Source organism: Sminthopsis crassicaudata, chromosome 5 (genome assembly GCF_048593235.1).
Source record: "Sminthopsis crassicaudata isolate SCR6 chromosome 5, ASM4859323v1, whole genome shotgun sequence".
Lineage (NCBI taxonomy): Eukaryota > Metazoa > Chordata > Mammalia > Dasyuromorphia > Dasyuridae > Sminthopsis > Sminthopsis crassicaudata.
The window spans coordinates 177,076,597-177,220,775 of NC_133621.1; the positions used below are offsets into that span (position 1 = coordinate 177,076,597).

General features: G+C 33.7%; 1 protein-coding gene across 1 annotated transcript; it reads left to right on the top strand.

Moving 5' to 3' along the window:
• Positions 1 to 7,736: 7,736 nt before the first annotated feature.
• Positions 7,737 to 100,369, top strand: ST8SIA1 (ST8 alpha-N-acetyl-neuraminide alpha-2,8-sialyltransferase 1). The gene is made up of 5 exons (XM_074268852.1): positions 7,737 to 8,141; positions 25,625 to 25,769; positions 56,081 to 56,190; positions 64,723 to 64,815; positions 99,452 to 100,369. The coding sequence occupies exons 1-5, from the start codon at positions 7,891 to 7,893 to the stop codon at positions 99,936 to 99,938; spliced, it is 1,086 nt and encodes a 361-aa protein (XP_074124953.1). The 5' UTR covers positions 7,737 to 7,890; the 3' UTR covers positions 99,939 to 100,369.
• Positions 100,370 to 144,179: the final 43,810 nt, after the last annotated feature.

Consider the following 144,179-nt stretch of genomic DNA (forward strand, 5'->3'; position numbering starts at 1 on the left):
AGTTACAAGAGAGACAAGGATACTATATTTTTTTTTTTTTTGCCCATGCAATTTTTTTTTTATTATATATATATATATATTTTATAATATTATCCCTTGTATTCATTTTTCCAATTTACCCCCCCTCCCTCTATTCCCTCCCCCCGATGACAGGCAATACCATACATTTTACATGTGTTACAATATAGTCTAGGTACAATACATGTGTGCGAATATCATTTTCTTGTTGCACAATAAACATTAGAATCCGAAGGTACATGCAACCTGGGCAGACAGATATTAGTGCTAACAATTTTCATTCCCCTCCCAGTGTTTCTTCTCTGGGTGCAGCTACCTCTGTCCATCATTGATCAACTGGAAGTGAGTTGGATCTTCTTTATGTTGAAGATTTCCACTTCCATCAGAATACATCCTCATACAGTATTGTTGTTGAAGTGTACAGTGATCTTCTGGTTCTGCTCATTTCACTCAGCATCAGTTGATTTAAGTCTCTCCAACCCTCTCTGTATTCCTCCTGCTGGTCATTTCTTACCGAGCAATAATATTCCATAACCTTCATATACCACAATTTACCCAACCATTCTCCAACTGATGGACATCCATTCATCCTCCAGTTTCTAGCTACAACAAAAAGAGCTGCCACAAACATTTTGGCACATATATGTCTCTTTCTGCTCTTTAGTATTTCTTTGGGATATAATCCCAGTAGTAGGATACTATATTTTTATGAAAGGTATCATGGACATTGAATTAATACCTATAGTAAATATACCTATGCCTAGTAACATAGCATCTACATTCATAAAGGAAAACTGAAATGAGAAATAGTAAAACAATAATAGTGGGAGACCTCAATTTGCCCCTCTCAGACCAAGAAAAAATTAGCTAAAGCTATTGGAGAAACAGCAGATCAGTGATTCGGACATACAAGTTAGAAACCCCTCTGAAAACAACAACAACAACAAATTAAAACCTTCAATTAAACAGCAAAACAGAAATCCTATAAAAACAAAAAAGAGATTAACAAAGTTGAAAACCAAAAATCCCATTAGATGAATAAATGAAATGAGGAGTCATTTGTAAAAAAAAAAATGATAACATTGATATGCTCTAAACTAACTTGATTTTTTTTTGATGCAGGAATTAGGGTTAAGTGACCCTAGGCTCACAGAGGTAGGAAGTGTTAAGTGTCTGAGACCAGATTTTGAACCGAAGTCCTCCTGAATTTAGGGCTGGTGCTCAATCCACTGTGCAACCTCGCTGCCTTAAAACTAACTTGATTTTTAAATGGAAAGAAGGAAGCCAAATTAGTCATATCAAAATGAAAAAAGCAATGAATTAAAAATAATGATGAAAAAAAGAATGAAAGTATTAAGGAACAATTTTCCCAATTATTTATCAATGAAAATGACAGTACAAATGAAATGAATAGATATTTTCAAAAATAGAAAATTGACAGATTAACAGAAAAAGGAGTAAAGAACTTAAATAACTTGCTGTCACAAAAAGAAATTGAATATGCCATAAATGAACTCCTAAGCAAAAAAAAATTAGGACAAGATTTATTTATAAATGAAATCTCTCAAATATTGAAGAATCAATTCCACTATCACATAAATTGCTTGAAAAAAATAGGAAAGACAGGGTCCTATTCATCTTATCATATAAACATAGGCTTGATACCTAAACTAAAAAGAATCAAAACAGAGGAAGAAAGATGAGAAAGAATATTGGGATAAAAAGAGAGAATATCAATGCAAAAAATTTAAACAAATATTTAATAAGGAAACTAATAGCTACATTTCACAAAGGTTATACACTATGGCTAGCTTACATTTATCACAGAAATGTGGGGACAATTCAATATTAGGAATATTATTAACATAATTGATTATTAGTAACATGAACAACAAATTATTTGACTATATCATAAATGCTGAAAATCTTTTGACAAGATATCAATTCCTGTTTTAAAAAATAACAATATATTTAAGAAGTATAGAAATTGATGGATCTATGCCTAATCTGATAAGTAGGATTTATCTAAAACTAAAACCCAGTATTATATGTAATGAGTATAAACTAGAGACCTTTTCAATAAAACAAAGGGAAAACAAAGATATTCACTATCACTATTATTATTTAATATATTGACAGAAATGCTAGCTATATTGATGAGAAAAGAAAGAAACTGAGGGAACATGCATAGGTAAAAAGTTAAAACTGTTGCTTTTTACAGATTATGTGATGGTTTATTTATAAATCTAGTCAACCTAAAAACTAATGAAACAATGAACAACTTCAGCAAAGTTTCAGAATATAAAATAAATGCACACAGACCATTAAGATTTCTGTTACCAAATAAATTCATCATAGAAATGGAAAGAAAAAAATTCATTTAAAAATAGCTACAGAAAAGTTAGGCGTCTACCTGCCAAGATACTTATTTGTGAACATAACTGTATAACATTCTAAACAATTTAAGACAAATCTAAATAAATGGAGAAATATTAACTAAACATGGGTGGGCAGAACAAATATAATGAAAATGACAGTACAGTTTAAATGTATTTATTCCCTGCCATGCCAGCCAAATTACCGAAAGATTACTTTATAAAGCTCAGATAGTTGCTGTCTTCACTGAACTTATATATTAATAAGTATAGTGGGGAGTAAGAAGACAACTTTCACAGGGAAATAGTGGCTACTTTGGTGTAAAAAGTTACTGAGAAGGTGAGTCAGTTCACAGGAAGGTAGATTGTCAGACCTTTTCCAAAAGCAATGCCAGAGTTAATTTGATCATGATTTGTGTTTCCAAAACTGGAAATGGGAAATAGGAAACAGTTGGTTACAAGGAAGTGGGGAATAGGAAATAGGTTACAAGGCTATGATGTTGGATGAAATGGAATGGGGCTTTCCTGAAGTAGTGGTCCTGCTGAGTCAGTCAAATAGAATCAGATAGGACAGCATGGCCTCAGACAGAAGGTTCACTAGGGTACATTCTTTGGTGGTAATATTAAGGAGAGAAGGAATGATTTAGAATAGTTTCTTATGGGAGAGGAGATAGGGAATCAATTGGGAAAGAATAAAAGATTGCCTTACTGAAGTGAGGGCTCAATTTAAGTTAAGTAATATGTATTCAATAATATATCTAGTATTGTTAGGTGACTTCCTCTAATTCCATTTAGGTGACTTTCTCTAACTCCATTTATTAGCACATGTGTATGAACAGAAAATAGAGGAGAGATAATCTATTCCAAGGTTTAGCAAGGAAAGTAGGAACTATGGGAAGTGTGCAGAAATGCTGACAAGGGCAGGGAACACAACTCCTCTAAAAAGAGACTTGATATGGTAGATTCACTTTGATGACCCCTGGTAACAGCAATAGAGATTTTCTCAGATTAGTATAGCAGGGGGGCGGGGCAGGGCATTGTCAAAACTGTACTTTAGGGTGAATTCAATCTGGAGAAGAGACAGCTAGATGGAGCAGTGGATAGTGTTGGGATTGGAGTCAAGGAAACCTGACTTAAAATTCAGCTTCAGTCACTTACTAGCTGTTTGATGATCGGTAAGTCACTTAATCTTTGTTTTCCTCAGTTTCTTCAACTGTAAAATAGGGATAATAACAGTACCTACCTCACAAGGTTGTAAGAATCAAATAGCATAATATTTGTAAAATCACTTAGTACAGTCTTTGGCCCATAAAAGTCATCATAAAAATGCTTATTCCCTTCCTCAGAGCTAAAGGAAAAAGAGAATCACAGAGCAGTGAGTGTGGTGGACAGTTCTATTAGAAGGGAAGTTGCACTGGAAGGAGATTAGTAGTCCTTCACAGAGACTGGTCCTATTAGATGTAATCCTTGCCTCCAGGGAACCTTATGAAGCACAGGGACAATGATTGCCATGAAAAAGAAGCACTGAAACATGTTCTAGTAGGGCTGATGCATACTAGTCTACTGTTCAGTTATTTCAGTCTTGTCCAACTCTTGATGATATCTTCTGAGGTTTCCTTGGCAAAAGTAATGCAGTAGTTTGTAATTTTCTTCTCCTGCTCATTTTACAGATAAGGAATTGAGGCAAACAGGGTTAAATGATTTAATGGTTACATGCCAATAGGGAAAGATTTGAACTCAGGTCTTCATGACTAGGTCTGGCACTCTAGTCACTCTGTCACTTAGTTGTCTGATACCACTCTACCCCTACAATGTTTGCCACTTGAAACAAACCTAATAACATCATGCTAATTAGAGAACTGGTTAGGGTCATGTTCCTTATTCCTTGGTCAGCAAAAACCATAGTAATCTTAGAATAAAGAGATCTTACACTGTTACTGGGTATCACACACAAGGAAAACTTTTGTTTTCTACCATAACAGGAAATACTCCCCCTCTGCATTAAAGAGACCAGCTGTTTTGTGGAAAATGTTTTTCTCAAATTAAAAAAAAATAAATAAAAAGAGACTAGTACTAGTACCTGTTGGGAATTGTGAGAAATGAAGGCAGGGCCATGTAAAATTGCAAACAGTTATAATTTTTTTTTTAATCTTTATGTTCCTTTATTGGAGCAAGATTCCTGACCATATACAGTGATGTATTACTAAACACAAAGACCTGTGCAGAAAAATTACATTCTATCCATCTAAACAGGTTTTGTTACACGATGCCTCTTGATGGAATAGTTCTCTAAATTGCTTCATACATCAAAAAGCTTTTGCATTTTAACAGGCCAGCCTTGAACTCACATCTTTTAAAAATATATGCAAACAGTTATAATTTTTAGGAGCCCTTTATAATGCATGACTAAGTGAATGATGCTATAATGGGAATAAGGAGGTGGAAAAAGGAATAAGCATTTATTAAACATATAGGAGACATTATGCTGAATGATTTGCAAATATATTATTTCACTTGATCCTTATAACCCTGAAAGGTAGGGATTATATTGAGGAATATACCTGTTTTTTGGAAGGTGTCAATATTTTTCTTTTTCAAACTCTTTTTTTAAGATTTTCATCTAAAAGAAAACCAAGACAAAAAGACCCTCACTTTTTCTGTTTTGACTCTGTGAATTGTGTGCCTGTAAAAGAACTGATGTCATGTTCCTAAATTTCTCTAGAAGAAGCAAGAAACCAGAAAAGTCAGAAATTCCTCAAAATGTATTTAGGTTTTATGCCACTTGCTTACTGTGAAAGAAGGATAACTAATATAACACCAGTTGAAATAGCTTTTCTCATAGATATTCTAGATCCTGTTAGAGAATTTTAACTGTCAATCTTTTTTATTATAGCTTTTTTATTGACAAAACATATGCATGGGTAATTTTCCAACATGACCCTTGCAAAAACTTCTGTTCCAACTTTTCCCCTCCTTTCTTCCACCACCTCCCCTAGATCTTGAGAAATTATTTACTGTGATGGCCAGAGAGAAAACATAAAAAAGGACTAAACTTTTATTTCCTAATAGAACTTGAGTTTAATCAAAAAGATATGAAGGGAATTCTTGAAAAAAAATTATTTAATACACTGAGAGAACTGAGTGGAAATACATTTATAGAACTGAGGAGAAATCAGCAATTATGGTAATAGTTAAATGTAACTTTGGCTATGATCTCTCTCATAGCTAATACAACAGAAAGTGTTATTTGAGTTTTATTGTTTGTTATATTGCTAATAGGAAACAATAATGCCAGTAACTTTGGCATCAGGACACTAAGACATTTGGTGGTTTTCTCTGATTAACTGGAAGACTAACACATTGGCTGGTCCTCAGGAACAGTAGGCAGGATAGGAGTCTTGAAGAAGAGCAGAGTTCAATTTGATTATCTTTCAAAGAAATGATGGCAAATAGCTGATAACAGGATCTTATTGGGTTCTGGACTAATCAGGTATCATAGTAAATGATTAATATACCAGGCACAATGAGAGTATTGTCAAACACGATATAATAGGCTAGTCAAAATCATTTCCTTTGGAATGTTTTGAATATTACTTTAAATATCACACACTATTTTGCTTATAATGTCCTGTACATTGACCCTGACCATGAAAGTCATGTAAGAAGCACTTTTAAACTTCCAGAAGGGGATCCTCACTACATTTCTTTTACTTAGTTCCCACAGTATATTACGGAAATTAAAAAAATAGCTTTGTGTTTTAATCTTTGGCTATCATAGGATCAATGGATGGAAACCTTTGGTAATGATTTTGAGGTTACCATGAGCAAGGAAAACTCGGAGCAAACAAAAAGCAGCATAGTTTTTAAAAACCTTGCAGGCAATGGGGACCTGGTCTGTGATGTCCCATGTTCCGCCAGCATGGATTCCAGCTGAATTCACTTTTGGATGCCGGCGGTGTCTGGTCCTGCAGTGCTTAGAGGAGGAGAATCTGTGTACATGAATCATCTGTGCGTTTGTGTCTGCGCGCGCGCGTGTGCGAGGGCGCTAGCTTGTCTGGGGAAGCCTCTCTAAATGACTGCTTAGGCGAAGGGGAAGGTGGGGGTATAAATCTCCGTTACTCTTCCCCCTTTGCTGAGGAATACCAGTCAGTTAGTGAAAGAAGAGAGCTACAGTGGGAGGGTGCCCGAGCCCAAGGACTCCAGCTGCGTGTCTGAGTCCGGGAAGAGTGTGTGAGTGCGAGCGTGTGAGTGTGTGTGTGTGTGTGTGTGTGTGTGTGTGTGTGTGTGTGTGTGTGTGTGTGTGTGGCGGTGGCGGTGGCGGTAGAGTGGGGGGAGGGAAGGGAAGGGATGCTGAATCTGTCTAGTCCTTTGACGCACTCAGTGTTTTAGGGTTTATTTTTATTGTTTGTATTTATGCTGGGAGGGCAGGAGCAGAAAAGAGATGTGCTAGCTCCAGTCTAGCAGAGCTGATACGCCTATCAAAGGGTCAAAGGGAAATTTTGCAAGTGGAAGGGTAAGGGTGGGTGGGGGGAGACGACCTTGATTTCCACCAATCACCGTGCGTTTGTCTGAGATGTCCTGGGTGCACGGGATGCCTGTGGTCCTCTGCTGAATTAATTGAAAAGAGATTTCTTTTATTTACTTGGAGAGGCAGAGAAACCATTGGTAGCCTAGCTAGCGGTCCTGGATCGACCTGGAAATTTACAAGGACTGGCTGCTGTATTAGGGCTTTTTTCCTTCTATGCTTCGAAGCCGCTGCAGCAACCACAGGAAGAGCTGAAAGAGCGATGAAAGGCGAAGGAGCTTGTTTTTTTCTTATGGCTGGGGGAAAGTGGCGGGGGAGAAGCTGAGGAAGCAAGTAACTGAGGAAAAGAGCCTTTCGCCTGTACCAACCCAGACAACGGTCGTGATGCAGTACAGTCAACTGGGAAGACCCGCGGTCCCTGCATCTCCTGACTTCTGGAGGGAGAAGGGAGCCCCTTTTTTCTCCAGGGGAAGCTACAATGGCCATAGCTGATGGCTTGCTCTTCTGCTACTTTCGCTAAAAGGAGGGAAATAATTTATTTGAAAGTTGCAAATTAAAAGCCTTTGCACCAACAGCAACGGCAGAAGACAAATATTTTGTGGTTTGTGGTGTGTGTCCGTGAGAGAAGGAGAAAGGGAGAGAAGAACGAGAGAGAGACAGAGAGACAGAGAGAGCGAGAGACAGAGAGACAGAGACAGACAGACAGACAGAGACAGACAACGACAGACACAGAGACAGAGGAGGAGGAGGGAGGAAGAGAGAAAGGAGAGTAGAGGGGGAGAGAGGAGAGAAGGGGAAAGGGGGGTGGGGAGGGAGAGAGAAAGAAAGAGAGAGAGAGAGAGAGAGAGAGAGAGAGAGAGAGAGAGAGAGAGAGAGAGAGAGAGAGAGAGAGAGAGAGAGAGAGATACATTACATGGGAGCGCTTTGATTTCAGTTCAAGCTCTTCGCTGCAGCTCAGACCACTGCAACACCATGATCGCGCTAAGCATAAGGGACAGCAGCCGGGCCCGGAGACGGACTTGGAAAGGGACTATGGCAATACTGGCGTGTAAGTGCCCCCGTACTCGGCTGCCAATGGGAGCTAGTGCTTTGGGCGTCTTTGTTCTCTGCTGGCTCTACGTCTTCCCAGTGTACCGGCTGCCCAACGAGAAGGAGATTGTGAACGGGGTGCTGCAGCAGGGCAAAGCATGGAGGAGAAACCAGACTGCAGCTAGAGACTTCAGGTACCCAGCTTCCTTTCTCCTCTTTCTCTCTGGCACACAGAGGACCGCAGGCGCCTACTACTGCTTTTCAAGGAGGCTCTGCCTACGTTGTACATCCCTTCTTGGGAAATCACTCTCTTCAATCTTCCTTAGTCTTCTGTTGCCTCCCCTCCCCCTCCAATCTCTCACCTCATAGTACACAACCACAAGCCTTTCCCTAAGACTTTGTGACCTTGGCCCCTTATCTACTTCCCACCTCTTACCAGTAAACATCTTCAAGGACACATTTTATATAGGGAATTCCTCAATATTTATTGTCAGGTGTTCATCCTCATCATCACCCCCACCCCTACCACCATCACCATCATCATCATTTAGAGATTTCTTCCCAAAGTCAAGCGTAAAGAGGCTGCATTGTCTCTCCTTTCTTGGTACAGTGGAGAGGCCTGAGTAACTTGTCCTGTAAAGTTGTTATGAAAGAGGAGTTCCTGCCTCTTGAATGTTGTATCTTTTGAGGATCAGAAGGATGGAATGTTTTCCTGAGGTCAGGATCATGCCCTTTTGGCAGAAACAGAGAAAAATGAAAAGATGATGGAAGTGGGCATTGAAAGAAGCTTCGGCAATTGAAGCCTTCTTCAAAGAATCAGATAGCCAGATCCTCCAGACATGATTTCTTGATACCAGCAGTCCCTGTTTCCCCTACCACCCCAAGCATTTTATTAGCCCCACAGACAATCTTTCTAAAAAGAAAAAAAAATATTTCATTTGGTAGGGGTCTCACTCTTCAGAAAGGTAGAGAAGAAATTCAAGGATGAGAAGCAGTTAAATTTCAGTTTCCTAACCACTATAGTAATTCCACTTTAAATTGATTAAGAGACATTGAAAGAGTCCAATAAAAGAGATGCTGTTCATGTGGTTTAGGTTGTTGGTAGGCAAGACCATAGAGTTGGACTAAGCAACAGACTGTGATCACTTCATCTTCTCCAAGGGATCAGGAAGAAATTAATGCTGAAGTCAAAGCTCTATTACTATAGTAGTAGCTTTGGGGAGGGGGGGGGGGCGGGGACTAGATATGTACATTTCAATAAAATGTATAATCTGGATAATTTGCTCTTATTTGCATGTAGCACTTTAAAATTCTTTCACATTATGCATTTAGGAACATTGACATTTTTGCCCCTAGCCTTACTCTGGTCTACTATGACTCTTGGTCTCTAAGTATGAAGGTCAGAAACATAGCAGACGATTTATGTGAAGGTAAAGCAGCATAAAATGCAAAGGACTTTTTCTTGAGGAGTAGAGAAAGAATAATGAAATAATGTTCAAAAGGAATATTACTCTTCCCCAAATCTATTTAAGAATTTGTAAGACTTTCAATATTTTAATGATTTCAATAGAAAAACTTGTAACCTACAAATTCATAAACGGCAGCTCTCAGTAGCAGATTCTTTTTTTTTTTTTTTTTTGGTTTCAACTGATAATAAGAAATTGGTTAATAATTTCTACTGTTTTGCTTTAAAAAGCCATTTCTTAATTCAGAAGAAGAAACAGAAAATAACTTTTGTAGATTATCAGCAATCAGTCAAGAAGCATTATTAAAAGCTTACTATCTGGAAGGTATTGTGCTATTTAATGAGGAAGCACACAAAGGCAGAAACTGCCTTTGCCCTCAAGGAGATCTCACAGAGTAATTGAAAAGACAAGCATGAAAATAGGCTATATATATTTATATATTTATGTGTGTTCAATATATATATATATATACATATATATATACACATATACACATATGAAACATCTACATGATAGATGAAAGGTAATTTCAGAAGAAAGACACTATGGACAGGAAAGCCCCTGAGGGACAGGGAAAGGCCTCCAGCAGAAGGTGAGATTTGAGCTGAATCTTGAATGTAGACTGGGAAACTAAGAGGTAGAAATAAGTAGCGAAAGTATTCCAGACATGGAAAATAGCTTGGACAAAAGGCATGGAGGTAGAATTAGATACACAAGTCCAGGGCACTGGACTTGTCTGAATCAAAGAGGATATAGAAGGGAGTAAAGCATATTGAACAGGTAAAAAGGAGTGGGGTCATGAAGAGCTTTAAATGCTCCAAAAAGGACCTTATATTTGATCATAGAGACAAATAAAAAACCACTGAAGTTTGAAAAGGTAATAAAGTATGGCAAACATTGGTAAAACATGGGCTGGTCTTTTCTGATGAACATTTGTTCTTCCATGACCCCAGACTATCTTTGGTTATGTTTGTTTATACGTAGAGAGTTATTAAAATTCGTATTGCAGTAGCTACTTTCAGAAAAACATTCATTCAGAGAGTTAGTAACTATAAAAATATAATGTGTAATTCCATATATATGTTACAGTTGAAGTGAAAATACTTGACTAATTATGACTTGGCTAGATAGAATGTGATTTGGAAGGCATATACTAACCAAGTTTGGAGAAATGTGTAAAGGAGATCTAAAAGGAGTGACATTATTTAAAATAAAATTTTTAAAAAGCATATTATTGAGTTATCAGTATTAAAAAATCTCACTGTTTAACAACAAAAAACAAAAATATTTTATTTATTTGATTGCTTTTAATACTGGAATTGATTATTGTAAAGTTTGAGCAGATTTTTTTCTAAATGGAAGACAAAGTGTAATAGAGCTGGGGGAGAGAGGAGAGAGAGAGAGAGAGAGAGAGAGAGAGAGAGAGAGAGAGAGAGAGAGAGAGAGAGAGAGAGAGAGAATGTGTATAGAAGTGTAGAATGCAAGAGAGAGAGAGGAATCATGGATAATTGACTTCTATTTAAATTGAGAATTTTGTGTTCTTCACACTTGTGTGTTTATACAATGTTTATCATATTGATACACAATGGAAGAGAAAGATATACTGTATATTTATACTTTTTTGCAAGTAGTTGATATTCATTTGGTAAAGATATGTCACCAAAATACTACATAATTATCTTATAATATATATTTTTTGCTATATGTATTTAATAATATAAATTAATTTTAAGATTGTCCTTCCCACGTCAAGGCAAAGATTCTTCAGGTTTATCTTATTGTAGACTACTATTCAATGTTACCAAACTAGGTTGTTCAATTTACTAATTTATTTTGCTTTCTTATTTTTGGGAGGTAATTGTTTGCCTGTGATAACCTACAAAAATTTTTTGTTTCAATATTTCATTATTTTGAGGATATGTTATTTCATTGGTGTTACTTCTTTAACTTGCAGGTTACAACCCTTTTAACTCATACTAGACCATATTTTCTGCTCACTACTTAGAAGAAGCTGGTCACCAGAAAAGAGTAGATACTAGGTTTTTTACTTCTTCCCATTGCAGCCTTTGTGAAAGCTAAGACAAGGGAAATAGAAAAAAGCAGTGTTAAGAGAAGTTGATGTTGAATGAATTAAAAGGAACGGGCATGTATCTAAAGGAAAGCTTGTATCGTGTTTTTCTACTCTAGTACTCCAGTGAATCTGTTCTCATAAATGTGGATATTCCTTCCAAAGATACAGTTGCAATGAATCTGTGTTTTCCCATTTTTCATGACTCCTCCACATCTTTGCTAGTATTATATTATAATTATAAAATACTTTCTAAAATTTGGGGGGCCATCCTTGCTTTTTTCTTAACATGGACATTATGAAACTATGGTAAAACTAAAGCACTGACTCTCCCTTCCTACCATATAATTAACCCACTCCTCCTTCTAACTTCCCCATTTTTGTCAAGGGTATCTCCATCCTTCCAGTAACCTAATTCATGAGAAGAACCATCTTTTACTTCTCACTTTTACTTGCGTCCCCTTCATATCCAATCAGTTCCCAAACCCTTGTTAATTCTAACTCTATAATATCTCATTTTTCTCCTTTTTTCCATTTATATTATAACTGTGATTTAAGCACTGTATGACACATACTATGTCCCAACTCAGGTCCCTTGAATGGACTGGCCTCTATTTCTTGCCTGATAATTTTTCTTTAGCTCTTCTTGTAATTTCGATATCATATCAAACTTCAACTCATGTTAATATCCTAGAAGAGGTCTTTCCTGATTCCCTTAATTGTTAGTATCCCTTTCCAAAATTACTTTGTATTTATGTCACATATATTCATACTTGTATCTTGTGTACTTGTTACTTTCTCCCAGGAGAATGTAAGCTCTTTCATAGCAGTGTCTGTTTAATTTTTTTTAACCCCAGTACCTATCACAATGCTTGAAAAAGTAAGATCAGTAACATTCTCCCAGCACATTCCTCTCTCATCCCTTAATTTCATCTTTTTTTTTCCAATATTATTCCTTCATATTCAACTCAAACCTGTGCCCTCTGACTTTTGCCCTCCTTCTAACTACCATAATAATGAGAAACTTCTAATGAATTACAAATAACATTCTCCCATGTAGCAATGTAAATAGATGAACCTTTATGAAATTACTTTCTAGATTAACCTCCTTATGCTTCTCCCGAGTCTTGTATTTGAAAATCAGATTTTCTATTCAGTTCTGGTATTTTTATCATGAATGGTGAAAATCCTCTATTTCATTGAATATCCATCTTTCCCTTGAAAGATATTATTTATTTTTGCTGGGTGAGTAATTCTTGGTTGAAAATTGCTCCATTGCTCTCAAGAATATCATATTCTAAGCTCTCTGATAATTTAATGTAGCAGCTGCTAAATCTTATGTTATCCTGACTATGGCTCCACTATATTTGAATTGTTTCTTCCTGGATGCTTGCAGTATTTTCTCCTTGATTTGGGAGTTTCAGAATTTGGCTATAATATTCCTGGGAATTTTCATTTTGGTATCTCTTTTAGGAGGTGATTGGTGTATTTTTAAAATTTCTATTTTACCCTCTAGTTCTAGAATATCAGGATAGCTTTCCTTGATAATTTCTTAAATGATGATGCTCAAGCTCTGTTTTTGATTGTGACTTTCAGGTAGACCAATAATAATTTAAAAATAATCTCTCTTGAATCTTTTTCCAGATCAGTTGTTTTTATAATGAGATTTCAAATTTTTTTTCTATTTTTTAAATTTTTTTGTTGTGCTTTATTATATCTTGATTTCTCATAAGGTAATTAGCTTCCACTTGCTCAATTATAACTTTTAAAGAATTATTTTCTTCAAGAGGAATTATGTACTACCTTTCACTTTGGCCAATTTTGCTTTTTAAGATATTCTTCTCCTCACTAGCCTTTTGTATTATCTTTTGGACCATTCTCAATTCTTTTCCTAAATTTTCCTATATCTCTCTTACTTGATTTTCAAACTCCTTTTTGGGTTCTTTCATAGTCTGAAATTAATTCTTATATTTATTAGAAGCTTTGGATGTAGGAGTTTTGACTTTGTTATCTTCTTCTGAGTGTGCTTGATCATCCTTGTTATCATAGTAACTTTCTATGGTCAGAAACATTTTCTTCTATCTGCATATTTTCTTAGTCTATTACTCAGCTTTTAACTTTTTGTTAAAATAGATGTTTCCAGGATGGAGAGTGCTTTATCCTAAGTTTCAAGAGTTTTGTACAGCTATTTTCAAAGATTATTCTAGGGACCTTATCAAAGCCTCCTTTTCTCCCCTGAAGCTGTTAGGAGTATGTGCTCCACTGCAGCTATAAAATTTAGTGTGCTAAAGCAACAGAGTTCTGCTTTGAGGTGTGGGGCCAGAGCTAGGAGTGGGGCCCAGGCAGGGGCTGAGGCTGCTGGGTTTGTATGCTGGATTTCCATTCCAATTCCTCATTGGTATCTCTAGATTGAAAGATCTGGAAGCCACCAGTACTGCTGCTGTTTCCAAGGTCCCCAGAGCCATTCTTGATTTACTGGTGTGGGGCTAGAATTGGGTCTGGGGTTGGGTCTGGGTCTGAGTCTGTGCTGGCTCGGCCTGCTCCAGGACTGCTTGTTGGACTCCCACCCTGATGTCACAGATTTTTTTTCTATTAATCTTCTTCTTTTTTTTTACATTAAACTCAATAGATATTTATTTATTTTTATTTATTATATATATATATATATATATATTTATAATATTATCCCTTGTATTCATTTTTCCAAATTATCCCCCCCCTCCTTTTACTCCCTCCCCCCGATGACAGGCAATCCCATACATTTTACATGTGTTACAATATAACTGAGATACAATACATGTGTGTAAATACCGTTTTCTTGTTGCACAATAAGCATTAGATTCCGAAGGTACAAGTAACCTGGGCAGACAGATATTAGTACTAACAATTTACATTCACTTCCCAGTGTTTCTTCTCTGGGTGTAGCTACCTCTGTCCATCATTGATCTACTGGAAGTGAGTTGGCTCTTCTTTATGTTGAAGATTTCCACTTCTGCCAGAATACATCCTCATACAGTATTGTTGTTGAAGTGTACAGTGATCTTCTGGTTCTGCTCATTTCACTCAGAATCTGTTGATGTAAGTCTCTCCAAGCCTCTCTGTATTCCTCCTGCTGGTCATTTCTTACAGAGCAATAATATTCCATAACCTTCATATACCATAATTTACCCAACCATTCTCCAACTGATGGACATCCATTCAACTTCCAGTTTCTAGCTACAACAAAAAGAGCTGCCACAAACATTTTGGCACATACAGGTCTCTTTCCGCTCTTTAGTATTTCTTTGGGATATAAGCCCAGTAGTAGTACTGCTGGGTCAAAGGGTATGCACAGTTTGATAACTTTTTGGGCATAGTTCCAAATTGCTCTCCAGAATAGTTGGATTCTTTCACAACTCCACCAACAATGCATCAGTGTCCCAGTTTTCCCACATCCCCTCCAACATTCATCATTATTTGTTCCTGTCATCTTAGCCAATCTGACAGGTGTGTAGTGGTATCTCAGAGTTGTCTTAATTTGCATTTCTCTGATCAGTAGTGATTTGGAACACTCTTTCATATGAGTGGATATAGTTTCAATTTCTTCATCTGAGAATTGTCTGTTCATATCCTTTGACCTCTATTAATCTTCTAAGTTGTCTTTGACTGGAAAATGTTTTTTCAGGGTGTTCTGATGTTTTTGTGTTCTGGTGCTCCAGAGTTTTAGTCATTATTTAAAAGAATATGGAGCAGTTCAGAAGAGAGGTGTTCCTACCTTTATTCCATCATCCTGGCTCTACCTCCCAGTGGAATTATCTATTCTTAGGTAGGCTAGTCCACGGCAAACATATACAGTCTTTTTCCAAGTCTGTCCTGTAAATCTTTCTAGGATGATGGAACCTGCCCAGAATTTGTATACGTTTGACATAGCCTTTGAGAATCCAGAGCCACCTTCACCCTATGGGAAGAGAGCAGAATGATACTCTCTGCAAGACAAGAGGTTCCATTTTTAAATTTAATATCAACTGTTATTATTATTAACCATATAATTAAATATTAACATTACAATCAAGTTGGTATTAAACCATGTTGCTTAGAAACTTTATTAATGAATTGAGATCAATTTTGCATACTATTTTATATTTTAGAGTATGGATGTTCTAGAATTTGAGATGGTGAAAGAATCATAGATTATATAGTTGGAAATTGACTTTGGAAATCATCTGATCTAAAGGTCATACCTTTAGTTAGATTAAGAATAACTATCCTTATTTAACAGAAGAGACAATTGAGACCCATATGGAGTAAGTGTCCCACACAAAGTCATATAACAGAGGTGGAAGGTTTACTCTGGAGCTTGACAAAGGCTACTCTAGACAAAGATGTTGATTTCTTGCCTTTTTTTTAAGAGCAGTAGTCTTTCAATGACATATAATGTGACTAATATTTTTTTTTGTAGAAACAAAAGTTAATTAATTTCTAAAACCTAAAGGCCTAGCCAGCTTAAATATGTCTCCAAATTCTTAATGAATGTCATAATTTAATTTTTTTTCACTGTTCCATTTACTCTTAAAGTTTCATCACCAATTTTAAAATCAGAAATTAGAAGTAGCTGATATTAAAAAAAATGACATTTGCAAATCAAAGTCTAGGATTAAGGTAAAGAGATTAGTATATTTAGAAATGTTCAAATCTAGATAATTTCTTTTAAAAGTGAGTTTTCTAAAACTCATACACTGTTATAAAGATAAAAGAGTTAAGTGATTTCATCACAGAAGACTTAAAAATTCTTAATGCTATTAACTAAGAAAATTTGTAAAATTAAATGTAGAGCTAAAAAGCTAATTATATAAAAATCTAAACTTACTTGTCTCTGCTACCAGACTTTTTTCCCCTACTTCCACTTTTATCTGGAAATACCCATTATGGGGTTCTTTTCTATGGTAATACACAAATCCTAGCTAAATGACCTTTTAGTTTTCCATGTTCCCTACTTATTTCCTTCGCTGTTGGGAGGGGAGGGAATAACCATTTATATAGCACCTACTAGCAAGACACTGTGCTAACCATGTCTACAAATCCTATCTTGATCCTCACAACAACCCTGGGAGGTAGATGAAATTATAATTCTAATTTTACAGTTGAGACAAAGAGAGATAAGTTACTTGCCAAGAGTGCATTTTGAGTCTAATGGTAGCCATCATTTGGATGATGGTGGTGAAAAAAAATTTACATGATAATTTTGTTTTATATTTTAAAAGAATAAGAAGTTGTGCATAATAGGTTGCTGTATAATTATTTTGATAGATCTCATGTTTCTCCCTGAAACAATGCTGCATTTTTCAAAACATTAATTTTTTTGGTGATGTTATTTTTTCTGTTATTGATAGGTAGAAATGATGATTTTTATGGATTTTGAGTTTTATGCTGGGTGGCCTAGTGGATAGAGTGCTGGGCCTGGGGGTCAGGAAGATGATTTTAAATCTAGCCTCAGACATTTTCTAGATTTCTGGTCTTGGGAAAGAATTTTACTACAATCTGCCTCAGTTTCCTCCATTGCAACTTGGGGATAATAATAGCACCTACTTCCCTGTTAATATTGTCAAAGATCAAAAGATATCTCTAAAATGCTTAGTACAATGCTTGACACATAATAGATGCTATTTACATGCTAATTATTCTGTCACATTACTGAAGCTATTAGGTGTTCTGACAATTTTCTTGCTTATGCTTTGGTCTTTTATAAGTAAACTGTCATATTACCTACAAAACAGATATAAATTTATCTCCTCTTTGAAAATGCTTGTACCTTTAATTTCCTATTGTCTTATACTTAATGCTAGAATTTCTGTGACTATGTCGAATAATATTGAGAAGATCATTGTTGTTTTATCATTGTGTTCACTAGGAAAGCTTCTAGTGTTGCTTCTTGGCAATTAATACCTCCTTTTGGTTTAACATTTTTCCTTTTTTAAAAAAAACATCATGCTGAAAAAAGAGACCACTTTATTTCTGTGCTTTTTATGTTTAAAATTAAGAAAAAAGGAAGGAAGGAAGAAATATGAAAATACATGCAATTTATGACCTCTTTGGACCTCCCATCTCTACAAAGGAATGGGATGTGGATATTTTCCATATCTTTTCTTTTGATCCCTTTTAATTTTGCAGTATTTGATTTTAAATTTTTGGTGGTTATTCTTTCCATTTACATCATTCTGTATTTGTGTATATGAATATTTGTATATTGTGTATATTAATAATCAAAAGGAGAATTTTTCTTAAGTAATGATGGTTACAAAATATATAAAATGTTATAGAACATTGAGTTTAGTTCTCCTTTCCCAATAATTCTGCCTTGTTTAATTATTTCATTGATTTACCTCTCAATTTTTAATTAATACCAGATGGTTTTGATTATTGTTGCTTTATAATATAGTTTTCCATCTGGAAGTGCTGTTCCCCTTTTAACCCTACCTTTTTTCATTATTTCCTTCATATTCCAAATCTTTTATTATTCCAAATGAATTTTGTCATTATTTGATTGATTCCTGTAAAGTATTTCTTTGTTTATATAATTGAGTTAGCATTGAAATTATAAATTAACTTTGGTATTATTATAGTGATACAGCTCAGCCATGAGTATTGAATATTCCTGTAGCAATTTAAGAAGTACTTTGCAGTTTAATTTATACAAGTATTCTGTGTGCTTTGATAGATTGATCCCTTAATATGATTTGTATTTGGAGTTTGAAAAAAGATTTCCTTTATTCTTGCCTCTTGGATTTTGTTATTATTGAATACAAATACTGTTAATTTTGAGGGATTTTTTTGTTTAGATTTGATGATATTAATTTTCTTATTGTCTTTGCTTATTCCCTAGCATTTTATAATCCAGTATTATATACAATTTTATAATTGGGTATTTTATATATTTTGCAATAATCATATCATAAGCAAATAAGATATTTATATTTTCTACCTACTTTTATGCTTTTGTTTCCTTTTTCTTATTGATATTGTTAGTATCTCAACTCTATGTCAAATATATACTCCTGGACTTAATGTACTTAATGATAAATTTAAAGGGTATCTTCACTATATTTAATGCTTTATTTTAGTTTTTGATAGATACATCTTGTTATATTAAAAAAAAGTCCTATGCCTATATTTGGAATTTTTTAAAATTAAAGGACATTGTATCTTATCAAAAGCTTCTCTGTATATCTATCATGATTTTAAAAATATTTTATTTGTTTCGATCAACCAAAATCCACATTCTCACATGTCCACCTCAATTCTCTTTCTTCTATTATCTGAGAACGTGAGAAAAATAAAATCCATAAACATGTAGAGTCAAACAAATCAAATTTCCATATTGGTTATGTTCAGAAATATTTGTCTTACTTTCCATTCTAAGTCCTTCATTTCTCTATTATAGGAACTGAGTAACATGTTTCATCATAAGTCTTACAGAATCACGGTTGATTATTATGCCAATAAGAATTCAATATAATAATATTTCATCACATTTACATATGATAAGTTGTTTATTTATTCTCTCACTTATGAGAACCCCTTAAGATTCCTATTCTTGGCTACATGAAAAAGAACTACAAATATTTTTCAGGAAAACAGAGATGATTTAATGTAAGGAAAACTATTAATATAATTTATTATATCCATAGCAAAAGTGATAAAAATCATAAGACATCAATAAATGCAGAAAGTTTTTTTGATCAAAGCAACAATTGTTCCTATTAAAATACTTGAAATCATAAATATAAATTAATTTTTCATTAAAATGTTAAAAAATCCACCTACTTACTTATAAAGACATTTTGTGACATTCTTTAAACAAGATTTTGAGTTCTGATTTTTTCTCCTTCCCTTTCTCCCCTTATTCTTCCCTAAGATAGCAATAAGTTGATATATGTTACATATGTGCAGTCATGTTGTGAAAGGCAAACAGAACAAAAAAATAGCTACAAAAATATTTAAAAAGGAAGTAAAAATGGTCTGAATAAGCATTTTTTATAAATTCATTATTTTATTTAAAAACTTCAGTAAGATCAGAAGTATTATCACCAATATTACTCAGTATTGTATTAGAATTGCTAGCAATAGCAATAAGAGGAAAAAAAGAAATTGAAGAAATCAGAATGGGCAATGAGGAAATAAGTCTATTTCTCTTTGCAGATGATATGATGGCTTACTTGGAAAATTCTAGAGATTCAACTAAAAAGTTAGTTGAAACAATAAATAATTTTTAGCAAAGGATATAAAATAAACCCATATAAATCATCAGTATTTTTATGTATCATAAAGAAAATCCCATAAGAGATAGTAAGAGATATTCCATTTAAAATAATTTTAGAGTGTATAAAAAACCTGGGAGTATATCTGCCAAGACAAACCCAGGAACTAAATGAACAAAACTATAAAATGGTTATTTTATAAATAAAGTCAGATTTAAACAACTGGATATTATTTAATAAAAAAAATCACAATTGTACCAAATCTACATATTCATTGCCATCCCAGTTAAGCTACCAAAATTATTTTGTTAAGCCAGAAAGAAATAATAATAAAATTCATTTGGAGAAACAAAATGTCAAGAATGTTAAAGGATTTAGTGAAAACATGTTAAAAATAGTTTTAGAAGTACCAAATCTTAAACTATATCATAAGGCAGTAATTAACAAAACTGTCTTATACTGACTAAAAAATAGAAAGGTGGATAAATGGAACAGAATAGATATATAATAAACATTAGTAAACCTTTTGCTTAATAAATGTAAATATGTAAATTTTGGGGATAAGAATACACTAATTTGGTAAAAATTATTGGGAAAACTGCAAAAAAAGTCTGGCAAAAATTAGGTGTAAATCAATATCTATAGAACAATATATTATACTATTTTCCAAGATAAGTTCAAAATGAATAGACCTAGGGAGATATAGGAAAACCAAAAGAATATATCATCTATTATACTATGGTTAGAAGGATTTATGAATAAACAAGAGATGTCAAATGGATAATTTTGATTACATTAAATTGAAAATTTTCTGTACAAATAAAATCAATGTAGACAAGATCAGAAGGAAAACAAGAAAACTGGGAGGAAAATTTTAGAGAGAGTTCCTCAAATAAAGGTCTCACATCTCAAATATATAAAGAAGTTTTAAAAATTTATAAGAATGTAAGTTATTCCCTAATTGATAAATAATGAAAGGATATGGATATCCATCCATCCATCCATCCATCCATCCATCTATCCATCTATCTATCCCCCATTACATGTTAAAACAATTTTTAACATTTGTTCTTTTTTTTAAAGCTTCCCAAGCTATTGCCAAGTCCTGTTGAATTTTCCTTTGTAACACTTCCAGAACATTTCCTGTCACCACTGTAGTGCAGGCCCTCATCATCTCATGCCTTGATTACTGCAATAGTCTGCTGTTAAATCTGTTTACCTTAAGTCTCTCTCTACTTCAATCCATTCTCCATTCAGCCACTAAAATGATGTTCCTAAAATCAATCTGATCATGTCATTCTCCTATCTCACACTTAATAAACTCTAGTGTTTTACTATTGCTTCCAAGTGTAAATACACAATGCTCTGTTTGGCCTTCAAAACTCTTTATAACATAACCCCCTTCTACTTTTCCAGTGTTATTACACCATACTCCCCAAAACATACTTCTCTTTCAAGTGACACTGGCCTCTTGGCTGTTCAACACACAAAGCATTTCATCTCTCTTCTCTGGGCATCCTTGGATTATCTCCCATACCTGGAATGCTGTCTCTTCATTCCTCTTACAGACCTCTCTGACTTTAAGTCCCAATTAAAATCCCACCTTCTACAGGAAGCCTTCCCCAACCTTTCTTAATTCCTGTGCCTTCCCTCTGTTAATTGTTTCCTATTAATCTTGCATTTTGCATAGTATTTTTTTTTTTTTTTTGGCTTCTAGTAAGCTCATTGAGCTCAGGGACTTTCTTTTGTCTCTTTAGGCTTAGCACACTGAGTACATGAATACATAGTACATGGTAATAAATCTTTATTGAGTGAAGTGAATTGAATTTATAATGGACATAGAATGATTTTATGTTATTCCAATTTCCTTTCCTTTATATGTGAAAGTTTCCTGGCTGTATTTGCCCAATTTGTTCCTTGTCATTAGAATTGTTAAATTAAGTGACTGTGTCTTGGAGTTTTCAATGTAGAGATTTTTTTTCCTTGGAGGAAATATATGGATACTTTTAATTGGCACAATATTCCATTTTTCATAAGTTCTGCAAAGTTTTCTCATTTTTTTGTTTTAATGTTCAGGTTTTTAAACTTATATTCTTCTGGGAGACCTATAATACTCCAATTATTTGAGTGAATATTTTCTTCAATATAAATGTTTTTCTTGTATAAATATTATGTTTTATTTTACTGTTATTGCTTTTTTGCTTCTGTTCTTCCATATTGCCTCCAGATTTACTTCTGTATTTACACTCCTAATCAATTGTTCTCTTTTATGTTTCTTTAGTGAGGCTTTACTTACTGGAACATATTTCAGTATAATTACCTAGTAAAGATGCTTTTCATAGTTTTTGAAAATCTACATACTTCAAATTTTCAAGTGTTATTGATACTTTTTGCATCACCCAATACTATCCCCCAAACCCTTTAAAAAAAGAAATCTAAGTAAAACAGCTATATTAAACATGTCGGTCAACATGTATATCTCTTCTATATGTCTTGTCTACCACATAGATAGTTCCTTGCAATAGTTAGTAAACTCTCTATTGTAAAGGTCAGTCATTATATTGATTTAATACCAGATGATTTTTAGTATTTTTTCTTTTACATTAGTCATATTTTTATAGATTTTGCTTATTTCACTCTGAAGTATTTCAACCAAATGTTAGCAAGTTTTTCTGAATTCTTCATATGTATTTCTTATTGCATAATAATCTATTGCATTATCTCATACCTTCCATTCAGAGTGGGCATTTTTTTCCCTTCTTTCCTTGAACTAATATGCAACTACACCAACAGTCTAATAAAGTATTTGTCCTGACTATCACTGTTTCTATCTTCCATTTTTTTGCCAACTTTCTTCACATGAGGTGAAACCTTATAGTTGTTCAAATTTGTCTTTCAAATTACTTGTGATTTGAAGAATTATTTTCTTATAGATGCTTATAATTTTAATTTTTGCTATTCAAAATTGTTTATGTATATTGTCAATTTCAATACTGACCATATTTAAATAGTCCATATTTAAAGTTCATATAGCACAGAAGTAAATTATTCTTTAAGTAACTATTAGAATTTACTTTGAAATTTGTCTGGAACTTTTTAAAAAATTCAACTGTAGTTTTCTCAACTTTTTCTTCAGATATTAGGTTATGTGCCCTTTTTTTCTTGATCTGGAAACTTTTTTGAATAAATATTCATCCATTTCATTTTTTTCTCTAATCATTTTCTTACAGCTTTGCTTTTTTGTCTCATCTCTGCCATTTTCTTTTGTTTCCTTGAGAATCCAGTGCTTTATTATACTTTTCTACTGTTTATTTCTACAGATACTCTGTACTTTATGTATGACAGATGCAACAAGATCTTGGTAGATTAGAACATTGGGTTTAATGTAATAAGATTAAATTTGTTAATAATTCTAATAAGATTAAATATGGATGAAAATCAACTTCAAGAATAAAATATAGGGCAGCATGGTCGGGTCATTTGAAAATGATCTGGGGCTCTTGCTTTATATATACACCAAGCTCTATATGACTTAGCAGGATGCTATGGCAATTAAAACAAATAATGTAAACTTGCCCTGAATTAAGAGAGCCATCGTTTCAAGGAATAAACATATCATAGTTTCACTGTATTTTGTCCTATAAGAATATATCTGACCAGCATTATATTCATTTCTAGGAACTTCAGTTTAAAAAATACATTGATTAGGCCAGAGAGAGTACAGAAGAATTTGACCAGAATGATAAAAAATCTTGAATCCAAAAATATGAAGTCTGTTAAAAGGGATTTCTTATATTTAGGTTGGACAGAAGAGAACATCTGGAGGAATATGATGGCTCTTTTCAAGTATCCAATGAGCTATTGAATGGAATTGTGATTAGGCTTGTACTTTTTGGTTTCAGAAAGCAGAATCTGGAGCAGTGAGTAGAAGTTGTGAAGAGACAATTTTAGGCTTATGTAAAACAAACTTTTCTAACAATATGAACTAAACAAAAGTAGAATAGATTGCTTTAGGGGGCAGTGGACTCCTCTCCTTGGATGTGTTCAAGGAGAGAGACTGGATGATCACTGGATGAGAATGTTTGTCATAGGAATTTGTTTCTGGCTATGGATTAAATGAGATAGATGACTGTGGAGACCCACTCCAAGTAAAATTCTATGCTGCTATAATTTTAAGCTTATTATTAATTTTGTCTTTTTTGTTTTCTTAAGAACTCTTATTTCTATTTTTATATAGTTATATAATTCTTTTATTGAATTTTAAAACCGCTGTGAGGTTTTTATAGTTCTTACAATCTCTCCTCTCCTATAAATATTACTGTGTATATGTTTTCCACTGTACTTGATTTGGTGGTAAATGTCTAATAATAGTATTTCTGGGCTAAATTAGTCACAATGTTCAGAAGGAAAAAGCTTGTACTCTTTCATATTCAAATACATCTAGAACATGATACATTCAGTTTCAGGCACCATATATAAGGAAGGACATTTCTAAACTGGAAAGCTCTCAGAAGAAAGTAACCAGGCTAATGAAGGGCTTCCAGATCTTGCTATATGCTGGTCATTTGAAGGAAATAGAAATGATTACCCTTGAAAAGAGATGGGATATGATAGCTCTTTTTAAATATGTTTCTTAAAGGCTATCATAGGAAATAGGAATTAAGCTTGTTCAGTTTGGCACCAAATGGCAAAATTAAATGCAGTGTTTGGTAACTTCAGATAACCTATTTATGGATTGATTTAATAATTCTCAATAATCAGAACAATAGAAAAATTGGGATGTGCTATCTCAGGTGAGAATGGGTTCCCCCCCGCCATAGTGGTAAAAATGTATAAGTTCCTTTTCCTATCCCCACCACAGTTTTTATAGCGAGGCTGGATGAATCTTTGTTATATATGCTTTAGAGAGGCAACTTCCTCATGTATAACTAGAACAGGAAGAATGAAGTACCTCCCAACTCTGTGATTCTGTGAATTATTAAATTAATAGAGGATATATTACTTTGGTATGGTATTCATGGCCTTTTGAAACTAGCTAAATCATACTTTATCACAGTTTAAAATTATTAAGTTTTATGAAGCCATAAACTGAATTTCCTGAAAGGTTTCTTTCTAAATTACTTCTCTCTGGTTTGTTGTATGTTTGCTATATGAGATTTCCTTTTTCTTCCACATAACAATTCATTTAAGTGCATGATATGACTTCATTCTTATAATCAAAGAGCCCTTTTAGTGGAAGGGAGATGATAGCAATAAAAGTGTGTTGGATGATGGGAAGAAATGGTAGATGGGCAAATTGGTGGTAATAAAAAAGTGGGTCAAGAAGATGAAAGCAATTCCATAGAGTATGGTGAAATTAAGCCATTCTATCTAAACTTTTAGGTCCTAGACCTATAACTAGGTTTTTTTCTGTTTTTCTTTTAATATTACACAGAACCATCATACCCTTAACAAAAGTAGTCAAGATGAAGTGAAATATAATAGAAACTATACTTGACTTTGTTTCTAGTCTGGCAGTAATTAGCTACTATGCATAAAACATTTATTCTGGGCCCTGGTTTCTTTATTTGCAAAATTAAGTATTTGGTTCACGTGACATCTATTTTAAGTTTAAAATTTTATAATCTATGATTCTGTGATTCAATTAAACTCAGTTAAACAACTATTACTTAAACATATATTATGTACTAAACATTGTACAAGGTGGAAGGAATGCAAAACAAAAACAAAGCATTTCTGCTTTTAAAGGAGTTTATATTTTATTGTGATTATGATACTGAGATGTTTTAATATTAGAAACTAAAGTTTCAGCAGGCTAATGGTTTTATAAAGAATTATATTTAATGTCTGTTGTTCTTATATCTAATATGATAACATGCTTTACATTTTCTCTTTGTCTTTTCTATTAGGAAAGAAATGGAACAATGCTGTGACCCTGCCAATCTCTTTGCTATGACTAAACAAAATTCCCCTATGGGGAAGAGCATGTGGTATGATGGAGAATTATTGTACTCTTTCACCATTGACAATTCAACTTACTCCCTCCTCCCCCAGGTTAGTATCTATCAGATTGATATGTTTTTGTTATTTGCACTTATACACATCTATATAGACATGTGTAATTCATATACTTCAGTCCTCTGTCTCAAAATCCAGAATTCTTTCTAACATACCACACTGATATGTACCTACTTCTATTTTATCCATACAGAGTCTAGTTAAATTGCATGTGGTGTACACTTTCCTATCTCCATGCCTTTGATCATATAAGTATGTATTATATTGCCTGTGAACTTCGCAAAGCGATAGAGATTTATACTCAGAGGTCATAAGTTCTTTTTCTGGTGGAGGATAGTATTTTTTCATCATGAGCCCTTTGAAATTATCTTGGATCATTGTATTGCTCATAACAGCTAAATCAGAGTTGATTATCATTACAATATTGCTGTTACTATGTGCAATGATCTAATAGTTCTGCTGATTTCCTTTTGCATGAATTCATATTGGTCTCATGTTTTTTCTAAAACTATCTACCTGCTTTGTCATTTTTTGCTGCATAATAATACTCTATTACAATCATATGCTAATCCTTGTTTAGCCATTCCCTAATTGATAAGCATCCCTTCAATTTCCAAGTCTGTACTACTTCAAAAAAGAACTGCTATACATATTTTTGTGTTATATACAATTCTTTGTCATATTGCTGAGTCAAAGGTATACATAGTTTCATTATCCTTTGGGCATAGCCAAATTGTTCTCCAGAATGGTTGGGTCAGTTCACTGCTTCACTAGCAGATCATTAATGTATTTATTTTCCCTTAGACCCTTCCAGCATTTGTCAGTTCTTATAGGTATAAGGTGGTACTTCAGAATTGTTTTAATTTTCACTTCTCTCATCAGTTTATACAGTAACAAATACTGAAATAATACTTATATGCATCTAATACTAAAAAAAAAACAAAACAGAAAAAGACACTTCTCTGTCATTAGTTTCAAAGAATTATCAGACACTTTGTATATAAGATTTCATGAGAAAATGCCTGTGGGAAAAGAAGAAAAAATTCAAGTCAGAGACTCCCATGAATAGCAAGATTTATAGGATAACACTTTGTGTATAACAAGGTTATTTGAATTATCAACCTTACTTCTATATCATAGAAACCGTTCCCCATAACTATATGGTCATATCTTTGTATTATTTAAATCAGGAACCTCTTAGAATTAAGTAAATATTAAAAACTACTGAAAAAAGTAACTTATTAACAATGAAATCAGTAATAAAACCTTAGACAACTATTTAAAATATTTTAGCTCCGAGATTACAACCAGTCACCTCATACCATTAGTGTAATTGTAGATAGCTTTTGTTCTGAAAATATACCACATCAATCATTTCATTCCAGAAAATAAAATGTTTTTCTTCATAGAATAGTAGAGTTAATATATTTTAATTATATATGTATATTAGTGTGCATATACATACACATTTATATAGGTAATGCATGCACAATGTTAAATTGTTATATCATATAATTTCATATTATATTTTTATGTGATATACTATTATATAATCACATCATATAATTAAACATAAAGTATAGAGTCAATTAGTGACAGGGACAAAGGATATGTTCAGAATCAGATACAGATCCAGATTCAAATAGCTCCAGGAAGATTTGAGAAGGGAGAAATTACTTTTAACTAGAAGTGAAAGGATGATGAGTTAAATTTTAATTTGATAAGTAAAAAGGAATCACTGGAAGGTTTTGAATAATAGAATGACAATCTGATAAGAATTTGCTATTTGAATAAGAATCTGATAAAGAATATTAATCTGATAGCAATATGAAGAATGGATAGGAGGGATTGGGGAGAGAGAGTAAAGAATTAGAATTAGAATTAGAAGGCTTTTGCAGTAGTTTTAGGACATAATAATGAGAACCTGTCCTCTTGGTGCTGTGGGGATGATGAAAAGAGAACTGATTTAAGAAATTTTGGTGAGATTGAATTGGCAGAATTTAATAACTGATTAGATGCAGGAATTATAATTATACAAAAGATGCTCTAAATTGCCCTCCTAGATGAAGGTAAGTGGTGACTAGCACTCTTAGATCTTGGTCTCTGAGAATAAATCTAGGAAAATACAGGTAGCTTACTTGGATGATGACTGTTGATATTGCTTGCTGCCAATTTATTCCTGGATGTACTTTTAACAATTAAATTCTTATGTTTTTACTTCCATAACATATTGAAGTGGTTATGAAAAAACATTATGGATCTAGAAGGATATTGGGAGTGAGTGGGGATAAGAGTTAGCCAAGAAAATAGGTGACTCTGAAAGTAATAGAAAATACAATGCCCTGCCCTGTTGCATTTTTTGAGGGGAATGCCTTATACTACTATATGCAAAATGTTTCCTTTCAGAATTTTTCTGATTGTGTTCTTACATAGGGTATCTAAGTTCACTGACAATGAAAAATGAAGTCATTACATATTCTGCCAAAATTATGAATCTTTAATTTGCAGATTGAGTTCCTTGTCATTTTTTCTTTTTTCTAGAGTTTCAATCTCCCATTCTCTCATCAACCAGAGAGATTCTCTGAGAGGTCAGTGGAAATATAGCAGAAATTACTACTCATGTTAAAATTCTGGATTCTACTGGGCTCTTTTCTTTCATGTGTATCTTAGGAGATCACTGCTTACCTCTAGCCTTGTAATTATTTTGGTGGAGAAGAGGAGAGAAAGGGGTTCCAGTTGGAGAAGGAAGCCATGGCAGAACTGTGTAGGAGTAAGATTCTTTCTGCTTTGCCCAGGGACTGTATCACTTTTCTTGGCTATCTCTTGTTAACTCAATGTTCTGGCAGGCACCTAACTGATTTTGCATGCTTGGATTATTTGATAAAAGCTTTTAGGGGAGAATATATATCAAGGAAGAGAGATTTACTGAGAATGAAATCACTTGGAAATGAACAGAGGGCATAGTAGGAATGTTATGAACTGCAGCTGTGTTGATGGAATCTTACAAATATTTTCTTTTGGCTTATTCAAAACATGAACAATCATCATCAACCTTCTGCACTAATCTTTGCTGAATGAATATACATTGGATTTTATTCCCAAGGTGAATCTAGAATTTCTTTGCTGCATAAGGACCCACAGGGACTACATAAATGGAAAATAACAAAACATTGTTTGCTTCTTTATCTTTCACAAACTTCCTCAATATAGACTTTCATTTTTAGCTACCTTGCCACAGAGTTTCCTGTTTATCTCATAACTCATAGAAATGGACATAAAAGAACACAGCAAGTCTTCATCAGCTTATGAGACCCAAACAATTAGGAATTTATCAATCTTCAGATTTTCTAAAATGTGTACCACAAAAAGAGTGATTTGCTACTCTTGTAAATAACCAATCCATTTATTTGATGAAAACATTGTCTCAAAAGGCATTTCTAACTATCTCCATATTTTCACTCTAACTTTCTGTATTTTCTAGAGTTGCATTTGTCCTTATATTTACTTATCTTTTTTATTATCACAAGTCAGGGAATTATCATTGTACAAAGTATAAAAGCTTTTAGCTTAGTCTCTTTGTGTTCTAATTGATTTAAAGCATAGGATTTCTGTAGAAATGAAATGAGAGCTAATATTGAAAAAATGATAATCAGCTTCCTGAAACAGTGAATAAATACATTGGTTGGGCTTGAGATTTTTGGGGAAAAAGAAGTGATAGAGAACACAACAGCTTTAACCATTAGTTAGTCAGTCAATATTTTAAAGGGTTTTTGGCATTATGCTAAGTGCTGGGGATATAGAGACAGGCAAAAGTCAGTCTTTGCTTTCAAGGCGCTCCCAGTCTAAATGGAAGAGACAACATACAAACAAATATATACAAACAAAGAAGGCACTAAAATTAATGGAGATTGAAAAAAAGCTTTTTGTATTTTAGCTGAGACTTGAAGAAAGCTAGGGAAGACAGGAGATAGAAATGATAAGGGTGTATATCCAGGCAGAAGGATTAGCTAGTGAAAATGCATTGCAGTTGGGAGATGGAATCTATTGTTCAAGGGTATCACTTTGGTTATATATATATATATAAGATCATAGATTTGAATCTGGAAGAGACATTAATATGTCATATAATCCAACTCCTTCATTTGGAGTGACTTAACTTCAGGTTAAGTGATCTGGCCAAAATCATGAAAGTATAGAGTAACAGACCTTGATAATCAAACACAGAATGTCCAACTCCAAATTTAAAGTCCTTTATTCTAAAGCATATTATTGTGGTATTGAGATAAATAAAGTTATATATTTATTTGTTTACTAATTCTGACATTTAAAAATGTTTGTTAAGCTTCTATTATGTATGAGGCATTATGTTAGGGAGTTGATGTTATAGTTGTTAAGAGATGAACCTTACTTTCATAGCATTTACAGTCTAGTAATTAAATGATCAATAAATACAATAGAATAATAGGTATACAATAAATACAGTTCTCTATAAAACCACAATAAAATAATTTACACAAAATATGCAAAAAGAAAAAAGTATTCTTGATTGTTAATAATAGGAAAAAACTTATGGGATTGTAGGATTTTGAATAGGAAGAGACCTACCTTAGATATATAGTTCAAATATCTCATTGGATAGGCAATTCGTTGAAGTTCAGAACAGTTAAATTAATTTACCCCAGATTATACAACTGATGAGTAGCAATCATTCATAGAGAAAGTTTCATTTCAGCTGAAGCTTGGAGTATAGGTAATAATCATTCAGGCAAACTGAGAAGAAAGATCATTCCCTTTGTAGAGAACAGTGTAAATAAAGGCACATCAGCAGGAAAACGTAGGAAATGGGAAGTTCCTTTTGTCAAGAGTATAATCCATGTGAAAGGAAATAGTAAAAGTCCACATGGTTATAGATGTGGGGTTGGAAGATACTTTAGAATTATTTTATTCAACTTCTTTAATTTGCAGAGAAATTAAATGGCTTTCTCAAGGTTATAATTTGGAGATTTGAACCCAGGTTCTTTAACTCCAGATCCAGTCCTTTTCCCACTGACCATTGCATGAGACTGTCAGAAATTTTTTAAAGTTCTAGATATGCTACAATAACATAATATAGAATTATTACATCCTTATTTCTGGAAGCTATGGTTCTAATGGATACCCAAGTAGATGACCTTCTGTGCATTAGGGTTTTTTTTTTTTAAGACTGCCATATTGTTTTTATAATTGATTTCTTTTGAGCTTGTCTTCTAAATTCCACAGATTAAAAAAAAAAACTGTTATCTTGTACTTGTAAAGTCAATTTTTGGACATCCTCAATACTTCTTAAAATTTATTTTATTCAATTTAGCCCAATGTTCTAGCCTTTTTGATACTGACACTGTCTTTCAGTGTGTTTGTGGCATATATCAAATAAAGATGCTCAATCAGTCAAAAAGGATTTACTATATGCTTAATAAGAGAGATACCATGGATAATAGAGAGCCAGTTTTAGCATCAAAGAGACCCAAGTAATACAGAGGTATCAACAATTCCTTCTTCTTCCTTGTTGCTATGTTGCTCATTAGTGGTGTCCACCTGCATGGCTCCTTAGTGTCACGGCTATAGTAGACCAGATTTTCTTGTAGAATATCCAGTGTTGCACGGATAACAGATAACAGATAACATATTTTCTGGCACCCCCTGCATCTTGCAAAGATTATTAGGGAGATAATCGATTTCCTTTAATTGTACATGGGCAGAAAGAGGTGTAGAGATAATATATTTCTCTGAATTAGGGTGATTTGTAGGATAACTAAACTTTTGAACCTAATGTAGAAATGGAAATTGAACTTCTGAATTTAATTCAAAGACAAAGAAACATGACTTTGGTGATTTTTACAGCATCTTGGTGGTGATACAGAATAGAATCAAATACAAAATGGAATTGGATTCAATTAAATTTTCTCAGCGTGGGGCACCGACACCTTGTAAAATCAAGAAAAATCCTTTTGATATAGGATTATATTAAGGAGTCAAAGAGGTATATAGATGAAGAGGAAATATATTCCAGGAACAGGAGAGAGCCTGAAGCAAAAAGGCAAGAGATGAAGTGTCATGTACTTGGAATAAGAAGTGTGTTAAGTTGTCTGCAATTTAGCATGTCAATCAGGTGTCTATTGTGTTGCAAGCCATTTCCTTTTTTTTTTTTTTTGCAATATCATATTTTAGTTTTTTATTTTATTTTTCCTCAGTGATGAGTAATTCTATGCAATTTAAACAGGCATTAAATGATATATGAACTCTCTCTTCTTGGCTACTTACAATACTCCTTTTATTCTGAAACTACAGAACTTATTTAATATATTTCTGGGTAAGTTAAATGTTTGATTTTTCTTTGACATCATTCTGAAGATTTTATTAATATGTGCATTGCTATTTTAAAAACTTCCAGTAAATTTTCTTGTTTTATCTCCTGAAATGGATTCATTTTTTCACCATGTTTTTTTTTTTGGGGGGGGAAATCAGAGGTTTTCAGTCTGTAAGAATGAACTCTGTCATCCAAGCTAGTTGTTTTGGTTTAGAGATATTTCAAATGTTAATATAATTATTTGATTTTCTCTAACATATACTATTCTTTCTCTGCATTATTTGTATTGACTCCACTGTTTCCTTTTTCTATTATTTGTTGTTTTGTTGTGTTTTCTCACTTCCACTGTGAACTATTCTCTATTTTTAAAAAATCCCTCTTTAAGTGCTCTAATTTCCCATTTTATATGTCCTTTTAGTTCTGTTATCCTTCGGGTGGGCTTAGACTACATAGAGAATATTATCTCCAATTTTTATTAACACATTTTAAGAGATAAATAATAAGATGGAAAACATTTAGAAGATGACAATTAATATAGTGAAGAGCCTGGCATTCATGTCATTTGAAGATTGAATGAACTGGGAAGGTTTAGCTTGAGGAGGAAAAACAGAGGAAATAACAACTATTGTGAATTATTTTAAGATCTGTCACATGGAAGAGAGATGAGACTTGTTCTGCTTTGCCTTAAAGTGAAAACCATGATCAAGAGGAAGATTGCAAAGGGGTAAATTTATGAACCATCTTAACAATTATAACTACACAAAAGAGATAATAAGAGAAATAGCCTGGTTTAGATAGTGATGGGTTCCTTGTTGAAACTATTCAAGCAAAGATTAGATGACTACTTGTTGAGAATATTGTAGATGTCATTCTTTTATGTATTTGCTATAGCAGATATTGCCTGAAATACAACAAAGGATAGTAATAGCACCATAGATAACATTTATAAAGTGCCTTGAAAATGTTAAAATGTTATATAAATGCTATTATTATCATTGTTTATTATTATCTAGAAGGCACTGAGATTGGTTCCAGCTCTGAAATTTTGTGATGCTTTTTATGAAATCTGAATCTTACTTCTCTATGAACAGAATTACAGATGTTCAGTCACTTCAACAATAAAACCAGTGATTGGTTGGACTCGAAAATGCAAACTCAACAACAATAGAAAACTCATATAATGTAACAATGGTATTTACATGCTGCAGGAAGAGACATGATTATTGTTTTTCAGAATCTGTACTTTTTCTGAGGATTATTGAGGGAATAAGAAAAGAACATCAATGGATTAATGCCAGGAAAGACAATCAAACAGGAGTTCTTTAAGGGAAGGGAGATAAAGGGAGAGAGGAAATGGAATTAAGGTACCACAGGCAAAGCTATTAAAAATAATGGAAAGTCTGTAGAATACTTGTATACATATATGCCTGTTTGCGTCTAATGGTAGCCATCTCTAGCATGCTGTGAGGGAAGAAGGAAGAAAAAAAATTCACATGAATTTTTTTGCTGTATATTGGAAATGAATAGCAAGTTGTTCACAGAATATTTGTACTTTCATGTACAATAGGTTGCAAGGAAGAATTACACAAGAGAGGTGGCATAAAATATGTCACCAGCAAAATTTTTGATGGGAAAAAGTGTGGCTTGGTCATTTGGTTAGAATGAAGGTTCACCAAGAGACATCTCAAATTCTTCACTAGTATTCACATAACATTAAGCTATCTAGAGAAAGATTTTCAGAATGCAGGGGGAAGAAAATTTCCATTAAAAAAACAAAAGTGAATTAAATATCTGGGAATCATTCAGTTAAGTATTAAGTAATTAATATGTGCCAGCCAATGTGCTAAGCACTACAGACACTGAGACAAAAATGAAACAATCCTTCCCTCAAGAATCTTACATATTAATGGAAGAAGCAACATGTACATAAATAGGAATGTACAAATCATAACCTACTAAAATAAACATAGGATTTATCAGGTATCTTTACTAAGCTATCTTATCTCTCAACATTCTTGATGGTCTTAGCAGTTTATGTGAATTCAACTATCATTTTTATGTAAAGGATTTCTGATCCACATATCTTATCTTTATAATGTTCTGAGTGCCAGTTTAGACTTCAAACTGATTGCTGAATATTTTCACCAGGGAGTTCCATAAATGTTTAAAGTTCAATAAATAAAAAAAACTAAATTCATTATGTTTTTCTTTTTCCCTAACTTTTATCTTCCTGATTAAGGTACCATAATACCTTATTACCCATACTTTACCTCTTTAGCACATCATCATTTAACAATTGTTTGTTGAATTTATAGAGATGCAGCTATAATTTTCACAAAAAAACAAGAGAAATATTTTGAAAAAAGCTAAAGTTTCAGAGCTAAATTACACCAACATAAAATCATTATACTCCTTAAGATGTAGAAGATGAAAATTAGATTAAAAAATAAATTAGAAAAATTAATATGGAGGAAGAAGTTCAAAATATCAAGAGTGATATAAAAACCTGTAAACAAAAGGAGCTTGGCACTAATAGATTTCAAATATATCATAAAGCAGTTATTATCATAGGATGATAGATTAAGAACTGTATTGAGGCACAGAGAGGTTAAATAATTTGCCTATGTCATTCAGGTTTGAATTTTTATCTGCTTTATTTATAACCAAGTCAACTGTTCTTTTCACCTCTCCATGCCAGTACAAATCAAATATTTTTCCTGTTGGATTAAAAAACGTAATGTAGATCTGTGTAAATGATTAAGGAAAATCTAGAAGCCAATAATTTGGGGAAAATTAGAAAATGAAGTTTTTTTTTTATATAGCCATTGGAAAGATTCATGATCAGATCCATCAGAGAGATTATAATGATAAGAAAGATAATTCAAGCTACATAAAGCTTTAAAAGTTTTAATAAGTAGCATCAATGAAGCTAGAATTGAAAGAAAATATATGAATTGTGAAACATATTTGAATTAAGCAGCTCTGATAAAAGTGTAATATTCAAAGTCTACATAATCTATAAGATTAAAAACAAAACTCCAAAAGATGAATTTTAGAAAATGATTGAATAATATTCAAAAAGAAGAAATGCAAATTATAAACAAACATTTTAAAAATTCTTTGAGATATATAATACTTAGAAAATTTTAAATTAGACAACTCTTAATTAAATTAAACAACAGACAGGCATACTAATTCATTGCTATTGGAATTACACATAGGTCCACAAGTTCCGGAAAATTATTTGGAATTATTCAAGAAAAACTTCTAAATTATTCATGAATATTTGTTAAGAAGTGTTCATTGTATCAAAACAAAATGTATTTTTTAAAAAGTCCAAGAAATTGAGGCAAAATCATAAACAGCCTTGGGTACTAAGACTTTTGGTAAACAATTGAAAGTTTTTGGAAGTTTTTTTTCAGTAGGGAAGTGACTTGGTCAGAATTGTATATTAAGAAAATGAATCTGGCAGGAATTAAAAGGTTGGGGTATAGAATATACGGAAATCAAGGTGAAAAACTACTGTAGTTAACTACTTGAGAGATGATATTAAGATATTGCAGTGAAAAAAGGTGGGAGTTAGATGCTACAGACATTTTAAGAATAGAATCAATAGGACTTTGTAACATATTGAGATTATTGAATAAAAGTATGAGAGAAAACAAGTATTACACTGAAGTTTGGAGACTTAAAATGATGATATTAACATCAATTAGAATGTCAGGAAGTGGAACAGATTTAAAAGAGAAGGAAAAATTTGAAACCTGTTGAGTTTGAGATTTTGATGAGATATTCAGACAGAAAGATATTCATCATGTAATGGAAATGTTTGGAAGCTTAAGAAAGAGAGATCAGGACAGGAGAAATAAATCTGGATGTTATGTGCATAGAAGTGAGGATTAAAAGCATGAGAACATGAAGAATGGAGGTCAGAATTTTGGAAAATACCATTATTCAGGGAATAGAAGAGAGAAAAGAAACCAGGAAAGTAGTTAAAGGCATAGTTAAGGAAGGAAGAAGGGATTAGCATAGTGTAATTTTAAAAAGTAATTATAACAATAACTGGCATTTATATATTGCTTTAAAATATGTAGGTAGTTTTACATAGATTGCTTTATTTGAGCCTCATCTCATAAGACTCATGAACAATTCTGTGAGATAAGTTTTACTGGTATTCTTTTTTATTTTTTACAGATGAAGAAGACTCAGAGATGTTAAAACTAGCTATAGCAGTAAGATAAGAAAACTAAATTGAAGAAATAAAAATAGAAATGTGTAAAGAAAATTGTCCCTTTTTGCAGATAATATGATGCTATAATTAAAGATCCATAGAGAATAGATTAAAACAGTAGTTGAAACAATTAACTTTATCAAAATTTCAGGATATAAAATAAAATCACATAAAGCACAGTATTTTTGTAGTTTACCAGCAAAACCCAGAAGAAAGAGAGAAAAGAGAAATTCTACTTAAAATAGATGTGCTACTTGGGAATCTACCTGCAAAGAAAAATTGAGGGCCTATCTGAACATAATTGCAAAACACTATTCACAAAAATACAGATCTAAACAATCAGACAAATATTAATAACTTATGAGTAGACAGTCAACATAATAAAAGTGACAATTCTATCTAAATTAGCTTATTTAGTCAATTTCATGCCAATCAAACTACTAAAGAATTATTTTTAGAGCTAGAAAAAATATAATAACAAAATTCATATGGAAGAACAAAAGTCAAGAATGTCAGAGAATAAATAAAAATATGAAGGACAAAAGCCCAGAAATATGTGATTTCAGACTATATTACAAAGTAGTAATCATGAAATCATTCTGATACTGACTAGGAATTACATAATTATCTAATGGTGGATTAGTGGCCATACAAAGTAACAAATGACCATAGTAATCTAATGTTTGACATACCCAAAGATCCAAGCTTTTGGGTTAAGAGCTCACCATTTGACAAAAATTGCTTTGAAAACTGAAAAGCAATTTTACAACAATTAAGCAGAAACTAACATCTCACATCATATACCAAAATAAGGTCAAAATGGGGAAATGTTTTGGATATAAAGAATGATAAGTAAATTAGGGGATCATGGAAAACTTTTTATTAGTTCTATGAATAAGGGAAAAGTTTATGATCAAACTAGAGATAGAGAGAATCATGGGAAGTAAAATGGATAATTTTGATTGCATGAAATTAAAAAGGTTTCACACAAACAAAACCATTAAGTAGCCAAAATGAGAAGGAAAGTAGGAAATTGGGGACAAAATTTTTTTTACAGGAAAGTTCTCTGATAAAGACTTCTTTTCTTAAGCACATAGGGAAATGCACCACATTTGTAAAAATAAGAATCACTTTTCAATTGATAAATGGTGAGATGATATGAAGGGTATCCAGGTAGCTCATTGTATAGAATATTGGGCCTGAGTTGAGAAGATCTGAGTTCAAATCCAATCTAAGACATTGACTAGATATGTGATGCTGGGCAAGTAATTACTTATCCCTGTTTGCCTCAGTCTCCTCATTTGTAAACAGAACTAAAGAAGAAAATGGCAAATGTATCCAGTATTTTTTTTTTTTTGCCAAGAAAGCCCCATAAAGGTCAAAAAGATTTGGAAATGACTAATTGAACAAACAACAATGAGAACCACAAATCAAAGCTGTCTATAGTCAAATGTAAAGGTGCTTTACAATACTATTGATTAGAGAAATGCAAAGTACCACCACACATCAATTAGACTGGCTCGCTTGACAGAAAAGGGATGTAGGAAAATAGATACATTAATGCATTATTGATGGGGTTTTGCATTGGTCTAACCACTTTGGAGAGCAATTTGGAACTATACTCAAAAGATTGTAAATTTTTTATATCAATAAATATAAATTATAGGTCTGTGTCTCAAAGAGATCAAAGAAAAGAAAAAAAGCATCTTTATATGCAAAATATTTATATCAAGTCTTTTCGTGGTGACAAAGAGTTGAAAATAGAAGGGATGCTCATCAATTGAAGAATGATAAGTTGTTATATGTGATTAGGAGGGAATACTATTGTAGTATAAGAAATGATGAGAAAGATGGTTTCAGAAAAGTCTGGGAAGAATTTTGTCAACTAATGCAAAGTAAAATGAGTAGAACCAGAAGAACATTATACACATTAACAATAGTATTATAATGATGATCAATTGTAAAAGATTTAGCTACATCTGATCAAGACAATGATCCAAGTCAGTTCTAAAGAACCCATGTTGAAAATTGTTAACCTCCAAAGAAAGTTGATGTACATTGAATATAAATTGAAGCATACTTTTTTCCTTTGTATTTCTTGTTTTTGCTTTTTCTTTTCAATATGACTGAAACATATTTGTGTTTTACATGACTTCATATCTATCTATCTAGATAGTATATGTACAATAGAGTAATTAACATATCATATACATTATTAATTGGTGTTAGGGAGAAAAGATAAGGAGAGAATTTGGAATTTGAAATAGAAAAAATGGAATGTTTAAAGTAAATAAATAAGTATAATGTAAAAGATTCAGAGGAAAAAAAAGGAATAAAAGATTATGTTGAAGTTTTAAGACTAGATGATAACTAGGACGATGATAACGTAACCAAATGGGAATGTTAGTGTGCATAACATATTTCAGAAGTGAGAGAGAGTTGGAATATGTTGAATTTTACATAGTGGAAAAGAAGGCACAAACATGTCATACTAAGAAAGGGAGGGAAGTAAGAAAAATGGACCAGCCATGGACTTCACGATGAAACAAACATATTTGAAAACTGATTAAAAAAAAAAAGAATTTTGGAAAAAAGATTATTTGTTTGCTCAAGTATTGCAAAGATCCAATAAAGATTTTGTGTGTGTGTGTGTGGAAGGTTTAGCCTACATTGATTTTTTCAGACATTATTTCCTTATCCCAATAACCTCACTGACAGAGTAACTTTAAGTTAATAGTCTCCATAGTAGGGTTTTGGAAGTTTTTTCTTTTTTTTTTTCCACAATCTTAGTTGCAATTTGACTAGTTTTTCCTACTGCAAATTCAAACCATAGACCAGAACAGTTTATTCAAATAACCATTATGTTGTTGTATACCAAACTGCCATTGTCTTTTAGAAAACTGTTGAAGTGACACTATATATAGTACTATAATTCTATACCTCCTACATTGTTCTATATGTATTATTTTGGTGAAGAGAAACACAATTGTATTGAAAAGTACTCTAACTATATTGAACTGACACTGCAATACATTGCATTGTGTATTTACATATTAATCATAATGGCAATTTAGTCATTTGTGAACTGATATCTCATAAAATGCTGTTGGGAACATTAGCTATTGATGATGGTAGTAGTAATTATGGCAATTATTATATTATAAAATATTATGTTATTAAAACCATGGTTTGATACTAAGGTATAAAAGAAGGAAAGAGAAACAGTAGCTATAATGAGTGAATTATCTGAAACTATATGAAATCTGGAATTACCAGATTTTCAAATAGAAAACATTTGAGGCCATTATTTGGAAACTAATTAATGATTCTCTTAATATGATCTGGGAGTAATGAATGAGTTAAAAGCCTTCATGGTAAGAGAGAGAGTAGGTTAAAAGTGTGGTAAAAGGCAAAATGAGAAGCATGGCTCTGTTGTCCAGACATGGCAGATATTTTGGCATGATTGGAACCAACTCCAACCTATTCAAAGTGCAGGTAGTAATATGCCTAACATATCGGAAAGATGCTTGAATTTGATTTAGCATAAAAAACTTTAAATATATCACAATCTGACCACTTTTAACTTGTTCTAGCTTCTTAGAAGGAAAGTCATGGTAAATCTGGACAGCATACTAAAAAATAGAGACTTCATCTTGCTGACAAAAGTTTGTATAAGCAAAACCATGATATTTCCAGTGGCATCTATGACTATGAGAGTTGAATTTCTTCCTTGAAAAACTGCCTGTTCACATATTTTGATAATTTATCTGTTGTTGAATGGCTCTTAGTATTATAAATTTGAATCAGTTCTTTATGTATCTTAGACATGAGACATATCAGAGAAACTTGCTTCAGTAAATTTCCCCAGTTATCTGTTTATCTTCTAATTTTATCTGTATTTCTTTAGTTTATTAAATTAATTACTATTAAATTACTAATTAAATTAAATACTATTTAATATTACATGATCAAACATGTCCATTTTATTTTCTTTGACCCTTTCTATTCTTTGGTTATGAATTCTTCCCAGAAAATTAATTTCTTTCTTTCTCCACAAATTTGCTTATGATGTCATTTTATTTTTAAGTCATATATTCATTTGGGGCTTTCCCAAGTATCCAATATGAGGTATGGATTGGAAAACAAAACAAAAAAACTATTTTCTGCCAGATTGTTTTCCATTTTTTTCTAGTAATTTTGTTAAGTGATAGATCCTTACCCCAGTTACTGGATCCTTGGGTTTATTGGACACTGTGCTGTTGTGTTCTGCTTTTGTATTTTTAACTAATACTAAATCATTTTGATGATTACTTCTTTCCTTTTTTGTCTTATTATTTCCTTTGAGTTCTTTAGTTCAACTGAGATTTGACTGGGATTTTAAAACATCTTTATTAAGGAATTAAGATAAGAAAAATAAAATAAAATAACATGTGGAATCATAAATTGAAAAGATACGATGACATAGAGCTGATCTTTAGATTAATTTTGTCTGATTCTGACATCTGACTTCAGTACTGTATTTATGATCAGACTAAGGTACTAAAATTCTCCAAACTATAATTCACCCTTTCTTTGACTTTAATGATAACCTCAAAATAATCTAGGATAAGTTGTTCCTTTAGTTCTAAATGATGGTTTCCATTTTAAAGTCTCAGTACCTATTTACTGCCCAGAACTTGGAGCCATTCAACTTTAATTTCTGTTTTTGAGACCCACATTCTCTTGCACATTTTATCATGTTACAGTATCTAATCTAAGATTGTAAACTAGGAGTACTCATTTATATTTGTGACAGTGTGGAGGGTTAAAGATACCTTCTCAAGTTTCCTTTTTTTTGTATAGAAAAAGTTTCATTTTTGATGTATGGTAAGTTACTTTCTCCCTTTGAGAGGTTCCAGGATGATGTCTAGAGGAAGAGCAACATTGATATTTTCGCTTCTAAATCTACACTTTAAGATGTTTGAACAAAGTCATTGGCTGAAGGGAATTGAGAGGATGGTACTGGGATGTTTCCCATTTTACTTTGGCTTAACTACAAGAAGGATGTAGGTTTTATTTAAAGTACTATGAGGTAGTTTAGGCCCACATAGATACTTATTTAATGAGGTTATATTCTGGGAAATAGGAGAAGTATATCTCAATTAGTTTCAGGAGTCAAAGCAAAAGAAAGCACTATGAAACTAAAACTACACAGATATACAGAATGCTAGCCAAGTAATGTGAATATAGCTCTGTATAGGGAGTTCTGCCTTTAAAATTGCCTGACTTATTCTAGAAGAATGGCCTTGAAATGTTTTTAAAGATGGGATCAAAGATTTTTTGGAAGTGCTTATGTCTTTTCCCTTCTACATATAATTGCTTAGTCAGATTCTGTAGAGAAGAGTAAATAAAACTTCAAAGCATAAATGTCCTAAAAAGGGGAGAGAGTCCTTAATTGTCAATATATAATGTATGTAAATATATCTTCTAGCAAGTCATGTCAATAAATTTACCTTTCTAGTGAGGAAAGAAGATAATTTAGAAAATTCTAGAAAATAAAGCCTTATAGACATAAGAAGGCTATAGAAATCATAAACCAGAAACTACAAAATGAATCTCAGCAGTCATATTTTAACTGGTTCTACAATAGAATATTTTCATTGCATGTTAGCACTCAGAAAACTAGATTAGCACTTCACATCTGTCTTAGCCCTACAACTGGCTTTATCTGCTTCTTTATATTCTTATACTGCTGTCTAATGTTTTGGTTATTCCCACCATCCAAGGAAAGATTTTTTTTTCCTATAAGAAATTCCACCTTAGAGTTTTACAATATGATAAAATGTATATATGTAGATACACATATATGCACAAGATACAATGCAAGTAATTCCACAAATAATTGCTACTCACAATAAGAGAAGGGTCACATCATCAGTGGGAAAATGTTTTCTTTGGTGAAAATGTCATGTTAAGTTTTATAAAAGGCCATTAGAAAACAATTTTCATAATGATATTAATCTTGTTTTCCAAAATCCATCTACTGCATGAAAGTAGATCAACCTTGCTAATAAGATTACTAAATGACACAATTTTGTTAGTTAAAGGGAAAATGAAGTGGCTCCTGGAGAAATCTAATTTATTTAAATGAAGAAATGACTCATCTCTCTTGAACAATGAGTATACTGTTAGCATTCCATTTTCAACCAAAGTAACAGTCAAGGTAATGTCTTAAGAATCATTTCATAGTTCATTGTCTGTAAGAAGCATAATCCTCTCATAAAGATTTTTTAAAATACTATGTATTTTGTCATCAAAAATGCTTCCATGTGACACTGATAGACCACTGATATTTTTACTTAGATTATCAAAGAGCTGTTGGAGGAATTAAATAAAAATAAATGGCAATGTGATTTCTTGGAAGAAACAGAAATTGTTTTGATTCAGACAGCATATTGTTACCATTTGGCTTCTTTCTGATTGAACAACATGCTTACCAGGAATTAATGTGTGGGAAACTGTCAATGTTAGACAAAAATTATAAACTGATTGGAATATGTAGTTAGAGTTGTGTATCTGGGATATGCTGTTAAATGCATGATGGGGGCTTAATTTATGCATTGGTTAGGATGTAATTAGGTCTTTAGGGAGGACAGTACAATTAAATATGTGAGTGTGGGTGTAATTAGATGTAGTTGAATGGTACAATTAAATTCATAATAAGGGGGTGTAATTAGATTGTGGAATGGGGGTGTATTTAGATGCCTGGTAGAGGACATAATTAGTTATATGGGTGAGGGATTTAATTATATATGTGGGAGGGATGTAATTATGCGGGGGAGTCAATGCCTACGTGTGGGTATGGGCACAATAAGACACAAGGTTAGGGCTGTTTCTAGATAGACATTTGTAGAGAAAGAACTATACTGTTTTTTTTTTTAATCAAAAAGGACAAACATTTTAGCATGTTGTCAGTCCCTGTCATTATAGTGACATCATTTCAGATCAAGTTAAGGTTTGCAAACCTTAGTTTGCAAAGAAAAAAAAAGATTTTTCTAACTTCATTCATAACTAAGATCTCCTAGTGACATTACATTATAATGGGGAGTCAATTTGGTTTAGTGGAACAAAATTTGTAAGCCTTGGATCAAATTTCCACTATGCCATTTACTAGTTATGAAACTATTGGGTCTATCTCTTCATCTCTCTAAGTGTCCACTTCTTCATTTATAAAATGGAAATAATAACTCTTGCCCTATTTATCTTACAGGATTTTTCAATTGAACAAGTATTTATTAAGGCTATATGGTCCAGTGTTTACCCTGGTTAAGTGACTGGGAGCTAAGTTTAGAGTCAGAAAAACTGGAATTCAGTCTAATCTTAGTTACTTACTTTTTTGACCTTGGATAAATCACTTAATCTATTTGCTCAGTTTCCTTACCTGGAAAATGGAGATAATAATAGCACATACCTCCTATGTTTGTTCTGAGGATCAAATGGGTTAGTACTTGTAAAATATTCAGGATAGTGTCTGGAACATAATAAGCTCTATATAAATATTAGTGATGATGATGGTGGTGGTGGTGGTAATAATGATACTGATAAAGAAATATGTGCTCTATGATGAGAAAATGCCTTTCAAACTGTAATAAACTTTGGAAATGTGAATTATTATTGCATTATACATTTGTATTTAATTTAATAGGGGTACTTTGATGTTACAGCAGTTCCTACCAAGAGTTCTGAATGCAGGATGAAGAAGAGACAGGGTGACCATTTTGAATATTATCATTTCCTCCATTCAATAGCTGGTAAAAGTAACCAAAGAAGAAACCAATCAATGTCATGTCCATTCAGTAAAATTCATTTTATATATATCAGGTATTATTGTTGCATGGACAAATTAGATGATTATAATTAATCACATTAGGAAACATTTTTGATATTTATTAGAGAATATCATTGACAAAATATCCATGTTGTTATGGAATTTTAATGGCATGTGTTAATCATTTTCTGGGATAAGAAATCCAGGTTAAGAGTAAAAAAATCAGAATGTTGGCAATGCCCTGTTATTTGGATTTCGGTTTCCTTATCAGTAAAATGACATTGTTGAACTGAATGCCTATGCTTATGAGGAGAGATGGCTTATGAAATAGTACGTGGTTAGGGGATGAACTACAAGAGATAAAAAGGCATGTGCTTCACCTATATAGTCCATATTTCTGCTTATGGGTAAGACAGGACAGATTATATTGGTGTTTTCAACTCTTCCATCAAATATTTATTTTCCTTAATAGAACAAGGAGAAATGTTTGGGAAAAATACCTTTGGTGGGAATGAAGATATGATTTAATTTCTTTTTTTTTAAAGTTCTTTAAAAATCTATTTAATATTTTAATTTTCCCCAATTGTATGTAAGAAGAATTTTAACATTCTTTTTCCACTTCAAATTTTAAGTTACAAATTGTCCCTCCTTCTTCTACCTCCCTCATTGAGAAGGCAACAATTCAACATAGGTTATATATGTGTAGTCCTGCAAAACACATCTCCATGTAAGTCATTCAGTCAAAGAAAACAGATGAAAAACCCAAGAAAAATAGAGAAAAGTATCTTCAGGCTGCATTTAAGCTCTTCCAGTTATTTTTCTGGAGATGGAAAGCATTCTTCATCATATGCCCTATATAAGAATTGTCTTGAATCATTGCATTGCTGAGAATAGCTAAACTATTCATAATCTATCATCATATAATTTTGTTGCTTTGTGTACAGTGTTCTCCTGGCTCTGCTCATTCACTTTGTATCAGTTTAAAGAAGTCTTTCCATGTTTTTCTGAGAGCATTCTGCTCATCATTTCTTAAAACACAATAATATTCCCCTTCAATATTTGTCATTTTCTTTTTCTGTCATTAGTCAGTCTCTCTGGTGTAAGATAGTAGTTCAGAATTGTTTTAATTTGAATTTCTTGCATCAATAATGATTTAGAGAATTCCTTTATGACTATAGATATCTTTGATTACTTTGTCTTCAAACTGCCTGTTCATATCTTTTGGTCATTGAATAATGATTCTCATTTCTACAAAATCAATTCAGTTTTGTATTATGTTTGAGAAATGATGTTATTATCAGAGAAACTCATTGCGAATTTTTTTTTCACAATGATTACCAACAATATATCTTTTTCCGTCCTATTGTACACTGATGGATCAAAAAGTATATACAGTTTGATAACCCTTTCCAGAAAGGTTAGATCAGTTCACAACTCCACCAACAATGTATTAGTGTCCCATCTTTCTTACATTCCTTCCAACTCTTATCATTATCTTTTCTTGTCTTATTAGCCAATCTGAGAGGAGTATAGTGATACCTTAGAGTTTTCTTAATTTGCATTTCTGTAATCAATAGTGATTCAGAGCAACTTTATCATATGACTATAAATGGTTTTAGTTTCTTCATCTGAAAATTCTTTGTTCATATCCTTTGACCATTTACCAATTGAAAAATGGCTTGTATTCTTATAAATTTGAATCAGTTCTTTATGTATTTCAGAAATGAGGCCTTTATCAGAACCCTTGGATGTAAAATGTTTTCCCCCATTTTCTGCTTCTTTTCTAATTTTGCCTCCATTGGTTTTGTTTGTGCAAAATCTTTTTAATTTAATATAATCAAAATAACCCTTTTTGAATTTCATAAACTGCTCTAGATCTTCGGCCTTAGATTCCTTCTTTTTCCACATATCTGAGAAGTAGACTATCCCTTATTCGCCTAATTTGATTATAGTATCATGTCTAAATCATGAACCCATTTTGACTTTATCTTGATATAGGATGTTAGATGTTGGTCAGTGCCTAGTTTCTGCCATACTATTTTCCAATTATCCCAGCAGTTTTTGTCAACTAGTGAGTTCTTATCCCAGAATCTGGAGTCCCTGGGTTTATCAAACCCTAGATTGTTATAGTCATTGACCACTTTGTCCTGTGAACCTAACCTATTCTACTGATGAACTACAGTACCAAATAGTTTTGTTGACTGCTGCTTTATAATATAGTTTTAGGTCTGGTACAGCTAGGACATCTTCATTTGATTTTTTTTTCATTAATTCCCTTGAAATTCTTGACCTTTTGTTCTTTCGGATGAACTTTGTTATTATTTTTCCTAGATCTGTAAAGTAATTTCTTGGCAATTTGATTGGTATGGCACTGAATAAGTAGATTAATTTAGGTAGAATTCTCATTTTTATTATATTCCTTCAGCCTACCTATGAGCACTTGATACTTTTCCACTTGTTTAGATCTAACTTTATTTGTTTGAGAAGTGTTTTGTAATTGTGTTCATATAGTTCCTGTCTTTGTCTTGGCAGGAATACTCCCAAATATTTTATATTATTTACAGTTATTTTAAATAGAATTTCTCTATCTCTTCCTGTTGGACTTTGTTGGTAATATAGAAATGCTGATGATTTACATGGACTTATTTTGTTATCCTGCTGCAAGGTTCAAAGGACAAAGGTCACATGCAGTACAATCAGGAAGTAAACAAGCAGAGATGTTAAAATTGTTTCGAATAGTTTTTTTAAAAAATTGATTCTCTAAGTATACCATCATATCTGCAAAGAGTGATAATTTTCCCCTCATTATCTATTCTAATTCCTTTAATTTATTTTTTCTGAAATTTGGGTGTAATATTCCTAGTAGTTTTCATTTTGAGATCTCTTTCAGGAGATGATCAGTGGATTCTTTCTATTTTACCCTCTGGTTCTTGAATATCAGGAAAGTTTTCTTTGATAATTTCTTGAAAGGTGATATCTAGGCTCTTTTTTATTATAACTATCAGTTCAGTAATTCTTAAATTCTCTCTTGGCTCTATTTTCTAGGTACTTTTCTCCGAAAGATATTTGAAATTATCTTTTTTTTTTTTATTCTTTTAATTTTGATTGTTTCTTGATATGTCATAAATTTATTTACTTCCACTAGCCCAATTCTAGCTTTTAAGGAATTTGTCTTCAGTGAGCTTTTGTACCTTCTTTTCCATTTGACCAATTCTGCTTTCCAAGGCATTCTTCTCTTAATTGGATTTTTGTGACTCTTTTACCATTAAGCTTCTTCTGTTTTTTTAAGGTATTATTTTCTTCAGCTTTTTTTTTTTTTTTTGTGCTGCCTTTACCAAGCTGGTGATTCTTTTTTCATGATTTTCTTGCATTATTTTCATTTCTCTGCCCAATTTTTCTTCTACCACATTAGGTTGTGTGAATGCTCTTTCTAACACTGGAATTAAAACCCAGGACTTGGACCCAGATCCAAGTATGGGCAATGCAACAGAGTCCTGCCCCTAGTGCCAGTAAAGGGACCCCTGTAAATCTCCTTCTGACTCACTGTCCCTTCATTTGACTTTTAAAATCTTTTTTGAGCTCTTCTTTGACCTGAGATCAAATTATATTTTTTGGGGGGGCTTTGGATGCAGGATTTTGACTTTTTTTGTCTTCTTTTCAGTGTGTTTTGATTTTCCTTTGTACCATAGTAATTTTCTATGGTCAGATTTTTTTCTGTTGTTTGTTCATTTTCTAGCTTTTTTTTTTTTTTTTAAACTTTTAACTCTATGTTAAAATGGAGTTCTGCTTCCCTAGTGGAGGAGGCACTGTCCCAAGCTTCAAGTCTCTTGTTCAACTCTTTTCAGAAGTAATTCTGGGGACCTGTAAATTTTGGGGTCTTCCAAGGTGGTATGATCTAGGAAGAAGTATATTTATTAAGCTCTGGTTTATGAGCAACCACAAGTATTCTTTTCAACCCTGGAATTGTGATCAGGATCCCTGCTTTCCTACAACAATAAACTCTACTGTGTTAGTTCTCTTCCTCACACTGGTACTAAAACCCTGATCCAAGTAGGGGCAATGCAACAGTCCTGCCCTTGTGCCAGCAATGGGTAAATCTCCTTTTGACCCACTGTCCTATTATCTATGAGAAGTTGGAAACCGCCATTGCTACCACTGATTCAGAGCCCTGCTGAGACCTTCTCCTGGATTGATGGGGCCCCATCTGTGCTGGATTGTACTTCTTCCTCATCCTGATGCATCAGATCTTTTCTGCTGGCCTTCTAAATTGTCTTGGGTTGGAAAATTGTTTCATTCAATCTTTATGTGGGTTTAGATTAATTTAGAGTCATTATATAAAGGTATTTGGAGGAGTTTGGGGGAGAGCTCAGGCAAGTCCCTGCCTTTACTCCACTATCTTGGTTCTGTCTCTATTGTATCTTTATAAAAAAGTCACATATAGGTAGTGCTTCTTTCTCATCTCTACTTGTCTATTGAGTAATACAGATTTATGATTTTAGATGTTTCTGAAATTCCCTAGATAGTGAATATTTATTTGTTTGATATTGGGCCAGCAATGCAAACTAATATTATTGTACCTTTTTGTGCTATGTACATTGATATATTTAGTTTAATGAACCTATGGTGCTTCTAGATTAGAATTCTTATCTTCAAGATTGACACCTTCAGTGGCCTAGCTGTTTTAGACCTAAAACTATATTGTAAAGCAGCAGTCATCAAAGCCATTTGGTACTGGCTATGAAATAGAGTAAGTAAGATCAGTGTAATAGGTTAAGTTCACAGGACAAAATAGTCAATTACTATAGTAAGCTAGTGTTTAACAAATCAAAAGACCTCAGATTTTGAGATAAGAACTCACTATTTGACAAAAAAGTGGAAATTAGTATGGCAGAAACTAGGCATTGACTCACACCTAACATCTATGCCAAAATAAGGTCAAAATGGTTTCATGATTTAGACATAAAGAATGATATTCTAAGCAAATTAGAAGGAACAAAATTTACCTCTCATATCTGTGGAGAAAGAAGGAATTTGTGGTCAAGGAAGAACTGGACTACATTATTGAATATAAAGTAGATAATTTTGATTATATTACACTAAAAAGGTTTTGTACAAACAAAACCAATCCAAATAAGATTAGAAGGGAAGCAATAAACTGAGAAAATTTTTTATATTCAGGGGTTTTGATTTCTAATATATATTGAGAATTGACTCAAATTTATAAGAATTCTAGCCATTTTCCAATTGGTAAATAATCAAAGGATATGAACAGACAATTTTCAGATGAATAAATTAAAACCATTTCTAGCCATTTAAAGGTGCTCTAAATCACTATTGATCAGAGAAATGCATATTAAGACATCTCTGAGGTACCACTATGCACCTCTCAGATTGGCTAAAATGACAGGAAAAGATGATGACAAATATTGGAAGTGATATGGGAAATAATATATTGTTGGTGAAGTTGTGGACTGATTCAATCATTCTGGAGAGCAATTTGGGACTATGCCCAAAGGGTTATCAAACTGTGCATGCCCTTTGACCCAGCAGTGTTTTTATGGGGCTTATATCTCAAAAAGATCTTAAAGAAGAGAAAGGGACCCACATGTGCGTAAATGTTTGTGGCAGCCCTTTTTATAGTGGCAAGAAATTGGAAACTGAGTGGACACCCATCAGATGGGGAATGATTGAATAAGTTATGGTATGTGAATGTTATGCAATAGTATTGTTCTATAGGAAACAGTCAGCAGTGTGATTTCAGAAAGGCCTGGAAAGACTTGCATGACCTGATGTTAAGTGAAGTGAGAAGAACCTGGAGATCATTGTACAAAGCAACAACAATGTTGCACAATGATCAATTCTTATGGACATGGCTCTTTTCAACAATGAGATGATTCAGGCCAATTCCTATGATCATGTGATGAAGAGAGACATTTGTACCTGTTGAGAGGACTGTGGGAATTGAGTATTTTAACTTTTTTTGTTGTTGTTTGCTTGCATTTTGTTTTCTTTCTCATTTTTTCCCTTTTGGATATGCTCTTTCTTGTGCAGCACAATAATTGTCGAAATGTGTTTAGAAGAATTGTACATGTTTAACATATATTGGATTACTTGCCATCTAGGGGAGGGGTGAGGGGAAGGGAGTGAAAAATTTGGAAATTAAGATTTTGCAAGGGTGAATTTTGAAAATTATCCATATATATGTTTTAAAAATAAAAAAAAGCTTTAAAAAATTGATACCTTCATCGTGAGGCCAGATTTCTTCCTCTCTACCCCAGGATAAATTGCAGTTCAAGACTTGTTTTCTGGCCTCCATGTTTCCAATAGAATTTTGGAATTTCTAAGCAATACTTAAATATGGTGCTGTATGATGTTCCCTAGAAGATAAAATAAAACTATTTCAGTACTTACTTATAATGCAATCAGTTCTTGTCCCTAGAAGATAGGATAAAATAGGATTTTTTAAAATGCCTCTTTATGCTCTAGGTTACGAGGAAAATGAATTTCTCCTTTAAAAAAATGGAAGAAGGGCTTCAATGTAAAATAAATAATAAAAGCTGCTGATGAGGCAGAAGAGAATAATTAACTTGGTTAGGAAGCCAGAGATTAGAAAAAACATAAAAATAGGAAGGACAAGTGGGGTTAGTAGAGAGGAGGTTCTTTCTGAAGAAGCCATGTGATCTCTGAGGAATGTTGACATGGATCCATACACATAATCAGGTGGGATAACATTCAGGGAGGGTTAGAGGAAGAAGGTACAAATAATGGAGGTTGGTGTCTTAGATGTTCACTAAATAGAAATGAAGCAGCCATTTGTCTATCTGACTTTCAATACAGGAGAGTTCATGCTAGGACTTCCTGCAACTACGGAAAATTCAGTTAAGGAGAAATCAATCTATCCTGAGCATAGTTGTGCTCAAAGAAAGGCAACATGTCCTTCAGAATTTCCATCCTATACTGCCATGATATAGCCAATGGTCTCTAAGACTCTAAACTTCAAGAAGTAAAGGAAACAGGATAAAAGAGAAGTGTGTAAAAGGAGATAAGACAGTAGAGATGATTGTCTAGGACTGGGCAGTGAGAGGGGACAGCTGCATGTGATAAAGGGCCATTTGAGAACCCTTACACCAGAAATATATACATAGAAGTAGAAATCCTGCTAGAAAGTTTAGTTGCTCTATGGCTTTTGGGTAGCTACATAGGCTTAGAGTCAGGAAGATTTGAGTTCAAATTCAGCTTCATACTCTTACTACTTCTGTGACTCTGGACAAGTCTCTTAACCCTGTTTATCTCGGTGTCCTCATCTATAAAGTGAGGTGGAAAAAGACGTGGCAAACCACTGAGTATCTTTGCAAAGAAAATCTCAAATAGAGTCATGAAGAGTTGGACATAACTGAGTAACAAATCTATGGTTTTGCAAGAGTGGTCTCTTGTCCTCCCAGGGGATGTATCTAGAATATGATTGAGGAACTCATTGGGTCTAAAAACTACTTCTCACTTTTAGTAATTACACAAACACACATAACATGCTTCTAGGAGGAATCTAGAGGCCATTGCTAAGGATGGTATAAACATGTGCAAGAAACTATAGATATTAGGGGCACAGGTGATATTTCCACTTGTTTAAGACAAAACCTTCAGAAAAGAAAGATATATTTGGGAGATGGGGCTAATTAATAAGATACTGCCTGAATATAGCTTTTTGGATTTCTACTCTACTACTTAAAATATAGTAATAATCAGCTTCTGGCTGCAGATAATAGAAGACAGCAAAATGTATTTTTTGAGGAATATTGAAAACCTAGTCAAATCTCTACTGAAAAGAGAGAGAGAGGGAAAACTCCAAAGATAGATTGGTAAACAGACAGACAGACATCATACAGATAGATAACAAGCTAGATATCATAAAGAATATCCAGCCATAATATAGGAATAAATAAAATGGAGTAATTAGAATAAATAGAAAAATAGAAATAGAAATTCCAAAAAAGTAATAAGAAACAAATAAAGAAGTCAGCAGTAAGATCCCTGATTTCAGGTGTTTATATACAAATATATAAAATAAATATGAAATCTCAACACAATGAAGACCTTTTCCTTTCACAAGGATGATTGAGAATGAATGGCATGAGATTCAAGATTGACTATGAAAAGATAAACCTATTGAAAAGGAACATGATTCTTAAAAAGTTAAGTGTTTTTTTTAATATATAAGAAGACATATTTTGAGGACATACAGGAAGCAGAGGAAGCACATATATTGGGAAGTATTTAGGCAAATATTAGTGGAATTAGAAATAATGGCATCATTCCACAAGACAGGAGAAGTGTAGACCATCTAGATAATAGAGTCAAAAACAGATCATATACATAGAATGGAGATATCCAGCACTTAGCTCAGTAACATACACATATTAAAGTACTTAATAAATAAATTGAGGACTTCAGTTATTTGAATATTTATTAGAACTTTGATTTGATTTGTTTATATTATTTCATCCTTTAAATGGCAAAACAAAAGGAAAATTACATTCTTTTTTTTTTCTTTTTAAAGACAGTTTCATCTTTATTTATTTGTTTGTTTTTTGGAGCTTTTTTCAGTAGTGTTTTATTTTTCCAAATACATGTAAAGACACAGTTTTCAACATTCATTTTTATAAGACTTTGTGTTCCAAATTTTTTCTCCCTTGAACACTTATTTTTCTTCTCCCCAAGACAGTAATTAATCTAAAGCAAATATAAAGTAGGTTCTGGGTGGTTGAAAAGGGGAGTGTTCTTATGGGTATATGTTGGTGCCTGAACTAGTTGTTAAGAAAATCCAGAAACTTGATGAAGAGGGAGAACATTCCAGGCATGGAGGTTAAATTGCAAAGTCACAGAACCAAGAAATGGATTATCATGTATAAAAAAACAGCAGATAAACAACTTTAGCTGAAGTAGAGAATTCAATGGTTGTCAAGGACTTTAAATGCCAAATGAGTTATTATTTATTCTTAGAGGCAAGAGGGATTCATTGGAACATCTTGAGCAATGGAGTGATATGGTCAGATTAATATCAATTTGGTAACATATATGGAAGCTGAATTAAAAAGGGAAGAAAATGGAAGCAGGAAGATCAATTAGCTGAATATAGAAATCATTCAGATAAACAGTAAGAAGTGAAAACTTCAGTTGGGAATATGGCTTTGTGAGTAGAGAGAAGGGGATGGATGTGAGAAATATTGTAGATGTTTGTGTTATTTTGTATTTGCATTACCAAATCCTATCACAGTGCCTTGATGCATGGTAAACACTTACTAAATGCTTGTTGGATTCAAGAGAGAATTGACAAGCCTTTGTTAGATTGGCTATGGGTGGGAGGGATAAGAGAAAAGGAAGAGTTGAAGATGACTCTGAAGGTGTGAACCTGGGAGAGTAGAAAGAAGATAGTTCCCTGAAAAGAAATAGGGAAATTAGAAGAAGGAGTGGATTTGGGGGAAGTGATAGTTATCTCATCACTGCGATGTTTTTCCTTCTTCAGGGAGGCCAAATCTTAGAAATACAGAAACAGGCAAAAGAGAGTGACTTCCTTGAAGGGGAGAGTCAGACCTAAGTTCAAAATTGACCTATGAGTTTCCTAACTGTATGATCCCAGTAAAGTTACTTGCCTCAGTTTCCTTATTTGTATAATGAGAATAATAATAGAAATCACCTCACAGGGTTGTTGAGAATAAAAATGAAATAATTATAAAGCACTTAGTACAGTGTCTGATGCATGGTAAGTGCTATATAAAAATTTAGCTGTTTTTATTACCAGTTATTATATGTTGTTTCCATTAAATATAAGATCCTTGAAAGCAGAGATTACTTGTGTTTTCATCTTTTTATCCCAGTTTACTTATTCTCCTTTTACTATCTTGGTTGTTTCTCCCTCCCCTGACAATGTTCTTTAGTTTTTCATTTTACTACTAAAAATCTGATTTTGGAAATTGGATACAATATTCTAAATATTGTATGGAGAGTATGCCAGAGAACCATCAGCTCCCTAAGGCTGGATATTAAGCCCCTTTTGATGCAGTCTGTGATTGCTCTGTGGAACTGTCATCCATATATCAGTTTCAACAAAATTTTTTCAAAGAATTAATTGTTCAGAGATACACATCTCAGAATTGGAAGGGATCTTTCTTCCAGGAAAATCAGAGTGAATGTCCCATGACCTCCAATTTATACCCCTAGTTGTAAGTTAAGGAAGAAACCTTTCTTATTGAACATTTCTTATGGAAATGTTTAAAGTAAATACAATGATCTTTGTTATATTTTATAAAGAAAAAATGAATATGAAGCCAGAATATTTAGCTGGATTATTTAATTTAGGACTTTGATAGTAGAAAAACTAGTATTTCAGAGTTTGACCATAAAGGTATGTGGCTAAAAAAAACAATGAAAACTGATTTTTTTTTCAGTCTAATACAATTTCCTTTCTATAATGCATATTTCATCCACATTCCCAGTTCTTCCTTAGGCAGCTAAAATGGAAGGTCTGGAGTCAGGGATACATGAATTCAAATCTAGCCCAAGACATTTTCTAGCTTTATAACTCTGGGCCAAATCATTTAAGCTTCATTTGCTTCATTTTCTTTATCTATAAAATGAGGATAATAATAGCAAATACATACTGGGGTTCTTGTGAGCAACAAATGACATAATATTTGCAAAGTGCTTAACTCATTGCCTGGCTCTTGATAGGCACTTAAATGCTTGTTTCCTTCCTTCCTTAATAATTGTATAAAAAATCCTAGAAGTCTGTGCATCCCAACATGAGTAGAAGTATGATTACAGTGTTTTGGATTTCTAAATGTCCTTTGGAGGCATCTGGAGTTTCTAAGTTAATTGTTACTTTTACTATTTTTTACCTGTGGATTTCTCATTGGAGACTTTCAATATATTTTAAACTTCCTTATGAAAGAATATTTGTATATCCAATTAGGATGAAATAAAATTTGTTTTTTTGAGTGTAGCTACTTAGATTAATTTAAAGTATTCCCTAAACTGTTCCTGTGAAGATTCCTGGAATAAATTGTTAAAACTTCCATTAAAATTATCTTGAGTGAGAGATCAAAGACAGCTTAGATTTTGGGTCAATTGGTTTTGTCATCTTTTTATAAAGAAAATTTTATATTTTATATAAAGCGATAATATTTGACTAGATTATTTAATTTAGGACTTTAATAGTAGTACAACTAATGTTTCAGAGTTTGACTGCAAAGATATGTGGCTAAAAAAAAACAATGAAAACTTATTTTTAAAAGTTGAATCTAGTTTTCTTTCTATAAATGGGTAAGGTCTCCTCGGTTTGTAAGGTACCCGTGGGAATAAATTAGTTCTCATCTATTTTCTTCATACCCTTTTGTGAAAGACTCAAAAACTTTCTTTGTGTTAAAGGTCCTAAGATAACCTATCTACCTGAAACATGCTTTTATAGCAATTTCCTTTTTAATTTGATTTTATTTTTAGAAATACAGCTAAGACTTTTATGCTCACAGGACATTTTTTTACATATTGCAGACACTAAAAGTTTATTGAATGAATGGACGATGAGTCATATCATGCTTATTTATGTGAGAAAGAAAGAAAGTGAGCCAGCTCCAAGTTTGAAGGAGCTGACTTTAAAATAATCCTTTGTTTAGTTTTGATTTCCCATAGAGCGGCTAATTATTTTTCAATGGTAATTTTAAACAGGAAAATTTATTTTTCAGTCTAAAATTTGTGGTATGGAATTGATGGTTTTTGTATACTTTGAGGAAAACGTCAGTTTACTAATTTTTAACATTTGAGAGCCATTCCTGCTACCTTCCTTCCTATAATTTCACTTTATTGTGCTCCATTTCCAGTGAAATTCCCCTAGACGGTCTGTTATAAACAACAAGTCTATTAACTGGAGTGTATTCTGTTCAGTGAAAACTGCCCTTATTTTCTGTTGCTAGGCTACTCCATTCCAACTACCATTGAAGAAGTGCTCAGTGGTGGGAAATGGTGGGATTCTGAAGAAGAGTATCTGTGGCCGACAAATAGATGAAGCAAATTTTGTCATGCGGTAAGAGAACAGATTTGTGCCAGAGCCTCTCTCTTTTTTTCTCCCACAAAAAACCCCCACAGACTCCTCAAGTTACTCACTTGTGATTAATAAGCTGAAACATGCTTTTTTTTTCTTCTTTTAAGGCTGTATATAAGTGAATTTAGGAAAGGAGGAAAGATAATAGGGAATATTTCTTCCTTAGGTTTATAGACTTTTGGCATATCTCAGGATGTTAAAACATGTTAGACTGATGTACACTTTTGTGGTTACAAACCAAAAAGGAGAATGAGGAGTACAGTATTTTCCTTTTAGATTATAAAACTGAACCTTCAAAAGAGAAGATCTTTCTTTCTTTCTTTTTTTTTTTTTTAGAACTGTGTTTTTTCTTGGTGTCTCCTCATCTTTTTAACATTTAATTCAGTATTTATTTATTTTAACATTATTTTCTTTCTTTTTAAACATTTTGCTATTTTTATTATAGCTTTTTATTTTCAAAACATATGCAAAGATAATTTTTCAACTCTGATGCTTGCAAAACCTTGTGTTCCAAATTCTTCTCTCCCTTCTCCCCAGATGGCAAGTAATCCAATATACAATATTCTTTTCTTTCTTTCTTTTTTGTTAGGACTTGACTTCTCCTCATCTTTTTAACATTTAATGTATTATTTATTTTCAACATAATTTTCTTTCTTTTTAAAAATATTATTATTATTATTTGCTGAGGCTGGGGTTAAGTGACTTGCCCAGTGTCACACAGCTAGGAAGTATTAAGTGTCTGAGATCAGATTTGAACTCAGGTCCTCCTGACTTCAGGACTGGTGCTCTAACCACTACACCACTCAGCTGTCCCTAATTTTATTATTTTTATTACAGCTTTTTATTTTTCAACTTTGACCCTTCAAAACCTTGTATTGCAAAATTTTCCCTTCCTTCCTTCCCCCCAGATGGCAAGTAATATATTATACAACATTATTTTCTTTTTAAACTTTAAGTTCCAGGTTCTTCCCCTCCCTTCCACCACTTTTCCATCCACTGAGAAGGAATGCAATAGATCAGTTACACATGTGAAGTCATGCAAAATATATTTTCTTATTAGCCATATTTTTTAAAATCAAGAACAATAAATAAAAAAAAATATTTTTAAATTTGCACTCAGTTAATCAGTTCTCTCTCTGGACATGGACAGCCATTTTTTTTCATCATGAGTTCTTTGGAATTACCTAGAATCATTGTGTGGATCAAAGTATCCAAGTCTTTCAAAGCATCATTACAACTCTGCTCAAGGATCTTCCTGTTTTCCTCATTTTATTTTGCATCAGTCCCTATAGGTCTTGCCATGCTTTTTTAAACCACCCTCATCTAATTTCTTAAAGCACAATAGTATTCCATTGTAATTATGTATCACAATCTCTTTAATTCTCCTTAATGGTTAGGCCTGTTCACTACTTCATCAGCAATTCATTAGTGTATCTATTTTCCCCTCATTCCCTCCAGCATTTGTCATTTATGATAGATGTGAGATAGTACCTCAGAGTTGTTTTAATTTTCCTTCCTCTAACCAATAGTGATTTAGAGCATTTTTCATATGCCAATAAATATTGATTTTTTTCTGAAAGCTGCTTGTTCATATCCTTTGAATATTTATCAATTGGAGAATGGCTCTTATTTTTTTTTTTTTCAAATTTGACTCAGTTTTGTATTCAGTGTATATTTGTGAAATGAGGCCTTAATCAGAGAAACTTGCTGGAAAAATTTTTGGTATTACTTCATTGTCTAGAATATCTTTTACATAACATAGTTTTCCTGATTATCTTTTTTCTATTTTTGATTTTGCTTTGTCTGAGATCATGGTTGCTACTTCTATAATTTTTACTTCACCTAAAGCAAATTTAGATTCTGTTCTGACTCTTTATTTTAACTCTGTGTGTGTCTTTCTGTTTCAAGTGTGTCTCTTGTAAACAAAGTATTGTTGGATTCCGCTTTCTGATCTATTTTTCTATTCACTTCTGTTTTATGTATGAGCTCATTTCATTTACAACCACAGTTATGATTACTAACTGTATATTTCCCTCTATTCTATATTCTTACATTCCCCCTCCCTTCATCCTATTCTTCTCAAAAATTTTGTTAAGGTCTAACTCCCTTAATCTGCTCTCTTTTTAAAAAAAATCCTCCAACCTTTCATCTTATTGCCTTGCCCTCTTATTTCCTTGTTAGGTAAGTTAACATTTCTACATACAACTGAAGGTTTGTCTTAACTATGCAAGAATAAAATGTTTATTCATTCAGCTTTTTATATTTTCTCTGCATTTTTAAGTGTCTGCAAATGATAATTTGAGTTGTCTGCAAATGATAGCATGAGGCATTTAAATTTAGCATGATTGAACTCTTTATTTCATTATTTATCACTTGCTTGTGTAAGTTTAATTGGAGACAATCTACAGGGAAATGGCATACATATAAACTGTCAAATGGCCCCATGATATTTTCCATTTCTTATTTCAGATGTAAATTTCTTTTGTTATTAATCTAAATTTTATAACCTTATATTTCTCCATATATATACATATTATATACACTTAGAATACATATGTACTTACCTTTTTATCTCTTCCAATAGAATATAAGCTCCTTGAGGGCAGTACTATTTCATCTTTGTCTTTATATCCCCTATTATAATATTGTTATTATTATATTATATTATGTCTCCAGTTAAAGTGGCAGAAAAATTGCCAACTGGCTTTAGTAGTAAGAGTTTCTTCATTCAAGAATTCCATTTACCAAAGAAACTACAAACCTAATTCCTCTTCCAGTCCTGAGTTAGAGTGATGTCTATATTGTAATGACATTAATACTATACGTTAACGTGATTCAGGCCAATTCCAATAGACTTGTGATGGAGAAAGCCATCTGTATGTAGAGAGAAGAGTATGGGGACTAAAGGTGGATCACAACATAGTATTTTCACTATTTTTCTGGTGGCTGGTGTTGTTTGCTTGTTTGTTTATTTCTTTCATTTCTCCCCTTTTTGATCTGATTTTTCTTGTGCAGCATGGTAAGTGTGGAAATATGTTTAAAAGAATTGCACATGTTTCACCTGTATTGGATCACTTGCTGTTTAGGGGAGGAGGGTGGAGGGAAGGAATGGAGAAAAATATGGAACACAAAGTTTTACAAGGGTGAATGTTGCATGTATTTTGAAAAATAAAAACCTGTTATAAAAAAACAAAAAAATAAAAAATTCAACATACATTAATCTTAATATGAGGGAATGAGAGAAAGAACTCCAAAACAAAACTGATTTTTCATTGAAAATACAAGGCATGCAAACAGAAATACAGAATGAACAACAAACATTAGGATCACATTTGTTCTTTGAGGAAAAATGACCATAAAGGGTCCTGGGCTTTGTTCTTAAACACTCCTTCATCAGTAGAAAGAGATAATAAAGCTTATGGTCATACATAATGTCTTTCCCTTTTCTTAAATATGAATGCTGAATTTACGTGAGCAGGTTCTTCTAAATAAAGGGAAACTAACTTCGATATAAGTGTTCCCACTAGATAGAAAGCACTTTAGAGACTTCAACACTTCCTTTACACTTCTTACAATGCTCATATTGTATTCTACTAACAGTGTACTCATGGTCACTGACCCAAACTTAGAGCAGAGAGAGCAAAAGAAAGAAATTAGTGTTAAAAAAGAGATGAAAGCAAAAGCCTAAGACAAATACCAAAGAAAACAAAAGTTTCCATCCCATATGCTAGCACCATTGTGGGAAGGAGATAAATGCATGAAAAGGATGGGAAGGGAAGGAAACACATAAAAGAACCCATAAAATTGAACTGGTCAACTCAGTAGATTTTTAATTTCTTCATCTTTGGTTCTCAGAGAAAACAAGAAAAGAGAAACTGATAAAAATCTTGATTGTGGTAAAACATGCATTTATGTTAACAAATAAATTAACTATTTATGTGCTTATATAATGGATGCATATGTAGGTAAGAAAAATTACATTTTGTTATCTAATATCAAGAAAAACCTTGGAGCACATAATGGACTTTTCTGAGTTTTTCTGACCCTTTAGGAATTAGCAATGGTTACTTTTTCCTACTGGTTGTGAACTTCGTAAGAATTAGTACACAAAGACAAAATTCTGTTTTGCTTTCCATGAAGTCCCCTTTGTCTGAGTTGAGTTTGTAGCCATGAGATCTCAAGTGACTTTTTATTATTTTTAAGATAAAATATATCTTTGTTCACCATATTATGCCGCTTCATAGACTCTTCAGTCCAATTAAACTGGGTTGTATTTTTTATTTTATTTTTTTCAAACACAATATTCTACCTCCCATCTGAATGCTTTTGCATAGGCTGTTTCCCATCTACATTTTCTTCTACTTTCTCTTCTTTCTTTTTCCTCCTCATCTTCCTCATTTTGCCTCAAGATTTCTAGTTTTTTAAAGGACAAAGCTGAAGCATTACCTTCTGCATACCTTCCTTTTATCTCTTCCCTCCCTCCCCCCCTTCCTGGCTGCTAAGGCTTCCCCCCAAGTTTCCTTTGTTTATTTTTGTATACATACATATGTGTATGTGCATATATCTTCAATTCCAGTACAATTTAATAAGCACTTATTAAATGCCTACTCTGTGCCAGTTGCTGTGCTAGGTTCTAGGGATACAAATAAGTAAAAGAAAGACAATTTCTGACTTCAAGGAGTTTACAATCTAATGAAGACTATGCACAAAAGGAGGCTAGAAAAATTGAAAAGATTATAAAGGTGAGGTACCTTGATATTTAAGGCAGGGACTCTATTTCTCTTTTGTCTTTTAATCCTAAATACTTAGCATCATGACTAACACAAGGTAGACGCATAATAAATTAATGTTGATTAATTGGAATTGTTGAGCTTATTTAATAGCTTCTGATCATTGTCTCTCCCAAATTACTTTTCCTCTTATCTCTCTCCCATTTTTCTTAACTCCTTTTCCCCCTATTTTCCTGTTGGATAAGATGAATTTCTGTACTTAGTACTGGGTATATGTGTACTCTTCTTTCCTAAAACTGAAGAAGGGACCCCAAAACTCTAAAAATCCTTGAAGTAGAAAATCTCCTTCAACGCTGCCTCAGTGAGAGACCCTGCCCAAGGGAAAGCAAACAAGACAGTTTCATTCTGTTATCTAGCAAAAGGAATTCCAATTCTAGCTGAAACCCAGTGAGTAGATGAGCCAACTTGGGACTCCACCCACGAGTTCCCTTTAGCTTGTAGTCAAAGCTCTTATTCTAAAAAAGCCAATCTAAAATCCTGTCTTTGCCATGCTATATCATAGTAGGCTGTGCAATGGAAACCTCTGCCCACTGGAATGATATTCTTTTCCAATGTTACCCTCACCTATTTCCCTAACCAGGCTTTATGCTTCCCTGTCAGGATTTCTAACCTTACTTCCCAATCCCTATAATTAAACCTCTTTTATCAATCTAGGTTTTCGGGTCTGTAAATTATAGAGAATCTCTGCATTGCTAGAAGGGAGTCCCCAAAACTCCCTACTCTTGTGCCGAACCCCAAGGGGGTGCAGGGGAGCCAAACCTCTCCATTTGGTTCCCTGAATGTAGAATCTGCCACTAGACCTTATCATTTAACTCCCTGACTACCAGAAACCCTAATCTCATTTTGGTTCTCTAAATCTAGACCTTATCATTTGGTTCCCTTTGGTCAGGGAACCAAATGATGAGATTAGAGTTCCTTGTGGTCAGGGAGTTAAATGATAAGGTCTAGTGGCAGATTCAGGGTTAAGGTAACCAAATGGAGAGCTTTGGCTCCCCTACACCCCCTTGGGATTTGGCACATGGGTAGAGAGTTTTGGGAACTCCCTTCTGGGGGTGCAGAGGTTCTTCATAAAGGAATTTATGAACCCAAAAAAGCTAGACTGATAAAAAAAGAGGTTTATTATTGGCATTGGGAAGTCAGCCTTTGCTATGCATTAACAGAAAGGCTGACTTCCTTAGTAGCAAAGTCCCAAAGAAAGTAAAGTAGTGGAGGAGTCCTGGTAGAGAAGTAAAGTTTCTAGTAGAGAGATCCCGACAGAGTCTCTTTAGGAAAATAGGTGAGGGAGATAAAGAGAGAGTAGTGCTGAAAGAGAATATTATTCTAGCAGGCAGAGGTTTTCTTGGCATCACATAGCATGGCATGTTAGGACCTCTTCAAAGAAATGAGTTCAAAACTGCCATTTTTATAAAGAAGTCTTTGGCTACAAGATAAAGCCTACTCCCCCTACCAATGAGGCTGGTGGGTGGAGTTGGAATTGATTAAAAATCTTCAATTGAGGGGCAGCTAGGTGGCACAGTGGATAGAGCACCAGCCCTGAATTCAGGAGGACCCGAGTTCAAATCTGGTCTCAGACACTTAACACTTCCTAGCTGTGTGACACTGGGCAAGTCACTTAACCCCAGCCTCAGGGGAAAAAAAAATCTTCAATTGAATAGGATGTTTCTGCAATTCAATAGAATTGGTATCTCCTGCTCTGAACTCAACCAGCCCCACCCAGAAAACAGAATGAAGCTGCTTGTCCTCCGGTGGGGTCCCTGCAGTGGCAAGATTCAAGGAGAATTTGTCCTTCAAGGAGTTTTAGAGTTTTGGGGTTCCCTCCCCCAAGTCTCTCCTCCACTGTATAAATTTTCCTTGCATGCCTCTATTTAGTTTTCTTGGCAAAAGTACTGGCAACTCACTATTATCATTTCCTTCTCCAGCTTATTTTACAGATAAAGAAAATTAAGTAAGCAGGATTAAGTGACTTGCTCAGGGTCACACAGTTAATAAAAATTTGAGGCTGAATTTGATTTTAGGCTTTTTTGACTTCAGGGCCAGTACTCTATTCATTGCTTAACCACAAGGCCTAATTTTTTTTGCCTTCTATATAATTACATTCTAAACTTGTTATTTCTTTATAGTGGTTGTTGCTAAAAGTCATGAGGCTACACAATATTTTAATAGTTTCTTTCTATCAGGTTTTAGCTTTTTCTTCTTGACTCAGGAGATTTTTATTTCAGGTTGTAAGAATTTTTCATTTTAGAATTTCATGAAGCGAATTTTTTTTGTTTGTAGTTTGCCTTCTGGTTCTAAGATATCTGGGAAGTTTTCTTTTATGGTTTCTTGAAATATGATGTATAAGTTCATTTTTTATTCATGGTTTTCAAATAGTCTAGTGATTCTTAAATTATTTCTCCTTTATCTATATTCCATGTCATTCCCCCCCACCATTTTACATTTTCTCCTATTTTTTTCTAATTTTTAACATTATTTTTCATTTTTTCATGTTTCTTGGAGTCATTAGCTTCCCTGTGGCCAATTCAAATTTTTAAAGAGTTCTTCAGTGTTATTTTGCACCTCTTTTACCATTTGACAAATTATGTTTTATTTTTGTTTTGGAGTAATTTTCTTCTTTATTTTTTGTACTTCTTTTTACCAAGCTATTAATTCTCTTTTTCTTAATTTTCTTGCATTCTTCTCATTTTTCTACCCCAATTTTTCTTTATACTATTATTTGATTGATTGATTAATTTTTTGTTTTTTAATATTTCTAGTAATTATTGTTAGTCTTGTGTCTAATCTGTATTTTCTCTGAGGCTTTCTTGTAGATGTTTTCAAGTCAGTGTTTTTCTGTGTTTATCTATAAAATGAATATAATTCTTATAGTACCTCTTTCAGTTTATGAGAACCAAGTAAGATATTTCTAACATTTGATACAAATATTATCACATTTTATCATTATAATTTGGTCATTATAATCTACTTGAATTCAAGAAGGAAGCATTTAAAAAATAGACTTATGATTTAATTGGTATATGGAACTACTTCTACCAATGTATGTTAAGGACCATGCATAAGTGTGAAGGGGCAGATTGGTTCTCCAAAAGTCCCCACAGCTGTGAATCATAACAACCCTGAAGGAATTGCAAATCAGCCTTTACTGACACAGATGTTGCTTGTGGATTGGGAATGAAATAAATTGGAGGCAGAGGGAAGAGGAGAGAGGCCAGAGAATGCAGTTGCCTCTCAGTCTCCTTGTATCATTATTATCCTCTCACATGAAGGGATCCATTCTGCTGGTTTGAGTTGGATCCCCAGCAGCCACTGGCAATTGACTCCCATAACATTCAGAAGCCACTAGCAGGTTGCTCCCATAACAAATGTATATCAGTATTTGCTCTGCAACTTATAGTTTTAGAAAATCTTTGGGACATTGACAGGTTAAATGATTTGCCCAGAATCACTTAACAGTATGTCTTGGAAGCCTGACTTGACCCCAAGTCTTCCTTATACTAAGGCTATTCTGTTGACTAATGATGGTGATGGCTTACTACATGCCAGCCAGAGTTTAAGTAACTTTTCCAGAGTCACATAACTAGTAAGTCTGAGACTGGATTTGACTACAGATCCAGCTCTCTCTGCACCCAACTTCCTTTTTCATAACTATACCATACTGCCTTTGAATGATGTTTTCAGAATTTTAAAATGTGTAAATTATCCCAAATTTGTATTCTCATTTTTCTAGATGCAATCTTCCTCCTCTATCCAGTGAATACAATAAAGATGTTGGATTCAAAACCCATTTGGTGACAGCTAATCCCAGCATAATTCGGAAAAGGTAGGATAAAAACTCTTTCATTATTAAGTAACTGGAAAAGAAGGCTTTATGTGTATAGGTAACTGGGAGATGATAAATATAATTCACAGATTGGGAAATTTAAAAATAATATTGGCCAAGAGAATCTGAGAAAAACATGTCAATTAGATCAGTGCCTAGAAAAGCAAGCAGTATTTTATGCTGCCTCAGAGAGAGTAAGAATGAAACAGATCTGTTTTCTTGCTTGAGTAGGCAGCATCTAGTTTTGCTTATTCATTACTCTTGCTTATACTGATTGTGATTGACAACAATTAACAACAAGTTAATGTTTAATTAACAAAAATTTAAAAACCCCAAAGTAGGTCATGCATTCAATCTATTTGGAAGATATCAGAATAGATCAAATCTTATCCGGATCTTAGAAAGGTAGAGGGTCTCAGATAAAACTTTTCAGAAAGATGAGAGTTATCTTTCCAAGGATTGTTTATTTAGAAATCTCCCTTGAGAACTGTGTAATGAATTTCAGTAATTATTTTCCTAAGTTTCCAGTGATTAGAACTTAGTTTCTCACCAGAGGAAATTCTTTCCCTAGACATTCTTCCCCTCTAACAAATGCATCCATATTAGTGTTCTGTATGCTGATGGGAATTGCTGCTTTTGGTGAGCCACCAAATCTCTGCAGCTGCCACCACAATTGTAAATATATCTTGCATTTGCATAATGACTTTGAAACAAAGTTGACAGAATAGCAGAAAAACATTAATAACCATCACAAAACTGGTTATCACAAAAGTGATAATGGTCTCTAGCATTTTGTTTCTGTCAGTTCAGCATAGTTGCAACATTTTCTGTGTAATCTAATATTGTGTAAATACAACAGAGTAAAAACAAATGACAATTGCATTGTCCTTTGTGATTTCTTCCATGAGAAAGACTATTTGTAGGTCTCTACATTGTTTCTATTCTATACTTGTATTTATATAGGTTGGTAAAGGGAGAAATTGTACACATTCGTTTTGTGTATATGTAATCACAAACATAAAATCCAAACAATTTAGCTTGGCATTTGAGACCTTCCATGATCTGCTCCTATATTCCTTTTTAGTCTTACCTAGAATCATGGGTTAAAGGACTATAAATCTATGATCATAGATTTAGAGCTATAAGGGACTTTAGAAGTCCTTAAACTCAACTCCATTATTTTATCATTTAACACATTGAGGCCCAGAGAACTTAAGTAATGTGACCAATGTCATACATCTAGTAAGTGTATTAGCAAGGATTTGAAATCATCTTCCTGATTTCAAGTCCAGTGATCTATTCACAACTTGTTAGAGCTGAAAGTGATCTTAGCTCTATGATGAGCTTAGAAAACCTTTGGGGTTAAATGATTTCCTCAAGATCATATCATACTTAATTAATGGAAGAGTTGTACTAAAACCCAAACCTTAGCACTTCTAGGACATTGTTCTTTCAACTTCACTATGCTGTGTCTATATTCCATTGCCTACTACACTGGGTTCTGACTTTAAATAGATCAGGTTCAATTTTGGAGGCAGATATTCCCAAATTATTTTCTTTTTAGTTTGACATACTTTCTTCCAGAATTCCCACAGGGAAACATCTAAATATAATTTGCATGTAGACAAGTGTGGGACAAAGGGCCCCTCAATATTACAAGACAATAATACAAGATTAATATTACAATATAATAATATGCAATATAGGAAAGCCTATGTATTTCATCTCACAAGAGATACGGAAAACATATTCACAGTAAATGATAAATTAATGATAAAATTCTTCTTCTCTGATGAGTCCCATCTTTCTCTAAAATTTATACAGTCCTCCTGACACATCAGAAGAGTTTGTATTCCTCTTGAAAGGAAATAACCTTGAGATTTTGAAAAAGAAAATCCCCTTACATTGCAGTGAATCCCATTCTTAGCCCAGAGATCTGCATGGGAATCTTGCCTTAAGATTCTGTCTGAAGGGTCTGGATTCCTTCTGGAATGAAAAGGAATTTGTGGTTGTTAGAAAAACAACCTTGGCTGGTTTGCCAATCAAAATAATTCATGGTACCAGCGGGCAAAGTCAGTAGGTAGAGATAAAAGGGACAACAGAGGAGGTTCAGCCAGAGAAAATAATTAAAGTTGAAAGATGGATTGATTGTCTTATTAACAAAACAATAAGAAGTCCAATGTCCCTATGTGTTGGGAAGTAGAGTGTAAGAAAACTGGAAAGGTATGGGTGGGATGAGACTAAATTATAAAGGGTCTTAAATGCTGAATAGAGCATTTTGTAATTGATAGGGTAGTTGATAGGGAGTCATTGGAATATATTGAGTAGAGAAGTTAAATAGTCCAATTTGTCATTTAGGAAAATCACTTTGATGGCTGAAATGGAGCATGAATTGGAATGAGAATGATGAGAGCTGGGTATTGCTTGGTATAGGGAGAGTCTGATTATATCCTCAAATCTCAACAAGCAGAGCCTTGAGACAGGCAGACCAAATAGTTCAATATGAGGTAATGAGAGCCTGTTCTAAGGTGCTGTCAGTTTCAGAGGAGAGAAAGAGGTACATTTGAGAGATGTTGCAAAGATTAATCAATAGACCTTGGAGAATCAGGAGACAATGACATTCTGAAAGAGAGACAATCATAAGAAGAAGATGATTATTAACAGTGTCATAGACTGCAGAGAGACCCATAAGAATCAGGATTGAGAAAAGACCATTGCATTTGGTTATGAGATCATTAGTTACTTTAGAGAGAGCATTTTTGGTGGAATGACAAAATCAGGATTTGGATTGTAATAGATTAAAAAGTGAAGCTATTGAAATTCTACCCACTCTTTAAGGCTCTGGTTAAATGTTAACTACCTCCCTGTCATATCTTCTTAACGTCTAATAAAAAGTGATTTCCTTCTTTGAATCTATCATAAACTTAAAAGTTTTTTTTTTTAATTTATATTATAGCTATTTGTGTCCTTAACTTAGCTTCCCTACTGCAACATAAATTACTTGAGGGCAGAGACTGCACATCTTTAACAATCTATAGAACTTGACATCCTAATTAACTTACAAAAAGAATTAATAGATATTTTTGAAAGAATAAAAGAATGTATAGATTTAGATCTTAGTGTCTCTGAGTTTCTATTTTTTAATAATTAAATTATTGTATTTTTTTATTCATAATGTAACTGTGCTCAGATATTGATTTGGGGTAGACCTTGAAAATCTAAAGCAGAGATGCCATAAAAATTATATGTAATAAAAGGACATGGAAAAAATAGACCAAAAATTAATTGGAAACTTAATAATCTAACCCTAAAGAATGAGTGGGTTAACAAAGAAATCATAGAAACAACTGATAATTTCATCCAAGAGAATAACAATAACGAGAGAACATACCAAAATTTATGGAATGTGGCCAAAGCAGTTCTTAGGGGAAATTTTATATTACTAGAATGCTTATATGAATAAAATAGAGAAAATCAATGAATTAATTGGGCATGCAATAAATAAGTTAGAAAAAGAACAAACTGTAACCCCCCAATTAAATATCAGATTAGAAATTCTGAAAATCAGAGAGATTAATAAAATTGAAACTAAAAAAAACCTATTGAACTAATAAAAAAAGCTAAGAATTAGTTTTATTAAAACAACAACAACAAGAAAATATACAAACTCTTGATTAATTTGATTAAAAAAAAGAAAAAATTACCAGTATCAAAAAAGAAAAGAGTGAATTTACCAGCAATCAAAAACAAATTAATGCAATAATTAAGAACTATTTTGCACAGTTCTATGCCAGTAAATCTAATAAACTAAGTGAAATGGATGCAAAAGAACAGTGGCCTTGCTGTACCAGACTTAAAATTATATTTTAAAGTAGCAATCATCAAAACCATATAGTCAGCAGAATAGGTTAGATTCACAAGACACAATAGTCAATGACTATAGTAATCTAGTGTTTGATAAGCTCAAATATTTCAGCTTTTGGGATAAGAACATTATTTTACAAAAATTGCTGAGAAAATTAGAAAATAGGATGGCAGAAACTAGGCATTGACCAGCATCTAATAATACTCTACACCAAGATAAGGTCAAAATGGATTCTTGATTTAGACATAAAAGGTGACACTATAAGCAAATTAGGAGAACAAGGATAGTCTATCTCTCAGATATATGGAGAAGAAAGGAATTTATGGCCAAAGAAGAACTAGAGTACATTATGAAATTCAAAATTAATAATTTTGATTACATTAAATTAAAAAAAATTATACAAACAAAACCAATGCAGCCAAGATTGGAAGGAAAGATGAAAACTGGAAAAAATTTTTTACATCCAGGGTTTCTGATAAAGATCTCATTTCTAAAATATATAGAGAATTGACCCAAATTTATAAGAATACAAGCCATTCCCCAGTTGATAAATGGTCTCCCTTTGAAAACTGTCTTTGCAAGTATTTAGTAAAATAAAAATCTATTTAATAAAAAAGATGGACATTTTAAAAAATAATCTAGAGCATGGAAGATGATCTTCAGTGGAATTGTAGTGGTCAGGTAAGAGATGAAAGTTGTATAATCAAGTGCGTAAAGAGATGATGGACCCTAAATCATGAAAAAAAATTGAAAAATAGTTGAAATCCCTTTGCCCACTTCCCACAATTATGCTGCCTTCTGGCAATTCAGAAGACTTGCTGAGTTACCCCTTTGTCCAAAATTACTTTTCCTTTTTTTTTTTTTGTCCACTAAAATCAGAACATTCACTAGTGAGTTCACCTTATTTCAGGAAGAAAGCAATATGATTACAGCAAAAAAAACAACAACATATATATATGTACATATATATGTATATATTCTATAAAGTTGATAAGATTAACCCTTTCTTTTCAATTCAAATTACTTCCTGATCATAAGAAATAACAAGTATGATTTCTCTCTCTCTCTCTCTCTCTCTCTCTCTCTCTCTCTCTCTCTCTCTCTCTCTCTCTCATTATCTACTTAAAAGACTTTCTTAGGGAGTCTTTCTCAAACCCTTTATTTGTTGCCTAAACTTATTATTCCTCCTACCTCCCTCTATCTCTGGGTTAGCCACTTGGCACTCTGCTGTTGAAAGATTGACTAACTCTTGATCTGAGTAAGATACTTTAGAAATGATACAATTGCTCCATTTCTATATTCATTCAAATCCTGGGTTCCTTAGAGGCATTTCAGAGATCTTTATGAGCCTAAAATAACCTTCACATGAGGTGAAGGAACACACTTCATCTTTGATCCCTCTTAATTTGTTTAATTTCAAAAACATTTTTCTATCTGAATGAACTGAATTCTGAAAGGAGTCAGGTAGGTGTTGTGATGTTGCCTCTGAAAGAATTCAGCCTCAAATAGTCCAACCCAAGCAAAAGGACTTTAATTAGATTCATGCACTCAGTGGGCAGGCCAAGCTTTCTTGAGAGAGCAGCCAAGCAAAGCTATGCAAAGATTTTTTTAAAATTGTTTTTATTTACCAGATATATGCATGGATAATTTTACAGCATTGACAATTGCCAAACCTTTTGTTCAAATTTTTCTTCTTCTTTCAATATCTTAAAGTATAAATTTAATACAATATATGCATACATGTCCAAAACAGTTGTTTTGCTGTACAAAACAATCGGACTTTGAAATAGTGTACAATTAGCCTGTGAAGGAAATAAAAAATGCAGGTGGACAAAAATAGAGGGATTGGGAATTCTATGTAGTGGTTCATAGTCATCTCTCAGAGTTCTTTTGCTGGGTGTAGCTGGTTCAGTTCATTACTGTTCTATTGGAACTGGTTCATCTCTTTGTTGAAGAGGGCCACGTCCATCAGAATTGATCATCATATAGTATTGTTGTTGAAGTGTATAATGATCTCCTGGTCCTGCTCATTTCACTCAGCATCAGTTCATGTAAGTCTCTCCAGGCCTGTTGGGTCATTTCTTACAGAACAATAATATTCCATAATATTCATATATCACAATTTATTCAGCCAATCTCTAATTGATGGGCATCCACTTAGTTTCCAGTTTCTGGCCACCACAAAAAGGGCTTAAGTAAAGATTTTTATAGAATAAATGGTGCTAATTACATCATAAGATGTGTACATTTTGAGGTGATAGTAGTTTGCTAACACAGGGAGGTCCTAAAGCTTTGGTGGAACTGCATAAGCAGTTACTCTGAATGCATACCGAAAAGCTCACTTGAGGGATGTTAAAGTATGGTAATGATATCATAACCTAGCATAAGTTCACCTAAGGACAGCAAAAATAGGGGAATAGTACATACATCATGTCAAGGTAAAGAGTTATTGAGATTTGTGGTCCAATATCCTATTCTGCATCTTGTTGATGTTACTTTTTTATTGGCTGCTTTCTATGGTATGTCTAAACTAGATGGTGGGGTCACCAGAGCATGTTGACCTGCTTGTTGTTATGATTTCTGTGTGTCTGGGACCAATATTAGAACCCTATCATGAAAATAAAGCAATTCTGTGTTGCTAAAGCACCACTGAAATAGAATTCTAGAAAATACTCCTAACCACTATTACATTTTTTTTGGAGGGGGGAGGGAGGTTAAACTATCAAAACATTTTTTGTTAAATTACCAATGTATTCCATTGGTAGCCTCTGCAGATCTGGAAGTTGCTGCTTCTTTGGTTCAGGATTTCATAATATGAAGATTAAGGTGCGATGGAAAGAATTCAGGATTTGGAGTCAGAGAACATGGATTGAGTTTTTCTGTGTTCTTTACTACTTGTGTGATCTTAGACAAATCTCACCCCCTTAGGCCGCAGATCCACATCTATAAAATGAGAATATAGATGGCTCTAAATCTATGTTCCTGTGACATCCAAATGATGTAGTTTAATTTACTTAAGTATAATAGGCTTTTGGCAAAAGTGTGACATCTCAAGTTTGTCTTTAGAGTACTTTCTGTGCATCTTTCATTTTCTCCTTCTGCTTTCTGCCCAGGTTCTTTCCTACTATAGCTTTCTACCCAGTTTTCCCACCCTCAGCAGCAACAGCACAGAGAGACAGAGAGAGACAGAGACAGAGAAAGACAGAGACAGAGAGAGAGACAGAGAGAGATAGAGAGAGACAGACAGAGACAGAGAGAGAGACAGAGAGACAGAGCTTTGAGATCACTTTACAGATAAGAAACATGAGTTTCAGGAAAATTATATGCCTTAACATTATCATAATTGGTATTTATATAGCACTTTAAGATTTGCAAAGTGCTTTACATATATTATTTTATCTTCACAACAACCTTGTGAAGTAGGTATAAGATTTATTACTATTCCTATTTAAGATTTATTATTATTCCCATTTTAACATTTGAAAAATGGGTACTCAAAAATTGAATGCAATCCATTTAACATTTTGTTGCATTTCACTGTGACAGAGCCTTTCCAGAGTGGAAACTCTGTATTTTAGTTACTTATAGAAAGACAGGATCTTCCTTAAGCAGTTTTTTTTAACAAGGAAAAACAAAGCAGATAGGGACAGAAAAAAAAAAAAGTTGTTGCACATTTTAATCCAAAGAGAAATATGGATTCTTTAGAGAAGAATAGTACTTTTATGCATTATTTTTCTTTAGGTCCCCCTGCAATTTTATGGACAAGAAAAAATTGAGGCAATTAATTGGTAGGGAAGAGAGAAAGTTAAAAAATACAATGCAGAGAGAAGAGTAAATACTATTCTTATGTAAAGATCAGTGTATCCAACAGCTGATTTTGAAATTCTCTGGCCCTAAACCTTCTTGTTTCAGATCTAGTTATAAGAAAGAAGAGAAATGATTCATCTTCTAGTCTGTTTCTACTTGTTTTTCTTGTTTTTATCTTTTTTCTTTTGTTAAATATTTCCCAATTACATGTAAAATAATTTTTAATAATCATTTTAACAAATTTTGAATTCCAAATTCTCCCTTTTCTTCCTGCTTACCACTTCCTTGAGAAGGTAAGCACTTTAATTTTGATTATTCATATGAAATCATACCAAATATATTTCTAAACCAGCTATGCTTCAAAACATAAAATAAAACAATAAAAGTAAAGGAAGTTTACAAAAGGTATGCTTCATTTTATATACAGGTTCCATTGGTTCTCTCCCCCAAAGGGGATAGCATTTTTCTTCCTGGGTCCTTTGGAATTGTCTTGGTATAAATTATCTTGATCACAATATCTGAGACTTTCATAGTTTGTTTTTCCTACAACATTGCTGTTACCATGCACAATGTTCTGGTTCTACTCATTTCACTTTGCATTAGTTCATAGAAGTCTTTCTAGGTTTCTCTGAAATCATTTTGCATTTCTTATAACCCAATCATGCTTTATATCACATACCACAACTTTAGTCATTTTCCAACTGATAGGGCATCCCTTTTTTCCAACTCTTTTCCATCACAAAAAGAGCTGCTATAAACATTTTTGTACAAATACATCCTTTCCTTTTTCCTTTGATCTCTTTGGGATACATATTTAGTAAAGGTATTATTAGGTCAAAGTGGTATGCATTGTTCCATAGGCCCTTGGATATAGCTTCAAAGTGCTTTCTAGAAGAGTTGGATCAGGTCACCAGTCTACCAACAGTGGATTTTTTCCCCCTAACTTTTCCACATCCCCTCCAACATTGCCATCCTTTTCTATCATATTATTCAGTTTGATAAATATGAGGTGGTATCTCAGAATTTCTTTAATTCATGTTTTATTTTAATTGATTTAGAGTATTTTTTCATGTGATTATTGATAATTTTGATTCCTTTTTTTCTGTAAATCATATGTTCATATACTTTGATCATTTATCAACTGTAGGATGGCTCTTAATTTTATAAATTTGATTCAGTTCTCCATATATTTGAGAAATGAGGCACCATCAGAGAAACTTGTTGCAAAAGTGTTCCCTCCTCAGTTTCTTGTTTTCCCTCCAAGCTTGGCTACATTAGACTTGCTTGTGCAGAAGCCCTTCAATTTTGTGTAATCATAGTTATTTATTTTACTTCCTATAATCTCCTCTATCTCTTTTTTGGTCATAATCCCTTTCCTTAGCTACAGAATTTGCAGGTATATATTTTCATACTCCCGTAGTTTACTTATTATATCACCCTTTATTTCTAAAACAGTTATTCATTTTGACCATATCTTAGTATATGGTACAAGATGGAGGTCTATGCCTAATTTTTGCTTTCTGATTTTCCCAGGAATTTTTGTCAAATGTTGAGTTCTTACACCAAAAACTTGGGTCTTTGGATTTATTAGAGATTTCTATATCACTTATTATTGTATATTGTTTAACTAATCTATTCTATGATCCACTACTTTATTTCTTAGCCAGGACAATATATTGTTTGGATGATTACCACTTTGTAACATAGCATGAAATCTGAAATTGCTAGGCTTCTAACCCAGCTTTTTTCATTGATTCCTTTGATATTCTTGACTTTATGAATCTTATTTACAATGTTTCTAGTGTCACAAAATAATTCTTTTGCAGTTTGACATGACATTGAATAAGAAAATCAACTTAGATAGAATTGTCATTTTCATCATATTGACTTAGTCTACCCATGAGCAATCAATATTTCTCCAGTTACCCAGATCTGTCATTATTTGTGTGAAGTGTTTTGTAACCGTGTTCATTTAATCCCTTGTTTTGTCTTGGCATGTAGCCTCCCAATTATTTTATACTTTCTATAGTTATTTTAAATTAAGTTTTTTTTCTTTCTTTTCCTTAAGTGTTTTCTTGATGGTATATAAAAATGCTGATGATTTATATGCATTAGTTTTATATTCTGAAACTCTGCTGAAGCTGTTAATTGTTGCAACTAGTTTTTTAGTTGATTCTTTAGGGTTTTAGGTATACCATTATATCACCTGCAAAATGATGGTCTTGTTTCCTTATTGTCCCTTCCTGTTCCTTCATTTTCTTTCCTTGTCCTACTGCCATAGTTAGCATCTTCAGCACAATATTGAATAATACAGGTGATAATAAATCATAATCTCACTTCTGTTGCCACTGAAAAGGCTTAAGCTTTATCCCTATTAAAGACAATGCCTGTTATTGGGTTTTAGATAGATATTACTTATCACTTTAAAAAGGTTCCATTGATTCTTAATGCTTTCTAGTATTTTCAGTAGGAATGGGCATTGTATTTTCTCTAGAGCTTTTTTGGTGGTCTTTGATAAAATCACATGATTTTTGTTTATATTGTTATCTACATGGTCAATTGTGTTGACAGTTTTGAACACTATATTCTGCTTAATAATCCACCTGGTCATCGTGTATGATCTTTGTATAGGCTCTCCTTGCTTTTATTTAACTTAAAAGTTTTTGCATTGAAATTAAGGAAATTGGTCTATAGTTGTCTTTATTTTAGTTCTCCTTGATTTAAGTATCAAAACCATGTTTGTGTTATAAAAGCAATTTAAGACTCCTTCTTTGCCTGTTTTTTCAAATATGTAGTTTATATAGTATTGAGATTAATTAAGTGTTGCTTAAATGCTTGGTAAAATTCACTAGTGCATCCATTTGGTCCTATGGATTTTTTCTTAGGGAGCTTATTGATGGCTTGTACATTTTTTTCAGATAAGATTATTTTAGTATTCTATTTCCTCTTCTGTTAATCTGCACAATTTATGGGTTTTTTTGGTCAGGTACCTAAATGTTTGTCATGCATCTCATCTTACTATCTCCAAAAGATATTTAAGTGAATTTGGTCAGTACAAATTGGTCTTATTTCTTTTTGGCTTACTGTTCTTCTCAACCACATACCTATAACTGAGAGAACTGTGAGTTTTATCAATGAGTATAATTCTCAAATTGCACAATAACCTTGAACTCCAACAAATTAAAAAAAAACCCACTAAATAAAATGAAGAGAGCAATCAGAATTGTAGAATAGAAAGAAGGGATTGTTTATGAAATTGAATATTTATGTAGTTTACTTTTCAAGCATGTAGTAAATTCAATATCACTTTCAAAGCTGTTCAACTTATCTGTGATCCCTTATTGACTGTTTTCTTTTCACATTTTTTGGTATTCTATTCCTACCTTTTTTTGCTCTCTTACACTCTTCTCCTGAATTGAAAAGAAAAGAACTCTTGAAACAAATGTGTGTAATCTGGCAAACAAACCCCCATGTTGGGTTATACATAAAATATGTATCTCATTTTGTATTTTGAGATTACTTTTCTGTCAGAAGATAGGTAACAGTCTTTATCAATTGCATCATGGAATTGGAGATATTCCTTACATTTATCAGAATTCTTAAATTTTTGATAGTGGCTACCAAAGTGTAGAAGAGTCTTTAGTTCACAGAAATTCTTTGGAAGTGGCCAGCTAGTGAAAATTTCTTTCTTTTCTGCATAGTGCTCACTACTCTTTGAGATATTGTGTGACCCATTCAGTGGCTCAACAAAATAGGCAGTTAAGCAACTTTGACAACTTCAGAATGGTTTCTTCCAACTGAACTAATACCTGTAACTCTCTTGCCTCACATTCTTCTAATTACTAGAAACAATGAATTCATCTAGTTTACTAATATCTTCAGGTTCTTCACATCTCTATATACCCTTTTAATTCTTTGAATGGATTGATGATGTCCTCATGTTCTCTTGAATATAAGCTTGAATTAGTAGAATTCTGTTGAATACTTGAAGGCTATCTTCTCTTATGCTATTGGGATTTGATAGTATCTGTTGTGTAAATTTAATGCAGAAAATCACTGGTTTGCCTAGCAAACACTATTTAGGACATCTTTAACTCATGGAATGGTAATGTTTCCCTTTAGTTTTATTATTCAAAGTCCATAAATTGGTGTAGTGGATAGAGTTCTGGATCTAGAATTAGGAATACCTGAGTTCAACTCCTAACCGTGTGACCCTGGACAAATCACTTAACCATCTTTGCCTCAATTTCCCCATCTGTAAAATGAGCTGGTGAAGGAAATAACAAACTACTATAGTATTCTTGTCAAGAAAACCCTAAAAAGGGTCACAAAGCCTACTTGTTGCCACACGCATCTCTTTTGTCCTTTGGTAATTTTAATTCATTGGCAACTATGCTAATCCATAATTTAGAGACATACAAGAAAGTATCATTAAAATTATGATCTTTCATTTTAGAGTTAAGTTTAGGGTCATTAAAATTTTCTGTAATTTGTGAAAAACAATATAGTCTCTTTTCTTGGTCAATCCTGGGACCACCTCATTATTTTTGCATAGTGTCTGTACAAGATGTGTGTACTAATATTGTCTCTATAAATGAGCTATCTAGATACATTCTTGTTCCACTTTTTTTCTTGTGCAATCAAATTCTTTTGAATGATTCTACTCATCAAAGATGTTTGCAACAGTCTAAATAGAAATGGGATTCCTTCTAATGGTGAGGACTTCCAGATAAATCATTAAAGATATAAAAGGGGGTTGAAGCTCTTGGTAATATTCTCTAGTGGAAAAATGAATCTTAAAATGAAAGTAATTTTCTTATATGCTTTATGTTCTGAAGGCAAGTCCTAAAGAGCACTTTTTAAAACAATGGCAATGCTGTGGGAATAGATGTCTAACTTTCTAAAGTAATCATTTAGAAAGATAGCTCTTCTCTCTACATTGGGGAATATTTGTTTAAAGCTCAGTCTCAGCATTTGGACTTAGAATTTTTAAAAAAATTGTCAAAGATTGTTTTTGCATATAATTTTAGGGAAGATAAATCATTAAATCTTTTTTTTTTCAAGATTATACTTTTTCATTTGAGAAAAATTTAATTTCTTTCATGCTGGTATTGAGGGGAGTGCTAGAACCATCTGTATCCAGGTTGTAAGAGGCAATTGCTAAATTTTCAGTGTGATAATTTATACCTCATTAGCTTTATAATCTGGAATTGAATTACATGTTATTAATTGTCTAAACTTCAGAAAGTGTGAATAATGCTTATTAAATTTAAAAGTATGGAAAAAATAAAGATCAATTATTTATTTAATGTACTTATGTTAAAACTAAAGGAGGGTATGAAAGTAGATAATGTCTATTTTTTAAGTATGACTTGTACTTTGGCATGAAGCATTCAATTTCCTCCTTGATAATAATAATTAAAATGCTCAGGAAGAACTGTTCCATAGCCTCCATTTGTACTTACCAATTATATAGTATGATAAGGTTGCCAGGAAGTGGGGATTTTTTCTAAATGTGAGGGATCTCTCCAATATAAGATTTAAGCCAAATTGTATTTAAGTGCATGCTATGTGCCAAACACTGTGCTAAGCACTAGGGATACAAAGAAAGGTAAACAAACAAAGAGAGCCTGCTCTCAATGCATTCAGTCCAGTGAATCATAGAACGCATAAATATATATATATATATATATATATATATATATATATATATATATATATATATATATATATATATATATATATATACAGACTCTCTCTTTTGGAAATAATTTTACATGGAAGGTACTAAGTTTAAGGAGGCCTGAGAAAGATTTCTTTTAGAAGGTAAGACTTTAGCTAAGGCTTGAAGGAAGTCTGGGAAGCCAGGAGACAGAGAGATAAAGAGGGAAAGAGTTCCAGGCATTGGAAATAGCCAGCTAGTAAAAATACTTAGTCAGGAGATTAAATGTTGTGAGCATGAAAGAGTAAAGAGGCCAGTGCCACTGGAATTATATTAAAATAAAATTTCCTTGCAGATAGGGGCTGTTGTGATATGATTTTCCTTCTGGGAAAACTAGGTTGTCAGGTACCTGCCAAAAATATCCCAGGATTCACTATGCTCTTCCCTAAACTGAACCATTTTTATTTCCCTATAGATATTTTTGGAGTATACCATTTCCAGCATATCTGTTCTTTGGAAGTAATACCTCAAGCAACTGACAATCTTTTTCTCACCCTCATATAATTGAGTCTGTTGATCAGTACACCATCCATTTTACTTCTATTAGATTAACCTTATATTTTTTCAGAGAGTATCTCTCAATTCAAAAGTTGAGATATTTTCATGATGAGAACATTCTGCAATGGACATATGGGTCCCTGACTTGAATAATTCACTGACTATATTCCATATATATAATATTCCATACATATAACATAAAAAAGAAAGATCACTACTGGATATAGGAATTTTAAAACTCCTTGTTAGAGAAAAAAATGGATTTATGTATTTCCATTTTCTTTGTGTCTTCAGCTGTCATTCTATTAAATTAAAAATTAAGTTTAAAAAATTACCATTAGAAATTTCAAGAAAATGACAAAGAACTGATTTCTAACAAGATCAAAGTATTTTTAAAAGTTCCTACAAAAATAAGGAAGTGAATAAGAAAGTTGTTACAGAGATGATAAGAAGAGGCTGGCAAATGAAATGGATTGCTACTATAAAGGATGTAAATGAGGAAAGGAAAGACATATATATATATATATATATATATAAACAGGATGTCTTTATGAGCTTTTCCAGTGATGCAAAATTTTTTCCCTGGAAGTAGTGGACTGATTTCTTGGAAACCAGTTCAACAGACAGGGTATATTAAGAGTTATTGCTGAAAAAGCTTATCCTAATCACCTCCCAGTGGGAGAGAAAAGAATAATATATGAAGTCAAAGCTGAGTTTATATTTTCACAGAAGGCGTGTGATTTACTGACTTAGAGATAATAGGATGAAACTCCTGGGAAGACAAGAAGAGTGACTTATGACTTTGTAGTACAGCATTTCACAGATCTTAGTAGCAAAAGAAGATGAACATTTCAGTAAAACGGAGCAGGAGCAGATGCTCAGTTAAAGTTAAATAATAAAGCAGTGAGCCACAGGATTAATACTTTAAGGGTGATGAGTCATCAAGGAACAGAAAATAGGACATCCTAAGTTAATATAAAAATGCTTTCTCTAGAACCTAACACAATGTGACCTATTTCCAACTAATGTTTAGAATTACCTAATATAAGAGCACCCCAAAATAGAATAATTACTTATGTTCATAGCTTTAGGCTAGTCTGGAACTATCTCCTACCTGAATTATTACAGATTCCTCTTTTGTAGATTCTCCAACTTTAGTTTCATTGCCCTTCACTCCATCCTCAATGCTTTAGGATAAAGAACAAGGTCATTTTTAATATTTTATGAACTCCAAAGTAATGTATTTCCTTTATTTTTCTTTATCCTTCAATTCAATTCCTCTACTTTCCCAGGCAGGTGGAATCTTTGACCTCTTTATTTCACAATTCTAGTAGATCCAACTTAAAACCTCTACCTAGTACCTTTTCCCAGATAGCTTACCATGTTCCTCTGCTTCCATTTCAGCCCTCATATTCTTTAATCACCTAGTGTCTCTATACTTTCAAGTGACCTCTAAGAATCACAGAACCTTCCTAGAGACTTTCCATATATGAGCTAGGTAAGTTAGTCCCTTCTACATTTTATTATTTATTCTTCATTTTCCACCAACAGAAAAACCATTTGAACTATTAAATATCAACATAAACATTTATGTTTGCTTACTATACACACACACACATACACACACACATATATATATGTATGTATGTATAGACATATATATGTTTGTATGTGCAGGTGACACAAGAGATAAAGTTCTGGGTCTGGAATCTGTGTTTAACTCCAATCTCAGAGCTGGGCAAGTAACTTAACCTTGTATACCTCAGTTTCCTCATCCATAAAAGGAGCTTGAGAAGGAAATGGCAAAAACATTCCAATACTTTTGCCAAGAAAATCCCAAGTGGAGTTATGAAGAGTTACACACAACCAAAACAACACAATAACATACATATAGAGATGTACTTGTACATCTATATCTTCATTTTACATTATAAATAATTTTTTTTAAAAAATCTTTGTTAGCAATAGATTTCTTTGTTTTTACAGTTGTGCATGTTAGTATTTCCATTCTTAAATTGTTAACTTCTAGAGGGCAGAGATTTCATCTGTTAAATCATTCTTTTGAATCTTCACTCAAGGCAATATCAGTGCAGAAAACCATAAAGGATCTTATGCTGGTCATTTTTATATGACTGATGAAATGTGGTCTCTCGTGTATAGAGGTCCCAACATGGTGCTGTACTCAGAGGGCTATTTTTTTAGGGGAAATCATGACAAGATTTGCCATATAATTCCAAGAACCAATAAATTCAAAGGTCTTGGCAAAATTTTTTTCTTGCTCAGGCAATTGGCATTAAGTGACTTGCCCAGGGTCACATAGCCAGTAAGTGTTAAGTCTCTGAAGTCTGATTTGAACTCAGGTCCTCCTGACTTCAGGGCTGGTGCTCTATCTACTATGCCAACTAGCTGCCCCATTATTTTTTTTAACAAGAAGATATTGAAGAAAATGAATATTTAATAGAAAAGATATTGAAAAAAAAGTGATAGAATGGTTATCAGGAAAATAATTCTATGGTCAAGAGATTATAGTCTAGTTCCAGCTTAAGTACTATCTAGTGCTCTGAATTTAAGTCTGGGCTTTGATTTTCTCATCTTTGCATGAGAATAAATGATTGGCTTAAAAAGAGGCTCTGGATATGTATATATACCAAATGCATTTAAAAATATATAGAATTTCATGTAAATATGTATATATGATAATTTTACAATATTAAATACAGAGAACAAATTCAAAGTAATTTTAGTAGGAAGAGCACTGGCAGCTGCGGAAATAAAATAAGATTAAATATAGAAGGCTGTATTTGAACTGACTTTTAAAGGAAATGAGAGATTATAAGAGGTAGAGGTGAGGATGCTTGGGAGCCATCCAATACAAAGACATAGAGATGGGATGTAGAGTATTGTGTGAGGATTAGCAAGAAGTTCATTTTGGCTAGACTGTAAAGTATGAACAGATGAGTAATATATGAAAAGATTGGAAATGTTGACCAAGTTGTGAAGGACTATAAAAGTAATACAAATGAGTTTATCATTGATCCAAAGGTAATAAGGAAACATTGGAATTTATTGACTAAAATATTATGAGTAAGGTTTGAAGATAGGGTTTGCCCGAGTCTCAGGCTTATATTCCTTTGCTACCTCACTGTAGTGTAGTGGCAAATATCCAGGTTGTGGTAAGGAACAAAAGGGCACCTATTTATGTAGTGGATAGAGTACAAGGCTTTGAGTCAAAAGACTCATTTTTCTCAATTCAAAACTGGCCTCAGACATATCCTATCTGTAGGACTTAATCCTGTTTGCCTCAGTTTCCTGATCTGTAAAATAATCTGGAGAAGGAAATGGCAAATTGCTCCAGTATCTTTGCCAAGAAAACCCCAAATGGGATTATGGAAGAGTTGGACATGATGAAAATGACTGAACAAATAACTGATCAAATGAAAAAATGTATGTGAAGTATTTGGTAAGCCTGATAAATGTTATATAAACATCAACTGTTATTTGTTTAATGATATTGGGAATAGCAGTGGTTTAGAAAATTGCCCTCCCCTAAAAATGTTTAGGATTTTAGAGAAAAAATCAGGAAAATATATGCGAAATAACTTCAAAATGGCAAATATAATCTTTTATTGCAATGCAAGAGGTTCCAGTCTGAATGTAAATATGGCATGTTGTGATTTTTCATCATTCATGATGAAAGAATATGGTGATTTCAGTGTATGTTGATACTTATTTTCATCACAGTTTTACATCTGGATAGCATCTCACATATTTCAGTACTCAGGAAATCCGTGATCTCATTAATATACGTTATTCCTATGAAAATCAAAACTGTCCATGTCTTATCATTGACAGCTCAAGTATATGACATTTGAAGTGAGTCATTGGTATGTAAGAAGTTGATAAACTGAGAAGTCAAGGTATTTGAAGGGACATCAACATACATATTAAGTTCCTATGTAGGAGGAAGGTTTGGAATGGAGATTGGAAGGTTGTATCAGGTTCTAAATTTGAGGAAGGAGGGATAATGTTTTAGAAGTTGAGAGGTAACTGAGAAAAGTTGTACTAAATAGCAGTAAAGATGGGTGGTCTGGATTGCAAAGGAAGATGAATTTTCTGAGTTATAGTTCCAAATAGAGTCTGAGAATCATGACTGAGGAATATCTGTGTATTTTTCTTCCTGACCTAGTACTTTGAGACTCCTAAAAAAGGAAGAGCGCCAAGTTTTTAGAGAGAATGTCCAGAGACATATTGTTTTCTGGGAAGAGCTGAGATCTTGCTAGCCAAAGAACATGAAGAGAAAACAGGTTTTTGATCTAGGCAAGTAGAATAAAGATTCTATATACTGTGGAAGTATAGGGTAAATGTGGATGGGGAAATACAGAACAGAAGAAAGAATACACACACTTGTTTATATTTGCAAACAGTGACTGAAGCATGAGAATAAGGGGTATTAAAACTGCTTGCAATAGGAGGGAGAATGTCCATTTCGTTTCTAAGATGACAAAGGTCCCAAGAGAGGGCCATCTCTAGTTAGCATTTATAAAAAAAAAAAATCTCTTTGAGATGTAGACCTTGTAGTGGTAATGCTGTATCAAAGAGTATACAAAGTTTTATGGTCCTTTGGAAATAATTCCAGATTGTTTTCCAGAATTATTGGAATTAATTGAAAGCATTAGTGTTCCAATTTTCCCATCATCATTTTCCCTTTCTGTCATATTAGCCAATCTGATAGGTGTAAGGCAATACTTCAGGGTAGTTTTAATTTGCATTTATTCCTATGTTCGCCAGTATTTTTCAAAGGAATAAGTGCTATATTTTGCCAAAAGCTGTTTCTGCATCTATTGAGATAACCATATGATTTCTATTAGTTTTCTCATTGATATGGTGAATTATGCTGATAGTTTTTCTAATACTGAACCAGCCTTGCCTTCCTGGTGTAAAGGCCATAGTGTATTAACCTGTTGTTAAATTGCTATAATCTCCTTGCTAATATATTTTTAAAATTTTTTTGCATCAGTATTCATTAGAGAAAGTGGTTTACAAATTTCTACCTAGTTTAGGTATTAGCACCATATTTGTGTCATAAAAAAAGAATTTGGTAGGACTCCTTCTTCTATTTTCCCAAATAGTTTGTTGAGTCTACTTAGGTATTTTATTTCCTCTTCTTTTAGTCTAAGCAAATTATATTTTTGCATATATCCATCAATTTTCTTTGTCATTGTCTTTGATTAAATTATTGATTATTTCTATGATTTGTTGTTTGACCCACTTATTCTTTAGGATACGATTATTTAGTTTACAGTGAGATTTTATTCTGTTTCCATGGCTCTTTATTACATGTAATTTTTATTGCATCATTATCTGAAAAGAATGCATTTAATATTTCTGCTTTTTGGCATTTTATTTTAAGGTCAATTTTTGTATAGGTACCATGTATCACTAAAAAAAAGGTATATTCCTTTCTATCCCTATTCAATTTTCTGCAGGAGACTATTATATCTAACTTTTCTAAAAATCTATTTACTTCCTTATTTTTAAATTTATTTTGTGGTTAGATTTATTTAGTCCAAAAGGGAAATTTCATTTGAGGTTTCCCACTGGTATAGTTTTGCTATTTGAAAGAAATGTAAATGGATCTGACCATTTGGGAAAAGGATTGGGAATTATGTGAGAAGAATTATTGTTCATATCCTTTAATCCAGCCATCCCACTACTGTATATGTCCCTGGGAAGGTCAAAAATAGAAAGAAAGGTCCACACCCCCATTCCACCCCCATTCCACTCCCACCCCTGTGTGTGTGTGTGTACTTGCACAGGCAACTGGGGCTAAGTGACTTGCCCAAGATCATGGGCCATATTTGAACTCGGGGCTGGCAATCTATTTACTACACTACCCAGATGCCCTCAGTCCCACATATATTAAGATATTCAAAGCAACACTTCTGTTAGGAAAAAAAAAACAAGAAGAAGAAGAAAGGAAAAAAAAAAGAAAAAAATGTAACTTCCCCTAAGGATCTGATTGCTATTCCACTTGGTGCATATAAGCTTAGTATTGATATTACTCCATTGTCTATGGAATCTTTTAGCAAGATGTAGTTTCCTTCCTTATCCCTTTTAATTAGATCCATTTTTGCTTTTGCTTGATCTGATATCAGGATTGCTATCCCTGCTTTTTTTTTTTAACTTCAATTGAAGCATAATATATTCTACTCCAGTCTTTTACCTTTATTCTATGTGTACCTCTCTGCTTAGTAAATATTTCTTGTAGATAATATATTGTAGGATTCTGGCTTTTAATCTACTCTGCTCTCCGCTTCTCTTTTATGAAAGAGTTTATCCCATTCCCATTCACAATTATGATTACTCCCTTTGTATTTCCTTCCATCCTATTTTTCTCCATTTGTATTTTTCTCTCTCCTTTCACCCTTTCTCTCCTTACCAGTGGTTTGCTTGTGATTATTTCCCCTTTCTCAATCTGCCCTCACTTTAGCAGCCCCTTTCCAACCTCCTTCCCTTTATACTTCTACTTTCCCTTCTATCAGCCCTTCCCTTTTCTCTTTCTCCCTTCCTCTCCTACTTCCTTTAGGGTAAGATAAATTTCTATATCCAATTGAGTGATTATATTATTTCCTTTTTTGAGCCAATTCCAGTGAGAGTACAATTCAAACAATAATCACCCCTTTCCTTCTTTCCCTCTATTGTAACATGTCTTTTGCACCTCTATGTGTGATAAAATTTACCCTATTTTGTCATTTTCTTTTCTCCAACTACAATCCTTTTTTTTAACCCTTTATTTAAAAAAAATCATTACATCCAAGTCATCTTATATGCACATCCTCTGTCTATGTATACTCATTCTAGATGTCTTTAAAAAAGATATATTTCTCAAGATTTACAAGTATTATCTTGCCATGTAGAGATGTAAATGGTTTAATCTTATTGAATAACATTTTTTTCTTTCCTATTTACCTTTTTAATTTTCTCTTGAGTCTGGTTTTGAAGATTGAATTTTCTGTTCAACTCTGGTTTTTTCCTTTTTAAGTTTGAAAATCTCCCATTTCACTGAATATCGATCTTTTCCCCTAAAAGATTATGATCTGTTTTTCTGTGCAGTTAATTCTTAATTGTAATCATACTTCTCTTCCTTCTGGAATATTATATTCCAGGCCCTGTGATCTTTTAATGTAGAAGATGCTAAATCCTGGATAATCCTGACTGGGACTCCTTGATATTTGAATTGTTTCTTTCTAACATCTTATAGTATTTTATATCTGACCTGATAATTCTGGAATTTGGCAATATTCCTCAGAGTTTTCATTTTGGGATCTCTTTTAGGAAGTGATCAGTGAATTCTTTCAGTGACTAATTTATCCTCTAGTTCAAAGATATCAGAGCAGTTTTCCTTTCTATTTCTTGAAAGATGCTGTCTAGGATCTTTTTTTTTTTTTTTTTGATCATGGCCTTTAGGTAGTCCAATAATTATTAAATTATCTCTCCTGTATCTATTTCCCAGCTCAGTTGTTTTTCCAATGAAGTATTTTACATTTTCTTCTATTTTTTCATTCTTTTAAAGATTCTTGATGTTTCAGAGTTATTAGCTTCCATTTGCCCAATTTTAATTTTTAAGGAATTATTTTTTTACCTAGATTTTGTACCTCATTTCCATTTGGCCAGTTGTACTTTTAAAGCAGTTGTTTTTTTCAGTGGATTTTTTTTTGTTTGGCCAATTCTATTTTTTAAGGAATTGTTTTCTTTAGTCAATTTTTATGCCTTCTTTTCCAAGCCATTGATTCTTTTTTCATAATTCTTCTGCATGACTCATTTCCTTTCCCAATTTTTCTTCTGCCTCCCTTGCTTGATTTTAAAAATTATTTTTGAGCTCTAAGAGTATATTTTCTTCTTAAGACCAGTTGCCTTTTGAGGCTTCATATGGGGACATTTTGAGTGTTGTTCTCTTCTAAGTTTTTGTTTTGATCTTCCCTGTCATGTGTTTAGGGCTCTTTTTTTTCTTATTCATTTTTAGCCTATTTTGTGACTTTTAAAGTTGACCTCTGCTAGGGCACAGGGGGCACTGTCCCAAGCTTCTTTTGCTGGGGGTCATGGTTTCATCACTAACTTTCCATTGTGGGACTTTAAGTGCTTGTGGCTTGCTTGCTGCACTGGGGTGTCTTGGCCTAAACACACCATAGTATTGGGGTTTGTAATTTGCCTTCTGCACTAGGGTTAGAGGCTTCACAGCTGGCCTACTAGGCCACTGACCTGTAGAGCCAGGACTCAGGCACCTTGCTCATGTATGCTGTGGCTAAGAGCTCCCCACTGGCTTGCTTGGACACTTTCTGCACTGAAATGTGCTCTCCTTTTATACAAGACAGACAGATTTTTCCTAAATCCTTCTAAATTATCTTAAACTACAAAATTGTTTCATTCTATCTTTTGGTGGCTTTTGTCAATTCAGAATTTATTTAGAGGCTTGATTTAACATTGTTTCTAAGGTAGAGAGAACCTGGGGGCAACTTTCTGGCCTTTCTGTACCATCTTGGTGATGAGGTAAAATAGGCCTCAGGAATGGTAAATAGAAAAAGATTAAAATACCAAAATACCTAAATAAATTAATTTAGGTAAAAGGAAAACAAAAAATTGAAAAGAGAATACTATATGAAAATATCATAGTAGGGATTCAGTTTGTGACTTGGAACAACCATGACAAGATATCCATCATAGATTACAAAGTTATGCTACTTTTTATGCGAATTAACAAAAGGAAAGATGAATTTCCTAGTGGAACTCACAATTAATCAGGAGAGAGGAACCTTTAGGGGGAGGATGCTATGAGGTAAAAAGTACCTCATAATGGGCTGAGTCCTGCTGGAAAAATTCAGCAAAAAAAATCTTCATCATGAGCACTTTTTAATAGGGGAAATATAATCTTGGGATTTCTCTCAGTGGATGAGGGGAAATAAAGATGGGAACAAAGAAGTGTACTGGAATGTTGAAATTGCTTTAAAGATACAGAGAAAAACTGTTAAACTAACTGGGAAATCTGGGCTCCTATCATAGGTATTTTAAAGATGCTATTCAAGGCAGTCTGGACATATCATGGTTGTTTAATTATGGTAATAAGACAGTCTAAGAAACTATCTCCCTGGGTTCTCAGGATAAATGTTTTAACATTTCCTGACAAGGAGATAGAATAAGCTGGGTTTCAGAATTCACATCATTGATTCTACCCTCCCTGAATTGAACTTACATTTTGCACCCATTGTAGCTCTAAGATGATAGGGAATAAAGCACACCTATAATATAACTTAGTATAGAGCCATTCACTTTCCCATTTATGTACTTTTAGAAGCAAAGACTCCCAGAACACTTGAGATGTTCTCTTGCCTAGGGATTTAAGATGACTTGACATCCCTTTTTGAACAGTCCTACTACTTAACTCCAAGGACTATGGGTCCTAAGACCTTTCAGATTTTTGGTGAATTTATCCTTAGCTATGCTCTATCTTGATTTGCTGCCTTGATATGCAGATAGTCAGTATAGTAATTTAGGCTTTAGTCTTCAGATGGAATACTTTAGAACCCTAGGGAAATACCATATTAATGCTACATTTAATATATGTACATATGACTAACCTCACAATATGAATAAGTTCCTTTATATTATCAAACATAAATATATCAAATTATATATGAGTTGTAATTGGATGTATATCAAATTATAAATTTCATCATACAAAACAAAGAGGAAAAAAACCACCTTCAATTCAACAAACACTTGCCTATTATGTGCAAAACTATTTGCTATGTGCTAGAGCTATAACGTCAAAATAGTCCCTGTACTTGAAAAGCTTATATCTTAGAAGTATAAAAAGTTTTATTTTTTCTTACATCTGATTAATTCTCTCCCACACAGGCTAGTTTCAGTTCCTCTTTTTAGTCCATTTAAAATCTACTGATTTTTTCACATGAATACTTCATTACCACTTAATATGACTACCCATTGCCACAAAGTCTCTGGGGCTTCTTGTCTGATGCTTGAGTTTGAGCAAAATGGTTGTTGTGTCATCCTGGAACAAGCCTGAAGCAGCCCTGGCGATGAAGCAAAACCTCCCCTCTCTCCATAAAGCCTCTTCCCACTCTGTGGCTCTTGCCTTTGAAAGAGTTTTTTCCTTTGAGTTTATGGAGACTAGGAAAAAAGCTCGCCTTTGAGACTGTACTAGAGAAATTCTCCTTCTTGAGCCCCTGAACTGCACTTTAATCATGAATGGTTTTGGAGATATTGCTGTGAGCATTTCAAACGGATGAGATATCTGGAATATACTAAAAAAAAGTAATTCTCCTAATAATGTATATGTTAATAAATGGAGAGGCAATCCACATAGCTTTGAGTATAGAAAACTGGCTTTTGATTAAGGAAAACATGGGTTTAACTTCAGGACCTGTAAGTGTAGTACTCTAGCTGGTGGGTTGCCTCAGAACAAACTATGTGGCTCTTGATAAAGTTTTTCAACTCTAATAAGATTCCTAGATTTCTAAGAACAGTTAGCGTTTGAAGTTAGTAGAGAGTTTCCTTGTTATTGAGTTCCCTGTACCTTTTGATCTCCAGTCCAGAGATGCAGTTGAACAAATTGATTTCTTCACAATTGTATCTTAATGTGTTTATATGTGTACTTTACACATATCATACGTGGTTGGGAGGTAGGGGAGATTATTAGACAGATGTTTGGTTCCTTCTCTTCCTTAAAAAATGTTTTAATAATTTCACCTATGCTCATCATGGACTGAAAAAGGTTGGGACCTACTTGTCTCTGTTTCTAACCATAGCATCTCTCCTGAACTGAATTTTTCATTCTTAAAAGAACTCTTAAAAGGCTCAGTGCTTTCTAGCAGAAGGAGGCAGGGTGACTCAGCACAGAGAAGGATAGAACCAGACAGGGTAGTCTGTTCAAAATCCAAGGATAGGCACATTCAGGTAAAGGCATATCTTGCAAAGACTGATGTAATCCAGCAGCACTTGAATCACAAGATGGAATGAAAATAGATGTTCTGCTTTCACTGACTGATATAATTAACTCTTAGTCTCTGCTTTTACATAGCCATTGAATCAACAGTTTTTCAGTCTACTCAGGGTTGGAGGAATGAGACAAAGAGGGGAAAGAAAAAAATGATCTATTGTAATCTTTGTATGGGAAAGTTTCATTAACCCAAGAGCCCACAGTAGACTTGGGGAGGATTTTCTCATTCTTTTTGCTCATAATTCTTCCCTTGTCTCACCCTACCCCACAAGATATTCTTGGTTATGAAGATTGACCCTCCCCTTTCAAGACACCATCCACAATATTACAAAATAAAGCTTTATTAAAATGATGAGAGGGAGAGAAGACTTTACTGAGAATACATTTATTGGTGTGGAACAGATGGTAACAAATGACAACACAAAGAAAATAGAACAATTCATTTCTTATTTTCTTTCTCTTTCCCTGCCAAGGAACATGATCTTTGGCCAGAAAGTGTAGAAAATAGATTATTAAACATTTCCAACTGCATCTCTCTCGGCATACAGTAGGTGCTCAGCATATATTTGAAGGACAAGATCTGTAAGTAAAGAAGGTTAACTTGGCAATGAAGGATGATTGGAGGAGAAAAAGAGTAAAGGCAAAAAGATGACTTAGATTATGTAAGTAAGAGATAAGAGACTTATAAGTATATACTTTCTGTATATACTAGGGTGAGTCAACAATCAGAAAACCAAAAATGCATTTATTAAGTGTCCACTATGTGTCTGGCACCCTGTTAATTAACCGAAATCTAAAGACAATTATTAGAATCTAAAATTTAAAACAACAACAAAATATTTCCTTCCAAGAACTAGCGATTCTATTTTTACAATTTCTTTCTCTATAAACTTACTGATTATATTACCCTCGCTCAATCTCATATTCCTTTTCATATGAACTGCTATCATAGCTTCTTACAGATATTCCAGACTCTAGTATCTTCTCTCTCCACTCCATGCTACACATAATTGGCAGCTCTAATTCTATTACTTCACTATTTAAAATCCGTCAGTCAGTGCCTCCCCATAGCCTATCGAATTAAGTCAACCTTCTTCATGCGTCTGTTAAATGACTTCAATTAAAAAGATTATCTTCTTTTTGAAAAGTTGAACCAATTAAATGAAAAACCAATTAATGTACCAGAGATCAGAGGATCAAACATGGCAGTCCTTTCATAGCAGAGGCGCAAAGAAGCACAGGGGGAAATACATTGGCTCTAGAGTAATGGGATCTTGGATTAAACTTGACCTCTGATACAGACTAACAATGTGATCTTAGACAAGTCATGTAACCTCCCCTGGGACTCAGTTTCTTTGCTGTGCAGTAAGAATAGAATTATTCTTCTATGACTTCCAGGACATGATGTTATATTTAATAAGGTGTCATTACTCTGCTTAGTGTTTTTGTTTATTTATTGTTCTTGGTCACAAATGTTCATTGGTGAGGAAGGAAGGCTTTCCACTATTCTTCCTAAGAAATGAACATGATGAAAAGAAAAAAGTGTGGATGGTCTTAAAAAAAATCTCTAAAGAACAAGTATGTACAGCCTGCTAAAATGGATAAATAAGAAGCTAATATCCAGCAGCTAAGTGGTACAATGGATAGAATGCCAGATCTGGAGTAGAAGACTCACATGAATTCAGTTCAGATCTACCTTAGACACTTCCTGTGTGACTCTGTGACTTCTCTTAACCCTATTTGTCTCAGTTCCTCATCTATAAAATGAACTAAAGGAGGAAATGGAAAACTACTTCAGTATCCTTACCAAGAAAACCTAAAATGAGAATCATGAAGAATTCAACATAACTGAATCAGTTGAACAATTTCTAGCAGGTCTTTTTTTTTCCTCTTCCCAATTGAAAAGTAGAACAAAGTTGAGCAGTACCTTATTAATATGAGGGGGAAAGAAATTTGCTATTATTTGCAGTTAAGTTGAATTTAGAAAGGGGAGAAAAACTTCAAGCTATTAACTTTTTATGGGATGAAAAGTTATAGACTGTTTTTATATAATATCAAAACAGCTAATTAATTCAATGAATCATTTGGATGTTGCACAACCCTCATAATTTATGGAAATTTTTAATGGAATTGATAGATGCTTTGAAATCCCTTAAACACAACTATAGTCATTCAGTGTTCCATAAGCAAGTTTCTTTTTATGGACCCATATGCTTTTTTTTTTTTTTTTTAGAACAAAAAGGTTAATTTTGTCTCTGGCAGATAACTTCTGGACATGTCTTCCCCAGCTACAATATTAGGGAAAGCACAATGTAGTATTCCTAACTATAGAGAAATAATTTACTTATTTGTAGAAAGGTAGATATTCTCTAGTAAAATAGTTTCCTCTGGGAAATGCTGAAGTGTGAGACAGAAACAAAGATAAGGAAAGAGATGGAGAGGAAGAGAAGGAGAGAGACACACCCACCCACAGAAAGAAGAGAGATAAAGAAAGAGAGATAGAAAGACAGAGACAGACAGACACACACACACACACACACAGAAAGAGAGAGAGAGAGAGAGAGAGAGAGAGAATATATGAGGGAAGCAAAGGGAGGGAACAAAAACAAAAAGATCCCTTTATATATATATCCCTTTATATATAAAGAAAGAAAAAAAATAAAAATAGCCTACATTGAAATTGGCAAAAGGTCTAAGTGGTACTGGAAAGCAGAAGATAATATCTGGAAATGCATTTGGTCAGGAAGTGGATGGTAAAAAATGTGGAAATATAAGCACCATGACAGAAAACATAAATTATAAGCAAAAGCACAGTGAGAAAAAAGACTAGTTTTATGTAAATACTGTTCTTGGGGGGAAAAGTGAAAAATCTTTAGCTAAAGATATCTTTGAATGTTTCTGCCTCTCCCATTTTTTACTAATGATTTGATGAGGACAAAAGTATTGGAGCAGATGAGGTAGCAGGGCATAATTGAGAGACTAAACAAAATAGGATTTGTATTATTAGCACAAAAATGACAAAGGGCAGTAGTTCCTGTTTTGAGTTAGTTCTGACTACGAAGCACATGAGTGATTTTTGCAGATATTCCAAGGAGGTGACAGAGGACTGATTTCTCACAAGATAAAACTATTTTTAAAAAGTCAAACAAAAAAGAAGTGAAGAAGAAAGTTGTTACAGAGACTATAAGAAGGTGCTGACAAATAATGAAATAGATTGATTCAATAAAGAAAGGATTTAAATGAGGAAAGGAAGAAAATGTATAAACAGGGTGTCTCTATGAGCTTTTTTAGCAACCCAAAATATTCCCCCTGGAGGTTGGAAAGCAGTTCAAAAGACAGGACATATAAAGGATTATTGCTGATAAAGCTCACCCTAACTATCTCCCAATGGGAGAGAAAAGAATAATAATGAGATCACAGCTGAGTTTATATTCTCACAAAAGGCATGTGATTTTCTGATTTAGAGATAACTGGATAAAACTCTTGAGGAGGTTGCTCTGCCACTAATAGCTATGTGGCATTAAATAAGCCACTTTACTTTTTTTGGCCTCATTTATTTCATACATAAAATGAGGAGGAGGTTGGATCAATTGAGTTCTATGATTCTATGTTAAAAACAGCTAATGATTATACATCACTTTTAAGTTTATGAAGCATTTTATGTCTGTTTTTTTATTTGATCCTCATGACAATTATGCAAGGTAGGTAGTATTATTATTTCCATTTACAGATGAGGACACAGGCTGCAGCAGTTAAATGACTTAACTAAGGTCACACAATTAGTACCTGTTTTAAGGAAAGATTGAACTCAGTTAAGTCTTCTTGACTTCAAATCAAGTGCCTCATTCCCTACAGCATCCAGTTACTTCTTATATATAATAGAATATTGATACCAATATCATACCTCCATACAGTCCCTTCTGAGATCATAGTTTATTTCTCTATTTCTACACAAGATACTTCTTTTCCTTTGAAATCACCAACTGATGCTCTTAAAAATAAAGGGGTAATATATTATGATTTGAGGACACTCTTATGGTCTAACATAAATTCTTCATGAATTTTTCACATTGGTGATTAGGAGACCAATAATCTACAAATTTAGATTTCAGTAATTTCTGAGGCTGTGAGCACCCTTCTCCCATTCTGGCGATCAAGGGCTTCCTCTATAATTTCTCCAAGGGGGAAATTATACTGGGTTCTAAAATCTAAATGTCTCAAACATTCAACCAGCAATCTAACCAACATGTCTTCAGGATTACTAGTCTTGTTCCTCCCAATTTTCTCCATATGCCCATAACTTTTGACATCCACCTTTTTTGCTTCCCTTTTTTCCCTTTCTCCACTCACAGGTGAATCCTGGTGAACTTTATCCACAAAGACAGAATAGATTGATTTATAATACACAGGGACACAAGAAATTAAAGGAAATATATTTTAAGTAAGTAAGGCTCCTACCCTTAATGAATCTCCTATTTAGTTTCCATATCTAATGGGATACCTTGGAGGATATCTACATTTGACTGTTCCTTTCTTACCACCTGCTAAATCCCATAAAATCGGACATCATCTTCACTCAGCATTGGTAGAACTTTATTGATGTGTTCACATACTTTCCCACATGATCCTGTGAAAACAGTTCATAAAATATCCTTTGTTGTTGTTGTTTAATCATTTTCAGTCATGTTCTTTATGGTCCAATTTGGAATTATCTTGGTAAAGATACTAGAGTAGTTTGCCATTTACTTCTTCCATTCATTTTACAGATGAGGAAACTGAGGCAAATGGATTTAAGTAACTTGCTCAGGATCACACAGTTAGTTAAGTATCTGAAGTCAGATTTGAACTCAGAAAGAGAAGAGTCTTCATAACTCTAGACCTGGCATTGTATTCACTGCACCATCTAGCTGTACTACAAAAAAATTCAATTTATTACAAATATCAGTTATCTAAATTGCATGTATAATGGGAAGCTCTTTGAAGAGTGTGGTCACATTAGGCTTGAGGTATTATTTAGCACGCTCGTTTTCCTCTCTTATATGCAGATTTATATTTTAATTCATTGTTTCATTGCATTTATTAAGTACCTATTATGTGCCAAGCACAGTGCTACATCCTAGTGATAGTGACAAAAAACCCCAAATAGTACCTGCTCTCCAGTAACTTTTAGTCTAGTATTGCTGGAATAGAGTAATAGATACTAGTAAAGGAAAAGGCCTCATATAGAAAGTGGCACTTGACTTTGGCTTGACTTTGAAGGAACATGGAATTCTAAGAGACAAAGTGGAGAAGAGAATTTATTCCAATCAATCAACTAGTATTTATTATAGGGACAGTATTTTCCAGACTTGTGCAAAAGGCCAGAAACAAGAAATACAATTTGTCTATGGGCAACAATTAGACAATCTTAGCTTGAAGATAGAATAAATCAGCCCAGAAATGATAAGAGTCAGATTGTGAAGGGCTTTACATGCAAACAGAGGAATTTGTTTTTTATCAGAAGCAATAGAGTTTCCTTAATTTCTTGAACAGAGGACTTATATTGGTCAACTATGTGATTTGGGAAAGATATTATAGAAGTTAGATTAGCTTAGGTAAGAAGTGATAAAAGTCTAAATGGTTTCATTATGAATGGAAATTAAGGTGGAGAAATTAAGATTGGTAATTGATTGGATGGGGCAATGAGGGAAAGTGACGCAAAAATATTCTTAGATTGTAAACCAAGTTACTTAGATGGATGGTAGTGCTCTGGAGAGAAATAGGAAAGTTGTAAAGAGGGGAAGTTTGGAGAGTGGGGAAATATTGAGCTCTATTTTGAATCAATTGAGTTTAAACTCCCATTATCTTCTCCCTCTCATTCTTCTGGGATGAAATCAACTGATGAGCTTCTGTGAAAGGGAAGACAGATAATCTAGATTCCTCTTTTTTATGAAGTTTGTAAATTTGCTTTTAACCCCAGATTGCAGAATGTTTTTCATTCCCTTCCTTCTTCTTTTTTCTGTGGATATTCTATTCTTCAGCCTTCCCCCACTGCCAGTTCAGATATTTTGTTCTTTTTGTTGTTTTTCCTTTTTACAGATTGCAGACCTTTGACAACCCTGAGTGTAAAGAGCTATTCCTGAAGTCCCTTAATTGATGAGAATCTTACAGCACGCAGCATACTCCAATGACAAAAATACCTTATTTTTTTCCTCTAACACTCCTTGTCCAAATGTTCCTGTGGTGTTGTTTCCTGTCCCATACTCAGCAATGCTTTCTGTGTTCCTTCTGTCAGTTTTATTTATGACCATGTGAATCTTCTGAAGTGTGAAAGAGTCATCTGTTTCACAAGTCTTCGAGGGGGGTTAGAGGGGTATTTTGGTTATATCTCGGATATATGCCTTAGAAAGACAGCAAATTTCTATTATGATTAGGCTAACAAATATTTGCCTCATATCCTCAGGCATCACTAATCACTATTACCCTTTTTTTGTCTCCCTCTGATTCTTCTGGGATAAAATCGACTGACTACTTCAGGGTAAATATCTTATCATTCCTCAGAGGACAGATAATGCAGCTTCCTTCTCTTCACATTGTTTTTAGCACCAGACTACAAAATTGTCTTTCTTCCCCTTTTCCTCCTCCTCCTTTTTTGTTTTTTTGATGTTCTATTTTTCCATCTCCTGAAATAATTCAGATTTCCCCATTTCCAAATCAGATTTTTTTGTTTAATTTTTTTACAAATTGGTTTTTATAACTTGCTTTCTAGCCATCTCATTAAGATGTTTATGACCAGAGGTAAGCTGATAAATATTTAGCATCTAGCTATCAAAAAAAGACACATTTTAGAATTTAATCTGTATTATTAATGTATTCTCATTGCTTTTTAAAAGCTTAGATAATCAACAAATAGTAAACCAATCTTTAATTTACATCATTTGCTGATTTCCAAAGTGTAAATGCACTGCAGCTCCAGTGCATTTCTCTTTGTAGCCTTTTTGCCTCTGAATAATCTGCTTTCTCTCAGCTTCTTTTTCCTTCTCTATTTGACTTATTTTAGTTTCCAATTTGTTTTGGCCATTCTGTTTACCTTTTTAAAATTTACCTTATTTATTTATTTTTTGTTGTTGTTGAGTCATTTGTTTTAATTATGTCCCAACTCTTTGTGATCCCATTTTTGGGGGGTTTTCTTGGAAAGATGCTGGAATGGTTTGCCATTCCTTCTCCAGCTCATTTGCCAGATGAGCAAACTGAGGCAAACAAAGGTAAATGACTTGCCCAGAGTCACACAGCTCAGAAGTGTCTGTAGCTAGATTTGAACTATGGAAGATGAGTCTTCCTGATTCCAGTCCAGGCTATCTATCTATCCACTGTGCCACTTAGCTGCCCCTGATTTACCTTACTTTCTCCTTTTCTTCCTACTTCAATCTTTCTCTTCAGCTCTTTTTTTTCTTCAATCCTTTTCCCTTTTCAGATCAAGCAATGAATCAATAAACATTTATTATTCGCTCAATACTAGCCAGTTCTCTTTTTCCTCAAGTTCCCCAAAGTGTGTTCAAACATAGCTGCCCCAAATTCAATCCCTGGACTTCCTCACACATTCGAAGCCCTTTCAATAACTAACAATTTCTTTTTAGGTTCCAATCCTCCTCTATTTTCTTGCTCTTTTCCCCAGACAATAGAAGTAGAAAATGACTTTTGCAGGGATACTTCAATCCAATTCTACTTGGGGTCCACTCAGGGTAGTACTCGAAGTCTGGAATATTGCATATATCTTTGGCTTATCAGAGAGGGGAAAATATTGTAAAGACAATTTATAAAGTCAGATGCAAGTCTTTTACATTTTTATCAGATTATATAAAAACACCGTTCTTTATTAAATGTTTTACTAATCTGGGCACTTTCAGGGGAACCAAATACCCTTTTGCTTTTTTTCAGGAAGAGCTAGACATGTCAAATTATAATGTTCTCTAGGAAAAAGCTTGGGTACAAGCCAAACATATATCTTGGGAAATTCCCCAAAATAAACTTGGTTCATGTAAATCCCAAACTTCAGCTCTGAGTCAAGGTTAAATTAGGTAATTTTTCCTTATTAATAAAAGATTCTACATTCAACTTCTCATTGGCCTTTCTTGAACCCAAGTTTTTTGCTTCAAATATGAAGACATATTTGGCCCTTTCCATGAAATCTGTAACCAGTTTAGGTTGAATGGTTTTGATCATTTTACAAATGAAGAAGCAAGATTATATGCAATCTGTGTTTGTATGAGCCAGAAAATATAAAATTTTGGATTGAAAGTCTGGACCACCTACTATAGGGAAATTTACAATATCTGTGACAAGAACTCTCTTGAAATTGAATAACAAGAATTTATGAATTTGAGGACCACCTATATCTAATCTTTGAAGTCAGATTGAACCTGTTGTTATGCATTCTTCTAAGGGCATAGTAATAGTGCTTGAGAACTCACATATTATTCATGTCTGTGAGGAATACCCTAAGAATTGAATATTCAGATGCACAATGAAACTTGAGAGAAGAATATGTTCTGGATGGTACATGGGTTTTATGCTTTTCCTAGCAGTTATAATAAATATAGCTTTAGATAATTAGTTCTTGACATGTTCAAATGTTCACTTGATTTGTTTTTTCCCTCCAATTATGTACATCTCAACTCGTTCATGCCTGCTCACTGTGAGATGCTTGGCAAGCTGACAGTGATATCCAACACAAAATCTTTGGATCTTGTGGATTCATAATTTGCAGTTTCAAAAATTCATGATTCAGCCTATCCAACTCTTTCTATGTGGTACTTCCTCCTGTTTCCTAAAACTACCCTATCCTCATCCTCAGCTTCTGCCACTTTTGGCTACAGATGCCCCAAGTCAAGGCATTCTCTTCATAAAATGGGAAAATAGCATCTTTCTTTGCGAGAAGGCAATTGGAAGCACAAACATTGTTGTAAAGTGAAAGGAGGGCTGGTTTTGGACTCAAGAATTCTGATTTCAAATTCCAGATGTCTTATTTACCCCAGTCAAATCACTGAAAGTCAGTTAATCCAGTCATTTTTTCATTCAATTCTATCAATAAAATGGAAATAGTAGCACTTGTACTGCTTACTTGAAGAGTTATGGGGAAGAAAGTATTTTGGAGTACTCTAAGGATCATATATATGAATTATTACTCAGGAGAGAAACATAGGCAGCTGTTTGAGTCATTTTGTGTTGAAAACAAATTCTCTTTTGTGAATAAGTCATTATTATTGGTACATTAAAGTATGCATGGAATTCTCTGGGATCTCCAGAATTCATCCCCTGAAAATATGGAGAATAAACAGTGTCTAACAAGCACATAAAGAAGTTTGAAAATTGGTAATATTTATTTTAAAAGGGTATTCTATTTCACAATAATTTTGCATAAAAATGAATCCATGTAAATTCATTTTGAAAGAAGCCAGCATCTTAGTATTTTTATGCTCATAGAAAATAAAATATGAAGGTAGGTTGAACATAAAAAATCGCTTATGAGCTTGGAGATAATTCCACAAAAGCTCTTACAATTTCTACAAGGTCAAAGAGAATTTTATATAAAAAGTTATTTTAAAATAAATTGCTAATTATTAAAAAATATTTACTGATTTAATCGCTGGAGCCACCACAAAATAAAAGAAGTTGTTTGGATGTTGTTGTATTTGTTTCCCTCATTGCTAAGATTGATTCTTTTCTTTCTTTATTTTTCTCTTTTAAACAGATTCCAGAACTTGCTTTGGTCCCGAAAGACATTTGTTGATGACATGAAAGTATATAACCACAGCTACATTTACATGCCTGCTTTTTCTATGAAAACAGGGACAGAACCATCTCTCCGGGTTTATTACACATTGGCAGATGTGGGTGCCAACCAAACAGTGCTTTTTGCCAATCCCAACTTTCTTCGTAGCATTGGCAAATTCTGGAAAAGCAGAGGAATTCATGCTAAGCGCTTATCTACAGGTCTCTTTCTGGTCAGTGCTGCCTTGGGCTTGTGTGAAGAAGTTACCATCTATGGCTTCTGGCCTTTCTCAATGGATCTGCGTGAGCAGTCTATTAGTCATCATTACTATGACAATGAACTCCCTTATTCAGGCTTCCATGCCATGCCAGAGGAATTCCTTCAGCTTTGGTATCTTCATAAAATTGGAGTGCTAAAAATGCAGCTAGAACCATGTGAAGACCTCTCAAGCCCACCCACTTCCTAAGGACTGAGATGCAGGAAGTGGATGGGCCAGTGCAATGTTTTTAGTACTTATGAGTATGTGAGTGACTATGCAGAAGGGAAAACATTCAGACTTATTTATGGATTTGCATAGATCACATAAGGAAAAAGAAATAAAATGCTGTGATTTAAACATTGACTTGGAGGTTTACCAGGAGATCATTCCTTCTGCAAAATATTTTATAGTTTGCTATGGAGTTTTGGCTAATAAAACTCTGGAAGAAAGTTCAAATGGTGTCATTCAATGAAGATCATGCTGTTTTATGATGACAAACAATAAGGGGAATTTGGGAAATGGGAAGGGAATTTTAGTGATGATTGGCCAGTAATACTGACTATATTGAAATCCATCTGACTCAAAACTGGTATTTAGAAAGGTAGTTTTTACAAGCATTATTTTTGTCATTTGGGGTTGTGTAGGGTGGGTGGGTGGGGAGGGAGGGAGAAAAAGTTGTGTGTGAGTAAAATAATATTGTGTTCTGTAATAACAATCCAAAATGTTGTAGTTTACTGTTGTGATTGTTTTTTTTTTAATGTTATGTCTGTAATGACTTTTTCTTTTTCAAATGATGTGTTACTCTTTTGCCAAGTAATTAGACAATATGAATCCCTGGTAAATTGGAACCTAGTCTCGGTATTTAGATTCTATCTCCTCTCTCATTTCTGCTTCTTTATCTGTTATCTAAATAATTCAGGTAATAGCTGCAGTTTTAAAATCATATAATTGTGTCCATATTGCCCTGTCATTGTTTTGTTACTATAAAGAGACTACATACTTAAATGTAGTATTTTCCAAATTTATTATAATCTTGTTCATAATTTGGTATTTAGATATGTATTAAAGTTCTGTGGGATCATAGCAGTATTTAAGTTTAGTATTTCCCTGGGAATATACCTTATAAAGCAAGGTAGAACAATTGTCTTCTTCCTACACAGACATACATATCCCATCATACATAATAAAGTTGCCAGTTTGTTAGGGCCAAAATTTATATAACCAGTGGTGGATTTTTAAAAAATCCACTATGTGCACTGTAGTTCTTAGATAATAGCTTACTGGCTATCCTCCATTCTGCTAATACAATTATCCCTTCTTGGATCGGCATAAGAAATTAAATGGGAATTTTTATGGAGTTTTGTGGATGCTGCAGATGCTATGTGAAGGCCAGCAGATAACAGAAAAAAATATAAAAAATCAGAAATGCATAAGATATATGTGTAGTATTGTGTAATATTAGCAATATATTTTACCTTTTAATGCCATAACATCTCGTACTTCTGTGGTAAAAAAGGGAGAGCCAAAAAATTTTACATGGCTTTTCCATATTGTGGGGATGCTGTGTCCTTATCTGCAGTGTGAAAAGGATATATCCACTGAATAGAAAGGACCCAAATTTCTAGCCCCAAAAGATTACCCAGAGCAAAAACAGTCTTTTCTACCCATGCCAGATATTGCTTGCCATGGATATTGCTTCTCTGAATGACACAAAATCTCCCATGAAAAGGTCTGCAGTTGTAGAAGAGCCCCTAGTGTGTTTACCCAGCAAGCCTGTTTCCTTTGTTTCGACAGGGAGTAATGACATTCATTATGGATTGAGAAAGATCTGTACCATTAGAAGGAATACACACATTTACAAGGGGCACACTGAAGTTATCAAAGTCTTCATGTAAAACCCCCAATAATAAAAATCAAAAATGACCACATGAAATATTTTAAAGGATAAGAAGTTAGAATAAAACATGGTTTTGTTAATCCATGTCATCAATAAATTGGAGACAGTTTTAAAGGGAAAAGAATGAGAGAGCCAAAATGAGAAATGAATTGTTTAAAATGTGATTATTTGTCATAATCCTCTTTATATTGATTGTTAGAAGGTTATTTTAAAAAGGCTTGAGAATATTGATTAATTGTATACCAGAATCCACTTTTCTTTTTTTGATTCTATGGTAGCATAGTGTTGCAAAACATAATGCTATTAAGCTTTGCTAAATTTTCAATACATATGTCAGCCTGAATATATCTATTTTTTCAAACTACAAATTGCTCAGTAATTACATTAGAAAACATACATGTCTAAGTATATATACCATTAAAATATAAGTATTCTAAATGGAGATATCCATTCAAAAGTTATAAGATGCATGTATCCAAATTAATGCCATGATTAAAAAAAAACAACCAAACAACTCTTTATCAATAGTTTCATTAGTCTGTCTGTCCATCTTTCTCTGTAGCACTGAATATCAAGGTATATCAATATCTTTTATTATATAATTCCCAATGATGATTTGTAATAGATACATACAAATCTATCCTAGGGATTTATGTAATTCTATCTATTCTGTGTAGACTCTGGAGGGCCAAATAAAAAGCATATCTTTTTTGGAAAATATTTTACATATATGTTATGATTCTAAAGTATTGAATTTGAATTCTGTGATTATTTACTGAATGAGACTGCTTTATAGTCATGCTTTTTATACTGGTCATTATTGAGGATTTATGCTGCCTTCTTTCTTAGTGCATCATGGAAATATCATCACAACGCAAATAAATGCTAACCTCCCAACCAAATAAGAACTATTTGTTCTTAAGGACTTTAAGATCATACTTTCTGCTCTGAATCATATTTGATCAATTAGATTTTATAGAATTACAAGTCCATCATTCACCAAGAGATTAGCTCAAGTGCAGAATCAATAAAACAAAATTTCAGCCCTTTTGATGGTCAGATAGCAAAGGACATCATCATTTAAAATGAATTTATTTCGTCACATTTATTTTTGAATCACAAATAAAATGATACTTTATTTTTAACATGGAATGAAAATTAAGAATATATATGACTATTATGATTTGTTTTCCTTTAAAATCACCTAAAATATACAAGCTTGGAAATAGTCATTGTTATATATAGTTAAAAGATTATTTATCATATAAGTTTTTTTATCAGGCATGTTGGCAATCCATATTTCCTTATTGGAATTCATTTGTATATAGTCAATTTTCAGTTATCTACACTAATGCAAAAATGTTTAAATAACTTATTTTTACCTTTGGAATAGATAATAATTGTAGTTTGCAACTACATGGCATTTTGGTCTATTTCTTCATCCATAGAAACCTCTAATAGAGATGGTGAAAGTTGTAATATTTCCTTTTAACAGATGAATAAACTAAGGGAAGAGTTAAAGTGATTTGCCTAGGGACTCAAACCCAGGTCTCCAGTTTATAGAAAATTAATTTCCTAGTTCATATTTTTGCTTCAATTAACTTAAACTATCATTTCCCATATTTCCAATTGATGAAGCCCAGGGGAGAGAGAGAGAGTCCAGATGCCTGATGGGAAATAAATGGAATCATTTCTGGGATTCAAAATTTACCACAAGATTCCAAAGAATTTATACAGTTACTTGAGATTAAACTGAATGTGGAAAACACTAATAGATATGCTATTATATCTTATTGTGTAGAGCTATGAAGTCCCATAATTTAAAAATCTGTTATTAAGCAATCAATTTCTTTTTTTAGGTCTAATTATGATCTGGTTTTCTTATGTGGGCATACTGAATTTTTGTGATTTTTAACTTATACCATGTTGGTCAAGATTAAGTATTTCTGAGGAAAGTTATGTTATTACAAATATTAAAAATTCCTCTATCCTACCCCAAAGTGCATTCATGTCAGAAATGTTTATCAAGAATCTGTTATATGCAACACATTAATCTTGATGAGTGAGACATGGTTCCCCCAGGAGTTTACAAATTAATTGGAATGTATATGTATGTGTGTGTGTGTAGAATAGACTTGTACTCCATTGACATTTACATCTATGTAAGTTTCCACCATACATGGAACAAAAAAATGAATTGGGCCCAACATAAGTATGATAACAATATCTAGAAGGGTTTTGTGAGAATTGGAGGAAGAGTGAAACTTCATTTTCCATCCATTAAAATAGGAGACTGTTGCACTGTCTATGAATTATCAGAGAATCTTAATTTTGGGCAGACATAAGTCAAGGGTTTGACTTGGAAATTCCTAGAGGTAAGATAGATAGGAAAATGACTTTAACTGCCATTTGGATTAGACGTCTTAAATATATAGATAATTTTTTCATACTTGCTTTAATCTGTGGCCTAAGTTGATGTTTCATTCAGTTGGATTTTCTTACTCATTACATTTTGTGAAGAGAGCAATCATTACATTTATTTCTATACAGCCTCTATGAAAGTATTGGGGACTGGGTCCAAAAGATTCTACAGCATAGAGAAATAAGGGAGGGTGTCTGTGAAGTCACACTATAAAAGGATGCTTAGCATTAAGAAATTCCATTCAAGAAAGTTAATATAAATGTGTATGTATATGTGTTATTATCTCATCTCCTAAAATTGTATGCTATCACCTGAAGACTGGTATTGCCATTTCGACCTGCTAGGGATAATATTCAGTGGCAACTCTCAGAATGTCATACTTATATGAATACAATACAACCTTTGCTTATCATTACCATGAGGAAAACCAACAATGTTCATTTCACATGTGCAAATGCTCTGCAGGCTTATTATGCCGTTGCTCTTTAAGGTAAAATAATTTCTTATAAAAATCTTTATTTTTCTCTGATTCATAGAGGAAGTAGTCACTGTGACACAACTAACCCATATTGTCTGTATACAGATGATTGTCTTAAAGTAATATATGTTTATTGAGTTATATTCTAGTATGTACTGTGATCTTTTTTAAAGCTTAGATGAAAAAGTGTGTTTTCCTAATGTTAATTGATTGCCTATCTCTTTTTGTGTTGTTATTGAAATGCATATTGTACACAGATTCTTGTTGCCTTTGTTTTCCTTATTGCATTTAGGATAGAGGAGGGGGAAAAGGAGGTAATACAAAGCTAACTGGGGCTTTAGATATATCATCCATATTAAACAATCATCTTGTTCCTGCCTCAAGATTGAATCATGATAAATTCATGTATTTCCAATTGAGAGAGATTCACCAGATGTAGAAAAAAGTAGAGATAACACATAATACTCATATGTTTCCACATCTCAAACTCAACACTAGAACTCATCCTGCCTGATAAATCTGTCTCTTCCCCAAATTTTTCCATTCTTTTTGATGGCACTATCACCTTTGCAGTCATTTACTTTTACATGTTGTTGACTTTTCCCTCTCCTTTACCATACTCTCCAGTTCCAATTAGTTGCCAAGTCCAATATTTTCTACCTCCACATTCCTTGAATCCATCATCTTTCTTTTGCTCATATAATTGACCCCTAATTCAGATATACATCACCTTTCATCTAATCTATTGCAACAGTCTTATAGTCAGTATCCTTATTTTACTCTTCCCCATCTCCCTAATTTCTCCTTCACACAACTGAAAAATAAAATGTATTAAAGTGTAGATTATGGACCACTTATTTGGACCTAGAAGAGAGTATAACACTCGCTCTATTTCTTTATATTCCCAGGTATTCCTGTTACTCCAAATCCTCTGCAATTTGACTCCAATTTACCATAACAAACTTGTTTCACATTGCTTCCCTTCAGACACTTTACATTTCTACAAAATTGATTTGCTAGTTATTTCATAAATTTAGCATTCCTCATCCAACCTCTGCTTTGGCATAAGCTTTCAGCCATGTCTAGATGACAATTCCTACTCACCTCTACTTCTTGGAATCTGTAAGACTCCTTCAAGACTTAACATAGAAGCCATCTACTCTGTATGAAATCTTTCCTGATTCTCTGACAATCCAAATGCTAGTATTCTCCAGCCTCTAATTATCTTGTATTTGCTTACCAGTCCATTAGAAATTGAGATGAGCTCCTAGATTACAAAAATTTTGTTTTTGTCTTTCTTTGTATCCAGAAAAGCTGAGCATAATACAAAGTTCTTAAATGCTTGTGGACTGTGACTGAATATTCCAATAGAATGTAAACTCCTTGAGAGCAGTGGCTGTCTTTTTTTGGTCCTTGATATAGTTACTTAGGTATAGAAATTATTTGATAATTCTTTGAGTTAAATGGAAAATTGAGATAATCTCTCACATAAACAAAGTAACACAATCTAATCTGGTTTTACTTATTGAAGTATGAGGAGATAATGCTTTGGAGGCAATTGAATCATCTAATTCATTGCTTTATTTTATTCTCCACTTAATTTAAATATATATATATATATATATATATATGAATAATTTTAGATAAACATAAGACTTTAAAGAAAGAAATTAAAATTCTTGCCACAAAAAAGAAAATAATAATGATCCAGAATAAAAATTCAGTTCTTTAAACAATACATCCTTCAGTACAATTTATACACTATAATACACAACAATAGTTAGAAAGAACAAGTTCCCAGATAATGATAGTTAAGTTGCATAAATGAGGTAATAATAATTGAATTGATAGATTGCTTGTCCTTTGCTCTCACAGAGAACTAAAATGACATCATTATGTTGGAGTAAATTGAATGTAGACAGAATGAAGAGCAAAAGGAAGAAACAGGTCAGTATCCCTGACTCTTTCTGACCCAGGTACTCCTTTGATCACATTTATGTTCATAAAGAAAAAGGAGGCATTTGGCGAGGCCTGAATCCTTTTAATTTTTTTCCAGATTCTAGCTAACCTTACACTGACTTTTCATGATTTCCTAATATATATACCCAGGCCAGATTAATCTCTTTTTGGAGAGATAGTGGTTTCCCCACTATCATTTTTTTCATTGCTATAGGGAACTTCTGGTTAGTGATCTTCTCTCCCAATGAATATTAAAAACTCATATTCTTAGAGAGTTGTCTGAGGTAAGGGTGGAGAGTGGCAAAGTGGGGAGTAGAGATTTTGAAAAGTTAAATGGCTTGATAAAAGTTACTCAGTATTAGTTGAAAGGCAAAATTCAACACACAAATCTTATGGACTTTGAGGATAGGTTTTATAATGCAGCTCTCATTATAATGATAGTCATTAGCATTCCATTAACTGAATAACTAATCTTGAATTTAACTGAAGTAGCTATTGTATATAAATGTAGTATTGCTCAAAGTTGTAGATGTTTCTAATAGAAGCATGTAAACATTTTGAAGATGCAGAATTATTCCAGAGAACAGAAGCCTAAGATTTTCCTGAGCTATTTGATTAGGAACTATATGCAAAATTTGCAGATTTAGAGTTTTACAGGTTCTAGAGTTTTCCATAGTTGTAGTATCATCCTAAGATTTAAACTCCCTTCAAAAGGGGAATGAATTTATTAACCTAAAAGCAATAACCTTCTCATTCAAAAACTGCCCTCCCCAAACTGCTCCACACCATCCAAATAACTTCCAGTAATAGCACAGTGTAAAGTCAAGATCTCTTGTTACTCTTATAATGGTTTTATTCCCTTGACATTACTCCAGATACAGGGGATATACAGAAGATACTCTTCTCTCTTTCAAAAATAGTGCATAGATCCTTCTTATCTTGTTAACCATGCCATTAATACCTTTATCTAAGGGACAGATCAATCCTATTAAACAGTCCCAAACTGACTTGGAACAATTTTTTAGGTCTAGAAATTTAACCAGTTCAAAATCCTCCTAATTCTAAAACTGCCTAAGCTAAATCTCTGCATATTTTCTGCAAAAATCACGTTAGATGTGCCCATTTGTTTTGTATATTTTTTCACTATTACACAGAAGAGATTCTTAGGATGGGGGTATAATATTGGGAAATGATAGTGGATTTTTTATTCTCAATATATTTTTATTTATTTCATTAAACATTTCTCAATCCCATGTAAAAAATTAACATTCATTTTAAAAAATTTTGAGTTCCAAATTTTCTCACTTTTTGCCACTTGTCACCTCTTGAGAAGGCAAGCAGTATAATATAAATTATATATGTGAAATCATGCAAAACATATGAAATGACAATAGTTTTTTTAAAAAGGCATAGTATTTTTTAAAAGAATATAAACATGCTTTGACAAAATCCAGACAAAATATTGCTATACAGATGTATTGACTGTTTAGAAAAGACAGGAGATTAATATGATCTATTCTTAATGAAGCCACATTGACTTTTTTTGATTAGAACTTTATTTTCTAGATACTCATTAGTCATCTCTTTTATAATGTCTTACAATTTTTGTTTGTGGGGGAAAAAAATCTAAGAGTTGGATTATCTTTATCTCTGTCATCTGCCAACTGCTTGTTAGACTCTTTACCCAAATGATCCTTGTAGACATCTCAATTTCATAGCCCCCAGTGAAATACATTATTTTTCTCTTTTTATTATTTTTCCAGTTACATTTAGAAAAAATATACCTAACTTTGTAATTTCAATGGTATCCACAGCTCTTCAGTCTCCCTCAATGGCCCCCCAAATCTAATTTTTTTTCACATCTTGATGATTCTTCTTCAATATTCTCTTGCCCTTTTCTTTTTTTCCCTCTCTCTTCCCCTTTCCCACACACTTCATCTTCTCCTTTCAGATAGTCATTACCTGATACTTCTCACCTGAACTTTTAAAATATTTTTCTGATTGGTTTTCCTCCAGTTTCCACTCTCCCTTCTCCCTTCCCTTACCCCTACCCCAGTCCTGCCATTTCTTCCACATTTCTGCCAAATTCATATTCTTTAAGCACAGGTGTGTATAGGTGTATGACTCCTCTGTTTAGGAAACACTAATAGAATACCTTTCTAGCCTCCTGGGATAAACTACAAACTTCTGTTTTGTATTTAAAAGCCTTCACAATTTCATTCCAAACTCTCCAGACAGATCACAGTCCTCCCTCATTCATAGATCACATTTCCCTTCACTCATTCCCCTTCTATACTCTTCCAATAAACCGGTCAATTCAATCCCTATTCTTCATATATAATAGGCTGTATCTCAAAGTCATGTGCCAGAGAAGCAATTGATATATACTTATGAGTGTTGATTGTTATATTTTTGGGGTGAGTATTTACACCTCAGAAATTGGCATATGCTACAAACTAGGATTGCTCTAAAGTTATAACAAACTAGGATTTATCTAGTTATGATGATTTGTAGAATTAAAAAAATGATGGAAAACTGTTAATGCAGATTATATTTAAAAGTATATTGTGCATACATGAAAGGGAGGGTTGAGGGGGGAGGGGAAAAGCTGGTTGTTAAATACTCATCATCATACTACTTTTCTCTTATCAACATAAATTTGAACGGATGTTCCCCATGCCTGAAATGTCATGTCTCCCCTTAACTCTGCAGAATTCCTGTTTCCCTACAAAGCACACCTCCTACAAGTGGCCTTTCCTGATTCCACCAGTTGTTAATGCTGCCCCCCTCTCATGGACCCCTCCCCTTGATATTATTTTGTATTTACTCTGTATGTTTTGTATATACTTATCTATGTACATGTGGTTCCCCACATTACCCTCAGTAAAATGTAAGCTTCCTGGGAGCGTAGTTGTCTTTATGTCTTCAAAGCCTAGCATAATGCCTGGCACATAGTAGGTGCTCAATAAATGTTGGTTGAATTAAATCTGTTTCCTCATCCACTCCAAGCATCATTTAGATTTTCTTTGAACCCATATTTCCCCCATTTGCTAAAAGATATTGACTGGTGGTGATGGTCCCATAGGATTAAAGAAGCAGAGAGCTAGAGCTAGAAGAGACAAGAAACTAGCTAACCCCACTCCTCATTTTACAGAGAATCTGAAGCCCTTGGGAGACTGACTAGTAGGAGGGGTCAGAATGATGGTGACAAAGTTGAAACTTTGATAATGCCTCAGTTGGATTTGAGCCTGAGGTTTGAAGGCAATGAGATCAAAGTACAAATTGAGCAGATTCTGCCAAGTTGAAGAGGTTCAGGTATGGGAATGGTCATTCCCATGGAGTCATTGGTCATTCAAGGACTTTCCTGGCTAAGTTGAAGAGGCAACATCATCGCCACAAGGTGATGAAATTTCTTGTTTTTCTTTTTGACAGAGCAACCCTTGAAAACTCTCCATTCAGTGTAATTATGATCTGTACCTGGGTGAGAATGCAGTGAACTTATTGCCGTTTATGTTCAGAAAATTTTAATTCTCCTTGAGTGGAGACTTGAAATTGCTTAGCCGACTCTTTCAGTCTGAGTGATAGGGCATTCTCTGGAAGTCACAGGCAGAACTCATGATCTTACTAGAGATTGCGTTTGAGATAAGCTTTAAAAAAATAGAAATAAGCTCTGAAGAGGCTTGGTATCTCAGAGGCAGAGTATAAAGAGAAGCAGGAAAAATAGCAAGAATAGGATAGACTCCTGGAACACATTCTTCTAGAGATGACAGTATATGTTTGATAATCCAGAAAAGAAAACTTTTTAGTTTTAGTTTTTTACTTTTTTAGCCAGTCAGATAGGAAAATAAACACGTGTCAAGAAGCAGTGTCATGAAAAGCCAGAGAATAGAGCAAATCCAGGAGAGGGTATAGGTAATAACATCAAAAACTGTGGAGTGATCCAGATGGATGTAGACTGAAAAGATGTCATCAGATTTAGCAATTAATGAATCACAGATATATTTAGGCGCTATTAGTGATGTTGAAACAGAGAATAAAGCATTGACCCAAGCTCAAATCCAACCTCAACACTTGATACTTATTAGCTTTATGACTCTGTATAAGTCACTTAACCCCTCTTTCCCCTCCAAAAAAAGAAAAGAAAAATCACACATGTGTTTAGTAATGATATTTCATTGTCTATAATACATCTTTAGAGTTTATTTCTCTTAGCATTGTGAATTGTTAGTGTTATAGTAACATGGGAAGGCATGCTTACAGCTTCTTTTACAGAGATAAAATTAAATTTGAATTTAAATAGATAAAAAATTTATGTAATGCATAATGATATTTCCCTCTGTTTATGCATTTACATTTTAAATTGAAACTAATTTATGCATCAAATTGTTCAATTTTTCTTTCTTGTCCATTTTGTTATTTTCCTTTTTTTTTTTGTTTTTGTTTTTGAAAGGACAGGAAAATCCATTTCCACTTTACAAGTATTAAAGTTTCTTTTTAAAAAACTTTTTTCATTTAATGCTTTTGGGGCTTTTTGTCCACTTGTTTCTTTCTCTTTTTTAAATTACTTAATCTAGTGATTAATTTATACTACTTTGCTCTCATTCTCACCTAGTCTCTAGCATGAAATTATTAATTTTATTACCTTATCTTTACTTGGTCTTTGTCCATGTATCCTTTTCTTTGAAGTATTTATATACACACAAGATTCCTCTTCTTTGGGATCTGTTTTTTAATAGGAGTGACCAAAATCCTTTACTCTTACTTAAAGCTCAATTTTTTCCACTTAATTTTTAGGCTCAGCTTTGCAAGATATATTATTTTGAGGTGTAACTTGATTTTTTTTAAAAACATAACATTGCTGTCTCTGATTTCTCATACAAGAAGGTCATTTCTGGGGTATTTAGATTTATTTTCTTTAATAGCTGAAGGCAAGACAAGGCTATAATATTTAATGTTTGACATTGAGAGTCTGACAAGTTAACTACTATATCCTTTGATAGATAATTTTAACATGGGTTTATTTTTGTGGCTGACTTGTTGATTCTATAGGTTTGTATTTTGCTCCCTATTTCCAAAATATGTGATCAGTTTTCTTGTGTTATTTCCTGACATAATAGGTGCTTAGTAATATTTACTGACTGATTAAAGGTTAACATTTAGTAATTTTTAATTTATCTTATTTTTCTGAAACATAGGTGATCTCTGAATTATCTCTATTGATCCTATCTTCAGGATCAGCTGTTTTGGACTGTAAATAACACATTTGTACTTTCAATATTTGTCTTTTTATTCTGTTCTGTTAATGTTTTCCATCTTTATATTTTGAATACCCAAACTGTTATTCTCTTTTCCCCAAACCCTACAGTTTTGAACAGATTATCAATTATATGCTCTAAGTCATTTACTTTCTCATTCGTTTTAATGACAAACTCTGAGTGAGTTCTTGTTTGTAGACCTAGTTTCTGTCCTAATTTTTGCTTTAATTATCATCTTAATTTATTCGTTGAATTTTTATTTTTCAGGATCACAGGATAGAAGCCCCTCTGGTCAATACCTAAAATGAATATCTGTCAGTGTCAGTCATTGCAGGGACATGGCACGACTCAGTATAATTAGAACAACGGATACTTCATATCCTCTACTGTTGTTTTAGAAGGACAGTTGTTCTTTTTAACCTTGAAGAGAATGTTTTCCAGTCTTCTCTTCCTCCGGTCATAATTTTAATTATTTCATATGGTCCATTCCTTATTACTCTGAAGTGCTTGGGATGGGAAGTTTGCTGAAAAGTAAGTACTTTGCTCAGCCCTCGATCTTGTCAGCGGTCTTTCAGTTTATTATTTAAATCCGTCAAACATCCACAGTTGATTTTTTTAATACTATAAACTTTTAGAGTCAGAGTTATGACTATCTAAACTTATAGGATATCAAAACAAGTAGATCAGTATAATAGATTATCCTATATTAGGGTATTTGGCATCTAGCAAGGGAATAGGATTCTAGCCGTTTGCAATCTGTATTAATCACTAATGTAAAAGAATCCCAGATTTGACAGGATGCTCTGCAGCTAATGTACACAACCCACTAGGGGGCGCCCAAAACACAGCTTTACATGGGTAATGACATTTAAATTGAAATGCAAAGTGTACAATCCATAGAAGTGGGAAAATCACTTACTTCTATATGATTTTCTAAGTAATTTCTATGAAATCGCTTCATGAAGATGAGTCTTCATGATTGCATATTTTTGGAAAGTATTATATTATACCTAAAATGTCTTTAAATTGTTTTTCTCATTTTAAAAACAATTATTTAATATTTCCCCCAGTTACATTTAAAATAATTTTTTACAGTTCTTTAAAACAATTATTGACTTTCAAGTTCTCTTCCTTATTTCCATCGTCCCAATTAAGAAAACACATTTGAAGTTAAGCAAAACATTACCATAAAAGTCATGTTGTGAAAGAAAACATAGATCTACCCTAATAAGGAAAAAAAAAAAACCTGAAGAAAAATAAATTATGGCAGACAGAGACAGAGACAGAGATACAGAGACAGACAGAGACAGAGGGAAAGAATGGCTCAATCTGTATTCAGACACAATCAGTTCCTTCTTTGGGTATGAATGAGATTTTTCATCATAAATCCTTTAGAATAGCTGTGAATCATTGTACTTCTGAGAACAGCAAAGTCATTTATACCTAGTCATCCCAGAACATTGCTCTTACTTTTTATACAGTACATTTCCTGTTGCTTGAGTTTATGGAGAACTTTCTAACACCTACAGTATCTTAATCAAATTGTTCATCTGGAATAGGGATAGATAACCTAAATGGCTTTATGGTATTCTCCAATTTCCCTTCTCCTACTTTTTTTTTTTTTTCATTGCTTCTGCTTACTTATAATTTCTTTTGTTTAGTCATTCATTCTCACAACCATTTCTTTTTTTTTAACTGTCAGATTTTTATTTTTTTCCATAGACCACATCATTTAATAATTAAAAACATAAAAATAAAAATTGAACAGAAGGAAAAGGTGGATATAAAGTGGAACTTGTGGGCCAGGTGGAGGCTTTAGGGCAAGACTTGGGAAAGAGTTCAGGAAGTGCAGGGGCCTGGGACTTTGGAGGAGAGATGCTGATTCAGCTCATAGGTGCCCCAGTCCTGATCCCAGCTACTCCTGAGGGGGGCTGAGAGAGAGGGAACAAGTTATAAGGAAAATGAAAAACAGGAGATAGGGATGAGGTAGATGTGGAGGATGCTGAGTCCCCTGGCTGCTTCCCATCGCTAAGATTATCCTTTACCCCCACCCTCCTCCCCCCAGAATGGGTCTTAGTCCTACACAGATCCAGAAATGGGGTCTGGGAAAAAGGCTGAAGGGCACATGGGACAGCACCCAGCCACATCTCCCCCTCTGTTCTGTGAACAAAAAAAGGGACACTCCAGCACGGGTAATACCCTCAGGAGTCAAGGTGGTGGCAGTGTGCCCATCCAGTTGTGGCTCTTACCCCCCACCAGCAGGGTGGCTGATGCCCGAGGCTTCCCTTAGGGTAGGGGGTTCCAGCTAGCGGCGCCCACCCCTGCGGCTGCGGCTTCGACTGTGCCTTTTGATGTCCCGACGATCCCTCTCACGGCCCCTTTCTGGATCGCGATCCCCCGGTCCCTCTCCGGTTCCCCTCTCTTTCCCTCTCTCGGCTCACAACCGTTTCTTAACTTTGTTGGTCTCACTTTAGGCTAAAAAAGTTAACTGACTTCTGTTCTAAAACAAAACAAAAAAAACCCACCAAATTGAGACTTAGGCACTTTTCTTAAAATGTTACGTGTTTAGCTTTCACATGTGCTATCTCCTTTTCCCTATTGTTCTTAATATTAGACTCTGGTAGAGTTATAATTTCATTTATGTGGGCATTGGTTCCATAGATGAAAATCGCAAACCATCCAAGACCATCTATCCTATGTGCATTTTGTCTATGTCCTTTTATAAATAAACTACAGGAGATCTATCTAATGTGCTGGAGAGTTTCCTTTTACTCCTTGTAAAAGGGCTGTCTTATCAGTTATCCCTTATACTTACTAAGTGATAAGCCTGTTTCCTCTCACCCACCCCCAGTTATTTATTTCTCTGTTAACATATTTTAAAGCGTTTTATCTAAGAAATTTCTTCTTCTTCTTCTTCTTCTTCTTCTTCTTCTTCTTCTTCTTCTTCTTCTTCTTCTTCTTCTTCTTCTTCTTCTTCTTCTTCTTCTTCTTCTTCTTCTTCTTCTTCTTCTTCTTCTTCTTCTTCTTCTTCTTCTTCTTTTTTTTTGTTAATGTGTTTTAGCTTGCTGATTCCTATGACATGTTTTTCACTTGCCTTTTAGGAGATTCATCTTCAGACAACCCATGGCTGAAAACTATAGATGAAAACAGAAGAAAAAAAAATGAACTTTAAGTATGAATATGAAACAAAAAACTCCCACTTTTGTAGGTCATTACAACAGAAGCTAAAAGAATCAATAATCATTTCTGCCAACACATACTTCATTTACTTGCCAAATGGAGAGACATGGCAGCCAAGAGAAATATGGATTTAAAAGACAAATTGATCTATATGAGACCACAGAAGAAAACATCAGAGGATAATTAGCAATTTGCCTCATAAAACAAGCAAAGAAAAGCAATAGAGGAAAAGGCAAGTTTCCAAAAAGCTCATGTGAGAATCCTAAGTCAGATCATCACAGCAATTTTAAAATGTAAAAATGACCAGAAGAAAACAAATTGATGGCAAATGGAATATATTTATTATTATCTCTATAATTTACTTTTGTAATCAATAAAAATGGAATATAATATCTAGAATCTAAACATCTTAGTCCTTAGTGTGCCATATGTGGATGTTTTCACAGTACTTAAAATGAAGTTGGGAATAACAGCTGAGTCACATGAATCAATACATCTATGACTTCATCAAGTGGATTGGGGACTTAATTCAATCCAATGCAATCTAATGAACATTTATTAGGCACTTAATGTGTCAAGCACTATGCTAAGTGCTGGGGATACAATTAGTAAAAAAAAAAAAAAAAAAAGAAAGAAAGAAAAACATTCCTTGCCATATGAAGTTTACAATTTAAAGGGGGAGACAATATAGAATAGGAGGTAGGAAACTAGAAAAATAAAATAGCCATAGCCAGTGAGAGGACAATTTATTCTGTCAAGTTTAGACTAAGTGAGCAGCAGATGCAAAATGGAGCTGAGCGGGATTTTGGTATTCTACCTTTCAGCCTTCCAATAAGGGGAAAGGACATTAAGAGATTTGGTATCAATCAAGGGTTGCATTAGAAGCATGGTAGTAAATTTAGAAGTAATAAACTTATCCAGGAAGGAACATCTTGTTCCATGAAAGCAGGCAGACCAGAAAACAAGCAATCTCAGCTACACTTATTATGAACAAAAGTGAATTCTATAATCCAGCATTCACCCCCAAAAAAGGTAAGTTATTACTCCTGATTATGGTATAACATGTTTAACGAGATAGACTCTTATTTGAGAATGTTTAGATTTGATGGCTAAAGTTGTTTACAACTCAATCCTAGGATCCTTAGGACTTTCCCTTTAAAAAGTTTTCTAGATCTATCCAATCCAGATACCAATATACAGTTAATAAAAAGTTTTGTTGCAGCTTCAAGAGGCTTAGTGTAGGCCAATGACTGTAGTAATCTAAAAGAAGAAAGCACTAAATGCAACTGTACTAAGATTAAAAGCAATTATTGGTAAAACTTGACAACAGAAAACAGAGTAACAGAGGTTACTCTCTCAGTCATAGACTACCAATAGAGTACCAAATAGAGTACCAAATTTTGCAACCACAATTAAGAGGTGCTAATGATGTTAGCTGGTTTTACTGAACTTCTTTTTTAGGGTGAGTATAATGAGACTAGCCAATGAGAGCCCAGAATTTATGAGCATGTCCTTTATATGGATTTCAGAGTATGCTCTTTCTGGTCTGTTTATTTTGCTTCTTTTTTATTGGCTGCTGACCCAGAATTGAGCATGTATTAAAAAGAGCATTTACTAATCAAGTGAGCCCTCTTTTTTCCCCTGGTGGTGAGAAAGGAGCTAGGGCTGTTATAAACCTTTGTGTGAGAAGGGGCTCATTTGTCATGAGTGTAAAGCCACATGGACATGGCCCAGCTGTTACTGAGAGAGGCACTCTAATGTCAATGGTCTACTTAAACCCAGGCTGCCAGGAGCTGTGAGCATAGAGCCCTATTATAACATTCTTTCCTGATTTAAGTGAAACATGGAATCAAATCAAAATAGACTAGCTTTTGACTTTGCGAGCTTCAAAACTTTAAAAGAGCTCCAGGGACCTGTGAGTATGTAGACTATTTAGCCTAGTGAGGAGCAAATCCTAGGGAGAAGTCTATTTGAGCCAGTCTAGCAATGGACTGACATTAAGATGAGTGTTTCCTGTCAAAATTGTGTTGCTTCTGGACTAAAACTTTTCTCTGTATACTTGGTCAGTTCCAGGTATATCTTCTCTAGAAATAGCTAAAAATGGGATGTTAGAGTCCAAATACAGTAGCTTCATTGTCTTTGTTGATAAAAATATATTTTATTAAATACTTTTCAGATCTTTCCCATCTTTCATTGTTTTATTTTCATCTTTCCAGTTTTGTTGGCTAGCCTTGAGATAACTTTGTATAGTTGGATCTTTTGTTTTACCTTGCATTTATCACTACTTTATGAAGTAATGTTTCAAATAATCTTCTACTACCTTTGTTTATAAAGTTTAATAAATACATTTATATTCTAAACCAATGTTTTACTTGGATGACATATTTCTCTGCTTGACCAATAAGTCAATTAAAACAATTTATAAAACAGTAAGTCTTTTAAAAATGAGTGTTTCTACAAGTAAGAGAATGATTTCTTTTTACTGGTTACTCCTCATTTGGAAATGAAATTTGTCAGGCAAATGAAAAACTGAATTTGTGAAGTACTACCTACATGTAAAGCATTGTGCTCCAAGTTGATCAATGATACCAAGGAAATACTAACTGTAATTAGAGATTAATAGTGGGGAGAATACACTAGGATCGGAACCCAAAGCATTAAAAAGATACTCAAACTCTAAAGGGGTTTGGAATCCCTAGGATCCTAAGAGAAAAGATATAGTTACCCTTTTGTAGTTCCAGACCATCAGTGCAAGTGGGAGTTGGGATAAGGACCACTAGAGTTTTTAAATGGTTACATAAGAAATCCTTTCTCTCTGTCTCTGTCTCTGTCTCCATCTCTCTCTTAGCTGTGTGGCTGAAACATGACCCTGGGTGAGAAGGAACCAGCATACCTGGTGAGTATAGAAGCAGTGGGGCAGGGATGCTGCTGCCTTGTAGGGGAGTGGAGCTTTTGGTTTGGGTCAAAAGTCAGATGAAAGAGCTGAAGTGAAGCTAGAGGCACCATCATTCCATCCCATGATCAGAGAAGTTTACACTAATACTTTCCCTTTAAAAAAAAAAAAAAAAGAACATGCAAAAAAGAAAGAACCCAACCATAGAAACTTACTATGGGAATAGAGTTTATCTTCAGAAGAGGTCAGTGAAGTAAAAAACGCTTCCTCTGCCCCAAAGAGTAATAGTAAATAGTTTACCTGCCCAGAGAGAATTTATAGAAGAACTTAAACAAGACTTTAAAAATCCGGTGAGAAAGATTGAGGAAAAAAATTAGGAAACATCCCCCCAAACCCAAGAATATTATGGAAAAAAAAAAAACAACTACAAAAAGACAAACAGAGCCTAAAAGAAAAAAAAATTCTTTGAAAATTAAAATAGGCTAAGGGAAGCCAGTGAAGCTATCAGAGACAAAGAAATAAAACAAAATGTAAAAAATGAAAAAATAGAGTATAATGACAACAGGTAAGAAAAACAACAGCACTGGAGAACAGATAAAGAAGAGAAAATATAAGAATAATTGAACTATTGAAAGATGTGATCAAAAAGAGAATCTTGACATAATAATGTAAAAGGTAACTAATAAAAATTATTCTGAAGTGATAGAATAGGAGGAGAAAGTAGAAATATAAAAAAAAATCTATCAATCACTACCTCAAAAAGAGCCTTTGTGGAAAACCCATAAGAATATTATTGCCAAAATTTGAAAGCCCAGATTAAAAAGAAAAATTTGGAAGAAACAAAAAAAGAACAATTTGCATATGTTGGAGCTACAATTAGAATTGTACATGATTTGTCAGCAGTCACAATAAAAGACGGCAGGTCCTGAAAAAATATGTACTGCCATCAAAAGTACTAGGCCTGCAGCCAAAAATATCTTATCCAACCAATTATCCATAATATTGGATGAAAAAAAAGACATTAAACAAGCTTACAGATTTCTAGGACTCTGTCTCAACCAAACCCAAACTTCATAGAAAATTTAACATATAAGAGCCAATATCAAAGATTAGTTTCAAGGAACTCAATATGGATAAATCATTAATGTTTTCTACATGGAAATGTATACCATACATTTAAGATTGACATCAGTAATTGGGTAGCTTAAAAGAAAGACTTGAGCAGAGTTGAGAGTATGATCTAATTCTAAAAAGCAAAACTGTCTAGGAAAAGGTAAAAATAATAATTATGTTATATAAATGAAATGCAGAGGAAAGACTGACAGAAGCATTAAAGGGGGAAGGAAGGCTCATAGTTTTGAAAAGCTACTCATACTGGGAATGGGTTAAATAGAGAACACTACATATATACCATGAAAGTTATTATAGCACCCTCCACAATCTATAAAGAAATAAGGAAACAGGGAATAGGATAAGGTGGGATATAGATGGGTATGTAGATTTATGAAGTGGGACAATGTATATAGATTAATGGGCAAGGGATAAAGGATTAGGTAGAATAAAGAAGTGTGTGTGTAGAGTTATGGTAGTGGAATAAAGTGTATAGATTTATGGGAAAGGAATAAAGGAGAAAAAAGTAACATAAAATAAGGTGGGATACAGAAGAATGTTTAGATTAATAGGAGTGGGGTTAAATTAATGGGAATGTGATAAAGAGAGAAAGTGAGGGAAGATAAGGTAAGGATCCAAGGGGAGAGGTTAAGTAACAGTAAGACAAGTTAAGGAGAATTAAAGTAGAAGAATTATCAAGGATAGGAAATATAGATATAAACACTATAACAAGAATCAGGAGTAGAATTTATTAGAAAAAAATATAGGGCTAGTAATAACTGATCTTAGACCAAGTCAAATTTAAAGATTCAATCAAGAGAGAAAAACCCTATTGATTTTGTTTTTGATACATGTTTACATATGGTTAAATCTGCATGTAGATATGTGTGTATATGTATGTAGGCATATGTACATGTGGATGTAGATCTATGTATATGTGTAGGTAGGTGAGAATAAGTGTATACATAACGTATGTATACATATGCCTGTATGCATGTGTATAGATGTGTGCTAAACTGTAGCCTGCAGAAAAAAAAAAAAAGAAGAAGAAGAAGGCCTAATATGGTAGAACTTTTCAGGATAATTTGGAATAGAGAATGCTTTAAGGTAGGATTGCTAGTTAGAGGGCTCAACAATTGGCCAAGGAATAAGAAATATGTGCAATATAAATTCATTTATTTCTGTGGTTCTGCATTTGTTTATTTTTCCCTTTGGTGATAACCTTACTATATACTCTCTTTGAATCTTTAAAGTAATGTTTATTTTAATAACCTGCTTGAAAAATTAGACTATTAATTAATCTCTAATTTAATTTCTATAATTTCTTTCTGTGTTTGGATTCTGTTCTCAGAATTTTATTTTGCAGGACAAAAATATTTTTCTTACTCTTTAATTATTTCTAATACATTATTTTAATATTCTTATTTAACATTACTGAATTTAAGTGTTAAAATGAATAGAACTACTTATTGTTAATAAATAAAACACAACTATACTATTCTTTTCATTACAATTTTTTTTGTTGCACATTATAAAATTAAATTATAATCTATGGAATGTCTTCAGAAGTAGAAGTCATATTTTTTTAGGGGCATAGCCAGTATGACTTCACAAGTACATAAAGTAGTTGTCCCCTATTAACACCTCATAGAAAGAATTCCACATGGGCCCCACTAGCCTAAGAATTCAATTCTGTTTTCATTAATGCCTAATTTACTCCTTATGTATTACTTCTACATAAAGAGGAATAGCACATACATCATGGGGAAATTACTTAGCCTCTCTTTGTGACAGTTTATCTGTAAAATTATGGGTTAGGAACAATTTATTGCTAAATTTTTCTTTCTTTATAAATATATTATATCATGCCATTATCCATAAAGGAAAAATAAATGGATGGCAGGTAGTTACTGCTCTGGTCATGCCAGCTATTAGGTGGCTAGTCCATTAAATGTGTGTATCATTACATCTGTCTTGGATAGACATTACAGATGGAGAGTGAACTGAACTCAGGAATAAATAAAAATAAGAGGAAGAGAGTGAAATGGATTCCATCTGGAAAAGTTTTCCATATTTTCAAGCTGTTTCACCACACAAAATTTCATCTTAAAGGAAAGCATCTAGTCCAACTGTTTTATTCCTTCCTGGGCTCCATTCCTGATTCTCTAGCATGGCATAGTAGTTTACTTTTATTCATCCTTGGCTTCTTTGGAATTATCTTCCATCCCTGAGGTCTCTTCCTTTAATTATTGTTTGTTTTCCCCGAATTTCCACTTTCAAGAAAGACCCCACTTTTTCTCTGGCCTCCACTGTTGACTTTCTGGACTTTCTCTACTAAAAACTCCCCACCCTTTTTCAGTTCCCTTTTACATATTGTCTTCCCCCATAAGAATGTAAATTCCTAGGCAGGGACTTTCTGCTTATAATTGTATTCCCAGCTCTTAGTACAAAATCAGACACTTTGTAAACATTTAATATATACTTCATGAATAGAGTTTTAACACAAGTGTTCTGGTGATAATGTATCATTCACAAATATTAGAACACTTCATTTTCTCCTCTCTCGAAATTTCCTTAAGGACTTCCTTTATATGCTGAAGAAACTGATGAGGTGCAAATGATGAAATTAGTGGTAGTAGTGAAAAGGTAGAAGTAGTGAGGAGAATTGGGGTGGGAAATCCCCTCTGGTCTGAGCCGCAGGTCCCATGGGAAAGAATTCACAAACCTGAAAGCTGTGGCAAAAAGGGATTTCTTCGCACTGAAAAGCCAGCTTGTTAGGAGGATAGACTTCTTAGTGGGCAAAAAAGGTACAGTTAGGAAGATAGCAAAGGTTAACACTAAGAAGAGAATATCTTCATCAGTGGGCAAAAAGTCTTGGCAGGACAGCTTGCTAAGAAGACAGCTTCCTTGGCAAGCATAACCCTGTTTAGGACTTCTGCAAAGATATCTGGGCATGTAGTCCTAAATATATTGGGACTTGCTTTGATTTTTGGCCCAGAGATGGGGGCCAACTCTTAAGAGACTGATTTTCAATTCAATTTAAAATTGAATGAGATAACTTAACTGGGAGTTTGAGTCACTCAGAGTTGTTTATGACAATCAATGGACGGTGATTGACCAAGATCTCCAATTGAATGAAACCACTTAGCTGGGAGTCTGCAGGCTTTTCCCAAGGTCTGAGAGCTCCCTGAAGGGGATACAGTTTACATCCGAACCCCCCAAAGATCTCAGTTTATATAAAAACTTCCACCCTTAGTTATCCCACTGTTCCATTTGGAGTCTGCAGCAACCTATCAGAAGCTAGTTGTTGAGAATCACAATTGATAGCCAGCTTCAGGGAAGGCAAGCCTATAGCACCAATGCTACAGCCTTCTGAACTGCCAAAAGCACTGAGTAAATAGAGGGAACAGGATAGGACCCCAGGACAGGATGTGTATGAGATGTGGGTTGAGGAAACAAGTAGCATTTCACTAAGCCTGAGAAAAAGAGCTCAGTATCCAGCTGAGGTCAATTCTGTCCACTCAAAAGTCACTTGAGGAAGAAACTTCCTCTAGTTAATCATGAATTGCTTGGCATGGGAGGAAGCTGAGATGGTTTGAGATCTAGCACCTAAGGAAAGTACTATGTGATGGGATAAGGGCAAAAGGAAAAACTTAGAGAGAAAAATGACTGATATCACCAACAATTTCAGGAAGAAGGAAACTCAAAAACCTTGAAAATAAGCAGATTAAATTAATAGGGAAACACAGAAAACAGAAGGAAATATAACCTCTAGATCAGGGATTCTCAAGCTACTGCCCCCAGGCCAGATGTGGCCCGCTGAGGACATTTATGCAGCCAGGTTATGGCAAATGGGCTGAGGGGTGGAGACAGTGTGAGGTTTTGTTTTTACTATAGTCCGGCCCTCCCACAGTCTGAAGGACAGTGAACTGGACCCCTATTTAAAAAGCTTGAGGACCACTGCTCTAGATCTAAGCTTCAGGTTCAAGCTTCTATGAACAATTCCTGCAAAACAAAAGTTCTCGATTGGATACACATTAGGCTAAATGGCCTATGATATTTTCAATGATGATTAACTATGATTCACATCATTGATAAGTGAGTTGAATTTCAAAGAGGCTAATCTTTGTTTTGAGGAGACAGAGGATTCTGTGGATTGGGAAGAGAGCATGGAACCATAGCACACTATTCCTTAGTGGGTTCAAAATAAAAATGAGAATTATAAGAGCAGAATTTATGGCCTGAACAGCAAAAATAATGGGCAGAATAAATGGGCAGAATTTTAATAGCAAGCCTCATCAAAGAAAACAAAACAAAAGAAAAAGGTTAGTAATGCACACACATTGAAGTAAGGGATGAGCTAGAAAAAAAGAAGCAAAAACAGTAGCATGAAAGAAAATACACTCATTATGAAAGTGAAACATACTGATCTCAAAGACAAATCTATAGAAATAATCAAAGGATCATAGGTCTTCCAGAAGAACATAAAAGAAAACAATCTATAACACCATAATCCAGGAAATAATAGAAGAGAACTGCTAAGAACATAGAAAATTACCAATTGAAAGAATTCATAAATGACTTCCAAAAAACTTAAAACTCCAAAACACACAATGGTTTAATTTAGTGAATGAATTCAAGAACAAGTTCTCCAGGCTCATTAGAAGAAAAATTATCAGTACAAAGGAAAGGAAATTTAAGTATCTCAAATCTATTCTGTATCCAACAGGATATATATTAAAGAATGGAATAGTGTCCCAAGAGAAATGGAAGTTAGGATATAGCCCAAAGTCACCTATCCTGCATATCTAACCTTTGTCATAAATGAAAAAAAGAGGGACATTGAATAATAAACATTTGAAAAATTTTTTTCTAAAGAAAACCAGAACTAAAAGATGATTTGCTTCTTGAATACTCCAAATAGAACTACAGGAAGAGAGAATTAATGTGTCAGTAAAGGAGAATAACAGCAAAGAGTAGCAGTGGAAAGACAAATATGAGACTTTAAAAAAAATTGTATACAAGGAAACAGGGATAAAGGCAGAAATCCAGAGGAGATAATAACGAACAGGTAGGCTTAGGACATTATGAACAGAAAATAAGACACTCATCAATTTTTTTGATGGGAGTACATTATAATATAGGAGGATGCATGAAAGGGCGACAGGGGAAGAAAGCAGAAAGTTAGAGAGGAATGTTTGTGGTGCCAAAGACAAATTGAGGGTTAGCAATGAGGGAAAGGTGACCTGTGTGGTCTCAACAAGAGAAAAGCCTAAAAGGGAATTGGTGAGAAAAAGGAGGAAGGGATTGAAAAGGAGGGAGAAAGGAAAGAAGATTTGCTTTTGTGATAGGAGGAGGTCTCATTGATGCATGGTACTATGAATGAAGAGAAATGATGTGTACAGATAAGAGTATAATCTGGGATACTTGGTGCTTGAAAAATTCAACCATTGCTTCCTTTTCTATTATTTTTAGCACAGATAAGTCTCATATTTAATAACTGTTCAATAAATCCTTATTGAATTTAACTTAATTTTAAAGTAAGCCAACTACTCTAAACCTCTAAATTGTTCTGCAAATACTTTCAAATATTTTGTTTGAATTATGCTTTGTAAACATTAGCAAGAAGCTGTAAGCATGACAAATATTTAATTGGCAGCTTTTAATTTTTCTGGTAACATGTTTAAGGAAATGACTTTATTATAATATAAATTTAAATCCAATGTCAATATTTTTCTAGTTGTATATCTTTCCATAGAAAAATTCAAAATATGCTGTAGAAATTGAGATTTTGCTCTCCATGTATCCTGTCACATATCTCTATAGTTTTTGTGCAGAGAAAGGGATTTTCAGTTAGAAATATGCTAAATAAGTGTCTTCTCTCTCTAAAAAACAAAGTAATTTCTGTTCTCTTACAAAAACACAACTCATGCATTATTTTATCCTTTTGGGTTCTTCATGAGTAGTTAATATGGACTCTCAATGAAAAAGGTCTACCTAATTGCACCTCATTCATAATGGTCACATAGGACAATTAATAGTTGTCCATGTTACAATTTTTATTAAAGATTCTATTTTTTCCCTATTTTCAAATAAAGATTTGTGCAATTACCAGATAGGGAAGAAAGTTCAATTGGTAGTCTCTAACACACTCATCTTGGTCTCAATAGCATAAGTAGAAGCCATTGTACCAATTTATAAGGTCATTAAAGTCCTCTTTATTCTTCCAGACTTACAAGAGATAACATTTGTAAATTTATGGTTGAGTAATCTCTAAAATGATCATTTAATTATCATTTTTATGGATGTGACTCTGGGAAATTATTTCATATGAAATCAACTATTGTTGATATTGCCAGGCTTTACATGTTTAAGAAACACTGAAGTTATAAAAAAAGGCATCAGAATGAATAAGTGAATTGTATTTTACAAATTTGTTTTCTAGTGGTTTATAACCAATCCCTCCACCATTCTGACAAAATAATATGACTCTAAATTATTATTGTATTTTACTTTTCTCTGATGCCTTTCAATTTAATATTGCTTATAATTAATTTAGGGCAATTCAATATGGGCTTAATAAAATAGGCATTGATTTGCCAGGTGAAGTAACTTTAAAGCAATTTGGAGCGCAATGATAATTTAAGATACTCCCAAAGCTACTTGTAATTTTAATAAATAGAAACAATCTGACATAATGGAAAAGCATGGATTGATTTAAAAGGATTATAATGTGTTTGAAGAAATAACAAAACTCAGTTTTCACAAATATGGCCAGGGGAAAAATCAACAATTTATAAAATCCCAAGGAACTCATTACTGAAATACATAATTTTCAACTTTATTAGAAATCCAAAAATAAAAGCAAATATTAATAAAAACTGTGCTAACTGTAAACTTATATATGTATATTTTTTATTCTTGTGATTGTCAAGTTTCCAATTTTTTTTAAAAGCCCTTTTTGTAATCAATGATCAAATCAGATACAATCAATGAATAAATGATAGTAAGGGACTACTATGATCAAAGCATTTTCTAATTTTATTGAATTATTGAATAGAAATATTAGGGGAATGTCTGGTTCTATTAAAAGAAAAAAACATCAAGAATTCCCAAGATACATCGAAAAATTCACATGTTCATTTTCAGTCCTGTTTAAATGATGCTAATAACAGGATGGTTATTGATAAGCCCTCAATTTAAATAATTTGAAAGCTTTTTAAAATTATCTCACAAATCACAAAACAAACTCTATCAATTAATTTTCATTTAAGCATATATATGACCCATATAGCAATCATTTCAGAAGGCATTATGACTGGAATGTTGAAAACAAAAATTAGATGAATTGAGCTGATTCTTCCAAAAAAAAAAGGCTGGAAATTACTGTTCTAGAATAAGATGCTCCCTCCAAAATAATAAAAAAAAAACAACAAAAACCCAAATGATTACTGATTAAAAAAGATCACTAAAACTTATGACTATAAGATTAAATATTATTTCATTTTTATCTTATATTTTCAACTTCTAATTTTGTGTAAATTTTATACCCAAATCATTTATTAGTTAGAACATGCATAAAATTTTCAAACAAATCATATGCATACATTTGGATACATAATTACTTTTTATATAGAGATAATGCCATCAAAAAATTTGGAGAACATTGCTTTAGATTACTTTTCTAACAGGGCTCTTGTTTCCAATCTCTCCTCTCACCATACCTTTCCTCATAAAATGACCAAAATAATCTTCTTACAACATTTGGTTGCTGTTGCATCATTTACAGTTATATCCAATTCTTCATGGTCCCATTTCAGATTTTCTTGACAAAGATAGTGGAATGGTGTAGAGGGCCGAAACTCTGGAAAAGTATACTTGAAACAAACAAGGATACTTACAACAGGGTGCTTACTCAGTGTGATTGATGATATAATGGTTCTCTAGTTCACATATACATAGTACTTAGTGTGATATAGGGATGTAATGGTTCTACAGTTGGCACATGCTCAGTGTGCTGTAGTAATGTAATTGTACTAAGGTATTTAAGGGCTGAGAGGAATTGAAATAAGTAGACTGGAATGAGAGTAAGAGTGTGTTTGAGCTAGAGTTCAGATTCCAGACTACAGAGACATCCTCAAGAAAGCTAGCCTGGACATTACATTTTGGTGCCAAATGTGGGGCACTGGCAGAAGCACACTACATTTTCAAGCTCTGAATACAAGAACCTACACTCAGCAGTTCGACTGACGTCATTGTAAACTCAGTGGAGAAGTCCATGGGACCTGCAAATAAGGTGAGTACAAAAATAGACAAGCATGAAACTTTGGTAAGGGCTAAATTAGTGTTTCAGCTGAAATGGGACAAATGCTTAGAAAAGAGCCTTCCTCACCCCAAGGGAACTGTGTAGTATGCATAGTTGGGTTAATAAAGAAGTAAGGTTTGTTGGTAACTTGGAAGTAGATCACTGGACTCTTAAGTATATTAGAGTGCACATCTCCTTGGATTTCTAAGGAAGAAAAATCAGAGCCAGATATGTGGAAACTAGTGGGAGAGCAACTAATTGAATATTATGAAGCTAAGGGTCCTGATTCAATTCCTGAGAAAATATTCCTTATGTATAACATAATATAATTGGCTTTAAAGGAGCCCACAAGTTCTAAAACAAAAAAGGAAAAATTTTAATGTGCACAGCCAGACAAGGAAGTATAAGGAGAAAGAGCAGGAGGGGGATGGTACTGACAAAGCAGCTGAAAGGCTTGGCACATTGGACCAGAAAGGAGTTAAGTACACGTTTATAAGCTTAAAGAGCATGGTGCTTTTCACTTTCATAGATCAGTTTCACCTCTACCTACATCAGAGCAGACACCCTTGGGGCATTTCCCATCTCCTAACCCTCCCTCCTCAATTTCACCTTTGTGGGTGGAGAGAGGAGGAGGGGTGGGAGGGATAGTGACACCATCAGCACCAGCCATGCAGTAGCTTTGTCCACTCCCTATGACATGGTTACAAAGAGCACTAATTAAAGCCAAAGAACAAGGGCAGTATATATTTTATTTAAAAATAGAAGTATATCCTATGATTGAAGAGTTTGACTCTTCAGGTCAAGAAAAAATAAAATATACTCCGCTTAATTTGGAAATTATCAAAGATCTGAAAAAGGCTTGCACTCTTTATGGGTCTACATTGTCTTATGTTAAGATGATATTAGAGAAATTGGCTTATGATATTTTAACCCCTAGTGCTTGGAAATCTATAGCAAAAACATGTTTAGAACCTGGACAAAACTTGCTGTGGCTTTCTGAGTATAGTGAACTGTGTAGTATATAAGCCCATTGAAATAGGCAACCTAGGGTTAATATACCAATCACCTGTGACCAACTAACAGATCCTTATGCAGACTCTTCAGCACAGATTAATTATCTCATAGCAGCATACGAGAAAATTGCTTCTGCTGCTATCAAAGCATGGGGTACCCTCCCAGAAAGAAAAGACAGAGGGGAAGCCTTCACGAAAATAGAGCAAGGTCAAATGAACCCTTTGCTGATTTTGAGGGATGTTTGCAGACAGTTGCCATATGAAGTATTGGCGAAAATGCAGCAACAGAAATTATGATAAGACAACTTGCTAGAGAAAATGCTAATGAGGGTTGTAGAAGAATTATTCTAGGACTACACAAGGATGTTCCTTTAGAGGAGATCATAAGACACTGTGCCACAGTGGGCACAAATGCCTTTTATACCCAAGGTATGATGCAGACTTTTCAGGATCCGAACATGAGAAGACAGGGTCCCTTTTGGCAAGGGACTTCCAGAGAGAATCATCAATGCTTTCAATGTGGTAAAGTAGGGCATCTGAAAGCTCAATGTCGGCATAAAGACAGAGTGAAAAAACGGGGTGGGAGAACAAGACCCAAAACCCCATATCCAAAATGCAACCAAGGCTCCCATTGGGCATCAGAATGTAAATTCACTCAGGAAAACATGAAGCAGGACTCAGTTCCAGGTCCCCAGGCAAAAAAATACTTGGAGCATGATGGCAGCTGATGTTTCACTCAGAGAGTCTTTAGAAGTCCAGTATTCCTACATGATCAGTCACCGGAGAAGCAACCTGATGGGGGAAAGGGATTACACAATCAATCAGCTGAGAAGCTATCTAATGGGAGAAAGGGATTACAATTGGGAGAATAGAGTTGTATACAGCTGGGACTACTGAGATATCCCTGGGAGAAGTGAAATCTGTACCAGTTCAGCCTATGAATCCTTTGCCTCCAGGCACAGTAGGCTTGACCATTTCACCTCCTGAGAGTATTTACGAAACAGTGTTCATCCATACACTGATGTGGGAAACTGGGGAATGTGTAGATAATGTCCCAGTCACTAATACAGGTAGACAATGTGTGACTTATGACCCAGAAGAAGTTGTAGCATCAGGTTTACTGTTACAGACTCCTAATAAGCAATCTGGTGATAGTCACCCAGATTCTGACTGCAAGCAACAAAATCCAGGAATATTCTAGACTAGCAGTTACAGCTGACCATCCTATGCTCACTATTTATATAAATGGCATACCATTAGAAGGGTTGGTAGACACAGGGGCAGATCATACAGTCATTAGAGATACCAACTGGCCTAGTCACTGGCCAAAGATTAAGGAAGACACCTATATGTCTGGTGTAGGAGGATCAATAGCAGCTGAAGTTAATGTTGCCCCTTTGAGATGGATTTTTGAAGGTGAAACAGAAATTTTTACTCCTTTATAGTAGAAAAAATTCCCATCAATCTGTGGGGAAGAGATATCTTACAACTGTTAAGATTATAATTGAGTACTTCAGTTTTTTTAGGCAGGGCTGCTGTTGAAGTCCTGCCTGTACTCTCACCTGTTTCTATTCAATGGAAAACTAATACACCAGAGTGGGTCGAACAGTGGCCCTTAGGGAGTGATAGAATTCAGACCATATTAGATATAGTTCAGGAGCAACTTGATCAAGGACACTTAAAACCTTCTCTAAGTCCTTGGAATTCCCCTGTATTTGTTGTGAAAAAGAAATCTGGAAAATGGAGGATGTTGACTGATTTGAGAAAAGTAAATGAACACATGGAAACTATGGAAACTCTTCAGCCTGAACTTCCATCTTCTACTCAATTGCCTAGAGAATGGCCTCTTTGGGTTATAGACATTAAGGATTGTTTCTACTGGAAAATGAATATATGCCCATCAATTGGAGAATCAATTATCAGTTGGATAAATTATGGTATATGAATGTTATGGGATATTATTGTTCTGTAAGAAATGACCAGCAGGATGAATACAGAGAGACTTGGAGAGACTTACATCAAATGATGCTGAGTGAAATGAGCAGAACTAGGAGATCATTATACACTTCAACAACAATACTGTATGAGGATGTATGCTGGAACTCTGTCTTCCCAGAAATCAGCTGGAGTCAGGATCACTAAATGTCTTTATTCTTGATCTTTTATAGTCAAGTTCAGGGGGTTAGGCCTAGCTACCTCACACACACCTTCCTCCTTCAAACGCCAGGAGAGACTGAGTCAGCTTCTGCATCTCACTTTCTCTTCCTCCTCCTACTCCTCCCACACACGTCACTCCCCCCTCTTTGTCCCACCAATCAAGTCAGCACAGAACAACTTGGGAGAGTCAACCTTCAAACAAGTTAATAGGGAACTGTCCAATTGGCAATTAGTCTCACGTGTTTCATTATCCAAGTGCATTGCTCAATTCTAGCCCTTTACAGATGTATTCTGATGGAAGTGGATATCTTCAACACAGAGAAGATCTAATCCAGTTCCAACTGATCAATGATGGACAGAATCAGCTACACCCAGAGAAGGAACCCTGAGAAATGAGTGTAAATTGTTTGCATTTTTGGTTTTTCTTCCCAGGTTGTTTTTACCTTCTGAATCCAATTCTTCCTTTGCAACAACAACAACAACAACAAAATTCAGTTCTGCACGTATATATTTATATAGGATATACTATAACATATTTAATATGTATGGGAATGCCTGCCATCTAGGGGAGGAGGTGGAGGGAAGGAGGGGAAAATTCAGAATAGAAGGGAGTACAAGGGATAATGTTGTAAAAAATTACCTATGCATATGTACTGTCAAAAAATGTTATAATTATAAAATTAATAAAAAAAATTTAAAAAAAGGATATTTCTATTCTATCCCTCTAGATAAGGAGGATATGAAAAGATTTGCCTTTTCAGTGCCCAGTGTTAATTTGGCTGAGCCTTATAAAAATATGAATGGACAATTTTGCCACAGGGAATGAAAAACATCCCTATTATGTGCCAAATATATGTTGCTGCTGCTCTTACTCCAGTAAGAAAAGCATTTCCAAATGTAATGTTATTACATTACATGGATGATATATTGGGATGTCTACTTGGGGAACAAATGTTAGAAGTATGTCTACAAAAGACCAGGGAAACACTAAGGAACTACAAATTGCACATAGTTCTACAAAAAATTCAAAGACATGCTCCTTTTCAATATTTAGGATATAAAGTATACCCTAAGGTGCTTATAGTACAAAAACTTTCCTTAAGAACAAAGAAGCTAAACACTTTAAATGACTTTCAGAAATTGATAGGAGATATCCAATAGATGCATCCAGTGCTAGGTTTGACTACTTACCAATTGCAACCATTATATGACATTTTAAGGGGAGACAGTGCTTTAAACTCACCACACCAGCTTACAAAAGAAACAAAAGAGGCTTTGAGATAAGTTGAACTGGCTTTATCCAATGTGGTTGAAAGAGTCACTCAAAAACCCTTGGAAATATCAGTTTTTGCTATACAAGAGGCACCCACAGCAGTCCTTCATCAAGGAGACAGTGTGATAGACTTTATAAACCTCCCAGCACAACCAGAACAAATCCTTACTCCTTACCCAGTGCTTGTGGCTAGAATTTTATTAAAGGCTACTAAGCAAATAGTACAATTATTTGGGATAAGACCTTTTATACTAATGCACAAATTAATGTATGCTGTGAAACCATAGCAGAGTGGCAAATTTTATTAGCCATGGCTCCAAATTTTACACATGGGTGTCCATTAAAGATAACCAGACTATTACATAATTGGTGATGGATTCTTGAATTAAAGATTTCTAAAGTTCCTCTTAAAGAACCAAATATCTTCACAGATGTTTGCAAACATAATATTTGTGCTGTATACTCTTGTGACTTAACTATAAAGAGAGTAGTCAGAACTCCTTTTCAGTCCACTCAGCAGAATGAAATGTATGTAATTATTTTAGCTAGCTCTTACTTATTATCCAGGAGATATAAATATAATATTTCCTATTCAGTAGGTGAGGTACAAAGAATTGCCATAGCCCAAATAAAATTTGTAGCCTCTAATATATATCAGCTCTTTAAGGAACTTCAAGAGCAAGTGAGAAAGCATCCAGGTAAGATTTATATCTTGCATGTCCACTCTCATATTGGACTTCCAGGTCCTATTTTTGATGGTAGTTCAAAAGAAGATAGCCTTCTAACCATGTTGGCCAATACTCTTTTGTTTCAAGAAGCCCCAAAATCTCATTTTAAATATCATCAGGCTGGATTTTTGAAGAAAAGGTTTCTAAGGTTCCTCTTAAAGGACCAACGATCTTTTTTTTCCCTTTTTTTATTATAGTTTTTAATTGACAAAACATATGCATGGGTAAGTTTTCAACACTGACCCTTGCAAAAACTAGTGTTTCATCCCTTTGTCCCAAATGAATTCCCCAGAGTGGGGATGGTGACAGTGGGGAATGAGGCCTTTGCAAATAATGCATCAGTTCCCATCTGTGGACTGTCTTGGGCCTGCTGAGGGCACCCAAACAATCCTGAGTGCCCCCACTGCCCATGAAGTTCCCTAGTCTGATTAAAGAGTCAGGAGCTATCTCCCCACTGGTGGGGGCCACAGAGTGACACAGAGAGTTGGTGAAAAAGATCAATCATTATACAGGCTTATAAATTCTTAATAAATACATTCTTTGTTTAGAAACTATAAACCCTAAACAGACTCAGTTCTCAGGACTAATGACCTTGCTTACCCTGATGGTTACTAGAAAACTGGCAAGCTTACGAATTAAGGGGAGTTGGCAGAGACCCCAGGAAAGGAGCTGAGCTTGCTGGTACCCACCTGTTGTTCTTAGTGTTTTCATAGGCTGTGCTGTTGGTACCTAGCCCTACTCTGTGAAGGGGGAAAGGTGTTACACTTGAAGGTGAACTGATAAGGCTTAACATGATGACAATAACTCCAAGTAGCTTAGTTAACAATTTTAGAATTTTTCTAAGTAATAGCCAAATAATCTTTGCTGTAGTTTCTATTCCCTTAAATAAGTTTCATTTTTGTTTTAGGGAGAAAACAAAACAATCCTTAAAATTGAGATAGAACTTAATACTTCCTAGTTATGTGACCCTGGGCAATTCACTTAATTCCAACTGCCTCAGCAAAAAAAAAAAATTGAGAGAACAAATTTTTAAAATTGACAACTTTAGTTAATGAGATTTTCTAGATAATGATTAAATATCCTAGACAAACTGAGTTGCAATTTCGTTATTTTCCAACCTACGCAAATCATTTCTCTTTTGGTGGTGCCAGTTTTTACTAACAGGGCTCTTAGAAATCTGACTCTAGATAGCTAGAGTTTTTAAAATAGTGGCAAACTGCTTTTCTATTTTCCTAAAGTTCGAAAACTCTTCTGTTAATATTGTCAGCGCAAATAGATTACACTTTACATATCCCTTTAGTGGGCTTTATTAGAGCTCCTTTAAAATTGCTTTTACTATTATATCTCAAACAAATTTCCAAATTACTTTACACACTTTACACACACATTATTTATTTGTTGGTCACATCAAAAAAAACCCCCACAAAATTATTAAATATGAAGCAATTATATCCATTAAAGCAATTAACATTCATATTGCATGTTTTATGCCAAGCACTTTTGAAATTATGTGGTTTTCACAATAATAGTTATTTCTCTTTATAAATTAGAAAACTTGGCAGAAAATAAAATAATTGGCCATAAATTATACAAGTAATACATATCCAGAATTGAAACAGAGAATGGAGATTTATTTTTTATTTTTATTTTTTTGCTGATTGCATTTTAAATCTTTCTGATGGGGGTTGAGGTCCCTTTAAGATTCCTTTTTGATTTCCAACCCCCTCATGGCTGAAGAAGCTAGGATCTTTTGATTCACAAATCCTGGTCAAAAGCACCCTTTTGAATTCCAATGATCTTGGGGCTTTCCCAGCTGCCACTATCTGCTCAGGTTTCCCCAACCCCCACAAACAGTTTCTTCCTTATCTAAAGACTCATTGAATTTTATTCAATGCTAACCTTGGCCCAAACCAGCCAGGAGCTTGGGACTCCACCTACCTTCAAGATTATAAAAAGGGAAACCCTTCGATCCACTCTTTGAAGGAGCCCCTCCAAACATAGTATCCTTCCAGCCATGTACGGGTTTCTGTCTGCCCGGCAACCGCCTCTGGCCCTGGTGTCTTTCTACCTTTACCCTTACTTCCAAACCCCAAATAAGCCTTTTTTATCAATCTAGGTTTTTTGGGCCTGCAAATTCCTTTACAGGGGACTCTGCTCCATCACTAGACTTCATTTAACTATGTATCCTTGCGCCGACCCAAAAGGGGTTCCCCCTTTCCTAACTCTCATCATTTCCAGGTAATAAAATCTAGTTCAAAGAATAAACATGGCACAGACATTCTGCTCAGAGACTTAGACACAGAAAAAAATGACATGATAGAGGACTGTTCCATTTTTGCCAAAAGCCTTAAAATTTTGCCAAACTCTATCCTATAGCACTTCCATTTTCTCTGGTGTCCCAGAGAAGGTGAAAGAGTGGCAAAGTTAACTTTGCCAAAAATTGCAAGAATTTCCCAGTCTGGGTGTCCCCAGCAAAAGAAAATAGGCTGAGCAGGCCTTTTCCCAGTGGCTTGGGGTATCCTGCTATAGGATTGTGGGAGAAAGAAAATGAGGGGCTTATGTTGACAAGGAGGGAATGTAGCTAGAGGAGGCCAGACTCTTCTCACATGGGCCACCAATTGTTGAAGTTGGGAAGGGGACCCCAAAAGTTTGGGGTCATAGACCAGTATTGAGAGGTGTCTCAAAAGAATTTTCAGGCTTGAACCTATTTCCTTTTCAAGGGGCAACACATTGTAGCACCAATTACAAGCAGACTAAATTCCAAAAGAAATTAGCAAAGTACTTGGAGGAGACCCCTTTATTTAGCTTTTTACCATTGACATGCTAATACTATGGCCCAGAGGAGTGGTTTCTCAAATTTGGTTGTCACTGACCAACAGATTATCCATCTGACAGTCAGCAATGAATTGAGGAATGGCTCTGAAACTTGGTTTCTGCTGACAAGATTATCAATCAGCAATGAATTGAGGAGTGGTCTATTCAGAATAAGACAGACTGGACATGGGCGTTTCCTGAGGCAGACTCCAAAACCAGAAGATTTAGAATTTACTGAGTTATTGTTAGAACAGAAGCCCCCCACAAAGAAATACTAAAGAAGGGAAAGGGACCTTTATGTACCAAAATGCTTGTGGCAGCCTTTTTTTGTAGTGGCTAAAAACTGGAAAATGAACGGATGCCCATTAATTGGAGAAAGGTTGGGTAAATTATAGTATATGAATGTTATGGAATATAATGGAATATGTATGGAATATTATTGTTCTGTAAGAAATAACCAGCAGGATGAATACAGAGAGGCTTGGAGATACTTATATGAATTGATGCTGAGTGAAATGAGCAGAAGCAGGAGATCAAACAAAAAATTCGGTTCTGCACACATATATTGTTTGTTTTTTTTTCTTAGCTGCCTCCCTTTTTTAAAAATTAATTTTATAATTATAACATTTTTTGACAGTACATATGCATAGGTAATTTTTTTTTTACAACATTATCCCTTGTACTCCCTTCTGTTCTGAATTTTTCCCCTCCTTCCCTCCACCCCCTCCCCTAGATGGCAGGCATTCCCATACATATTAAATATCTTATAGTATATCCTAAGTACAATATATATGTGCAGAACCGAATTTTGTTGTTGTTGTTGTTGCAAAGAAAGAATTGTATTCGGAAGGTAAAAATAATCTGGGAAGAAAAACAAAAAAATGCTCACAGTTTATACTCATTTCCCAGTGTTACTTTTCTGGGTGTAGCTGATTCTGTCCATCATTGATCAATTGGAATTGGATTAGCTCTTCTCTATGTTGAAGATATCCACTTCCATCAGAATACATCTTCATACAGTGTTGTTATTGAAGTGTATAATCATCTCCTGGTTCTGCTCATTTCACTCAGCATCATTTGATGTAAGTCTCTCCAAGCCTCTCTGTATTCATCCTGTTGGTCATTTCTTACAGAACAGTAATATCACATAACATTCATATACCATAATTTGCCCAACCATTCTCCATTTATTTTCCAGTTTCTAGCCACTACAAAAAGAGCTGCTACAAACATTTTGGCACATACAGGTCTCTTTCCCTTCTTTAGTATTTCTTTGGGATATAAATAAGCCCAGGAGTAGCACTGCTGGGTCAAAGGGTATGCACATTTTGATAACTTTTTGGGCATAATTCCAGATTGCTCTCCAGAATAGTTGGATTCTTTCACAACTCCACCAACAATGCATCAGTGTCCCAGTTTTTCCACATCCCCTCCAACATTCATCATTATTTGTTCCTGTTATCTTAGCCCATCTGACAGTGGTATCTCAGAGTTATCTTAATTTGCATTTCTCTGATCAGTAGTGATTTGGAACACTCTTTCATATGAGTGAAAATAGTTTCAATTTCATCATCTGAAAATTGTCTGTTCACATCCTTTGACCATTTATCAATTGGAGAATGGCTTGATTTCTTATAAATTAAAGTCAGTTCTCTGTATATTTTGGAGATGAGGCCTTTATCAGAACCTTTAACTGTAAAAATGTTTTCCTAATTTGTTACTTCCCTTCTAATCTTGTTTGCATTAGTTTTGTTCTGCACACATATATTGTATCTAGGATATACTATAACATATTTAACATGTATGGGACTGCCTATCATCTAGGGAAGGGGTTGAGGGAAGAAGGGGAAAATTTGAAACAGAAGGGAATGCAAGGAATAATGTTGTAAAAAATTACCCATGCATATGTATTGTCCAAAAATGTTATAAATATAAAATTAATAAAAAAAAAGAACAGACATCCCCCCCAAATCAGGGAATCACAAAATCATTGCTAATTAGATCACTTTGTTTTTTCCCAAAGTTTAGCTAGAAGACTTACCTAATCAAATTGATTATTAATATGCCTTCTGTTCTGAAATTATCTTGTAGTATCTAAATGTGCAAAGCAAACTACTTGGCAGGGGCTATTTTCTCCCACTCCCATTGTCCAGTACTAAAGAACAGTGCTTTTTAAATTTTAAGAAATGCATGTTGAATTAAATTGAATCACCAGAAACTTGGAACATGGTGTGGCTTGACGTATTTTGTTCTTAATAGTTTGTCGATAATTGTTTTCATCATTTTCATTATAGGAAATTGAATTTGCTAAGGATTCAGGAAAGTTAGAACTCTTTGTTATAAGGTTCAGTATTCATGAATACTTCATTAATGACTTATTCATATAAATTGTTCCTCTATTCTGTGTGTAGGACTTAAATCTTTCAAACAATGAAATGGGTTTTATTATAAAGAAAAATGAATTACAGAGAAATTTGTTGTATCACTGTATTCACTGCACCTGTGTTATGAAAAAAAAGTCCACATTTTGGCTTAGATCAAGCAATTTGTAAGGCATTCAAAGGATGTAAAACAATGTAAAAATGATGATTTTATCTATAGGAAACAAGCTACAGCACAAGGTAAAATGGGGAGAACAGAAAAAATATACTGGAAGAATTTTCTTTTTAGTCAAATAACTGTTTAGCAACTAAAGAGATACTCTTACTAGTCTTTTTCTATAAATTATCATCAATAGGTTTATACAGTCATTTTCAAAAAGACATCTTAGCTCATTTAATTACATTTTCAACTTCTATAAAACATTATTTAACAAAGGTGGATCACCATACATGTCCCCTTGTATACAATCTTGTTAGAATATTCCATCATTGTAACAAAATAAAAAAAAAACAAAACAAAACAATGAAAAGGATGTATTTCAGGTAGAGTATATGTGTTGCTCTTAATACCAAGGAGAGACTGAAATGGTAAAAAAAAAATTAAATCAAATAGACAATTTGACAATTGTCAATTAAATCATTATGTATTCTTTCATCACATGACTTGTATCCCCAAAGACATTTTGAATACATGGATCACTCATAGTCAATAAATTGTGTTGATTTTTTATGTTGTCGTGAAGTAGTCATTCATTCTTTTTATGGTTTCTTGATGTCTCATAATATCATTAGCTCCTTTGCCCAATTCTAATTTTTAAGGAATTATTATCGTTAATGAATTTTTCTACACCTTTTGCCATGTAGTTAATGATGTGGTTGTTGTAGGCACCAAATGATATTATTTAGAAGAGCACCAATGCTGGGGTTCAGTTATGTGAAGAATTCACAATGGCCATTATCTTTTTGGCAAAAGGTAGATTTATTTAGGAGAAGAGGTTACAGACAAAATGAAGAGATACAATAGACACCAGGAATAATAAATATGAAATATAGTTGGAATAGCACATAGCAAGGAAAAGAGTTTTAATAATTAATAATAATAATAATAATAAATAATGTAATAATTACCTAGTGGAATTTACCAGGAGGCAGGAAATAATCTAAGATGTTGCAGCATGCCCTTATCTAGCAGGCTAAATCCTATAAGAAATTTAGCACCCTAAAAGAATTATTTAGCTATAAGGAGAGATGTATGGCATGGGGGAGGAGCGAAGAGAAAGATACCATGAGGCAGAATGTTCTGGTGGACTGATCCAAAGGGAGTGCAGCAAAGATGGCATGGGCCATAGACAAATTTTATAGGGGAAATTTAATGTCAAGGACACAACTAAGATTTCTGATTGGACAACCTTGGCACAGAGTGGGACCAAGAAGCTAAATGGATCTTTATCATAGCCCTTTTCCTGCCTGCCCTAGGGAAAAATTTCCATCAGTGCTCCAATTTCTCTTTGTCAAGGGCACCTAACCATTCAGAATCTCATCAGTCTGTTCTTTTTTTCTGTTTTTTAGGTGTATTTTCTTCAGTATTTTTTGTGTCTCCCTTTAACAAGCTGTGAGTCTTTTTTCATGATTTTCTTTCATTACTGAGTTGTCTTTCCCTTTGAGGAAAAAGACAATCTTGGTTGCTTTCATGATGGAAACTCTAAACTAGCTTGTGAACTAAACCAGTTTGTTCTCAGGAATTGCTAAATGAGCTCATCCTGTTCCTATTATTGATCATAATCAGTACACAAAAGGGTCAGCTTTCTCAGATTGTCTTATTATCAATGATAAGATGGCCATATTATGAACACTATCAACTATAATTGCATATAAAAGCAATTCAGACTCTGCAGACTGTCTTAAGCATTTTTAAGACTACATATCCTTGTTACTCCTTAGATCCCATCTTTCTTCTCCTCCCCCTAACTATAAAAAGTTGTATACCCCACCTAAAAACAAGTTGCTTAATTATCTGCCTTTTCCTTGCTTAGGAGTATAAATAAATGGCAAACTTTTGTAACCTGTGAAGGATGTCTGTGTCATAGTTGTTCTATGTCATTAACCACTATGCTTTCCCAAATGTATTTAATATTTCTATTTGAAATTATCACTTCATATGGTGCCTTTATTTTCACTTCACTGTGCTTCAAAAATGTTCTCTCACTCTCGCTCTCACCCTGTCTCTCTGTCTTAGTCTCTCTCTCCATCAATCTCCCAAGCTATCAGTCTGGTTTATCTACCCATCTAGCTAGTTTGTTTTGCCATCTAGGAACAAACAGAATAAATCTAACCTCTCTTCCACATGACAATTCTCCAAATACTTGAAGAACAGTCATGATTTTTTCATTAAATCTTTAGTTACAGTTTAACATCCTCCATGCTGAATAGCTAATATCTCGACTCACACTAACATATTGATAATTGTTCTAAATGTGTTTTCTGGAAATAAATATAGTACTTTATAACAGTGGTCTGATTAGGACAGAGAACAAATCATTTTGGACAGAGATTAGGACAGAGAACAACAACAACAAAAAATAATTTCCCTTGCTCTGAACATTGAGTCTCTTAATTTACCATAATATTATGTTAACTTTTTTTTCTGTCAGTTTTTACCGTCAACTCTTATAGAATTTGAATTCCAATAAAGCCCTCTAATTTTTTTTATAAATCCCTATATAATAATTATGAAGTAGATTTTTTTGTTTCCAAGTATAAAACTTTATATTTCTTCCTATTAAATTTTATTTTATTAGATTTGTTCTGCTATGTCAAAATCCTTTTAAAATCCTGACTTTGCCATCCTTTGTCATCCAGCTGTTCTCTAATCTTTTTTCTGTTTGTAAATTTCATAAGTATTCAATCTCTTTCTTTATCTAAATCACTGATAGGAATTAAGGAAAGTATTTATCCCTGGGAAATTCCACTTTTTAGTGGAGTTTTTTATAAACTCTTTCCATGTTAACATTGAAACAATGACTATTTGGATCTGGCTATTGCAATCAGGTCCAAATCCAAATCCAACTAGTAGTCCTTACTTCCATGAATTTTCCATATGAATACCACAACAATCTTTGTTTGCTAAAATATGCATTATACTTATAGCATTCCCTTCATCTGTAGGTCTCATACACCCGGCAATAACTGATGAAACAGAGATGACATTTGTCTTGCATGCATCTCCTTGCCACCACAGATGGCATTACTGCATAGATGTTGCTTTTTGTTGATGTTCAGTTGTACCCAACGCTTCATGATCCCATTTAAAGTTTTCTTGGCAAAGATTTTGGAGTGGCTTGCCAATTCCTTCTCTAGGTCATTTTACAGATAAGGAAAGTGAGGCAAGGAGGATTATGTTATTGCAGCTAAGGCCAGATCTGAACTAGGAAAGATGAGTCTTTTTTTTTTTTTTTTTTTTTTTTTTCTGAGGCAATTGGGGTTAAGTAACTTGCCCAGGATCACACAGCCAGGAAGATTTGAACTCAGGTCCTTCTGATTTCAGGGCTGGTGCTCTATCCACTGCACCACCTAGCTTCTCCCAAGAGGAATCTGTCTCCCAAGAGCAGAACTCATCCACTGTCACCAACAGATGGCATGTGCAATGTTAATTTGAATGCAGCAGCAATTGCTCCCTGTGGCCAACATAGTGGATGGGGAGCCTTGTTCAGGCTACAGTGCCTTGCTCTGCTCTTTGGACACCAGATATGCTGGCAAGAAATCTCCCTCAAGGACAAAGGAAGGCAGAGGAATTGTTTCCTTTAATTTCATCCACATTATATGGTTTTTTATTCAAAGAGCAGGCTTTTCAAGACAGGACTTCCTTCTTATCCTTTCTCAATTTTCTTGCCCACTATAAAAATAGGTAAAGTAAATAGTAAATAGTAAATAGTAATAGAGAAATAGTAAAAGAGAAAGTGCACAGCAATTTCTCTGCTCCTTAAATTATACCACTTGAATAAAATAGTTCATACAGCACAAGTACCGATTTTCTAAAAACCATGCTCTGGATTTTTCCATGTTTCATTTAATCATTTGTTTCAGGTATTTTCATCACACTTAAACTGGAGGGTAAAGTGCTTGTGTTTGTGTGTGTGTGTGTGTGTGTGTGTGTGTGTGTGTCTGCACGTACCCGCAAAAGTAGTTATAAAAAGAAAAGAATAAGAAACTCTCAGAGAGAGAAATTACCATTCCCTTCACCTAGATCTTAAGTATAGCTCTGAACCAGAATTTTGATGAGCTGACTGCAATAGTTCACTCTTAGAAGAGTCCACAGTACAAAGAGACAAGAGTTGTCCTAAAGTATGGAGAAAAATTGTACCCATTATTAGACTGTGTGTTCTTTGAGAGTAAAGGTTATCTTTTACCATTCTTTGTGTCCTTAGCACTTAGCACAGAGCTTGGCATATAGTAGGTACTTAATAAATGCTTATTAACTGACTGTGGTTAGCTATGGTATTATAACTTTTCTGTCTCTTAGAACTTGCAGCCAAGTTCTGATTGTGTCCTTAAGTAATTTTTTTTGGCCTTGGAAAAATTAGTTTTTAGTTCTCTGAGACTCCATTTCTTCACCTATAAAACAAGAATAATAAGGCTTGTCATTTATTTCACAGAGTTGTATTAAAGATTAAATGATATAATACTGGAGAAAAAGCTTTGAAAATTAGAAAATGCTACACAAAAATAAGGCAATATTTGAAATAAATGATTCTCTTTATTGGCATATTACTATTTCAGTGCACAATAAATTGCATTGCTCATTACTTGTGCTCTGTAGCTCAAGGCAATTTCCATTTCACTTCTCATAACAATAAATGTTTATAACCCTTCATAGTGTAGGCAGTATATTAAGGGAGAGCTGTAATGAATGACTCTCCAACTCTAATGAATCTGGCATCAGAAGACCAAGGTTTAAATTTTAGACCTGGATGATTGGGCAAATCACTTAACCTCAGATGGCCTCAATTTCCTTATCTATGTAACTAATGCTTCAAAACAACTTTCAACATATATTTTGAGGCTCATACTTAGGTATTTGTCATTAATAAATCACCTTTCTGTTTTTTTTCTTTTGCCGCCACCAAGATAATTCTCAGAACATTAAAAATTATTTTGTTTTATTTATCCAAGATTCACCTTCTCATTTTCCACTCCAACTCCCATCTCCTAATGGAGAATGTAAGAAATTCAAAATTCATTAGAAATATGTATATAATCAATCAAAACAATTTTCTACATTGACCATGTCAAAGAAACTGCCTCATTTTGCATTCTAAGCATTCTCTCAGGAGGAGGGTAGCATGTTTCATCATTAGTCTTCTGGAACCCTAATTAGTCATTATTAAGTTATTATTATTAGTCATTATTCTGTTAACAACAGAATTCAGTCCAATAGGATTCCTTCCATCACATTTATATACCATAATGGCTTCATCTGTTCCCTGATTTTTAGACACCTCCTCATATTCTCCTCTTTAATTTCCCTGTTAAGCGAAATATAGTTCTGTACCCAACTGTGTGTGAGTGTATTCTCTCCCTTGATCTGTTCAAATGACAGAAAAGTTTGTTTCACCCATTACCCCAATCCTTCCTCCTTACTAATTTATGTCCTCCAGATAATAATAATTCCCCCTTTCTTTCTTCTACTGTTTTCTTCCTTATTCTATTCTTCCTCTTCATTCTTCTTCTAAGGTTATGAAAACATAACAACATCACTCCCAGACCTTCTGTCTTACTAAGATTCTTCAAAATTTATGATGATGATAGGTTTCTGAGGGAGTACGTGTATCGTCGCTTTACATTGGAATGTAAACAATTTATTGTTTAATGCCTTATCACTGTTTAATCACATTTATCTTTTTAACGTTTCTCTTGACTTCTATATTTGTATTTCAAATTTTCCATGAAGGTTTTCTGATCCTTTCATAATAAATTCTTAGAAGTCCTCAAATTCATTTAAAAATTTGCTTTTTTTTTTCTCTGTTTGAGCATAATAAGCTATCAGGGGTAAATTATCTTTGGTTGTAAGCCTAGATATTTTTCCTTTTGATAGAGCACATTCATTACTCTGTTTTTTTTTTGTTTTTGTTTTTGTTTTTTTGTTTTTTTTTGTTTTTTTATAGCAGAGACTGCTAAATTTTGTGTGATTCTAACTGTGGCTACTGGGTACTTGAATTTTTAAATTTTTTTTTTCTGCTTACTGTATTTTTTTTTCTTTTTGACCTAGAAACTCTTTTGGCTATAATGTTCCTAAAATTTTTCATGTTGGAATTTCTGTCAAGAGGTGATCTATAATAATCGTTTCCTATTTCCTCCGGTTCTAAGAGATCTGAACAGTGTTTTTGATTATGACAGTTTTCTTGATCCTGTCTTTCAGGTAAATCAATGATTCTTAAATTATTTCTCTTCTGTTTATTTTCCAAGTCAGTTGCTTTTGCTATGATATAATTTTATACATTCTTTTATTTTTTTCAGTCTTTTGACATAACATTTTTTTTTCCCTTTTCTTATCTCATGGAGTTATTAGCTTATATTTGGTCATTCT

Bases quoted from the DNA above. Each gene is read 5' to 3' on its own strand.
- ST8SIA1 (XM_074268852.1), top strand. From the start codon at position 7,891: ATGATCGCGCTAAGCATAAGGGACAGCAGCCGGGCCCGGAGACGGACT. The intron at 8,142-25,624 runs GTACCCAGCTTC...CTTTTCTATTAG, and splicing joins ACTGCAGCTAGAGACTTCAG to GAAAGAAATGGAACAATGCT. The intron at 64,816-99,451 runs GTAGGATAAAAA...TCTTTTAAACAG, and splicing joins CCCAGCATAATTCGGAAAAG to ATTCCAGAACTTGCTTTGGT.